The 144,179-nt window shown below is 38.0% G+C and overlaps 10 protein-coding genes and 1 long non-coding RNA gene across 27 annotated transcripts; 6 read left to right on the top strand and 5 right to left on the bottom strand.

Moving 5' to 3' along the window:
- The first annotated feature begins 19,024 nt into the window (after positions 1–19,024).
- Positions 19,025–21,950, top strand: LOC126584166 (uncharacterized). The gene is made up of 2 exons (XM_050248635.1): positions 19,025–19,237; positions 21,366–21,950. The coding sequence occupies exon 2, from the start codon at positions 21,406–21,408 to the stop codon at positions 21,700–21,702; it is 297 nt and encodes a 98-aa protein (XP_050104592.1). The 5' UTR covers positions 19,025–19,237; positions 21,366–21,405; the 3' UTR covers positions 21,703–21,950.
- A 2,232-nt stretch (positions 21,951–24,182) lies between these two features.
- Positions 24,183–26,573, top strand: LOC126585758 (probable arabinosyltransferase ARAD1). The gene is made up of 3 exons (XM_050250259.1): positions 24,183–24,893; positions 25,313–25,566; positions 25,981–26,573. The coding sequence occupies exons 1-3, from the start codon at positions 24,239–24,241 to the stop codon at positions 26,530–26,532; spliced, it is 1,461 nt and encodes a 486-aa protein (XP_050106216.1). The 5' UTR covers positions 24,183–24,238; the 3' UTR covers positions 26,533–26,573.
- Positions 26,574–26,577: 4 nt separating this feature from the next.
- Positions 26,578–27,988, bottom strand: LOC126585759 (protein DMP5-like). Its single transcript, XM_050250260.1, has one exon. The coding sequence runs from the start codon at positions 27,267–27,269 to the stop codon at positions 26,646–26,648; it is 624 nt and encodes a 207-aa protein (XP_050106217.1). The 5' UTR covers positions 27,270–27,988; the 3' UTR covers positions 26,578–26,645.
- Positions 27,989–28,124: 136 nt separating this feature from the next.
- LOC126585757 (putative 1-phosphatidylinositol-3-phosphate 5-kinase FAB1D) lies at positions 28,125–38,188 on the bottom strand. Of its 3 annotated transcripts, none has more exons than XM_050250255.1 (13): positions 37,926–38,188; positions 36,754–36,989; positions 36,605–36,638; positions 35,807–36,514; positions 35,071–35,215; positions 34,660–34,995; positions 33,252–34,091; positions 32,263–32,627; positions 31,737–31,863; positions 31,434–31,589; positions 29,462–30,835; positions 29,125–29,391; positions 28,125–28,867 (listed from the first exon to the last, which is right to left on the bottom strand). In XM_050250255.1, the coding sequence occupies exons 2-13, from the start codon at positions 36,983–36,985 to the stop codon at positions 28,523–28,525; spliced, it is 4,929 nt and encodes a 1,642-aa protein (XP_050106212.1). In that variant the 5' UTR covers positions 36,986–36,989; positions 37,926–38,188; the 3' UTR covers positions 28,125–28,522. The 3 variants fall into 3 exon arrangements, with proteins under 3 accessions (XP_050106212.1, XP_050106215.1, XP_050106213.1); XM_050250258.1 differs by having other exon boundaries at positions 32,263–32,597; XM_050250256.1 differs by having other exon boundaries at positions 36,754–36,986.
- Positions 38,189–49,427: 11,239 nt separating this feature from the next.
- On the top strand, positions 49,428–50,768 carry LOC126587533 (uncharacterized). Its single transcript, XM_050252608.1, has one exon. The coding sequence runs from the start codon at positions 49,428–49,430 to the stop codon at positions 49,974–49,976; it is 549 nt and encodes a 182-aa protein (XP_050108565.1). The 3' UTR covers positions 49,977–50,768.
- A 16,110-nt stretch (positions 50,769–66,878) lies between these two features.
- On the top strand, positions 66,879–84,725 carry LOC126585437 (uncharacterized). Of its 5 annotated transcripts, none has more exons than XM_050249877.1 (10): positions 66,881–67,632; positions 68,093–68,336; positions 68,435–68,557; positions 68,666–68,712; positions 68,851–68,879; positions 69,255–69,308; positions 69,418–69,488; positions 69,601–69,780; positions 70,003–70,120; positions 70,224–70,422. In XM_050249877.1, exons 4-10 carry the CDS (start codon positions 68,674–68,676, stop codon positions 70,279–70,281), a joined length of 549 nt encoding a protein of 182 aa, XP_050105834.1. In that variant the 5' UTR covers positions 66,881–67,632; positions 68,093–68,336; positions 68,435–68,557; positions 68,666–68,673; the 3' UTR covers positions 70,282–70,422. The 5 variants fall into 5 exon arrangements, 4 of the variants coding, with proteins under 4 accessions (XP_050105835.1, XP_050105834.1, XP_050105832.1 ...); XR_007610500.1 differs by lacking the exons at positions 66,881–67,632; positions 68,093–68,336; positions 70,224–70,422 and adding exons at positions 83,467–83,657; positions 83,788–83,901; positions 84,019–84,164; positions 84,409–84,725 and having other exon boundaries at positions 68,495–68,557; positions 68,666–68,750; positions 68,851–69,308; positions 69,601–69,696; XM_050249878.1 differs by lacking the exon at positions 68,851–68,879 and having other exon boundaries at positions 66,879–67,632; positions 68,666–68,750; positions 69,601–69,696.
- Positions 84,726–92,753: 8,028 nt separating this feature from the next.
- On the top strand, positions 92,754–93,379 carry LOC126585438 (18.1 kDa class I heat shock protein-like). The gene has a single exon (XM_050249879.1). It carries the CDS (start codon positions 92,910–92,912, stop codon positions 93,282–93,284), a length of 375 nt encoding a protein of 124 aa, XP_050105836.1. The 5' UTR covers positions 92,754–92,909; the 3' UTR covers positions 93,285–93,379.
- A 739-nt stretch (positions 93,380–94,118) lies between these two features.
- Positions 94,119–96,969, top strand: LOC126585436 (F-box protein At2g26160-like). The gene is made up of 2 exons (XM_050249874.1): positions 94,119–95,000; positions 95,474–96,969. Exons 1-2 carry the CDS (start codon positions 94,858–94,860, stop codon positions 96,672–96,674), a joined length of 1,344 nt encoding a protein of 447 aa, XP_050105831.1. The 5' UTR covers positions 94,119–94,857; the 3' UTR covers positions 96,675–96,969.
- A 433-nt stretch (positions 96,970–97,402) lies between these two features.
- LOC126585434 (uncharacterized) lies at positions 97,403–104,414 on the bottom strand. 7 transcript variants are annotated; one of them, XM_050249869.1, is made up of 10 exons: positions 104,090–104,414; positions 103,291–103,364; positions 102,962–103,189; positions 102,819–102,852; positions 102,131–102,724; positions 101,453–101,648; positions 100,441–100,844; positions 99,184–100,123; positions 98,258–98,470; positions 97,403–98,149 (listed from the first exon to the last, which is right to left on the bottom strand). In XM_050249869.1, exons 3-10 carry the CDS (start codon positions 103,134–103,136, stop codon positions 97,949–97,951), a joined length of 2,757 nt encoding a protein of 918 aa, XP_050105826.1. In that variant the 5' UTR covers positions 103,137–103,189; positions 103,291–103,364; positions 104,090–104,414; the 3' UTR covers positions 97,403–97,948. The 7 variants fall into 7 exon arrangements, with proteins under 7 accessions (XP_050105826.1, XP_050105828.1, XP_050105825.1 ...); XM_050249871.1 differs by having other exon boundaries at positions 102,962–103,137; positions 104,090–104,413; XM_050249868.1 differs by lacking the exon at positions 104,090–104,414 and adding an exon at positions 103,473–103,970 and having other exon boundaries at positions 103,291–103,381.
- Positions 104,415–121,241: 16,827 nt separating this feature from the next.
- LOC126585287 (uncharacterized) lies at positions 121,242–131,286 on the bottom strand. The gene is made up of 2 exons (XR_007610398.1): positions 130,885–131,286; positions 121,242–121,564 (listed from the first exon to the last, which is right to left on the bottom strand). It is a non-coding gene; the product is annotated as an uncharacterized LOC126585287 (long non-coding RNA).
- Positions 131,287–134,896: 3,610 nt separating this feature from the next.
- Positions 134,897–143,482, bottom strand: LOC126587560 (protein HIRA-like). Of its 5 annotated transcripts, XM_050252641.1 has the most exons (12): positions 143,349–143,465; positions 142,435–143,271; positions 142,191–142,320; positions 140,523–140,798; positions 139,936–140,187; positions 139,458–139,858; positions 138,346–139,321; positions 137,462–137,672; positions 137,009–137,249; positions 136,781–136,903; positions 135,884–136,001; positions 134,897–135,780 (listed from the first exon to the last, which is right to left on the bottom strand). In XM_050252641.1, the coding sequence occupies exons 3-12, from the start codon at positions 142,296–142,298 to the stop codon at positions 135,388–135,390; spliced, it is 3,099 nt and encodes a 1,032-aa protein (XP_050108598.1). In that variant the 5' UTR covers positions 142,299–142,320; positions 142,435–143,271; positions 143,349–143,465; the 3' UTR covers positions 134,897–135,387. The 5 variants fall into 5 exon arrangements, with proteins under 5 accessions (XP_050108598.1, XP_050108597.1, XP_050108599.1 ...); XM_050252640.1 differs by lacking the exon at positions 142,435–143,271 and having other exon boundaries at positions 143,349–143,482; XM_050252642.1 differs by lacking the exons at positions 140,523–140,798; positions 142,435–143,271 and having other exon boundaries at positions 143,349–143,482.
- Positions 143,483–144,179: the final 697 nt, after the last annotated feature.

Genomic DNA, 144,179 nt, shown 5'->3' with positions numbered 1-144,179 from the left:
AGCCCAAAGTTTAAGTTTTGATCCAAACATCGTGAAAGCAAGTTAAATACTTTATACTAATCTTCTTCTACAATGAGCATTCAAGACATGATAAGGGGACCAGAAAACCGATATTCTATGAACAAAGAATGAGTCGGAAAAGAATTTGAGACAGACAAGGAAGAGATTGAATTTTGAAAACTGAAAATATGACTTTAACCCCTAAAAGTTAATCTTCTCTCCATAAAACCTGAGATAAGTTTTTTTCTTGAATAAAACCATTGACTAGATTTCACATCAGCAAATTCATTAATTATGTTTGACTTCACACATTAAAAAAAATTTGGATGCCTAAAATACCCCTATTTGAATATTTTTATTTTTTTACAAACCCTATTTGAATGTTTAATGTACATAATTAATGCCATGCGGATGGATGGTAAGGGAGAATTAATGATTTTACAAAAAAACAAAAAAAACAAAAATGTTATAAATTCATTGCCTAATATATAATAACATAAAACATGTCTAATATATGTTATTATACATGCTTAATTAAGTCAATAAAATTATATTTTACATATTAATGTAAGTAAATTATTTCTCTCTCTCTCTCTCACACACACACACACACACACATATATATATATATATGCCTGATATATGTAAAATTCATGCAAAATAATTTACCTATAAAAACAAACATTTGATTCAAACAGTGCACCTACTATTAAAATTTTAAAATGTTAGATTGCTTAAAAAAAAAATAGTATACCCAATATATGTAAAATGCATGAAAAATAATTTACCTACATAATAACAAACCCATATATGCAAAATAAAGTACCTATTATTTAATTTTTATGAAAATTGTGAAACTATTGTGTAATTTGAAAAAAAATATATATATTGTTTTTTTTTTTATGAAAATAAGGTAACTATTGTTTAGTTTTTACAAGACACAATGTATCTACTAGTTTATTTTTACCTTTTTTTTTTTTAATTTTCACAAGTTAATGTATCTACTTTTTCAATAGAATGTATATTGAACTAATTAGATTTGGATTAGGCGATTTCACATAAAAGAAGAAAAGAGCTTCCTTTTAAAAAAAAAATTAAAAGCAAAAAAAAACTTAAACTAATTGAATGTTGTTGACAAACAAAAGACAATAAATTAAAAGTCTACAAAAAAAAACCGTAATAGCCATATTAATGTTGGTGGCATGGTGTTGTAAATAAATTTAAATGTATGGACATCTTTTATCTTAAATGACATCAAATTCAAAATATGAGTTTTATTTATATGTTTTAATATTGGTGGGTTTATGTCTAGAGCTCAACAGTTGTAAGGGGCTAAATCTAAAACACCCTTTTGAAAACAACATATTCAATCAATAAGATGTTAAGAGAAATGAATCATTTGACAAATTAAATAAAAATTGAAAAGAAAAATAAATTAAGCAACCAACAAGTAATGAATATATATGTATACCTTCTTCCATTTACGCCCTCTCCTCGGTCCATTTTCTCCCATGCCACTCATTTCTATAGTAAAAAAATAATAACCTCCATTTAGGTTTTTCAAGTCTCCCTCAATCTAAATTGCGGTATTCACTTCCCACTCTCTTCTTTTCCCCTTCTTCCTCTGTCTAAAATATAAAAATCCACTCTCAGCTTCTAAGTTAGTAACCATGATCAAATGAAAAAACTAATTGTGAAGAATTTATCTATCACTTTATGTATTCATAAAGAAAGTTGGGAGGTACTTATAGAAAGTTGGACGATGAAACCTATGCTAGGTGTTAACTTGTTTCATGTGAATATACAAAGAAGGCAGGTGATGGTTACATAAAACTAAAATCTAATTGACACAATGTGTGACGACGTACTAATTACCTTGTCAGTTCACGTGATAAGATCATCTAGCTAGAAAGAAAAAAATTCTTTATATTTTAAAGGGTTTTTATCAAAATGATCCCTAAAATTGGTACAACTCCTCATTTCCCGAAGTTAAAAATCAATCAATCTCATCCCTAAAATTGGTTGCCGCAAATCAATTTGAATCTACAATGTAGTTTCCATCCATTTTAACGTTAAAAGTGGTCACGTAGGCCCACATGACCACTTTTATGTGACCACTTTTTGAGATATAAAACATCAAAACACACCACCCCACTTATCATTTGACCACTCTATTATTTTGTCATTCGCCCCAACCTTTTTTTTGTTGAAATTCGACACTCCACATCTATGTAGGAAAAATCTATCTCTCTCAGTTGCACCTGTTTGGGTTAATATTTGAACATTGGGTTGTAGGTGTTTGAAAGCCCAAAGTTGATAATTGGAAGAAGACCTGCCCGAAACCCATCATCAAGCCCAGAGACAAATTGACACCTTCTCATTAATGCATAAGTCATGTGCCTATGATTTAATATCAAGTGATGGGGACTAACTCACAATCAGCCAAAAAGCACTTTTCAATGGCAATACAAATAAAAAGTTGATGACTCACTACCCTCCAAGTGCTTTTAGGCAAGAGCAAAGCCACTGCAGTCAGGTTAACTGCCTATAAAAGGAGGAAGAGGCCCCAGAGACAAGGACACTCAATCAATCAAACACATAAACATACAAACTCTGCACTCAAGCCAGATTTGTATCTAAAAGCTGTAATCAGCCCAGATCTCAGTCCTTTTTCAAGATCATTCCTTACAAAAACCATCTTTTGTCTAGTTTAGAAGCTCTGCTATCACCCTTATTGGCGTAGTATTGATTCCCTTATGTAAACTTGTTTGCCATTCATCTTTTTTAGCATATAAACCCTGTAAACTCGAAAGAGAAGTGATTGCAAGAAGTTCAACCTTGCCCGACAAGGTGAAATCTTACTCAAAGCTCTTTGTTTGTTTTACAAGTTAATAGATCTACTGCTTAATGTCTTTTCTAGTATGTATTCAAGTCATTTCCATTTGTTTTCCCATTATAAGAGTTTCATTTGCATCTGGATATGATTAGTTTAATGTACATGCTATCATTAAAATCAATCAAGAACCAAGTAAATGACTTAAGGGGATCTGGACTCCCTCAATTCAAACACACAAGACTATGAACTGAAAGTCTTTATTCGCAAAACAAGAAAAAGAACTTAATGTGAACATAACTCATCCACGACAATCCTTTGGTAACAAGAAGTCCAAGTAACTTGGGGTCTAAGTATTCAACTAAACACAATCTTGTTCTACATCTGCTAGACTTGAGATAGCAGTGGCACGCCTAGCACTTGGTTAGTTTTGATTGCGAGCCTCAAGGCTTATAATTAAGCCCGACAAAGACACCTTTCAAAACTAACTCTATCATCTTCTTGCAGCACATCAGCAAGCAAGAACCCGACTACACATCCAGAGTACCAATCCCTTGGGGAGCTGTGCTGAGAGTTGAGGAGCCTTCTCCAGAGAAATCTTCGCATGAACATAGTTTTGGCACGCCCAGTAGGATCACATTAGTCTTGTATGCCAAGAAGAAGAAGGAAGGAGAAAACCTTCAAGTGGAACACAAAGTAAAGGTTACCCCAGTGTCTACTAAGATCAAATATGACAGATCACCTAGAGAATGTTCCTTCCTCACAAGGACCAGCTGTTCTGAGAAGCTCGACCTCATCTGAGAAGTCGGGGGGAATGGTAACCAATGAAGACTTGCAAGCTACCATGGTGCAAGTGTTAAGAAGTATGGAGAAGATTTACCTAGAAACTAGGGGAGAAGTGAACAGACTCTGTTCTTTGATAGGGAGTTTGCAAAGAAGACTAGATCTGGAGTACTTTACTCCAAAGAATGGTTGTGTGAGAGGAGCAAGCCTTGAGAAAGAACCAGTTATTCCATTCTTTCCTTTGCTCAAGGAAAATGATGGTAAAGATAAAAACAAGGAGGATCATAGAATTGATCAACCAGTGTTTGAGGAAATTCTAGAAACAGAGTTACCCAAACCTCCACTATTCTCACTTAATAGTAGGGGCAGAACAGGAAAGAAAGAACGAAGTATGGAATGCCCTAGTTGATCGAGGAATTTAGTGGAAAAGGTGAGCCTACCAAGGTAGACAAACCTCTTCCTTATAAGTCGCCACCATTGGCCAGTATGGAAGGGGATGCCAAGTGGAGGAAGCTCGAGCCAAGAAAATAGACTTTCTCGAGCAATGACCGTAGATCGAAATGGGAATTTCCTTATACTCTTCCTGATAATACAGCTTACCAACAGCTCAGAGATGAATTAGCCGAGTTGAGGAAGATGGTGGCCCGGAATGCTCAGCCATAAGCTCACCCTCTATTTAGGATCACCTATCAGAAGCTCTATCCCAAGTACATTGACTAGCAGAACCCATTTCCAGTCAACTTCAAGATGCCGCGTTCCCAACATTCAACAAAGAATACGACAATGTGTCTTCCAGATATCACATTTTCAAGTTCTCTAATCACTGTGTGGCATTTAAAGACAATCCCAACTGCAAGTTGAGATTGTTTGGAAACTCCTTGGTAGGCTTAGCATCTCAGTGGTATTCTTTGTTGCCCCTTAATTTTATTGCCAACTGGGGGCAAATGGAGATGGCTTTCCATGAGCAGTTTTACAAGGTCGAGCCTAAGATGACTATCAGCAATCTAGTTGAAGTCAAGCAGTATGAGCATGAGTCCACTAAAGACTTCATGATGAGGTTCAGAAGGACAAGGATGAGGTTCCAATTCCCTATAAATCATGCACAGCTCATATCCATCGCTCAGAAGACGTTGAGATTGCCTTTAAGAAATAAGTTCTATGATGCACAATGCAATGAGCTACATGAGTTAGTGATTACTGCCACTAAGTATGAGAAACTATTACTGGAGGAGCAACAAGTAAAACACTCATCTAAGGTGCCTCATTTCTATAAAAGTAAAGCTGCAATCCATCAAGTAGAGTTTAAAGGAGAGCCATAAGAGAATAATGGCCACGAATGAGAGAGAATGGACATGTGCACGGTGAAAATCACTACCCCCTTTAAGCCTTTAATAGTGAAGGGGTTAGTTCAGCTGGTCAAGGACCATAAAGTGGTCATGAATGATGGTGGATTTGTCCCTATGAAGCCCCCCAAATACCAGAGTTATTCCTTTGACTTAACCAAGGCCATAGAGATCTATGAGGAGTTGGTTCGGGCAAGAGTGATTGTGCCTGACAGCACCAAAAAGATGCCCAAGCCTGAAGAATTGAGAGGAAAGAAATATTGCAAGCTGCATTACACTTTCAATCACTCCATAACCAACTGTGTCCAGTTAAAGGAAAGGAAAGTTGTTGTTGGAGAAACCATACGCCAATATGATGATTGAAATTGACCCTTTCCCAAAAGCCTCAATAAACATGATTAACTTAACGTGGGCTAAAAAGGGGAAAGGAAAAGCTACTTAGGAGGTGAAAGCAGAACGGAGGCAAGTTGATAGGCCGACTGAATGAGTTATTAAGTTGCCCGAGAAACCCAAAGCAGCCATAATCAAAATAGTGGTGTTGTGTAGCAAGTGCCAATGCGAGTGTGAGTTGGAAGTCCCAATGTCAGGAGCCATTACCGATCAGGAGCTGATCAGGAGAAGAGAGAGAAAAGAGCAAGAAGCCCGCAAAAATGTCATGCAGGTAGCTGAGAAAGAGACCTCTAGGAATGTTTTCCAAAGGTTTGAAGGGGACTCTCAACCAAAGGACTTGTCAGAATTGTTCAGGATTACGAAGCTTCTTAAGAGGTAGAGGACAGAGAAGCCAAGGTGCCAAGGTGGGTGGATGTGAGGCCACCCCAACCAAGCTATGCTGGTAGAGATGTCAGAAGAAAAGAAAGGATAGTGAATCCAGTCACGAAGAAGAATCCCGCCCAACTCGGACAGAAATGGTATGTGGTTGGAAAAGATGGGAAACTCGTCAAGGAAATACGAACCTCAATGATCAGGAGAGTCTAGAGGCAACACAAAGCCCACATGAACTCATTGAAAGTCCTCATTGCCTCAGAAACCTCTGAGAATGTAAAGTTTGAGAATGTACTTGATAGGGGAAGAAATCAACTCCATTAGAGAACCAAGAAAGAGATGGAGAAGGCTAATAGCAATACCGAAGGGGAAGAAGACCATGTGCGGTAGAACCTCTATCCTGGGAAATACAAAATCTTGAGAAGAGCTTATGAGGATATGGTGATGATGCCAACCCCAAGATGGAGCCCAAAACCAATATGCTTTGGAACTATTTCACCTGAAAATGGGTTGCATGCTCCATTGTTGGTTAATACTCTATGTGAAGTCCTATGACAAATGTCAAAATTTGGCATTGCCCAAGAGGAAGCATTGCATGAATTAATGATCCCTGCAAAAGCACAGGCCTGGTTGGATGAGTTCATGGGCAACATTAGGAACAACTTGTATGAACCTAGCAACTTCCACGTAAGTATGACATATGTTTTATCCACCATGTTTTGTGCTGAGCCTAATCAACCTGCCACAATAGAAGGTGACTATTTAGCAACAGAACCTATGATGGCACATGTTAGTGTTGAAAAAGCAAGAAAAGAGGAGTCGGGCAGAGCAAGTTTGCCCGAGCCTACAAGGAAAAAGCTCAGAGAGTGTACATCGACATAATGGTCTTCAATCGCTTGAGTATAACCCTAGCCAACCATCTTAAGCCCATTTATGTAATTGCTCATCTGGAGAGAGTACCTTTCAAGAGGTTTTGATTAATGGAGGAGTCGCGGTCAATGTGTTGCCTTTCAAGCAAATGAAGAGGGTATGTAGAAGTGAAGAGGATCTCATCCTCACGGACTTAACAGTTTCTAGTTTTTCTGGAGCCATCACTAAAACTCATAGGATATTGCCCTTCGAGGTTGACTTGGGTTCCAATCAGATTACGCTAGCCTTCTTCGTTGTGGATAGTACTTCCACATATGAAGCTTTACTGGGCCGAGATTGGATTCATTATAGCTTCTTGATGCCTTCCACCCTGCATCAACAAGTGGCAGTTTACCACGAGGAATGAGCTATGAAACCAGGATTTTGGGAAATGGTGGAGGCTGAGTCACGGCCATTCCTTCCCACTGCCAATATGGCAAAAGCCAACTTTTATAATCCTAGCGTTGGGATTCTCCAATGCTTGGCAGCTGATGAGAACGGCCGCCAGACTAAGGTGACAGCACAAAAGCTTTTGGAGCAAGGATTGTTCCTCACCAAGGAAGAATGGGATATACCTCATATTATCCCAACTCCCCAACACCAGTAATGTCAAAACAAAGAAGAAAGGACCAAGTGCTTGTAGTCAAGTCCTTAATCAAATGAATGTTGGTGTATATAGGAGAGAAAAAAGCAAGAAAATGAAAATATTACTTGACCGACTTAAGGAAAAACTTGCAAGACCATCCAGTTAGTGTTAAATTTTTAAGAAATGTCATCCACCTATCTGGGGTGTTAGAGATCATTATATTAAAGAGAATTAATGATTTCAAAAAGAAGTAAAGTCAGAGGAAACAATAAAAACTTTAATATAATGCAAAAGGTGAAACAAGTCAAGATGAAAAGAAGTATGTTTTATTTCATGAAAAAGGATTACATTCGATCCTAGCCTAATAGATGTACATCTTCACCAAGAGTAATTATTCTGGAGTAATAAGTCTACATAAGTGTGAAAATTCTGGTAGGCTCGGCCAAAACCATGTTTCTATTGATAAGTTGAGACTCGGTATCTTCCAGTTCTATATTTGTTTTCTTCACTTCTTCAATTTGCTAGTAAAGTTTGCCGAAAAGAATCGCATGTTCGATCTTCAACACAGCAAGTTGCTCCCCTAGTTTTTGGATATCAGAAAACACCACATTAATCATCTCCTCTGTGGCTAAACCTTCACCCATTAGCTGCTGAATTTGAGTTGAAGTACCGGATTGTTTCTCCTTGAAGCACCTTACTTGATTGGCTTGCCTCTCAGCCCGACTATAATGATCTGTAAGAACCCTCAAGTTCTCGAAATATGAAAATAATGACTTGTACTGAACTCTTGATAGTTGATCAGCCTTGAACAAATCAATCACAGCTTTCTCTACATCATGAAAGGCCTTGAGGCTGAAGTATGCTGAGAAATCCCTCCTAGACCATTCTTGAAAGACTCGACGTTGATCTTGAAGGCCTGAAAACTTAAATGAATGCCTTGAAGGTCTCAACTTTGTCTTAAGTTGCTCGAATTCCTTAAAAAGCTCAGGCAGAGATACTATTGAAGGAACCGGTACAGGAGAAGAAAGTCGTGTTCCAGCTATTTCAGATGGTGCAGCAAGGGGGAAGGTTTCAACAAAGGGATGAGCCTGAGAGATAGAAGCAGTAGTGGTCTTGGTCTTCTTCTTAGGCCTAAGGATATGAGTACCTATTACCCCATAAGCTAGAGGAGGTCGATGAAGTTCTGTTTTGCGCACCAGAAGCGGTGGAGACTTGTTCGAACCTTCCCCAGAGCCCTGTTGCAACCAAGGGAGAAAAGTTAAGAAAAGAGTTTATAATTCAGAGTAGAGGAAGGCGAGACAATAAAGGTCAATATACCTAAGTGGAGCTCAGAACCAAGGAAAGAGATGGATGAAGAGTTGCTTTTTTTAGTTGTGGAGAATGACCATCCTTGCTTGTTGAAGATGGAGGAATAATGAATGAGCCCTCACCAGAGGCCTGTAGACATCAATGAAGAAAAGTGTCAAAATGATGGTTTGCAGAAAACAAGAAGCAAAAGTTTAAATAATGATATACCTGAGGTTGAGAGATGGGTACTTCAGAAGCAACAACTACGTCAGGAGAATCTGCCCGAGAAGCCCACGGGCTAGTCACCTCTGAGACCACAGGGATCTAAGGGACTACGAGTTCCCCAAAAGTAGATGCTGTTGGTGGGTGAGTTTTTTATGTTGTAGAAGGCTAAAAAGAAAAATGGCAAGAGAAAATAAGTATAATAGGAAAAAAGGATTTTGAACATAAAAAGGACAAGACAAACATTTATTGGATTACTATCATCTTCTACAAAGTGTAGTATCTCTCCAGTGCTTGGATCAAATTGGGAAGTAGGAGCCACTACCAAGGGAGGAGAAGTTGAAGGAATAGAAGAAGAACTTTACCCTACATGAGTGGCAGGCTCTCCAACCTTCGCCTACCAAAAAATGGAAGTCAATTGTTAAAACGTTGAAATTGGTGAAGATACAAATTTAAAGAATAAAAAGTGATATACCTTTAGGGGCTTAGCCCGAGGAGGAGAAGTTTGCACCATTTAGGCTGGGGGTGAAGAAGCCTCGAGTGGAGAGATTTTTTCTTCCCTTATGGCCTATTTTAGGCAAACGGACAAAGAATCAAGAATAGAGAAATGGAAGAACTAAAATGAATGAAACTTGAGATGCAAGTTATACCTCCCATTCTTCCAAGATAGAATCTTGCAGATCCTTGGCTTGGTGATACATCTCAACCCTCAGAGGATCATCCTTAAAAACTACAGTAAACATTTTGGTTTTATAGGGCCTTAAACCCAGAAGAAGTTGAATGTTTTAGCTCTTAAACACGAAATGCAAGTAAAAAGAAAAGGTTGAAACAACATTTACTCACTGAAAGCTTTCTGTTTCTTCCTACCAACACCAACACTCACCTCAACCACTGAAGTAGAAGACTTAGAAGCTTTGGAAGACTGTGCCTTTGTCATCTTCTTGGTGAGGGTTACCCGCTGACCAGAAATAGAGAGTTGGGTACGAGGTCGCTCTTCAGGCTCGAACTCTGAAGATTTTACTATCGTTGCCCTTGTCCGCCGTGTGGTACGATTTTCCACAACAGGCTCAACTTCACCCTCCGAGTATCCAAGTAGCTCAAAAACATCGCCACCTGCTCCAACGCCTTGTCTTTTTACCTCAGCTGCGGCTACTTGAAGGACAAAGGCATCCCCAGCTTCTTCATCTTGCCCGACGACCACCTCTGCAGGGTTGTCTTGGGCTACAAGTACAAGGAAAGAATTATAGAAGGTAAATTCATGAACATTTCAAGTTAAAGAGGTCAGAAATACCTATCAAAAGGAGTTGATTCTTTTTATAAATCATTTCCTTCCAATCTTCAAGCTCAGTTGGTTTTGGATGGGACTTGATGGATAGTTTCTTAAAGAGGCGGTCATGAGCTTCGTGCATATCTCCTCCATATTTCCTAGTCCATTTTGCTTCCCACTAAGACGAGAAGCTTGAAGTGCATTCGAAGTTCAGAGCCATGGGCTTTCGAGCGACCTTACTCATGACCTCAAGATTGCGTCAAGCAGCTTGAAAAGTGACTGCGGGTGGAAAGCGAATACAGTAAGAGGTACTGATAGGGATTTTTAACACCTGTAAAAGTAAGGATAAAAACACTTAAAAATACTTGCAAGAGTACAAGGTTGTCATAGTATGGTAGCTCAAGCAAGGTCGATCTCCACAGAGATTGAATGAATAATTTATGTTAAAACCAAATCTTAATTAATTATTTGAAAACAAATTTTGGAAGATGTTGATTTTATGACCTAAAATATTAAAAACGAATTTAACTAAAAACAAATAAATAAATTGGGAAAGTAAAGAAAACAAAAGAAAATAGTTTTGAAAATAAATTTGAACACTAGGGTTCCGCCGTCACCTTAACAATCCTACGTAGTTCTTCCAATTACTTATGAATTACACATGCATATTTTGAAGGTTAGGTTTTCCTAAAGTATGCCCTACTTGGAACCTCCAACATAGAACATATATCTAACATGCAACCCGTTCGTGGCGTCCAGATCGAACGTGAACATGCAAGACTCATTAAGTTTTGTGAAATCCTTTTGAAAAACCATACAACCCTTAAAACGTGTTGTCCATCCTAAGAAGTTACACATATTAACCACAAGAAGCCAACGCCAATTTCAGGGACAGCCCTCCGCCAAAATTGCATCAAATTACTTTTCTAAATATCCTAATGGTGGCCAATCATCAAGACAATTAGATAGTTTAAAGCATAGTGATTAATAATTCAAAACTTGCATGCATAATATCATAAGCAAATTGAAAAGAAACTACATATTCTTGCTAAGGCTCATGGCCTCGTCCTAGCAAACGAAACTAGTTACCAACAATCATAAAGCAAAATATTATTAAAAACATGGATAGAAAACACCTTGAAAATAAACTTGAATCGTCAAAAGCTCTCTAAAGCCAAAATGCTTGTGTTCTCCCCCCTCAATGTTGCGTCGAGAACTCTAATGGAAAACAAGCCTTATTTATACCAAGGAAGAAAATATTGGTAATATCGGAAATATCGGTAGTCCGAAAACACGGAAATATCGATGGAAATATCGGTAAAATATCGATATCGATAAAAATTACATGGAAACCACGGAAATTGTAAGAAAAACTTGGAAATTTTTATTGAAACTTTGTAGGATGTTTATTTAGTCAATTATCTATTAGTTTATCACAAAAAATTGGAAAGAAATGCATTGCATGATGGATTTAACATTATCAAGTTGATTATATAGCGAGCCGACAAACATTGTGAGTGTAGAAAATATGTAGTAATTAATGAAAGAAGTCTAAACACACCATAATCATTTATATATAATGAATTAGTACAATATTTTACACTTTATACATTGCATGGTAAGATACATAAGTGACTTAGTACCACATAGAGTTCCTATGAGGTTCAAAATTTTCACTATCTTCATCATCTCTATGTGTAGAGTGAGTGTATTGTGAAGAGTAGTTATCCAATTTAATGAATAATAATCCAATTTCATAAAAAAATAATCCTAATATAAAACATGGTGATGAATAATAATCCAATTTGATAATAATCCAATTTAATGAATAATCCAATTTGATAATAATCCAATTTAATGAATAATAATCCAATTTGATAATAAAAAAAGGCGATAACAAGCCAATTGGCAAAAATGATTAAAAAAATCTAAATTGTCTAACTGACCGACACTCTTATAGACTCATTATATCACTTTTATAGACTCATCTTACCCTTATAAATTCATTATTTTTCTTGAAATTGATTAGAATCATTAGAAAAACAATTTTTTGCATTTCCATATGCCTAACCAATAAATACAACTTCTACTATTTCCCTGAAATTATATATTTTCACTTTTTCCCTGAAATTGAGTCCTTTATCCTAATCTAATCTAGACCCCCAGATTAATTTATATTTTCACTCTTTTTCTGAAATTATATAAATTGTGCAGTTGAGTCCTTTATCCTAATCTAATCTGGACCCTCCATCTTGATTCTCACTATCTGTCACGCTGCCACGTGGCAGCCCACTAACCCTCACCCTATCTCTCTCTCTTTTCCCGAGTCCCTCTCGGACCCCTCACTCTTTCAGAGTTCTCAACTCTATCTCTCTCTCGAACTCTCGTTCTCTCACTCCATTTCCCCGATCGCACCCACACCCAGGCACACCCAAATCCGTCCACCACGATGCCAGCACAGCATCTCCACCATCCTCCTGAACTCTCCCTCCCTCTCCTCCGTCTCTGGGAAGCACGGCGACGCGCAGAGGAAGCTCGGCTTCCCCGATCGCACCCACACCCAGGCACACCCAAGTTTTCAGGTGAGATCCGACTAAACCCTATGTTGATTACCTCTTGCATGCGTGAAATCTGAAGTTTATATGTGAAATTGATGTTAAAAATCATGTTTTTGCAAGGTTTTTGGGACGAAATCGGCTCGGGAATAGGCACACCATCTCCGGCGTTCTTCTCCGACGTTCGGCTCGAAGTTCGATTGCACCGTTCAAAAAAATTTCGCGATATTTGGACGAAAACCATTCAGATACCACTTAAAATATCCATCCCCCGAAAAACCGATAATATCGGCGATATTTCGCCGATATTATCGGCATTTTCTTCCATGATTTATACTAATACAAAATAAAACCCTAAAAGGTCTTAGAATAAAACTAGGAAACATAATAAAATAATAAAACAGAAAATAAAATGTTTCCTATTTAAACTGAAATTCGGACTTCTCAGAAAATTCATCTTTTGACCGACCAAATCAACTCCGATTTGGTCCCAAAAGGCCTCTTTTTAAAGCTGAAGATGTTCCCTAAAAAATCTCAGAATGAATCTTCCTCAAAATACACCATCTTGACCTCCAAAATACCAATAATGTCCATAAACGTCAATCTAGAAAAGCTGCACGATGGGCCTTCATTTCATAAACAGCTTGGTAGAAAAAACTAGAATTTTGACACAATCATCTTGAAAGGTACATGAACATCCTCCAATTGGAATCACTCCAAAATTCATCCGTTTGATCACTCTTTGCTCTAGAGGAAATAGAATGTCCTACATTGAAAATATATAACAAAGTATCAAAATTCTACCAAAATAACCAACAAATTAATACTAAGAATAGGGTAAAATATATAGTATAATATCGCCTTATCAGGTACCATATTGAACAGAGTAAAAAAAAAGGACTGGAATGGCTTTCCTGAAGCCCAGTTGCCTGTTACAAAAGTTTGGATGATAAACCTCTAACTCGTGCTAGTAGCGATCACTCCTCACACCCTAAGCCAGATCCCTCAATTGGATGCAGCTGATAAATCTCTCTCTACAAAAGGGACTAGCATATTCTCCAAAAGCATCATGTGAGGTCTGGTCAGAGAACCAAGGGTATCTCCTTAAGACTGAAGCACCTCATTCCAGATCTGCCTGAGTTCTACAGACTTTGAAGAAATATAAACAAGCGAAGGTAGAGTGATTGGTTGGAGAAGCTTCAGCTAAAATTCGGGCAGGGGCCACTTATTCTGGAAATTCTAAGTTGGGAGCCCGAAGCTTAGGGAAATACCATTGTAGCCAAAGCTGGATCATCCAAGTTGGACCATTAAGGTTGGTTTCGAATGGTTCACCCTTTATAATTTCATACAGAAGATGATAGAGATGAGCAAAGAGAAATGGTCATATGGCTACATCGTCAAAATTATGAAGAACCTCTATTAAAGGAATCCATTCCACTTTCACTCCTTTAGATTTATTAGGGAAGACATGTTTGTTGAGCCAGTAGAGGAGAAAGTACATATGTTTCTGATCTCTGTTAGCATTGGAGGAGGAAGGGCCAAAATCCTTCTTAGCAAATGGGATAAAACTCGTGAATGAAGCTCCATAACTCTTGAAAGTTGCAAAGTTATACTCTAGATGAAGAAAGAGAAGAGGATTACTCGAGCTCTTAGCAGTTGGGCAAGAAAAGGGGGCCCAGTCATGTGTAACATCCACAATTCTGCCCGAAGACCTTAACCCAAAGACATGAACCATGTTTAGGATGGTCGGGGACATATAGCCCATCCTAAAATCGAAAGTGTTGGTGCCCGAGTTCCAGAAGAAGAGTGCAGTTGTCAGCAGCTCGAGCTTGGCAATCACAGTTGATTTGGATAACATTATCAGCTCATAGATTCTGTTGTTCATCCATTTTTTCTTGAAGATTGGCTCGAGCTCGTTAATCCAATGTGTCTATCATTCATCTTTCATCAGAGGGAAACCGCAACAGTGGTTCAGCCATTTGGAGGACGAAATGCCCAACTTAGCCAGAAATGGGTTATGAGTGAACCATTTCTCCTTAGGCATGTTGTTGTCAACAGCAATTGGGACCTAAGAAGTCCAAGCAGACCCCAAGGAGTGCATTTCTTCCTCCTCGAAGCTCCTCGAAGAAGAGTTTGGTGTGTAAGCTTGCTCAAGGGCGATGAAGGCCGTTGAGCAAGCGGCGCATAGTAGAAATGCCTTAGCCAGTTTCGCAAAAGGGCTAGGATTGAGCAGTTGTTTTTTGTGCCATTGAATTTTGAAAAAGAGGTTAGGACTGGGATAGCAAGGAGAAATTACTAAAAGATCAAAGGCTTGAAATTGCTAAGGTGATTTGCCAAAGAGATTAAATGAAAATTATATAAGAGAACAGTTAATTAACAATAGAGTTCATGGGTTAGTGTAAAGGTTTTAGATAACCAATGATTGCTTTAAATGGCGCAAGTTTTGAGCAAATGCATGTGACAACTATTCAATCATTATTAGCACCTCGGTTTGCAGGCTCAACATCGATTGAAAGGAGCACTGTTAGGGTTAATATTTGAACATTAGGTTGTAGGTGTTTGAAAGCCCATAGATGAAAATTGGAAGAAAGCCTACCTGAAGCCCATCATCAAGCCCAGAGACAAATTTGCACCTTCTCATTAATGCATATGCCATGTGCCTATGATTTAAATATCAAATGATGGGGACTAACTCACAATCAGCCATAAAGCATTTTTCAGTGGCAATACAAGTAAAATGTTGATAACTCACTACCCTCCAAGTGCTTCCGGGCAAAAGCAAAGCCACTGCAGTCGGGCTAACCTGCCTATAAAAGGAGGAAGAGGCCCCAGAGACAATGGCACTTAACCAATCAAACAAACCAACATACAAACTCTGCTCTCAAGCCATATTTGCATCTAAAAGCTATAATCAGCCCAAATCTCAGTCCTTTTCAGGATCATTCCTTACAAAAGCCATTTTTTATCTAGTTTAGAAGCTAGAATATCACCCCTAGTGGCGTAGTATCGATTCTCTTGTGTAAACTTGTTTGCCATCCATCCCTTTTTAGCATATAAACCCTGTAAACTTGAAAAAGAAGTGATTGCAAGAAGTTCAACCTTGCCCGACAAGGTGAAATCTTGCTCAACAAGGTGAAATCTTGCTCAAAGCTCTTTGTTTGTTTTACAAGTTAATGTGGACTTAACCCATCCACGACAATCCTTTGATAACAAGAAGTTCGAGTAACTTAGGGCGCAAGTAATCGACTAAACACGGTGGCATGCCTAGCACTTGGTTAGTTTTGATTGTGAGCCTTAAGGCCTATATCTAAGGCCTGACAAAGGCACCTTTCAAAACTAACTCTATCCTTTTCTTGCAGCACATCAGTACGCAAGAACCCGACTACACATCCAAAGTTCCAATCCCTTGGGGAGCTGTGATGAGAGCCGAAGAGCCCTCTCCGAAGAAATCTTTACCCGAACAACATCAATCTCTCTTTATCCTGTACCAACTAATTGAGTGGAAACAAATTATTTTTAGGGTCACTATAAATACAAACCCACAACGATTTAGCCACATTACCTAGACGAATTGAAGGGCAAAAGGAGAAATTTGAGATTTGAAAAGAGCATACAATTTGGAAATTGTGAGGGTGACGTTTGAAGGTAAAATCAGTGTAAAGAGAAGATGAGGAGAAGCACAGTGAAGATTAGGGTCATCGTGGTTGTATAGGTGAAGCTCCTTACTCCCATCTTTTTCTCTTCAACTTCAATTCCCATTGATTTGGTGCAAAAGGTCTTGATTTAGTGCATGATCAAGAAAGGTAAAGGCAGAAAACAAAAACAAAAACTACAAGTCCAAAGTAAGCTAGCTCTTGCTCCGTGAGCTTCAAAACCCATATCTAGAAGAAACCCAACCCCAGTTTCAAAGTTTCAACCGCTGCCCCTTGCTCTTGCTCGGGGTCCTTTTTTCCTCCTCATTTCTTCTCATCTCCTCTCATTTGCCATATCCCTTTTTTCCTCCATTCTCATCTCCTCTGCCCATTCTGCCTCCCTACATCCCATCTCATTTTCCTTCCATTTTTCTAGTCTTCTGCTTCGTTTTTATTATAGACTCTCCATTTAGTTTTATCTCAGTTTTCTTTTAACCGAGTTTCAACTCTCCCTTAAGATTGTCTCAGATTTGGACTTTGTGCCCCTTATCTGGTCTTTTTCGCCTACTTTTATTGCTTTCTGTCTTTTAATTTTTCTTCCTCCCTCATCCTTATATGCTCGAATCAGCAAATTCTAAACAAAAATTGAATACTAGATGCATTTTCGTCATGTACTTCATCTCCCCTAACCAGCATGCCAAATCCCCATTAAGGCCAAGATTTTTATGTCTTCTGCCACAATAAGGGTATTTTACATACCTCTTTAGTCTCACTCTCTACCCATAAGATACTTTATTTGTATATATTTGCAAGGGTTCATGAAGGGGACTTGGATTTGGTGTCTACTTTCTCAATTCAGAATTTGGCTTCATCTAAGGATGTGAAAGTGGCAACAATCTGGTTTATGCTACTTATAGTTAGGGTTTTTTGTTGTTTGTTTTTGCAACCTTGGAGCCTAAACTCATGTAGGCCTTTTGTTATATCTTGGGTTGCAGCTCTTATTTTTCTTGGGCCTTTTACTTTATCAGTTGTTGTTTACCAGGCTTTTTTTGGGCCTTGTACTAGTTTTTAATGTAATGGAAGTTTTCTTACCTGGCCAAAATAAAAACAGAACAAGAGATTGTCAGAGGTGGGGCGGTTAACAATGATTGGGTTAGGCAAGGTAAAGATTTCTTTTGTTGGCTTCTTTTTTTTTTTTTTCTTTCCTTTTTGCCCTTAAAAAGTGATTATTGGCCAACGTGACCACTTTTAATGCTAAAATGGACAAAAAAATAGACGGATAGACCAAATTGATTTGTGTCAACCAACTTCCAGGATGAGGTTGATTGATTTTTAACTTTAAGACCAAAATGAGGAGTTACACTTTTAACAATAAAATAGATGGAAAATAGACGGATGAAACAAATTGATGTGTGTTGGTCCTAAAATTTCAAGACCTACATGGAGCGCACGCCAACAGCTACATATTTCTTGTTAATGTGGGCATGCCAACTCGCGATTGAGCTCTGTTGGGTGAGTAGAATAGATGTGGTCGTGATGGTGGTGTCAAATGCATTGCTAACTTCTACACTCGAGCAACTATGACCTAGGTAGGAACACCTTTTAACCTAGGGTTCTAGAACTTGAAGGCAAGGTCGCTTAATTTACTGTGAAGTTCAGGATCTTCTACACTAGGTTCGACAACTTCAACTGTATTCGTGAGAATATAAATGCATCGAATCGATGTCAGGCTGTACAAGAAAAGATACTCAAATAGATAAGTGTCTTTATGATGAACGTGGTTCGAGCATTTGAGTGTCGAACTATGAAGTGCACTTAGGAGTAATCGATCATAAAACACCTCACTTAGTTAGGCAGTTAATGAAATGACCTCTTTAGATGAAAGAATTGAAAACATTTTGCTGGACGAGACTTGGATAGATAACCTACCAACCAGAAGTAGAGCTATTAATCCAAGCTAAAGATGTCGTTGGTTGTCAATGAAGTGTTATTTATCCAAACTAAAGATGTGTTGACGAGAGGGTTAGGATAATTAGTATTTTTCTCAGGGTAGTGAGAAGGGTTTCATGTAGAGTGTGTTTTCCGCTTTCATCATTTTGAGTTGTTTGTTGAGTTAAAGAGATTCTCTACGTTGCAAAACCTCATTTTTATAGAGGTGAATTTCATGATGGCCAAGTCTGCCTGAGTTATAAAATTCTAATAAAATTCTAATTCCTTAGCATATTCTCTAAATATACTCGGAATTAATCTCGGTAAAAACTCTATCACCGCCAAGTCTCATTGTCTTCGACTATGACTTTGAAACTAGATTGATTATGCGAATAATTCAACCTTTATCTGAAAACCAAATTGATCCTTAGTATTTCGCTCATCTAACAACCCAGAGTGTATGGGTTGAACGAGTGCAAAAGCAAGTAGAAATTCGATTTGCATGTCTACAACAAGTCCAAACAAGTTGTGTAAACCAATTTCCAAGATAAGACAAATTTATTTTAAATTTCATAACCAAAACGAGGAGTTATTCTAATTTTAAAAAAAAACATTAATCATAAAACCCAAATCAAATGGGATATATTGGATATATGTACGTACCCTAGCCAGTCGCGTGTATAGTATTCAAAGTTTTTTTTTTCTTTTTGTTTTTTCTTTGAATAAACAATATTATGTACAAAGAGAAAGAGGAAGTGAGTTAAGCCTCACATAAGGCTAGCATTATAGTTTAATTTTTCTTTGACAATAATCGAACTTAAAACCTCTAACATATAAATGAAGACTAAGTGACAGTCGTACATAATTTGTTACTAGCCCAACTGTCTACATAGAGATTTGGGGTGGGACAATGACACCACTAGGCGGACCACCCCCAAAGAAGTCACGAAATTTCCCAGAATTGTAGAATGTTATGATCCTCTCTCTTCCCTTTACCAATTACCGCGCATAAATACAGCATAGTCTCCACTCTCACTATCTCACTCACTCTCTCGCAGAAAGAATCAACGCCACCAGACACCAGCCACCACTGCCCTTAGCATTGCACATCAAACTCAGAACACAGAAGGTATGTATGTCTCTCAGATCTCAGATCCTTACTTTTACTTCAATTTTTTTATATTAGATCTTGCAGAATCGTTTTTTCTTATTTGCATGTGTTGTTATTTTTCTGTATTTGTTGTCTATTTCGTATTTGGTTTACTGTGTTCTGGGTGTTTATCAATTGAATTGCTCTAACTCCCTACTTTCTTAGAACCCATGTTGTTCAATTGCCTGTGGTGGGTTTCCTTGATTGTTCTTTGAAGGGTTTTTTCCCCAACAAGATCTGGAGGTAACAAATTTTTTGGTGCCAGGAGGATTGTGGGGTTGGGTTCTAATGCAGTGTTTAATTTGGAGCTGTTTTTCATTATTTTTATTTTCTTTATTTGATTAGAATCCTATCTGCATTCAATTTTCGAGGGTAGTCTAATGTACTTAGTATTCAGAAGGTGTCTTACAGTGCCTGTAGAATCGGCTATTTGAGGTCCGAAAGCGTAAGGGTATAAGTGAATGAAGCCTTCCTTCTAGGTGAGAAACCTTTGTAATGTTTTAGGCGTACAAATTTCGTAATGGATTCAAAAATGAATAGAAGAATTTGACTATATAATTATTTGGTGGGAGTTAGACGTCCTTAAAGCTATACAAAAATCTCGAACTAGTTAGGAATACACGTTAAGAAATATTGGACATAAATTGAAACACTACAACACAACAACAACAACAACCAAGCCTTATCCCACTAAGTGGGGTTGGCTGTATGAATCCTAAAACGCCATTGTGCTGTTTTTTGTGCCAAGGAGGGGGATGAAACACTAGAACACAACAAACATAAATAATGGCTATGAATTCTAGTGCTCCATTCCCTCATATCCTAACTCATAATTTTGTGAGAGTCGCATTATCATATCTTTCTTAATTACCTTTAACCATATTATTTTGATTTTCCTCTTTCCCTGGCACCAAATTATTGGTTAAGTCACTTTGATGCATCTATTGGGGCACTTATTGGTCTTTGTTAAACATGTCAAAACCACCGTGATAAGTTCTCTCTCATTTTGTGTTCAATTGGTGCTATTTTAATTTTTTTTCTCTATGATCATTCAAATTGTTTCCCTGTCTCCAGACACGTCCATTTGAAGATCCTGCTTCTGGTAGTGTCACATTTCATTTCATGGTATTGATATTGGCTCTCCAAAAATCACTCAAACACAAAACACACCCTCTTTACTACACCCTAGACCAAAAAGGAATATATGGATCATCATATATCAGTTTCCTTAAGAATACCTTATGACTTGAAGTTTCTATCATCTCAAGCTCATGGCAATCATAGGCGACACCAACCTTGTGTCATCCTGCATCTTAATCTCACTGTTGTCTGATACTATTAATCGAGTTCCTTCATGTGACATTTAAAATTTTCACCTACGAATGTGCGTGTTTGGAACTTGACGAGGTTATTTTCAAAATCCAAATGTTTGGGTGTATTTTTTTTTACTTTCAAGTTTCCAACCTTTTAAGCAAAAGTGATAACCTCTTGCTCAGCAGTTAGCATTGCTACAAACGATGAGTTCAATACCTTGTCCCTTTGTGTGGCTTACCCCAAACATCGTTGTATCAAAAAGCACTACTACCAATGATAAGAACTGGTTATGTACTCCATTTAATAATAATATTCCAAGTCCTTGATTAACCCTTAGGTGAGGTCCGACAACATTATGGATTATGTATTTTTAGTTACCGAGTGACCATACAAATGTACTTGACCAAACCTTCAGAGAAACAGTTCTTAATTTTGTCATGAGTGCTCACACACATAAAAGAAGCATTGTGCTGAATCAGTGCGCAGTAACATGAGAACAATACTCACTCTTCAAAAGTCGAGAATACTGTTTTGATCTCTTATACAACATTGGCATAATGTGCTGTCCCCAGTTTCGGTTGCTTCGATTACCTGGTCTGTTGCATTCCTTGGATACAGAATTTACTTGTTCTCAATGACTACAAAAAGTCTTATAATTGAAAAAACAATTTCCACCTTTTCATTCTTCGTTTTTGCTTCCATCTATATTCTTCTCTTTAAGTGGTATGCTATTTATTAATCTATCATCTAGAATATGATAACTTTATGGTTCTATCTTTGATGTAAATTGCAGATTTTAACTCTGCAGTCAGTGTCAGCTTGCAAGTCTAAGTATGAGCTTGGCATGCCTTGTGTGCAGCGCAGAAAGTCCATCACACTCTTTTAGGAGTTACTCTGTATCGAGCACAGAAAACGATGGAAGATGTTCTGCTATTGCCAACTGCTTAACACGGAGGCCATCTCTTCCGCTGCCAACACATTCCAACATTGCATCATCCAAAGTAACCCCGCAACCAACTCTTTCAAATGGTGGTTCCATACCAGGTACCCCAAGGCTAGTGCGAAGCCGGGCTGTGAGAAGGGATATCGTGAGAGACTGGAACTTTGACGAGGCGGTGATGGGGCGTTAGAGTTTTTCAGTTTGACTGGAGAGTAGAAGGCTCTTACCATGGTATAGTTGTAGGAGCCAATAATGCAGTCTATTTTTGTTAGTTATGGCTACATTGAACTCACTTTTCCCTCTGGGAGAGTTTGTGCATTTGTAACCATCCCAGAAAATCATTGCGGTTGTTTAGGGTCTGTTTGGTAGCCTATTTGAAATTTTTTTTATCATTTCTCAAAACATTTCTTGAAAACAATTTTCTTTAAGATTCAAAAACTTGATTGGTTTGCAATTTAAAATTTTTAAATCTTACGACTTAAACTAGACAAAGAGATCTAAAAAGAGGGGGTCGCTGGAGAGAGAGAGAGGAGAAGTGAGGAAAGAAAGTAAGAGATGATTGAAGGAAAGAGAAAGAAGAGAGAGGATTGAACGAGATAGAGAGGAGTGAGAGAAATAACCTAGAGAATGAAGAGAGCGGATTGGAGAAGAGATGAAAAAGGTAAAAAAAAAAGGAGGAGAGAAAGAAGAAAAGAGAGATAGATTTTGGGGAAAAGGAGTCATGATGAAGGTCAATGGGAGCGAATGAAAACAAAATATTGACAGTGCAAGCAACTGAAAATCAGGGGTGGGCAAACAGGTTTTTAGACCTGTGGATTCGGACCGTATTACTCGGCTCGATGTAAAACCATTTGGTTCTTACTTTTAATTTTTAAAAGGTCCGAGTTGGACACGGCTTGTGTAAAAATGAGTCCAAACCGAGTCCATATTTTTTCTATGTGGGTAACCTGACGTAAACAGTTAAGGATTGTCTTAACACTTGTTGGTTTCTTTGTAGTCCACATGAAGCGCATGATCCATGATTTTATGTCTCTCTAACCCTAAAAATAAATAAAACAACAATTGTTTAGTATTGGTTTTGTTAGATGTAATCCTTTCGTGAAAGAAACACATAGAGATTGTTTAATATTGTTGTTTTGTTATGTGACATAAAATTGGAAAATGATCCGTTTGACCCATAAGAATCAGACCGTATCAAACGGATCCAAATAAGCTAATTCCACTAATAAATACATAAACTCGAACTCGATTATATTAAAAAAAGTCGAATCAAGATCCATAAAAAAATAGACCCAGCTCAACCCGTACCCACCTCTAAAATCGTTCGTTTTTATAATTTCCTTGTGTGTTTCTTCTACAACAGTCCTCTCCTTTTGTTTCCCTCTCTAAAAATTTAAAACCACAAATTTCAAACGAAATTGTTATCAAACAGGTCTTAAACTGCATGATACACTAACGTGCCCGGACGGTAGTGTATTCCAACGGCGGTGGTGTTTATAGTCCAACGGCTAATTTCAAAAGGAAGCTTCCGAGGAGCAGGATATTATTGATATAATAGTCCTTCCTCGGTTCCTCCAGATCATGCAAATTATGGGCTGTATTTGTATGGAGATGTGCCTCGGTGGAGATTGCCCAATAACGCGCTTATACCTATTATTCACCAAACTTTAGAAAAATAATACAAGATATGAGATAAAAAACGCTGCTTTTATTACGTATTTATATTATTATTTGTATTATTTTTTTAATAAATATGAGACTCATATGTGTTAGTGGATTATATCTCAATTTAAGAGATGGTAAATATGTAGTAAGTGTGGTATTACTCATATAAAATTGTTCGTAACAACGTTATAAAAAAACACATCCAGTTTCAATCGTATTTGCTTAAAAGTAAAAAGTGTTTGTTATTTTCCACCCGCATATTCTATTTCCTCAAACCATTCTATGTTTAAATCATTCTCATATTTATTTAAAATGTGGGTAAAGAAATAAAGTAAATGAGTGATAATAGTATAATTCAAAGTAATTATAAGAATACAAATTAGTACTCGTGTCATGTCTATTGTTATTTGTCTTTATTTGTAATAAGAGGTATGATATTTGACTTCTATGGATAGTAAAGACATATTATACTTTTATTAAGTTTGATATCTAATTAGTGGCTGATTCATTATGTGACCTAACTCAATCCTCTCATCTTCTAGTAAAATATTATATTGTTGAATAAATAAATAAAAAGAAAGTAACTAAGAGAGTGGATTACACTTAGTAATCATCCTAAAAGTAATAGTATTTTAAAGTGAATTTAATTGATTGATCATACCTAGACATCTAAGTACAGGTTCGATTTTCATCGATTTCCCCCAACCTTAATAACTAACTCATTAACTGTATCGCTCTATTAAAAAAATTGATTGTCTTTTGAGTTAAGTTTGTTTGAGAGTCACTAACACTATTGAGAAAATTAATTCTAGGTTCGATTACTAGCATTGGTGGTTAATCGATAATGGCCAGGAAGGCTAAATGTCTCTCTAAATCTTTCTAACCCCGAAATAATAGACTGACATAGCGAAACCACCAGCAGCCCCACTTCAAATGATTAAATTACCAATACCAATTGTACCGTTTGGGGGTGGGTTTGTTTGGGTTGGGTTTGTCTGGGGGTTCCGGCACTCCCATATATAATTGCAATTGCAGTGCAACCGAGAAGGAAAGCAAAAGGCATGGCAGTAAAGAGCACCGCCACAACGACAGCTTCTTCAACCGTATGCTCTGTTCCCACTCTCTTCTTCGCATTCACTCTCCTCTGCGCTCTCTCTCTTTCTCTCTTCTTCCTCTCCAATCCTTCACCTTCTTCCTCTCCTCCTTCTTGGTCATCTTTCATTTCCCAAAACGCCCCTCTCTCTCCCCAAAATTCCCTCAAAGTTTACGTAGCAGACCTCCCCAGATCCCTCAACTATGGCCTCCTCGAAAAATACTGGGCCTCCGGGCCCGATTCCCGCCTCCAAACCGACATTGACCACCAAATCCCAGACACCCATTTGCCCAAAAACCTTGAATTTCCACCCTATCCCGAGAATCCATTGATCAAACAGTACAGCGCCGAGTACTGGATTTTGGGGGACCTGATGACCCCTCAGGAGCACAGAACTGGGTCGTTTGCCAGCCGGGTTTTCGATGCCGCCAAAGCCGACGTTGTTTTCGTGCCCTTTTTCGCGACCTTGAGCGCCGAATTGCAGCTGGCTACGGCTAGAGGGGTGTTTAGGAAGAAGGCTGGGAATGAGGACTATGAGAGGCAGAGGCAAGTGGTGGACTTTGTGAAGAACACTGAGGCTTGGAAAAGGTCAGGTGGAAGAGACCATGTGTTTGTGCTTACTGGTATGTTAGTTTTTTAATTTAATTTTTTGTTGGGATTTAATTGCGGTATTTAAATTCGATTTGTGCTAATGGGAATTGAGTAATTTCTGGGATTGTTCACTGGATTTGACGATTAGGTGTTGGTTTTGATGTGATTCTGTGATTATTTATGTGGGTCTGTAGATTTAAATGTGTTATAGTATTTGCAATGAATCTGTCTGCATTCTTCATTTGATCCTTGGAATTTGGAAAGTTTGGTCCTTTTATTAAGCCGTTGTGATTTTCGAAGTTTTCTTATTTTCTTGGATACCATTTGATCAGTTGGAGGTCACTCGGAGCACCGGTGTTAGAGAGCAATGTAAAAGCAGTATATGCTGTAGCAGCTTTTGATTTAGCTCTGGGTTTGTAGGTTGTGTTAAAACTTGAAGCATTTTTGGCAGACCCGGTGGCAATGTGGCACGTTCGTGCAGAGATAGGCCCGGCGGTTCTTCTCGTTGTAGATTTTGGAGGGTGGTACAGACTCGAATCCAAGTCATTAAATGGCAACTCATCAGATGTGATTCAGCACACACAAGTGTCACTACTCAAAGATGTCATTGTGCCCTACACCCATCTACTTCCTCGATTGCAACTGACAGAAAACAAGAAGCGTCCTACTCTACTTTATTTCAAAGGAGCTAAACATAGGCACCGGGTCAGTATGCAAGATTTGAATCGTTACTTCTCCTGTTGTATCTGACACATGATGTGATTTTCAGTGCCTTTCTGTTTTGACCGCTTGTAACTCATCACTTTGTAGATTGCACTTTCTTCTCCAATTTCATCGTTGAACTGACAGTGTTTAAACTGCATTTAGTCTTAAAGTAGTTTGTTTATATAGTTATTTGGCAAACTCTTGAAGTTCCACCTGACACTCTTTATATGTCCTAATGCATTTCCTACATCTCATGTCTTAATCACAGGGGTTGTCGTAAAGTTTAACAATCATTATAAATGCTTTATATGATATAGGATACTATGTTTGTGACCTAATCCTAGGTTGGTATAAAATTAACTTGTTTATGTTGTGTAATTATGTTTGTAACATAACCGAGTTCTCTGATAACAGGGGGGCTTAGTTCGAGAAAAATTGTGGGACTTGGTGGTTAACGAGCCAGATGTTATCATGGAAGAAGGCTTCCCTAACGCCACTGGGAGGGAGCAGTCCATAAAGGGGATGAGAACTTCAGAGTTTTGCTTGCACCCAGCTGGGGACACTCCCACTTCATGTCGGCTGTTTGATGCGATTCAAAGTCTTTGTATACCCGTTATTGTCAGCGACAACATAGAACTTCCTTTCGAAGGGATGGTAGATTATTCAGAGTTTTCAGTTTTCGTGGCAGTTGATGATGCATTGAAACCGAACTGGCTTTTGAGCCATCTTAGGACCTTTACTAGAGAGCAGAGGGATAGATTTCGTCGGAAAATGGCTCAGTTTCAGCCCATGTTTGAGTATGAGAACGGTCATCCTGGTGGCATCGGGCCAATTCCTCCCGACGGTGCAGTGAACCACGTATGGAAGAAGATTCATCAAAAGTTGCCAATGATTAAGGAATCAATCGTTCGTGAAAGGAGAAAACCTCCCGGCGTTTCAGTTCCACGCCGTTGCCACTGTACTTAACTTTTACAGCCTTATACATAAATATATCACTTCTTGTGCAATAGCTTTTGTCACAACTTTTTCTTTTTATTCTTTGTGAGAACGGTAAATTGGTTACAAATTTATAAAGTTCATCAACATCTAGAGTAAAAAGCCTCTCTCTGCAGCAAGAAAGGATACCCAATTCCCCTTCTCTTAGAAGGAAACAACACAAACAAAACACTAACTACAAACCCTACCACAAGAGGAAGAACGTTGGTCACCCTCCGAGGCATTGCCGGATAATAACAACCCACGACATCATAATGCAAAGCTGCAAACGCCAGAAACGCGACTACCGAAAGCGATGCATGGAAGAGATCCGCCCATCTCAACCTATAATCGGAGGGCAAACGTGGCTTTTTCCGGCCACCATTGAAAGTCCGTATCCCCCGAAATGTGGCCACTCCATAGTATAACCTGCCAGTCGCTGTTTTGAAGCTATCGGTGAGTGTAAAGAAGACGCAGGATGCTGCTGAAAGAGCGATAAAGAAACCCGTCAGCCAGCGGTTGAGAGGGGTGCATACACCGTCGTTGGTGAAGAGAGGAGTGAAAATGGTGAAGGAAATAACGGGGGCCGTGGGCAGGAGAACGTTGAGACGTGCAGTGCCACTTAGTATTGCGTTCATAGCAGACATGAAATTGGATTCGTTATTTGGATCGTCATCGTGTTCTTCAGTGCTTTCAATGAGGTCTTGGATGATGGAGTTGTTGTCCATCGTTTCTCAAGGAGGCAATTTAGATGGAAAGGAGTTTATAAACAACTGCCCTGCAGAAAGGGAGGATTCTTTGTTCAAGCGAGGGGGACAAGCAATTCCATGTTTGTTAAGTATTGAATTTCTTGTTGGGAGGTTTTCTTCATTGATGACAGGTCCGCTGATTCTTTAAAAAGCACTTATGCTCAGAAGCACTTCCAATAAAAGAGCTTTTATTTGGAGCACATCGAAATATTTAAGAAAAATTCAAGTGCTTTGCTTCATTAAGAAAACACACAACAGATGCTTCTTCCACAAAACACTTCAATTGCCTTTTTCAACTCATAAGCACTTTTAAAGTTTTATGCCAAACATTACCATAACCACTTTGAGTGATATGAACGTGCTTTTAGTTATTTTAAAAGCACTTCGAAAAAAAACCGGGCAATTACAATAGCTGAAAACGCTTTTGGTTACTATGTTGGGAAAAGTTGACAGTCTTTATGGGTTGTAAAGGCACTTTCAAATTTTTATTTTCTTAAACAAGAACCTCCTTGCACTTCCAATTGCTTTTTCAAAAAGCACTTGAATTCTTGTCACTAAATAAAAAATTGGCATGCCTCTCATAAAAGCGATTCCAGCAAAAGTTCTTGGGATGTTCGTAGACTGAGTAGATTAGTGAGTCCACAAATAAGCCATCAACTCCCTATGTGCACAACTAGAAATCCTAAATCGACCAATTTAGTATGTAAAGACCAAACAAACCCACATATACAAATCCTACTTCACAGATCAAATGCAGAATTTTAACCAAATGAGCTTCAAGCAGAACCGAAGAAAAGCCGAGAGGAAAAGAACACAGAAAAACAAAAACAAAACTTGAGCAAGAGCAACAGATTGTATAAGATTTTTCACAAGCTTGTATTTTGTGCACTTCCGACACTGAAAATCGATGAGTAACATTTACAGATGTACCAGAAACAATGTCATCAAGAACAATAACGGCTACGACGTTTCACTGATTCCAAATTAATCACGGCTTTTCCACCACCGCAACTCTATACTTCCTTAATAGGCTTTACAAAAAAATTATACTTCTTTCTAGCTGCACATTGTGACCGATAGGTCCGAAACTATCCCCAGAAATTTGCTAAAAATCGCACAATAACAGGGCAGAACTGAACGAACTATTTACAGTACTTAAAGCTGTCAAAAGGAGCAGCATTGATATCTGTAGATGGAAAAGGAATAATGATGATACCAGATACAATGAAGGGTTAAGCTGAAGAACTGTTGAACCCGCCTTTCCCTTGGGATTTTGAATGAGAAGAATCATCATTTCCAACATCACATTGGTGACAGGGGTCAGAGGATTCTGGTGAGCACCAATCATCGGGGACGCTCAAGAAATGCTTAGACATGAACCTTCTGAATCTCCTCTTGTACTCTATTGGCGAGATGACAGTCGGCAAGACATTTTTCGGCACAAGTGAAGACTTCACCCATGTCTCTAGTTGCTTGTCCCATGTATACTGCCTAAGATAATCAATAATGCCACATACAAGCTCCTGACGTTCAGTATCTACTCCCACAAGCAATGAATAATCCATAACATTGATTGACTGAAAATTTAAGAACAAAACCATATCAGTTTATAGATAGTTGGCGGAGTGTGAAATAGAATTAGAATATAATTGCAACCAATGGACAATAAACCGGGTGGAAGACAATTGATAATGTAGAATTAAAAAGAAATTATCATAGAACGGCAGATACCCCTTCTAGATAGCGTAGGACCATTAATATCCTCTGCCGTCATTAAAGGAATTTCAGAAGATCCGGAACTACAAACAAACGGAGGGAAATATGTACAACTCACATTGAGGAAAGTTGTGTCATTCCACACAGCCCGCTGCAATATACGCTTTGCTTTGTTACTAACATACAGTGGAGATGAGTTCATGTCATTGACAAAGTTCTGATCCAAAAGGACATCTCCCGAACCACCACTAGCAGAATTGAATCGAGCATGTAGAGCACCTTTAAGATCGTACTGGCGAGTGATGTTCCGACCAAAGGTAAGATTCTCCATGACCATCAGATCATGCCTCATCTCTTTCCCACTTTTTGTCTGTCTCACAATCACCTACAAGGAAAAAATTTAGTACAGAGAAAGAAACAACCCACCGATGGAAAGAAAATCAAATGCTACAAACCTGATAAATCCCAAGAACTTTCGCAAGGCATGTTTGATTCCCATTGTCAAATGAAAGCTTTACGTGCTTGAAATACTCATCAGAAAACTTCATAAACGACTCAAATTCTGTCTTCTTGATTTCTTTAATAATCAACCTGTCATCAAGTGTTTTGGCAAAAAAGGATTTGCTCTTCCCACCTTTAGCATCCCAGTTTCTGCAACGGCTGAGGGAAGCAATGTAATCAACTTCAGATTGGCAGCATCGATTGCGGAGATCACGAAATTGATTGGCATATGGACATATCACAGTATATTTATCCTTGCCAAATGATTTTGAAACTCCTAGAGGGACTACTGGGTTAACAGTTCCAGGCGGAACCAGAGAATCCAACAAATTCAACCCATCAAAACTGGAGAAGCGTGACTCATCTGAAAAAATGCTTGCCATATTATGGACAGAATCAAAATGTAACGAACCATTTGAAGACCAATGCAGGGAAGTATTAGTGGGAAGTCGAGTCAGACTGTGCAAATTCTCAAATGTTCTCGCAGCAACTCCACTCTCTCCCTTGCTATTGTCAACATGAACCTCTGTTTGTAAAGGTAGATCTTTCAATAAAGCCAGTGCACAAGCAATCATACTCGACAGTTCTCCTTCATAGTCTGACACAACATGGTTATCAGTTCCAAGAGGAATGTGCAGCATTTGCCCTTCTTCCATGATCAGCTGATGCGCTGTGGGTAAGTTCTCTGCAGTATAGCTACTAATTGATTCAAACTTTTGAAAGAACACTCTGTGTAGATCTCTCATGCCAACTTGACGAATTTCGGAGAATGGTGCCCAAAACCAGTCATGTGAACCTTCCAAGTTGAATGATAGAGAACGGTGATAAGTGCCTTTCATTGATAGATCTGAATCGGCAAAAGCACCATCCACATTTTCTGCTAGCTGATCAGTCTCACAATGATCATAGCTGGAGCCATTCCTCAGATTGGACCCCTGCCTGGCCAACCGTTTTGGGCTTGAACCATCCACATTCGGTGTTTTGAAACCCTCAGCCGAATCAGAAACGTTAACTGGATCAGCTCCATTAGATTCTTGAACAGGACCTTCAACTGGAATGTCTTTTATTGGAGATCCATCAGCTTCTGCAGCTGTATCCAATTTGACTTCTAAACTGGTACCAATATATGAATCAACTTTTTCTGGCTCTGCCTTCACAGATTCTCTAGAATGGATCATCGTAGGATCTGGTGACAGTAATGACTGCATGCGCCGTTCCCAAATACATGCTTCAAGGAGCAGTTCCCAAAGTACTCTGTTCAAGCTAAGTAGTTTGTAGGCAACCTGGTCCGAGTTCTCCGTCCTGGTAACAGCATTCTTGAGCACTACCTGTTTTTGTAATAAGGATTAGGTGAGAGGGATAAAAGCAAATTTGCTACAAATGATATTGCTACACAGAGAACAAACAAATCAGTGACAAAGGACATGGAAAGAAAAAATAAAAGTCTAGGAGAAGAATGTCAAGCTAGACAAATAGAAGCATTTGGAAAGTAAGTTCATGAACTAAATATTTCTAGGCAGACTAAGCTCCCATCCTTCATACCAGCATTCTTATATGTTTAAAAATAAAATCTTAAAATTTCAGTTCAAAACAGATAACAAAATGAATTCACTGCATCTGAAAAGTAAAATAATATTTGGAAAGGAAAACAAATCTATACAAGAATGTCATACTACAAAAAACTGAGAAGATTTAGACCAAATGTCCAAACACAATCAAATTAGGCAATTATCATGGAAATACTATAGAACACTCGAACAATACAACCTTTCTCACAGATCACAATAGCCATTACAGAAGTATGGGCAGCGTTAGCAACAAATTGTAACAAATGCATTCACATTCAAACAAAGACTACCAAGCAATCCTTTCTGCAATCCATGCCACAAAATTTACAGGACAATAATATGTACGGAGAAAGTTGACCTCTAACTCAGATTTTTCTTGCTTTAGCATCTCTTCGATGTCAGAGAATTCTTTAAATGAGCCCCGAAGTTTCAAAGTCAACCCATCAAATTGAGATCTCATCTTCTCTAAAGAGTTGGCAACCTCTGTGAACAAGTAAATCAATTTCATGTACACCTGGATTGAAACAAAAAGGTCACATCCAGTGCAACGAAATAGGAAAAGGGTAGGTAAGAGAAGGCTAATGTTTCTGCCTTAGGCAAATGACATATTAATGAATCATCAGAAATCAAAGAAGCAAGCAAAATCAGAAAAGAAATATACATTCTGAGTTTCTTTCATAAGCCAGTCTTGTCTAATTGAACTGCTGAATGGAAGCTTCAGAGGAGGCACAGAAACAGTATAAGTTGTAACAGGGGAATACTTGAACAAGGCAACCATAGGGCCTAATCTGCAGATCGTCCAAAATAAAAAAATAAGGACAAACAAAATAAGTGCACAGTTGCTTGCTTGCAGACTCAATATAAAAGCAGATACACCAAAATGTACTAATAGATCCAATCCAAAATAATGTAGAATCTTTTCCCATGATTTTTATTCTAAAAATTAAAATAACCATAAAAAGAGAACATCACACAGCATCAAAATGCTTTTGAACCTAGGAAATATCTTCCCAAGCCCCAGATAAGTGCCAAATCCCACCTCCCATAATGCATAATCCTAAGTAGATTTCCCCATGTATTTGAATGGAAATCCTTTCATAAACTAGAAGGTTTCAAATTGCACTTTAAGTAAGTAAACCATGATATAAGTTGAAAGTAACACTAGATGAAAGGGAACAAATTTATACCCAAAGAAGTAGAGAAAGTCCTTCTGCAAAGAATGGCCGCAGCTAGAAAATAAATTAGACAAAGATGGCTTCGAGAAATTGAGCTCCAGGAAATTTCCAAATGATAGACCACGTGCAGAAGTGGAAATCAATACTCTTTTTGTACACTTCGAGATTCCATTCCTAGATTTACATTTACCACATCGACTCCACATCCAAAGTTTCCCTTCTGCTCCACCGGGCAAATGCACTTCTCCAGGGAGCCGTTTAACTCGAATAGTAAGCTGCTTATTACGATGTGCATAATAGTAGAAGTGAGCTTCTGGAAGTCCACCACATGATGTGCACTGGCTTTGCTGCAGGATACGAGTTTCATTCAGTTCCATCTTCTAAAAAACTCATTGTTTTTAAGTTTGAAAAAAATCAAATCCTTAAATGTAAAGAAACTGAAAGTCAGTACTTCAATGACTGAACATTAGGTACGGTATTTAATAAAACTCATAGTAGCAACCTTCAGCAGAATAACACTGAAACATTCCAGAAAATATATGTACATAATGGATTAGGATCCGAAGACACCTTTTTGAACCACGTTTTGCTGGGCCCACTCTGTAATGTATTTCAACGATCCAACCGTTATATTTATGTGTTACCTCAAAGATCACAACTACTAAAAATCACCCAAATCCAAAACCATAGGATCATTGGATTAAATTTAGTGTTCCTCTGTAAAACCGTAATCGTCCATTGTCTTGACCACAAATGAATGTCTTAATGGTTTTGGATTTGTCTAAATTTTTGCAAGGATGAACTATGACTGATGAATTGAAATATAGATGGTTCGGATCCTTGAAAAAAGTTACAGAATGGGAGCCACAAAAACATGTGTCAAAATGTGTGTCCCCAGATCCTAACACATACATAATAACAGTATTGGACTTAACCATTTACAATATACTATGCAACAAGTAAATGACAATAAAATGCCAAAAGTTAGAGATATGTTCAACCTGATTGAGCAAATTATCTTGAAGAAACTTTCCAATGGGAACATCGAAATTCTTGTAGAACATGATATGAGAAAAACGGCTCTGCTCACAAACAGTGCCTCTTAATGCATTCTGGCTAGACATCAAAACCAAAATACTCTGAGAATCCAACACAGCACTGATTTGGTTCTTACTTCTCATTTGATCTTCACTATTTCCATCATCTTCTTTCACCTCAAGAGAAGCTTCTGTGTATTTAAATGAAGTCTTATTTTTCCCATTAAGTGATCTCTCTTCTTCAACACTACCTTTATCTTCAACATCACAATGCTCAGTTTCCTCAGGAGTTGTACAAACGGAAACAGATCTTGTGATTGGGTCATTCAGTTCTCTTCCACTGAATCCAAAGTATGAAGAAAGAGACTGATAAGAAGAAGATGCTAGGGGAAAATTCTCCCCTATAACTTTCCTTAATGATGCTGAAATGGACGACAAGCTAGAAAGTACAGCAGGATTGTATGGTTCATCGAATGTGGAACAGCCTTCGACGTCCAAGGTAGAACTGTGGGAACATCCTTCATGAAATCCATTGGAAATGGGAATATCAACTGTATCAGACCCAGTTTCAGCACTAGTCTCTGTATTCTGATGGACACATGAGTTAATTGATCCTAAATTAAGGGTTTCTTTATCAGTGGACAAATCCATTGCTACATCAGCTAATGGAAGTGTAGAGAACATTGCTCTCTGGTCAACAAGGAAAGCAGTCTCGAGCATTAAATGATACGCCAGAATAACTGCACACTGCACAACACACTTGACCTTCTTCAATTCATCACTCCGTGCTCCTTTCAGCAAAATCTGTAGGGTCAATTCAAGCACAGTTATTCATACAAGATGCTAAGCAGCCTACGAAAGTTTTCATTCTCTTACCGAATTTGACATAATACTTATCATATGATTGCTCGTGTCAGATCAAAAAAGAATGTTCAAGAAGTCCAATGAAAAAAGAGTGGTCTGAACTAGGCAGTTCAGATTTAAAGTTATGACTCAATAAAAATGATGGCTAAGGAAGGCACATTAACTGAATAAAAAAAGTAATAGGGCTCTGAAAATTGTAGATTAAGGAAGGCATATTGACTGTGAGTAAATGTTTTCCGGTAATACAACAGCTCCTTTGAGCAGTAGTTCTCTGTATGGCACTATTTTAAGAAGTGTGAAAAAATAAGATGCAATCATTTAAGTTAAGCTGAACCTATTTGAACGTAAATGTTACAGAAAGAACAATGCAACATGTAAGTATCAATATATTATACGAAAAATTCATATTCAAAAGGTGGAGAGTCATTAGTATTCAGCACTGGAATATGTGTGTATTCGTATAGATCATGCAGATATCAGAGTAAGATGGGGTGGATTATTGACTAACCGTACAGCCCAGGCGTGTAGGACAGCCCTCAATAAACATTAATGTTTTACTTGGGACCTTTCCTCCACCTCCAGCATGCTCCTCTATAAACTTTTCAATGTGAAAAGAGTCGCACTGTTTTAGTTTTTTGCTCGTCATTGTATCTGATGATAAAATTGGTGATCCAGTACAACGAGCAACTCTCTCCAGGCGATGGAGCTTCATGTCAAAGATCAGTGTAATTCCATTCCCAAGAATAGCCTCTTGAATATCACGAGAAACAGTTTTTTCCACTAAAACCACATTTGGATGGCACAATTCTAACATTTCGATAACAAACTTCAGATAATCTCTTTCCTGTTAGCAATAAAATATGAGAACACATATTTTTTTACTTCCCTGAAATAATGACTGACATTATTATCCTATTACCTGTTCCATTGAATCAAAGGATGACAATCCACTTGAAGACAGACCAAGTACTCCCTTGATTAGCAACAACCTTGGATTCTTGTACTTGGTCGACATATGTTTGTGTGCAGCATGCTTTTTGAAGACCAAACCTTTTACTAGTTGACTGCAATGGCATACACAGATTCAGGTTTTCATATTATCAGATGACAAAAGTATTCTCAGAATATGCTAACTAGAATTACCAGTGAGGTGAATATTACACTGTTGAATTGCATCTCACAAGTCTTAAAAACTGATATAATGAAACAAAAGAAATTTTGGGTTGTGTTTCTAAGCAGCCAACCAGGCAAGCATTCCCTTTCCCTTATTAAAAAATGCATCTAGTGAGTTAGAAGACAAAAATTTAAATATCTTTTTCAGAAAATCTGTAATGGAAAGGATAATGGAAAGGAGGAAGAAGCTGCTATGTTTTTTTGTATTGAAGGAGAAATAAGTTTCTTTTGAAAGATTATAAGTTGATGAAATCGAAACAGCTGACTCTTCAGCCTCACATAACTTTGAGAAAAGAAAGAAGAAGCCCAGATTGCATTCGAAAATTTTGCAAAAGCAATTTTCTAAAGAAACAAATCCGAAACATGCAGCCATGATTCTTTCAATCAATATAAAGATAAATACCCAAACTTCATAAAAGATGAAGATAATTAACAAACTAAAACTAAAACGTAAAAGAAAACCAGTTGTTTATTACTGTCACCTTTGGGTGCGAACACCAGTTGCAATGCATTTTACTTTCACGTAGCCATCTGGATCCATTGCTTTACCAACAACAGCATCAGGTTTCAAAAATGAAGCAGCTTCCCATGACAAAGAAGCAATAATGTCCACCCAACTTTCACCACCCTCCCCCAAAGATGCAACACCCACGGATTTAAGTAGCTGACTGATCAAGGCTTTAAACTTTCCATTAATCACCGCTTCCATTGCTCTTTGTTTTTCCTCTTTAAACGTATAACTTCCCCTTCCTTCATCTCCAGAATGACTCAAAGAACTCGGTGTACCCCATTTCATGCCATCACCACATTCCTCATCGTCATCATCATTGAAAGCAACACTACCCTCCATGTCATCCTCTGGATCATCAGGTTCAGGGGGTTCCCATATCTCAGCATTTGTATCATCTTCTAAAGAATTTGAGTTCTCAGCTCCATCACTATGTGAACTAGTGCTTGCATTGACATTAGCTTTTGCTTCATGGTCATCACTTGTCTGTATAATCTCAACATCTCTTACTGTATACACATCACTGCCACAACTACTTTCGCTCAGGTTGTTTTCCATCTGTTTTTCTGATCTATCAAATCCATTTACTGGATGTTCAAAACTTGAGTTTTGTAACCTCCCATTAGACCGACAAAAGAGATCCTCTTGAGAACCGCCTGTCGTGTTTTCCTCTTGAATACCCCTAAAATAATTAAAGTAGTATATTGGTCATGCAAAGTACTTAGGAAAGATCACTGTAACCGGAAACAAATTTTAAAAGGAGGGTACATACCTATCGCATGAGCTCACATCAACAGAAAACTCACCTAATAGAGCAGAAGTTAAAAGAAATTATCAAACACATCATCATAGGCTAAACTTTTGTTTTTTTAAGAAGGCCAAAATGTATCATATAAAAAAAAACCAAAATTGGACACTTACTCCAGCTAGAGACACAACTGTCACTGCTTGACAAGGAAGTTGCTGGACTGATCATTGGCATTGTATATAAAATCGTATTACCCTGCTTGATAGATTCTCGCTCCTGTTTCTCCGCACAAAATTTGCAATACTTTCTGGGGCCTCCTTTAGCTAATGGAAATAATTTCGAATTCTCCAGTTTTTTCTTGTTTTCCTTGGACTGTGTCAATTCTGCACCACAGTAGTGACACATACTGCTGCACACCCAATTTCAAAAGAAAACCCAAAACAGACCGGTAATTAGTCACCTATTTGGTTCAAACAAAGGAAAAAACTCAACAATAGTACAAGGAAAAACCGGAAAACCAGTTACCAATCGTATCTTCGCTTGTTGAAAATCTACGTTTAACAGTCTATACTCTTTGAAGATTGACCATTAAAAAATTAATAAACCGGGATTCCTTTATGGTTATCTAATATTTCTAAACACGAATTCTAGTTACGGGGATCAATACGAATCAATCCATAATCAGATCATACTACAACCAAACAACGTGAAGCACATACATACATACATACTTCACCCAGTCAAAAGAAAAAGGACAAGAAAGTTGAAGAACGAGTGCAAATGACATGAAAGTCCATGGTTTACTGTACAATGTCAAATAGCAAGCGAACCAATTCAATTGAAATTTGGTCACCAAATAACCACATGGTACCAAAAAAATGAATATTCAGACGGAAAACGCACAAATCTTCATAAATATTTACACCTTAAACCGAAAATTCGGATTTTTTCTGTAAAAAAAATCACAAAGAAAAGATCCAAAGTGAAGAAAAATACCCAATTCTTGAACGAATACCAGCTTTACCAAGAGATCAGAATATGAACAAATAATATGAAAACTGATTCAGAAAATCGATATGCAAAATTCAGAGAAAACCCCAACAAAGAATTTGAAGTGAAGAAAGTGATCCAGTAAATAAAATCATCAATCAAAATCTCAAGTTTCGAAAATTAAAATCATGAAGAAATTCGACAACTGGACCAAGATTACAATTTACACAAACAAGCTAAAGAAATAAAAACTATTAATTAATATTTAAAAAAAAAAAACCTACCATTTTCAGCACTCAAAGAATTAAACAAGAAAAGGAAAAAAAAAAAAAAAAGGAAGAAATTGATTACTTACTGTTAAAGAAATCCGCAGGAACAAAGATGGATGTCTGGTGCGACCTCCATCTGATCCAGAGTATAATACTATTTGGCGTGTATTTGAAAAGCAGAGATCGAAAGTTTATGGAGAAAGCAAGGAATATTAGAAGGGAGTGAAGAAGTTGTTGCTGTTGTTGGTGAGAGTCCACAGACAGGGTCTATCAGACGCGGAGCGGAGCAGAGGGACAGGAGGCGTAAGATTTGGAGAGGGAAAAAGGGGCGTTGTCAAAAGAATGAATTAATTGGATAAATAAAGGAAAAGGAATTGAATTGAATTGAATTGAATTTTCCTTACAACGAAGCTATTTCCAACAAGTGGGGTCCATGCAACACTGCCTTACTAGCTGTAAAAATATTGAGATCAAATATTCTATCGGCTCGTTAGGATTTATCTACTTGGTTGACACGAATTTCTTTTTATTTAATTTCTTTTTAGTTTTTAATTTTTTTAGTTGAGGGGATTAGTTTAAGAGTTAACATTGTTAAACGGGTTTAATGTATCAGCAAATGAGATAGGTTATAGAGGATTTTTGGTGCAGAAGTTTGTTCTAAAAAATATAATTGAATGCTATCAATCTTCTCACTTGAACCTTCTCGTTTTATCGTCTGGACTTTCTTTATCATTTGGCATTGCTCCTTCATAATCGGAACTTATAAATTGTTTAACCATTCAATTAACATTGACAAAATTTTAGTGTTTAAGTGAGAAGTTCATCGATTTATTGTATAATTGGTAAATGACAAAATGATTTTGGACTTAGCTAATTTTTTTTTAGAGATGATTTTGAAAGAGTGATCTAAATAACAAAAAGTTCATATTATCATGTCACATTACAGGAAGAGAACGAAAAGGTCCAAACAAAAAGGTTGTTAGCATTCTCAAAAATATTATTTCCTTCTTTTTTCAAGTTTTATTACAAAGAATACCCCATGCCTTACCTAGTATGTATTTCTTATTATTAGAAGAAAACAATAGACTTAAATTGTAGTAACAGTGCAATGATATTTCTCGCCACTTGTAAGTAAAAGTTTTTAAATTTGAATTTCGTAGATTATGTGTTCAATACCATGTTATTATGGAGTGGTTTAGCTCAAATTTTAATGTAAAAATTATATTAATGTATTTAAAAATAAATTACCTTTAAGTTCTACATTCATATCCCATATAGTTATAAATTAAAGGTCTTAGGTTCGACTTTTATAGATAGTGAGTTTTATTTTATTACAAACGATAATCTACACTAACTTGTTTACTAATCTGTAATTAAAATAGGAGAACTTAAATTGATAAAAAGTTGGAATGTAGAGGAGTCAAATTTTGATTCATATTGATGTTGTTTGTTAAAACCTTCTAGAATTAGAAAGGAAATTGGTACATATAGCTAAAAGCCATGACCACTGATCAAAAGGATTGAAGTGTGTTGATGCACAAAACCGGAAGGGTCTTGGAACAACGTAAATCCGACTGTGAATCTGCAAGAAAGTAAATAACACAAGATGTATCGTGGTTCACCCCAATGTTTGGGCTACGTTCACACTGATTATTGTATTTCTCTGAGATGTTGAAGAGGGAGAGAGAGAGCTTCTCTGTGAGGATGAGAGCTTTGAGAGGGTGAGGGTATGGCCTAAGAATTAGCCTCAGGCCTATTGTGAGGGTGATGAGTCTCTTTTATAGAATAAGGGCTTCTCACTTATTACATATTTGCCGCTTTCTTTATTACATAATTACATTTAAGTCTCATGTGTATTTATACGAGATCTAAATACGGATGTCATAAGTATGGTATAAACAAAGTGGAATTATACAAGTATGGTATAAACAAAGTGGAATTATACAATGCTGTATTTTGACTAATGGCAACAAACCCTAGGCCCTTCTTGTTATAAACTGTTTACTAGTTCACTTGAATCGGAATAAAAATTAACATGCTTACTAAAATGTCCTTATTTGCAATAAATTATTATATATACTAATTTTTTTGGTTAAATTTTATGTACTAATTAATAGAATAAAAGTTAAACACCTCATTTCACTAAATATTAAATACACTAAAATTTAATTTTTTTTAAATTTTTTTATATTAATGTTATTATTATTGTTGAATTTCATATTAAATTGCGCAGCGGTTGGTGGTGTTGGGTTAATGTGAAGGACAATCTTAAAATCTTAGAAATAAGTGAGGGTCTTATGGGGGATGAAAAATCCATTTCGAATTTCCCCAACAAACCAGAATTCAAATACCAACTAAATGGTTGGATTCCAAAATTCGTGTGGGTCTCGCCAACTTTTTAATTCTCCAATATTTGATAAACAATGAAGTATCTCGTAATCAGAATTTAATTTCACATTTTGATTATGATTACCATTACGTAAACATGCCCTAAGGAGAGGGAGGAGAGTTGGGACGCAATGGATAGATGATGAGGGCAATCCATCACTTACTCCGTGGATAATAAGTTTGATACCCAATTTACTAAGGCTGGCTCATTGTATGCCTTAGCAAGAATCCTTCACTTCCCAGTCCCAATTTATTAAGGTTAGCTCGTTGTGTGAATTAGAGGTAAAGAATTTTAATTAAGCCACACAATGATACAACCACTTTATGTTTAGCTGCTAGACATGCACTTTTATTTTGATTAAGTTGGTACCCGTTATAATTAATTAGCCTCTAAACTACTTTTATGCTATTTGTCCATAAAAATTTAAAAAAAAATATCTGCTTAAACACAAAATTCTGGGGAATGAAATAGTCCTGAAAAGAAAAAAGCAAACCTTAGCCTCTAAGGGGATCCCACTCTCCACCTTTAATCTTCTTTCTTTTTGTTTCTTTTGAATTAGAACCGTTCGGAACTACTTATCCATAAAGCATTTCTGTTCATAAACAAATCTTCTACCAGTTTTATTTGGGATTGCTTTTAAGTGTTTTTGTTAAAAGAGTTTTTATAATTAAAGCGTGGAAATAAGAACTTGACAAGTACTTGTTGGAAAATCATCTGACAAGTGTCTATCAAAAGAGATTTTAATTATGTGAGAATTACTTCTAAATCTTTTTACCAAATGTACTTAGAAAACAAATTTTTCCTTAGGAAAAGCAATCCCAAACATGTAAACCGGTTGAAACATTTATTGAAAATTCAACTTCTTGGGGAAAAAGCACTTTTAGCCCTTCCATCGTCAATCCTCATTCCTTTGTGGTGACTTGATCTAAACTATGATAAAGATTTCAGTAGTCCATCACATTTTGTCGACAAATTGAATCCAATTCTTCTCTCAAAAGTCGGAACATGGTTGTTGAATGATTTTGTTGCCATCTACTCATGTGTTTTTCGTCATCATTGTCAAATAAGGACCCTTATTCCTTATTATGTGATCCTTCTACCCTATTTTGTGTAGTTCGATCAATGCATGTTTTCTTCATATCACCCCTTGTTCCAACATTGGTTTATTTGTAATTAGACACTCCGAGATTGATCACGATTCCGGTATGTTTATTGTTTTAGGGTTTTTGCTGTTTTGGTATTAGGGTTTTGTTGTATTTTTTACAATTTTGAAATATGGTGGCAACTCTTTGTATTTTCTCTTTACAATTTAAAAAGGGGATCAGTTGGTGGCTAAGTCACGACATTCCACCATATTAAAGGGTTGGAAAGACTCACAAAGGTATTTCAACATTTTTCTCCTGAACACCATCGTGTGATTCACCAGCACCATAAATCGAACCTAGAATGAGCCCTAAAGAATAGGGGCCTAGAATTCGCCTCATAACTGGGCCACCCTATGGTGGTTGCCAACTCTTTGTGTTTTGATGTATTATCGTTGTGTGGCTGCTATGTCATCGTTGCGTAATCAATATATGATCAATGAACTGTATTTTAAAAGAGTAATAAATTGAGGTGATATGCATTTATTGGAAGAATTAATAAAAATTGATTACAACATTGAATAATTATCATTAATACCATGAGAATAATACAATAAATTTTCCTAACATCACGTCAATACGGAAATTTTGCTTATGTTAATTACATAGAATAATTGTTGCATGTAGCTACATATACAAGAAGGAAATTTTATCTCGTCACCCTGTATCCATAAAGGTCCGTTTGGTTCACAAAATGAGTTCTTTTCAAATGAAATTCACCTGCTTATTCAATTAAAAACATGTTTTACAATTGTTTTGAGCGGAAGAAATTTTATTAAAAACAAATATGTTAAACGTGTTTCTTAGAACAACTCAAAAGATTGCATATATGAAAAGAATATCACAACACCTCAAAAATACAATAGGGTTCTTCAGTTTTGGATATCCTTAGTTCTAAACCTTAAAAGAACTATAAGAGAGGCTGCCGAGGGAAAGACCACACCTATCTCTAATGATTTGCATTCTATGACAAAGAAGCCCTACGATGAGTCCCCTCCAACAAATTAACATTGAGTTTTAATTTGCTGAGCGCATAAATCACAACGCCACAATCTCATATCTAAACAACAATCGCCAAAAGATTCCGAATTGAACAAACTTATCACATAACTAAATATGATAGCCACAAAACTAAACATCTCTATAGTGATAATCTATATATGAATAACCTCTTTTTACTCATAAAACATTTTGGTCCCAACTTGGGCCAATGATATATAGGAATATGCTTCACATTGTAATAAGTTATAATTTGTTCTAAGTCTCGTCTTAAGAAACTTACCTCCTTATAGTAATAATTGTCAATAATTCCAAAAATATGTAATGTCACAAATAAAAATGTAAGATGAAATAAAATACTTCTCCAAAGTTGTCTAGACAATGAATTATTCTTTAGAGTTGATTCCATGTATTTGAGGTTGCAATTACGTAATAACTCGTCAATATAGACACCTTGTTGGAAGTCAAAATGTTTCTAGCTTATCAAGAATATTTACAAACTCTTGGTATGAAACTTTTGACGTTAAAGAGAGCGCTACATGTAGCTATTAGAGACTAGGCTCTATTTCTTTCTAGTGTCTATATTTGAAAATTAACATGCTCCATTATTTGTAACCATACAAGTTTCATTAAGGAAAAATTATTTTTAGCTACACCCTTGTTAAATAATAACATCCTTATAGTAACTATATAGAGGTTTTTTGTACTAGAAATGATACCCCATCACCTTTGTCCAGTAAGGGTATATATGTTTGCAAATGCTGAGAAATGGTAATTACGAGTGGACTGATCATTTTGTAGCTTATCATTAAAAGATCAACAGTGTAAAAACTCATTGAGATCGGAAAACATTTAACCGATTAAGTTAATAACTAGGAGCAAATCTAGACAAGTAGTCAACACCGTATTAAGTTACTAACCCTTTGATGCTTGAGCGCTCATACGTATATATATATAATTATTATTTTTTGAAAAATGAGACTATGATTGCGATTTAGAAAATCATGTGCACTCCTCCATGTATATATGAGTGGATGATGACTCTTTTGCAATACCAATACTTACAGCTCCCTTTTGAAGATAGAAATAGTTGCTATATAGGCATCCAAAAACTGCACACTACTCTTTGTCAAATTATAATAATTGGGCTTCTATTGCCATTTCAAATAATCAACCCTGCACTAATTTTTATAGAGAAAATTAAAGACGAGAAGAGTGGGTCAATGGTCCACACGATATTAAATTAATTTCTTTAAGGTGAGGGCTTACTACAATAGCTAGCTATTGGGGCTTCGGGTGCCGTTCAAGTATTGCACTACTGCTCGGGCCTGGCACAACCCACAACAAAGAGCAAGTGGCCCTCTACCACAATGGTAGAGATGAGTGTTGCATTTGCACCATAACGTGGGTTCGAACATTGTCGGCTCCCTAATCTAACATCTAATCTAATAAATCTATCTTTGACAAACAAAAAAAAAACAAAAAAGGAGAAGAGTGCACAATGGCTTTTTAAGAGTGCTAATAATGATTTCATATATATTTTCGTGTCATGTTGTATCGTGAGTTGTTATCACGTCATTAGTTAACGAATAACTTAACGTATAAACTAACGAATGCATGAAATTGGTAGAAAAATCAATGTTTTGGTATGGGAGCAAGACAAAAAAAGCTTTAGGTATAAAAGATGGAAAATTGGGAATTTTTGAGGTAGAAAAATGGAGATTTCCCCTTATTTTAGGTCACAAAATATTTTTAACATTAAAATTGATTCAATTAGCATTTTATGCTTTTAGAGGTCAACATTCGCGTGGTTCAAATTGAAGCGTTAAATTTTCTTAGAATTTTTAGCACACATAGTTAATTTCAGCAATATATGATATAATTTACGTACACCCAAATTTTCTTGAGGTGAAATTAAATTTGATTTTCTGTCTATTAACATATGATATGTACCAAAGAATTGTAATAAGATTCTTATTGCTCCATTGAGACTTCTGAGAATACCACGTAGTGTGATTTAATGATCAATTGAGCACAGCATCAGTGGATTTTTATATTAAAATAGAAAAGTGGAGGGTCAAAAATTCTGAACATTGGAGTGAGAACGGCGGATTCAGAATTAGAATTTTTTGGTTCCAGCGTTAAGAGAGTGAAGATTGCAAAAAAAAAAATCTGCTTATTTATTAAGATATTTTGTCGAACGTTTGGCGGACTTGTTGTCAACCAAACTATGTTGTACATATGTTAACAAATAACGGCATATGCTGAAGGAATATGATTAGTGAATATAGAGAATTGAGATATGTCTAGTATGAATTACATCAAACATTTAGTAGGTACAAAAGAAATCCGTACTAAACATTTGGAGAATCCTCGAACGACCTTCACATGTATATTTTTCGGACTTCGGGTGGTCCTAAGACTACATTGGTCCCTACTTCCATCCACCCATGGCTAAAGAGACTCTCTCAAAAGCAGAACTCTCATGAACTCTCTGACACCTCATATTTTTTACATAATATTTTATTAATTGACACAATATTAACGTTAAACTATAGGGTGACATAGAATCCACAAATAATGTTAATTTAAAAACCGCCTTAGGATTTCTCTTGTTGCGTACTAGGGCGAAAAACCTAAAGTTGACCATTGGTAGACAACGGCTGGAATGCTTTGTGACGTTGCCGAATGCCATCCAGCCGTAAAGAGTCTAAAGACGGCTTTGTTGTACACATTTGTTGTTTTTATTTGGCAAATAAACAAGTGCTTGCTATATTCTTGGAGGACCTTCTTTTGTTGTTGGCAACGTTAAATGATTGGCAAGGGCAAACGGCTGTCGTGGTAGTTGGCCACGTGGTGGTAGACTGGTAGTACAGACAGAGGGTGTTTAATGTCATTTTCTATGCTGCAGCACAATTACCAAACTATCCATTGCCGTGACAAATGGGAAGTGAAACTCTTATACGTGGAATGTTGGTGACAAGAATTCTCTTGGTTGAATCTTGCAAATTTTGAAACGTGGTGACAAGGTTTGGAAAAATCAATTATTGGCCCTTCATTCGCACTTCTTTAACAACAAATAATTGGTCTTTCATCTAATTTTCTTTCAGGGAAAGATATGAAAACGGCGGATGAAATTTAAACTTCGCTTCATATTTGAGAAACTTCTAAGTTTAAATTAAAATCGACAAATTTAGTAGATATTTCTAACTCGTTGGTAAAATATCGGAGAAATTATCATATTTCCTTAAAATCAATGTTTGACTATCTTTAAAATTTCATTTTAAATTTCCTTCATTTCCATCAAAAGCAACTAATATCACTATTAATACTCGATATATCCCTCAATATTTTTATAGATTTAAATATAAATATTTTCAACGACACCGGATTTTAAACACCTCATAATATTGACTTTATGCATAAAAATGTAAATTATATAGGAAATTATTTTTCGAACGGTAAATTAATTTATTACTAATTTATGCGAACAAACACATTAACTTCAGCAGCTATAATATTTAAAAAGTCATAGTAGTCCAAAACCATGATATTGGGAAACACCTTGTTCTTTCGAAAACGTATTTAGGCACATCATGGGCTGCCTGGTTCCACTTTCTTGGCGAAAACTTAAACACCACGAACCTCAAGTGGAAAGCTAGCAAGTGTATGTTGTGAATAATTTCTTTACTAACATTCCAGTTGGGGGCGAGTTTGAAGTCGGGACACAATGGGTTGAAAAGAAATCACCTATTCATTGGAACAATTCATTACTTGCAAATCTCAAAGAGTTTTATGAGAGCACGAAAATGTTCAAGGATGGATGATACAGTATATAATCATTACATTATTATAACTTAATGTTGGTGATCTAACCGGTCCAATTTTCATAAAATTAGTTATTTAAAATGTCAAAAAAATTTGCTACCAACTTAAAATTACTTTGAAAAATTGAGTAGTTATTTGTACTTAACTCTATTTATTTTTACCAAATATTAAAGTAGTCAAAATTATGGATGAAAAGTCAGTCAAATAATATTTTGAGTTGAGTTATATATGCAAATTAACTACCTTGTCCCACAAATTGGGTTAATTTAAATTCCAACTTGCAATTCATTTAAGAGGATCGTCCACTCTTTTGACCCTTAGAGGTGTGCTCTGGTGGGAAAACTAGTACAAACCAACAACTTTTGAAAGGCCCGTTCTTTGCCCGTGGGACAAGACCAAGACCTACTTTACTGAAGGGAATTCTTTGGATGAGAAATGCTAAGAAGACTCTATAAAGTTGGATTTTTTATGAATTTTGCAACCTTATATTTTTAGCACAATATTTTACAATATTATTATAAAAATTGTACCAAAAAAAGCTCGTTGAACGTCCATAAAGAGTCTCAGTTGTAAAAAGAGTTTGTAATCACTTCTCTTGTTAGTAATAGTTGGAAATGGTCAAAGTATTAAACTTTGGACTTTCAATTGTGCTTTTCCTTTAGGAATTGGGAGTCTTCTGTTTTGCAGGCAGGGGCTACAACTTCAAGAATGGCCCTCCAATTTGGCAGTTCTAGCACTATCATAAAATTGATGTTCAGGGCGATTTTAAGATTTTGATAGAAGCAATTAAGAAAGGTATTCAAGTTCCTTGGCCAAATTTTAGGGTAAACTGTTATTTGACTTCTTGAATTATTACTCCAGTTGAAATTAACCTCTTGAATTATTTTTTTTGGTAAATTAATCCCATGAACTATTTGAAATCAGCCAATTGACATCTTGACGATAGATTTCATCAACTATTTCGTCAAATTCAAAGGAAAATTAGTCTTTCCTTCATCAATTCTTACTTGTCAACTATAACCATCAATGAACTTATGACATTTGAAAACAAAATAATGTGTAATGACAATGTGAGATGGTCCGTTATATAAACGTTTGTTTTTTTTTATTTTATGTTTTCTCATTATATTATATGTTTTTGAATTATTATGTGTCCATGTGTCAAAATTTATTGGTGGTTATAGCTAACAAGTAACAATTGATGATGAAATGACTAATTTGCCCTTGAATTTGACAAAATTGATTCCGCAATCTAACGACAAGTGGTTAATTGGCTGATTTTAAATAGTTCAAGAGGTTAATTTATCAACAAAAAAAAAAGTTTAGGGGGTCAATTTCAACTAAGGTAATAGTTGAAGAGGTCAAACCGCAATTTACCCCAAATTTTTTGTAAAGGACATTTGGCACCTACTGCATCAAATTCCTAATTATACGATAAAGTCTTATCATTCGAGCGGTTAACATGGCAGTAGATAGGTTCGCTACGTTAGGATGTAACTATAATTAATCTTGTATCTGGTTTAGTAATTTTCCCTCACGTAATAGTTCTTAGGTTAGACTTTGACAAGTTTGTTAATAGGATCAACAAAGGATCCTCGCTCGTTGTAATGTTGTTTTACTTGACTTTTTTCTTTTTCTTTTTTTCAAATTGGAGAGATAGAAATCAATGATGTTTATACATTCTGATACGAGTTTGATCTCTAAAACGATCTCCTATCATAACAACTAACAATTTAACCTACTAGCACTATCGTTTGTCAAAAAATAAAATTACTATTTCAACCTGATTATTTAAATGTTGTAAGCAAGAGTAAAAAAGTAAAAATCGGAACAGAAGACATCGGCAGCGGACATGGCAGAGCATACGGAGGATGTTAGGATTGTGATTATCTTAATCACAATTAAGGGAACATTGAGCATCTTAATTAACTAGTGATTTGTTTTGATTAGTTACTAGTTGCAATGTATCATCGGCAAGGTACCACTGCTCCATTACGGCGTTGCAGAAACTCGAAACTTGCTGCTCAAAGCCCTTGGATTTCATAGAGGTAAAAGCCCTGGACGTGCTATGGGGAGTGGGCACATTGAGTTCTTGCTTTTCTTTGCATTTGCACATTTTTCTTACTGATTTCTTGCTTGCTAGCTTAATTTTAAGTAATTGATTAATTAAATACATATCATTTATCTCCTTGTAGTTGTGGGATTCCTTGTCCTCTAAGGTAACGGGAAGGGAACGTCCAAATCGAAAAAGGATTTGGTTTCCATTGGTTATTTAAAGGATTTGGTTTCGTCGTCGTTTCTTGTCCTGATTATTTGAGTCTAACACGATGCCCTGTCCTAGGATCACGCCTGTCAGCTTCAGCACTACTGGATGGGCAAGCCTTCCTACACTCATCTTTCTTATTCTCGACAGGTTGCCGGAACCAATAGACCATGTTTGTTTCGCTGCCGTTTGCAAGGAGTGGCGTTCTCTTTCCAATATAATCTTGCAACAAACCGGTGGTGTCAGTTACTTCCCATGCTCTTGATCCCCGACGAGAATCGCCCACAAGCTGACCAAAGACTCGTGTACAGCGTTTCTGAAGGACGAATCTACAACCATGCTCAGTTACAAGTGTTAGGAATGTCGGTACTACAAGATACAGAATGCACAAAGTAAAGTAGAAAATGAACACCAAGAATTTATGTGGTTCGGCAATTTATGCCTACGTCCACGAGACAAGGATCAATCTTTACCATATAAAAAAGATGAGTACAACAAGAGTAGTCTTACCAAGCCAAAGACAAGGCTTGATGGATACAAGAAAGTATAACACACATTCTATCACTCTAAACTTCACTCACAATGTGTAGTGGAACACTCTTACTCTTACTCTCACTCTTGGAGTGGAACTCTAGCTTTGGACTTGATCCTTTGCTACTTACTTCTTTCTTGATCGGTTACATCACTACAACATCACACCCATATTTATAGGTGAGGACTTGACACTCTACTAGTTTCTAGTTCCTTCTACAAACTAGAACTAGTTTCTAGTTTCTAGTATATTCTACAAACCTCTAACTTAGATAATTCTAGACTAGCCACAAAATTGTAGCTTCTAGATCTTTCCATTTGCAACCAAGGAAGCTAGTACTATCTAGCTTCTTCCATCAACTTAATAACATGCTAGAATTGTCTAGTATGCTCCAGCCACCTCACTTGCTTACTAGAATAATCTAGAACATTCATCATGGGCTGGACCATATACCAACAACAAGTGCCTTTTAGGATGAGGGCTTACGGCTCTAGCCATGGGTGGCTGGCCACAGTAGAGCACATAGACGAAGGTCTTGTTATAGCACTCATGAACCCTTTCAGACAAGCATCGCCAGTTATTCGTCTACCTCCCATGGATGTCTTCATCCTCAAATGCGTAGCAAGCTACCATGAGCATTTTGTCCGTAAGGTTATCTTGTCCGGTGATCCCTCTCTATATCCGGACAACTATGTCGTCGTAGCAATTTACGCTTCGGATTCCAGGTTGGCTGTCTTCAAAGCAGGCCAGAAGTCTTGGCATTTGATCGTAAAGTCCTTTGAAACCGCTGATGTTATATTTTATAGAGGCCAAGTCTACGCAGCTAGTATGTGGGGAAGCGTTAGCTCACTGGATATTGATAACCCTGGTGCACAGCCACCACAACTGAAGCTACTCACGCCTAAAGAGCCGTTTGAAAGATATAGCGGTAATGAATATCTTGTGGAATCAGCTAATGGCGACCTATTTCACATCCTAAGATAATGTAAACCTTTTGATTAATTTTTTTTTAGTACAACGACATATTTTACATTAAGGGAAATGACAGTTCGGTTAAGCCACACAATGGGCAACCTAATTTGCTATCGAATTCGCCATCCATGAGATTCGAACCTTAGACCTCTCACTTACAAGTGAAAAGGAATACTATTAGACTGTAGTACTAAGCGACAACCTTTTGATTAATTAAGACGTTTGATATAATATATAGCTCTATCATCCGTGTAACAAACATAATGATAAGGAGAATCCACAACTTGAAAATCTTTTCATTTGTCAGAAGACTTGCAGATTCGATTTTGATGGACTGTGTCAGCTTCTATTTCATTTTCCCGGTATGATGTGTGTGTTCTTGTCTATCGACTTGGCAATTCAAGAAAGGCTTCTGAATTCGATGTATGTGTGTTCTTGTCTATTAAGTATCGACTTGCTGATTCAAGAAGGTTCGGCCTCCTCATTTTGAATTCAGAGGCCTTCTCCCGTAATTCAAAGGCCGTGAGCGGATGAACCTCTTAATCTTTGCCCTCCCATCCCACATCGAAAAGGTCTCCCTCCCTCTCTCTCTCTCTCTCTCTCTCTGTGTACCCCTCTCTATCTCTCATATTGAGTTCAAGTAAATGATGGTGTGTGTGAGAAAGGTTTTTGTTCTGCACCAGAAACGGATGACCGATCTTGATTCAGTGACTCCGCAATGGACCTCCGAACCATCTCTAGGATCGCAAACTTGTTTTCAGTCACACATTACTTGACTCCGGGATCGGTAAGAATGTTTACAAAACTAGTGATGATCTACAATGAAATAAAAGGAATAGTTGTAAGTAATTAACTTTACTTTGACTTGATATCGAACAAACTTAAAATCATAGATGATACTCCTGTTTAGTGTTTCCTGCTGCAATTCATCCAGATGATATGTACGAAGAGGAGACACAAGGTGTATGACATGAAAGCAAAGTCTCATTGTGTATGTACATGTTAGACACACACAAGAACCTGTCACAAAAACTTATATATGTATCGTAGGTCTTAACAAAGTTTCAATTCTGTCCTCTGTCAAAACTTTGCTCTCTTGACCTGTATGACATGAAATAACCAACATCCCCAATTCTGAGAAGAAGAAAGTTGCTGCTCCCATCTTTTGTTCGGAATCACTCTATAGAAGTTGTAGGTGTTGTATTAACTTTTAGCTTTGTATAGCGATGAAATTAATCAGTACATTTCTTTCTCTATTTGTTTATTGGGTGTGTGAGAGCTATTGGGTGTATTGGGGTTTTGGGTTGTGAGATTGGTAAACCCTTTGTAAACACTTCCATTTGGTTGATAGCGGATTATTGGGTGAGCTCCTATTGCTTTGAGGAAATACTCAAGTTACACTGACTATTGAGGAACCTAGTCAACTCTTGGTGTCTTTTCTATTATCTTTTTGCATTTCATTCGATATATTTCTTGCGGGTTACCTTGTGTTTGTTTCCAATAGGTTTGGTGCTATTCTAGTACAATAATTGGTATCAGAGCACTGGTTGTTCTTGAGTACTGTCTAATTGTTAAAGATGTCAAATGGGCAACCTCAGAATCCTTTTGAAAGCAATTCAGAGGTTGCAAGAACTATGGTGCAAAATGAAAAATTGAAGTGGAAAAGTTTGATGGCACAAACAACTATGGATGTGGTAATGTGAGGTCAATGATGTGTTGGATCAACGAGATTTACTTTCTGCTTTGAAGATACACTAGAAGCTATGTCGAAGTCGGAAGTATTTTGTGATGCGGGAGATATAGGCAAAGGTGTTGTGGCAAAAATTAGAAGACAAGTATATGACGAAGAGTAGGGAGAACTAGCTACACTTGAAGGAAAAAGCCTCTACCATTTCCCATCTAAATAAGGTACAAAGATGATTAGACACGTTGATGCTTTTTATGAGTTGATTGTCAGTTTAATGAATTTAAATGAACATATTAAGGATGAAGATATAGGCTTAACATTGTTAAATTCTTACCAGATTCTTATGAGCAATTTGTTAATACTATTATGCATGGTAAAGGAAACTGTGGAATTTGAAGATGTGTCAAATACCTTGTTATGAAATGAGACATAGAGATAAAAATCATGATAGTACCTCTGAGGCTTTGTTTGTTAGAGGTAGATCATCGAAGATGAGATTTTTTCTATTACAAAAATAGAAAGTCTTGACCAAGAGGAAACTCTTAAAATAGAAAAAGTTCGGAAAAGAGATGAATGTGCATAATTTCATAGTAAGAGGCGGTGGAAGATTTGTGATGAAAGCTTCTTGATGTAGTTATTTGTATTTATTGCAAGGAAGCGTTGTGACAGATGAAGAAGTGGTAGTCTCATAAAATATGGGCACAACTGATTTAGATACTATTAGACTGTGGCATATGAGATTAGGCCAAATCGGTGATAGAGCTCTACAAAGGTTTGTGAAACAAGGTCTTCTAAAAGGTGCCATGACTTATAAGCTTGATTTCTGTGAGCATTGTGTCCCGAGGAAGCAAACTATAGTGAAGGCAGTGAAAGTTTGGTGGCCGTTATTGCTTCTTTGTCATGACAAGCTGCTTCAGTTTTGAAACCTGATGTTGTTGCCAAAAGGTTTAGGGTTTAGGTGACAATAGTAAAATGCATTGTATCAAAGTAATGGATCTAGATGGCTACGTGAAGGTAAAATTATTTTCTAGTGCAATCTGAGCTTCTTTTTCTTTTCTCAATTAAGTGTGGTTGAAGACTCAATTAACTATTTCTCTTTTCGTCAATAACTTGTAATCTTTTAAGAGAAACTTGTCTCTCTTAACTAATACCCTTCCCATTACACATTTCTTGCAAACAGGATCATAATAGTCTTTCAGTCGTCCTATTGGGGAAGTTAATAATTACATGTTCTCATTATTTTCTTGCAAACAGGAAAAAGATTATCTTAAGTTTATCTTTGAAATGTTAGATTGATGCCATCCAAATGTGGTTTTTGTGGAAAAAAAAAAATTGTTTCTCCTGATATCCAAGAGTCTATTCTTGCATCTATTCTTGCCAAAGGAATGATACAATCTTACATTAGCGTTTAGATTTTTAAAATCCTCCAAACTCTCATGAATAATGTTTTTTATTTGAGGGAAAAATTAATAAAATTAATAATAATTATTGTAGAAGTGTAAAAAATGTATAAAAAAAAGAAGAAGGGTTTTTATCATAAATGGTCCATGAAATTGAAAATCAATCAATGTAGTCTTCGAAATTTATCACCAAACATCAATGTCGTCCTTGCCGTTTAATTATGTCAAATTTTCTGTTAGTATGCTAACTTGACATATATGTAAGCTCACCATCTTACGTGGATTTAACAAAAGAAAGTTTAAAAAGTGTTTTAAAATTCATTAAAAAATCGGCCAGGAAGAATGAACCCAGCCGCATTTCCCCACCCCTATGCGATCTCCGCCATCCCCAACCCCAAACAGCCCTCTCCATTTTTGCACTTTGAAAGAATTTGTGTCGCTTCTTACTTTGTCATCTTCACTTTCCCTCTAATCATTCATTGTCATCTTCACTTTTACTTCAATCCTTTGCTTCTAAGCATTCACTCAGCTGTTCTGTTATACTGCATACAAATGACATTGAACATCCATCATGCTTTGTAACAGCAAGGGACATGCTAGTTCGATTTCCATCCCCATCCAAGCGCTCATATTGATCAAGATCCCCTTTCCTTTCTCGTTCTGCCCTTTCTAACTCTGAAATATATGGAAAACTTAGTCAGATTAAAGGACTGAATGTCTCATGCTCTTCTAGCACAAGAAGATCCCAACCGCATAAAATTGTCAAAACCCCAGCCCATAATCTTTCATTTTCTTTTCATCTCTCTCTGCGATTTTCTCTCCTGTATTGGCACAATAGTTATTGGGGTTAGAGATAGGTGATTTTGAAATCAAATTTGCTACCAGAGCTTGCGCAGCTTCCATAATTTACGATCGACTTCCTATTTCTGCAAACCTGGGTGCAAAGACGACAGATAAAGCTTCCGACTTTTGATTTTTTTTCTCTATATAAGAGTCACTATAAAACATCTGAAACGCGAGATCAATTCATCCATCTCGATTGTTTTTATATAATAAAATACTTGAAAAATAAAATATGGAAAAAAAGAATAAGAAGATGAACAGTTGGGTTGGGAGTGTAGCGGTTGCTGGGGTGGGAGGGCAAGAAAAACATGAACAGTGTAACGGTTGCTGGGGTGGGAGGGCAAGAAGAAGATGAACAGTTCATGTTCTTTATTTATTTATTTTTTCTTTTTTTCGTTTTTAATTATACAAAAAGAAAAATTGTTTTAAATGCTTATAATAATATTTAACAAAAAGAAAATTTCTTTTGTTAAATTCACGTGGCATCATATCATTGGATGGTGGACTTACACGTGTGCCAAGTCAGCACACTAACAGAAAAATTGACAGAATTAAACGGCAAGGACGACATTGATGATTGGTGGTAATTTCAGGGATTACATTGATTGATTTTCAATTTCAGGGACCATCTTGATGAGGTAGGTCAATTTCAGTGACAATTTATGATAAAAATCCAAAAAAAATAAATATAAAATCAATCATAGTGACAAGCTTTACAACTTTCCTGAAGAAGTCAGCTTCGAAATCCAACACTATAATCTATAAACCTTAAATTTATATTTAACCGTTGATTGTCATTTACACTTTATTTTTCTTACTGAATTTCATTTTTAAAATTTTATTTTCTGAAAACATGATTATCTGGTGGATGTAAGAAGATGAACAGTTCGGATCTTTGATATCACATTTCGATATTTACGGTTAACTGAAATATGAGTTGATGTCATATAGTTTGTAGAAACTTTATAAACATCAAACAATATTTTCACTAACCGTAAAACTCTGAACATAATATCAATGATCCAAACCATTCATCTTCCTGCATCCTCTAATAGATCATGTTTTCAAAAAATAAAATCCGAAAAAACAAAATTTGATGAGAGAAATAAAGCATAAATGTAAACAACAATCAACGGTTAAATTTTGATCTATGATTTATATGATTATAGTGACGAATTTCGAAGTTAAGCTCTTCACGAAAGTTGTAAAGCTTGTCATTACGAATGTTTATATATGTTTTCTATGTTTTTTACACTTCTACATTAATTAAAAAACTATTAAAGATTTTACTTAAATAACAGCCGTAAGATAAATGAAAGTAAATATGTACTGACACACCCCGATCCTAGAATCAAGGCGTGCTGGCCGTCACGTGAGCGTGACGTAACCATAAGTGCGGTGCGGAAGCAAAGATAAGAGAATTACGAAGGAATCAAAACCAACTACTAGCAATAATAACCAAATAGCATGCTAGAGTGAGTTAAAGTGTGAACACACACATAAACATAGCTTAAGCACTAGATGCAGTCAAGTAGGACTATAATCAAATTACAACACCCACAGGTGAGTCCTACATGCGGGAAGTCTGTCAGAACGCCAAAGAAAAACCTCGTGAGCCACCAACTGCTAACTAGAACCTGGAGGGGCGCAAAACAAAATTGAGTGGGTCAGTAAAACGAAACTTTTCGAAAACCTTTCATTTAAAACATTTCTAACCCCTCACTGTAAAATCTGTATACTTTCCCAGAAAATAGCATAATAGCATATAACTTTTCATAAATCTCAAATCATCAATCTTTCTTAAAAACCAGAAAGTATGCCATGCTATAATGTCGAAAACAGAATGAATGATGCATCAATGTAACAGGTGACATAATGAATTAACCGGAGACCCTGCAGTTGGTCCTGTACGGTTAATTTTATAGCTCAACATCCAATCCAACCGGAGTCACCTCGGTGACCTGTACGGCACTACACTGCATATAAGTTGGAACTACCTGAAGTAGTCTGTACGACAAGAATGGTGAAATAATACGCTCTAGTGCTTCTCTCTTCAATCATCTGTGCGCATAATCTAAAGTCACCTACTAGTCGGAACCACCTCTAATGGTCTGTACGACTAGCATGTCGGAACCCTCTCATGATTTGTACGACATGTCAGAACCCTCTCATGGTCTGTACGACATGCACCTACTTGGATCCAAGGTAAGCGTGCGGTGCGGGTGAATAATATAAGCACTAACACCATGATTGCAGGTTATGAGCTATCCACAAAATATACATCATCAATGATTCATATGAATAACATAAAACTCACCTGATACTAACCTGTGCGTCCACAACACCAATTCACATATATATATATGCATCAATTATTAATTCATATAACTCATATCATGCATGCATGGCATTTTAGAAACATACTTTCATTAAAACTCAATTTCTGGGAAAATTAATAGTATATAGGTATAAACAGAAAATACTGCCCACTCACTGATAAGTCGAAGGGTTGTAACCCCCGTGACATCCCTGGATGCGCTCGTTCTCGGGATAGGTATCACCTATATGCGAAATAACTATAAAAACGTTATTTTAAAGCATATAACCAACAATACGTAATAACTTCTCATACGGTGCTCAATTTGGGTATATGAATATACCACAGTGACCTACTCGACGTCACGGACGTCGACAAATTTTTAGAAAATTTTTTGGGCTTGCCACGCGCCAGGATGGGCATGGGTTCACGCGCCCCCCACGCGAATCTCCTACCTTGGGCTCGTCGGATTGGTTTTTCCAGTGGCCGGAATTTGGAGAATTTTCAAACGCTTTGTTCTCCTTCGTTTCTCAACCATTTTTCACGCATTTTATATCAAAATGAAGCCCTAAACATGTAGAATCACGTTACACTACTTTAAGGCTCTAAAAATCACGAAATCTCACCGGAGAATTTCCAAGAAAACCGGCCAACTTCGAACTCGACGATCCCGACGTCCAAAACCTTCCAACTAGGTACTCCGAGCTTCCTTAGGACCTCACTAAGCTCACTATAAGCTTGGATTGTCCTAAAAATCAACCAACACAAAGTTCATGAATAGTGCCAAACTCGGACCTCGAGTTTTCAACGTGAAAACGAAGGGGTTCTTACCTGAAATGGGTATGGTTGAGTTCGTAGAGTCCTCACGAGCACGATGGTGCCTTCAAAATCCTCAATCCATGAAGTTTCAGGGTTTTATGGTGTTGGTCCATACGGTTCAAGAGGGAGAGAGTGAGAGTCGTGAGGGAAGGGAGAGAGAGAAGGTACGGGAAAGAGAAAGAGAGGTTTGCCATGTGTGGTCCATCCCAACATTCACCATCCAACTTCAATCCCTAACCACACAAATTTACAAACCAATTTTTATCAAACCTAAAATATTTTTCCAAGATTTTAGGAGAGTATATGTTTAAACCAATTATATGTCACATACACATACCGTAGTACCCGCTAAGGGTAATCCCGTCATTTCACGTCCTCGATAAATAAAATCCCGGGATGGGCTGTGACATGTACAGTTGGATTCTATTTCACTTATATTATTAGAACTTTTTTGGACAAAAAAATCCTTTCTCTATTCCATTATTTTCCAATTTTACCATTTGATCAAAACAAAAGCCCTAATCCCTTTCCTTTTCCAATTCCTCATAAGTCTCGGACCACTTTCCTCTTCCAATTCCATATCAAAACAAAAGCCGTCATGTCCTCGTAAGTCTCCGACCACTTTCCTCTTCCAATTCCTCTTCTTCCTTGTCTACTTGTTAGAGGCGCCGCCGCTTCTCTCAACCTCTGAACTCTTCATCGTCCCGTACCTCACACTCACTCTGTTGTAAAGTAAGTCCTCATAGATCTCTCTCTTTCTCTCTGTGTTGTTTCTCTGCTAATTGGGATTTTGTATTTTGTTTTGATTTTTTTTGCAATTTATTTGCATTGTTTTTCGTTACAAGTTCAGATATTTTTTTTTCATTTGTTTGAATTAAAATTGTACCATTTCTTACGATAAATTTGCTTAAGCAACTCAAATAGTCATTAGTATAATTAACTAAATTTATTAGAAATTATGATGTTCTTTGTTGAAGAGCATATATTCATTTGCATGTCGTTAAATTTTCCAGAGGAAAAAGAAAGTAACAATTTTTCGTCAAATGGGATAAGGCGGGGGTGGGGTGGAAACCATGAATCGGTTATGGGAGGGTTTGGGCGGAAACGCCAATTACACCTTCGGGCATGGTTGTTTTCTGAAATTATCTGAATTGTTTTGTTCTTTTGAAATTATGTGACAATATATACTTATTTAGTATTATATTTTTTATTTGATTATTTATTGGTTTAAAATATATTTTTCTTAACAGGTAACGGGTCGGGTCATATTACCTGTTAATATTATCGGGTCGGATCATTTTACCCGTTTATTTTAACAGGTGTTACACGACACGATCAGTTAAAATATCGGGTATGACTCGAAAACGACATGAACACAGAAAACACGACACAAATGCTAGGTTTAGATATAGGTCTTTGACATGAATCCCCATCGCCTGTTGTACTGGATCACCATTTTTGTCATCAGATACAATGATGAGCAAAAACCTAAATCAACGCCCTTTTTTGACATTGAAAAGTTTATAGAGGTTTCTTATCCATTTCAGTAGCACTAAGGAAATTCATGGAGAAAAGTATAAGTAAGAACCTCCTTTTAAAGTTTGTTTGCATGACCACCGTTTCAATTGAATTCTTTTTTGGTTTCATCGTGTCATGTACAGATCAAGATAGTTTGATTTCATTTATTTACCGTGTATAGGTGTAGGACTCTTTGGTAATGTGGATAGGCTAAGCGAGTTGCTTTTCAACATCATACACCATATAAACTCCTCACTCAAACCAAAGGGCATAACATGCACCTGCACTCTTTCAAAGACATGACATGGTTGGTTGACTACCTTTAGCCATATATTGACTCTTTAAAGGAAGGAAAATTTAGAAGTCTGGCTAAAGCAAATCTCAACCTAAGTTTGGAAAGGTCTTCTTGTCAAATACACCATAAACTGTCACAAGCATATCGAGCCAAACAAATTGAATGATCTCATCAATCGCGTTTTAGAGGGAGGTGTGTGAATCTTGGGGATTTTCATAGCCCCTTATCTCGGGAAGTTTTATGAGCTTCGAGCCCAAGTCGGTACAAGTCCTCGTGTAAAGTTTATAGAATTGGCTAGAAGTTCAACCCTCATCCTAGCTAACTCCATAACCTGTACAGAAGAACTTGTACCAACTCAGACTGGAAGCTCATAAAAGTTCCCGAGATAGGAGGCTATGGAAATCCCCAAGATCCGCACACCTCCTTCCAAAACTCGATTGATGAGATTGTTCAATTTGTTTGGCTTGGTATGCTTGTGACAATTTATGGTGTACTTGACAAGAGGGCCTTCCAAGCTGAGATTGAGTTTTGCTTCAGCCAAACTTCTAAATTCACCCTCCTTCATAGAGCCAATATCATGGCTAAGGGTAGTCAACCACCCATGACATGTCTTTGAAAGAGTGCAATGCATGCTATGTCCTTAAGTGTGAGTCGGGAGAGCTTATGGTGTATGATGTTGAAAGGCAACTCGCTTAGCCTTTCCACATTATGAAATCAGAGAGTCCTACACATATAAACGAATCCAAAAAAACTGAATCATGATGATGAAAACGATAAACAAATGAAACCAAACAAACTTGATATGTGCGTGATGATGAAAACGATAATGAAACCAAACAAACTTGATATGTGCGTGATGATGAAAACGATAAACAAATGAAACCAAACAAACTTGATATGTGCATGATGATGAAAACGATAAACAAATGAAACCAACCAAACAAACTTGATATGTGCATGATGATGAAAACGATAAACAAATGAAACCAAACAAACTTGATATGTGCGTGAAGATGAAAACGATAACCCAATGAAACCAAACAAAAACGATAAACAAATGAAAGCAAACAAACTTGATATGTGCGTGATGATAAAAACGATAAACAAATGAAACCAAACAAACTTGATATGTGCATGATGAAAACAATAAACAAATGAAACCAACCAAACAAACTTGATATGTGCATGATGATGAAAACGATAAACAAATGAAAGCAAACAAACTTGATATGTGCGTGATGATAAAAACGATAAACAAATGAAACCAAACAAACTTGATATGTGCATGATGAAAACAATAAACAAATGAAACCAAACAAACTTGATATGTGCATGATGATGAAAACGATAAACAAATGAAACCAAAAAACCTGATTTGTGCATCATGATGATGACTGAAACCAAACAAACTTGATCTGTGCATGATGATGAAAACGATAACCGGTCATGCAAATTTCCTAGAAACAAACTTTAAAAAGAGGTTCATACATGTAATCTTTCCCCATAACTTTCCTTAGTGCTACGGAAATGGACGAGAACCCACAAAGTAGAGCAAGATTGTGTGGTACGTCGAATGTGGAGTTGCCTTTGAATTCCAAGGTAGAACTGTCAGAACATCCTTCATGGGATTCATTGGAAATGAGAATATCAACTGCATCCGATTAATTTTCAGCACTAGTGTCTGTATTATGAGGAACACGTGAGTTAATAGATCCTAAAGTAAGGGTTTCTGTATCAGTGGGCAAATCAGTTGCTACATCAGCATATGAAAGCGTAGCTCTCTGGTCAACAAAGAAAGCAGTCTCGAGAATTAAATGATACACCAGAAAAACTGCACACTGCACTACAAACTTGACCTTCAATGCATCACTCTGTGCTGTTTTCAGCAAAACCTGTAGTGTTAATTTGAGCACAGCTAAGTAAACTACAATAGTTTTCATTTATTAAAGCATTGATGAAATACTTATCATACAGTCTCTAGTGTCAGATAAAAAAGGAAAGCTCAAGAAGTCCAACAAAAAAAAGACTTGTCTTTGAACATGGGCAGTATGAATTCAAAGTTTTAACTCAATAAAAAATGGTTGCAAAAAAACCGCTGTAATAAAATAAGTAACAAGAGGCCTACTGACGCTGCGGTTAGAAGATGCGATCACAGGACAGAGATTCAGGGCCGAAGGGGTAGAGGAAGACCTAAGAAGATTTTGGAAGACTCTAAGAAAAGAGAGTACTTGAATCTAATGGAAGACGTGACAGAACCGAAAGCAATGGCGCTCTAGGATTCATATAGGCAACCCCACTTAGTGGGAAAATGTTTTGTTGTTGTTGTTTAATAAAATAAGTAACAGGCCCCTGAAATATTGTAGATTAAAGAAGGCACCTTGACATGAGATGAGAACAGTATTAGCAGAAAGTGCATGAAAAAAATAACAGACGCTTATTGAAGTTAAGCTTAAGCTATTTGAACGTAAATATTACAGAAAAAAAATATGCAACATGAAAGAATCAGTACATTATCCTAAAAATTCATATCCAAAAGGAATCTGGATTGTCATTAAGTATTCAATGTTGTCAAGTGAATTTAAACAAGAAAGGCACTGCCACCTTGTCCATTGGGAATGTGTGTGTGCATGTGTATAGAGGAGATCCCTTGCTTTGGCAACAACAACATCAGGCTTCAAAAGTGAAGCAGCTTCCCATGACAAAGAAGCAATAACTTCCACCTAACTCTTACCGCCCTCCTCATAAGATGCAACACCCGCGGATCTAAGTAGCTGACTGATCAGAGCCTTAAACTTTCCATTAACCAGTGCTTCCATTGATCTTTGTTTTTCCTCTGTAAACCTGCAACTTCCACTTTCTTCGTCTCCAGAATGACCCAAAGGACTTGGTTTTTCCCCTTTCATGCCATCACCTCATTCCTCACCATCAACCTCTAGATCATGAGGTTCAGGGGGTTCCCATACCCAGCATTTGTATTCTTCTAAATAATTTGAATCTTCATTTTCGTTACTATCTTTTGCTTCATGAACATCACTTGTCTGTATAATCTCAACATCTCTTACTGTATACATATTATCAAGACCATTTACTGGATGCTCAAAGCTTGAATTCTGTAGTCTGCCATTAGATTGATTGCTGACATCCATTTTAGAACTGCATATTATGTTTTCTTCTTGATTAACCCTAGAAGACATTAAAGTGAAATAGCGGTCATGTAAAGTTCTAAAGAAAGATTATAGTAACCAGAAACAAATTACAATACGGGGAGGGTACATACCTATCACATGAGCTCACATCCACAGAAAATCTGTTGTTTCAAGAAAGGCCAAAATCCCAAAGAAACCCGATTCTGAAAGAAAACCCAAAACAAACTTGCAACTTAGTAACCTATTTGGTTCAACTGTACAAGGAAAAACAGGAAAACCAGTCACCAACCATTATCTTTGCTTGTTGAACATCTATTTTCAGGTATGGTTCCTACTACCTTAACCAGCATAACAGCCTAAACCCTTTAAAGATTGAACATCTAAAAATGAAGGAAAACGGATTTTTTTTTTAACGAAAACTAGTTACAGTGATCATCAACTGATAACTACCTTTCTAAAAAATTTGAATTTCGTGTCTAAACAGTTCCATTCAAAATTAGATCCTATGACAAAGCAAGGTGCGGCCAGTACCTTAAAAACGCGAAGGGTAATATATTTTGCAAATGCTGAGAAATGGTAATTACGATAACCTTGAGGAGAACCAAATGAATTCCACACAGAAGCTTGACCATATTGTCCAGTAGACATTTGAGCAGGCATAGGTGAAGAAAACCCCTGAGAAGAGTGACCTGATAACCATGGATGAGTCTTATTCTTATTAAAACATGTAGCAGCAACATGACCAACTTTGTGGCATATCTGACACCCATGTTGAAAGCAATTCAATGTAGAGTGACTTTTGCGATCACAAATTTGACAGATTTGACTTGGATTATAAGTTAGAAACATAGATTGTGAGGTTCCATTGTGATGAGAGTCATAAAAATGTCACTGAGAGTAGCCTCCTTGTGGATAGAATTGAGTATTAGAACCATGATACTGTCCTCCAGAGTTATTGCCATAAAACTTCTTCCCTTTCCCTTTCTCTTTGTAATTATTGCTGCTACAGTTGTTGTATGAGCCAGAGCCATGTTGAGTAACGAAAGCCATAGGAACATTACTCACATAAGGTAATTGATGAAAACCTTGAGGCACTTGTTGAAAACCCTGAAGTGGCAAGGGTGTCATTGACATGAATGATAGTGAAGCACTAGGAGTACCAACAAAACCTTGATCTAAGATTGATGCAGACATTGGTCCAGATGAACCACCATGATCAAAATTGGGGCCAGAGGATTGAGTAAACATAGCAGACATCAAAGGAATATGTTTAGAAGCTTCATCCAAAGTAATTTCTTCTACCTTCAATTGAGATCTCAGTTCATTGAGTGACACAAGATTCCCCCGACCACGAATAATTGCCTTAATTGTATTATATTCACTTGGTAGACCTCTCGGGGCAACAATTACAATATCCTCATCCAAAATAATTACACTAGCAACAACTACTTGATCTCGAGACTCCTTGATCTTTTAAAGATATGCATCAACAAATTTAGGACCTTTCATTATATTCTGCAAGTTAATCTTGAGTTGAAAAATACTTGTCCTAGTAACACTAGAAAAACGTTCTTGAAGATTCAGCCACATCTCCTTGGAACTCTTGACACCCAATAATACATGACAAAGCAGAATGAGACAACGTAGCAAAGATCAAAGTCATCATAGCTTTGTCATGAATTTTCCATACTTTGTATGCATCAGAGACATGATGATTGTTATCAATAGTTTCTTCTTCAGAATCAGAATCTGCAAACTTATTAGAACAGGGAATAAAACCATTCACAAACCCAGCAATTCCATTTCCTTCCAATAAGAGATTCATTTGAAAAATCCAGGTAACATAATTGGAATCATCAAGTTTCACCGTGACCATATTCCCAACACTTGGAATTAAAGACGAAATTGGAAATTGTGTAAGAGCTAATTGAACTTGAGTCACCATAGCTTTTAGCAGTGTGTATGTAAATCTTCAACAATCTTGAGACAATTTTAATACACAAGAACAACACACAAAGGCAATTGAACCCACCAGCAACAACAACAAGCAAGTAATTGTAGAAAACAAGAATATTAGGAATACACAACACAAAATCCCCAAATCTTAGGGTTACAAATTATCATAGAATCGCAACTAATGCACGAATCAAACACATTGATCTGAAAGAAAAGGGAATGAATCAACAAAACCTGATGCGTGAAGACAATAAAAAAACCCATCAAATCAACCGACGAAACGACGTTCAACCAAGCATCGACAATCTGATGAAAAACGCCAAGCAAACACCAATACACAACTGGAGAAGACGAAGAGCAGACGACCGGAGAAATCACTAAGCATCGATCATGACCAAAGAAGAGTAGCGGAAGCACGACAGATCGTCAATCGGAGGCATGAGCCACTCCCGGCGATGATACCATGTCAACAATGTAAAAGCTTAAGAACTAAGTAAACAAGAGAGAGAAAACAGAGATGGAAAGTTTGTTAAAATTGAATATTCACTTGTATTCAACTTGTGTAGAATAATTACAACTATTTCTATTTATACATTAGTAAGACACCTCACTTCTAACTAACCAAGGCCACTACCAATAATACAAAGACACTTGTTATAATCCTATGCACTCATAGTCTCATCAACTTTATCAATCCTCACCTCAAGAATGCAGAGATGATCCTGATCTGAAGGTAACATCTCAAGTTAGATATAGGGTAAGGGATTTAGATTATCTCTGGACCAGTGTTTCCATATCCTAGTGATCAATTGATCCTAACTGTTCACACAAATCCTATGGTAGTAACCAATTTTAATTTTTGAGTAAATTGTAGCAATGGTCCCTTAACTTTAATCAAATTGGAGTAATGGTTCCTCAACTAAAAATCCATTACCATTGGCCCCTTAACTTATCAAAATGTGTAGCTATAGTCATTTTCATCAATTTCGTCAAAATTTTGTCAAAATAAGTTATGTTGGAATAACCGTTTATATAATTAGGGTCCCTTAACTCATCAAAGTGTGTAATTATGGTTTTTTTCGTCAACTACATCAAAAATTTTATCAAAATGAGTTATGTTGGAAGGACCACAATTGGGTTAAGTTAAAGGACCATTTCTTCAGTTGAATTAAAGTTGAGGGACCAATGGTAATAGATTTTTAGTTGAGGGACCATAGCTATACGTTTTGATGAGTTGAGGAACCAATGGTAATGAATTTTTAGTAGAATGACCATTGTTCCAATTGAGTTAAAGTTAAGGGACCATAGCTACAATTTACTCTTAATTTTTTGTTCTTTTCACGTAGACGGACGCGCCTCCATTTCGTCCTCTCTCCTGTTCATCTTGCACCTTTTCCCCTCTCTCTCAATCTCCTTCCCCAAACCATTTTTCTCAGTCAAAATCTCTCACAAGAACTTTTCACGTCAGGTTCGCATGAAATTTTTTAACCCAGCAGCTTTAGCGATACCAGTACTTACAGCTCCCTTCTGAAGATACAGAAATAGTTGCTACAAGCATCCAAAATTTACACACTAATCTTTGTCAAATTATAATAATTGGGCTTCTGTTGCCATTTCAAATAATCCACCATGCACTAATTTTTATTGAGAAATTTAAAGAGGCGAAGAGCGAGCCAATGGTCCACACGATATCAATTAATTTTTTGAGGGTGAAGGCTCACTACAATAGCTTCCTATTGGAGCCTCAAATGTCGTTCAAGCGTTGCACTTGCACTTCTGCTTGGGCCTGGCACAACTCACAAAAAAGAGCAAGTGACCCTCTACCACAATAGTAGAGATGATTGTTACACTTGCATCACAACGTGGGTTTGAACAATGTCGGCTCCCTAATCTAACAAATCTATTGTTTGACAAAAAAAAAAGAAAAAAAAAGAGAAGCTTGCACAATTGCTTTTTAAGAGTGCTAATAATGATTTAGTATATATTAATTGAAATAGCTTTAAGATTAAGGATTGGAATTTTAGGAGTTCCAGTGTTAAGAGCACGAAGCGTGCAAAAAAAAAAAAGAAGTAGTCTATTCATTTGAGGCATTTCATGAAATGCTTGGTGGATTTGTTGTTGTCAGCCTAATTATATTGCACATATGTCAAATAATGGCAAAGGTTGAAGAATTTGATGAGTGAATATATAAAATTTGTCAAGATATGTCTAGCATGCTAAAATATTTAGTAGGAACAAAAGGAATCCGTACCAATCATTCGAAGGATTCTCGGACGACCTTCACATTTATATTATATAGTTATTTGGTGCTCTAACCGGTTCAATTTTCAAAACATTAACTAGTTATTTGGTAATGAGAAATGCTAAGGATATTCTCTCTGAAAAGTGGGACTATTTATTGATTTTCTGTCATCTCATGTTTTGACACAATGTTTTACAATGTTAACATAAGAATTAATGTTAAACTATGAGGTAGTAGAGACCATGGATAGCCACACTTTAAGAGAGCCTCTTCAGCATTTCTTTTTGAAAATTTTAAAAACTTACCTCTAAAGATTTTGTAGTTATCCGTACTTACTTCCATATATTTTTACCAAATATCGAAGTAGTAAAAATTTAATAAAAAATCAGTCGAATGATGTTGGTATTTAACTCCATACACTTTTAGTTGAGTTATATATGCAAATTAACTCCCTTGACTCTCAAATTGGGTTAATTTAATTTCCAACTTGCAATTAATTTAAGAGGATCGTCCGCTTGGAAAACCAACGACTTTTGAAAGGCCCATTCTTTGCTTGTCATTATCCTTACAAGAATTATTACTTTAGTCTAAAGAAGGAGGGAAATTGGCACTATTCATGTGAATAGTGTTTTGTAAGACATTTCAGTTTATTTACGGCCATGCTATTACTTTAAGGAATGGGCTTTGTGGGTTGGCGCTCCGGCTGGGGTTTTGTTGTTCTCTACACGGGGCCTGTTTTGGTTGGTTTGAACAGATTCGGCGGGTGGGAATGGGGGTGAGGTGGCTGCACCTAGTCACTGATAGAGAGCAGGGGAGACCTGCAGCCTACAGGGATGCCAGAGAGAAGAGGAGAGAGGGAGGGTAGGATGAACGAAGCAAGGGGTAGGGGTGCCCGAAAGGTTGATTATGTTTTTTTGTCGGCGAGGGGTGCACAGAGAGACTGCGGCCAGGGATGATAAACAGTTCTGTTTATCAATATTTTGTTTTTGTTTGGTTGCGAAAGGAAGAAACTTTCTCAGCTGAGCAACAGTTCTGTTTCTTTTTCTCTGATCTGGATTTTGGTATGAGCAAGGGTTCTTCAAATTCTAGGAGTTTTTTGTGTTACTTCCAGTATTAGCTCAGATCACACTGAGATAAATCAACTGGGTTTGATTAAAGTCTGAAGCTTTTGTATAATTTGGGTTTGATTTGCATTTATTTAATCTGCATCACAATTGCTTGCCGATCTGTGAAAAAAGGGAAAATTTTTGTCGATGATTTTTGTGAATTTTCAGGGATTCTGTTTCGTAAAGTTTTCGGGTTTTTTTCGTGATCTGCGGTCGTGTTTTGTGTGTTTCTAATCCGTGAATTTCTTATGTTTTGTGGCGATTAGACTCTCAAAAAGTTTGGCGGGCTTCATCAACGAGATCAAAGCTGATCAAAATGTTCTCTTTGATTTGGTCTAGGTGAGTATCGTGATTCCAACTCTTCGTTATTATTAGTTCAATTTCTTTATTCGAGTCACTGTAGAATTTTCAGTCACTCAAAAGCAGGAGTCGCCCTTCAACAGCTGCACCAGAAACTGTTTGAATAATTATATATATTGTTTGGCTGTCCGCTATACAAATTACCACAAAACAACAAAGATTTAGTCACAAGTAAATAAAACTGTAATTCTCTCTTAATTAGTGCTGCAAATTCTGTCTTGGTTCAATAATTGCAAGCTATTTTTTTCTGAGAAACAATCAGATTATTGGATCTAAGTTGCTAATTGTTTTAATCTTTGATTTTTCTGAAAGAATTTGATTTTTTTTTTTTCTGGGGTTTTGATGTTTTCTTGAATTTAGGGTTTGTGCATTATTCGGATTTATCGGTTGAATTATTGTATGATTGCTTAATACATGTGCATGCTGTTGGAAATTATAGGAAATTGTGTATTCTAAAGGGCGTGTTCCCTCAGGAGCCGAAGAAAAAGGTGAAAGGAAATCACCATACCTATTATCACTTGAAGGATGTCTCTTTCATTCAGCATGAACTGCTACTCGAGCGGTTGAGAGAGATAAGAGCATACGAAAGAAAAGAAAGCCGATGCGAAGAAAAACAAGGAACGGGCTGCTCTCCTGAAAGAGAGAAGACCCACTTACAAATTAGATAGAATTATTTTGCAGAGGTTTGTTGGGTTTTTCTTACTGTTAAAAAGTTAGTTGCGTGTCTGTTATTGTATGTAGAACCTCTGACAGTTGTTGTTTGGTATGTTTGGAACTGCAGATATCCAAAATTCGTTGACGCACTCAGAGATATTGATGACTGCCTCACAATGGTTCACCTCTTTATGGCATTACCTGCTATTGAGGACAGAATTGATGTCAAACGCATTCATAACTGTCGAAGGTAGATATTTGAATTTTTCTAAATAAAAGGAGTTCTGAAGTATGAATTGATGAGGAGTTAATCGTTTTGTGGAATCTTCCCTTAATACTGGTGTTGCTTTCGTACCAGGTTGAGTCATGAATGGCAAGCTTACGTATCTTGGACTCATAAATTGCATAAAGTCTTTGTATCTGTTAAAGCCATATATTATTAGGTTTGGTTATGTACTGTACACTGCTTATCAAATCTTCAACTGAGCATTTTATGTTATTGTGTTATTTGGGTATGAATTCTTCCGTTGTTTGTTCATGCAGGCCGAGGTTAAGGGGCAAAAAGTCACATGGTTGACCCCTCACCCTTTGCAGCAAGTTTTGACTGATGATATTGATTATATTTCGTACTTTGTATTTCTTTTTGTCCGTTATCAACCTCTGTTTGATTCCGGAGTGGGAGTTTGATAAAGAATGTGACTTTGATATGACAGAGTTTTTGAAATTGTGTTGTGGCCATGTGTGAAGCTGAATGATGCAACCTTTGATCTCTCCTATCTGAATAAAGCTAAATTTTTGTATTAAAATGTAATAATATTCAAATGTATACTAAGTTTCGTGGTAGCCAAAACGGACCCTTTACATGATTTTGTCTAGAATTTGTTTAAAGATTTAAAATTTCTCTTTACTCTGTTACTGGCTTTGATTTTTCCCCATCTGTTTTGCAGTTTGAGTCTACTCAGTTCTGCGGATTCACTCAATTGCAATAATCTCTTCTGCAAGTAATCTCTACCTTCATTGTTATTCGCATACGAAGTTAGGTTTTATTTGGATGTATTAATACTTGGAATGTGCTTGATTATATTGCCAGTGTTTGCTTATTTTTTACAGCACTTGCACCGTGAAATCGATGAAATTGGGTTCCATTTGTCCAGTTTATAAAATTCCATATCGACGCAGAGGTATGAATCATGATAATTTTATGTGTACCATCAATTGGCAATGGATACATCATTCTTTTGTGTTTCAGTTTCTTTCGTGTTTGTGTAATTGATCCTGGGATGTTTGTTGCAGGTACTGGGAAGACTACTCTGTCTACGGATCATAATCAGTATCTGATTGGAGATGATGAGCACTGCTGGAGCAACAATGGTGTGTCAAACATTAAAGGTGGTTGCTATGCCAATGCCAAGTGCATTGATTTGTTAGAGGACAAGGAACCAGATATTTGGAATGCTATCAAATTTGGGACTGGTACTTAACATCATGATATAATTGAACATTCTACTTTAAAAATGACAGTTAGTGTGAAATGTTTATGTTCTGTGTCATGATTGTAAGTAAATCATGGAAAGTTGCTTCAGTAAATTGTCCTTTTTTTTTTCTTTTTTTCTTTTTTTGTCAAAAGTCTATTGTCCTCTTTCATTCAGTTAAATTTTGTTTGCATTTTGTTTGTTTTTTTTTCGTGCAAATCAGGATCTTGGTGGATCACTAGGAAGAGATGCAGCAACCGGAAGAGGAGTACTTTTTTGCGACAGAGGCTTTACTCAATGAGTATGGAAAGAGCATCTCCGGACAACGGTGTGTTATACAGGTGAACTTATACTGATCACTAAAGGGTTATGAGGTTGAGAGTCTGAGACTTGGACCTAGATCAGATTTCTATTGATTTATATAATTTATTTTTTGCTTTCCAGGTACAATCTTATTTCACTCCCTCTGGCACTCTCTCTCTCTCTCTCTCCCTCTCTCTAAAATCTCTGTTGGGTTTCTACCAAAATGTCAATTTGTATAATTTTTTTCTTATGTGAGATTTGGTGCATTTGATTTGGGTTATGGTTTGAGATGTTATTTGGAAGATTTCATTTTTGAGTTGGATTCATGGTTTTTGCTTAAGATCTCTTTTTTATTTTTTATTTTTTTTATGGTCGCTGTAGCTTGCTGTGCATGTGATATTTTATTCCATGTCCAATATTATCCAAATTCATTACTGCGTTGCAAGAGCTTGCAACTTATAACTTCGCTCCCAACTCCCAAGTGAGTCTTAGATAGCAAATCACCCTAATCGGCACACTCTAATCGATTACAAGTTTTCGGATCCTAAACACTTTGAAAGGGTTTACAGAAAAGACATCTTTCCAAGGGCGAGTAGTGACACTGTCAATTTCCTCAACCAATCTTCACTGGAATTTTCTCCGTCATCCTATATATTGCTGCAGCATTAACACATTTGATAAGAAATTTTCAGTTTCTGGTCACTTAAGATGGCAGGAAAATGAACACAATAAATTATACATATTCTTTTTTGTTAATCTATTAATTTTAGAGCACTTACTAAAGTTGAACTGTTTAGTGCTGCTGCTTAATTAGAATCTAAATTGTGTATATAACTAATGCAGCTAATCATAATCAAGTATTATGAGTGTGAGAATCTTCAGGTTGATTAAGTTCTGCAAATAAAATATATAATAAAATATATTTCTGGACTGATAAATAAAATATATAATATGCATATAAAATATATAATAAAATATATTTTTGGACTGATAAATAAAATATATTGTTTGTACCATACTTGACCAATCCCGAAACTACTGAGCACCGGTCAACGTTATATCATCAAGGACCCAGAAGAGCTTCCCTTCAACTAGGAGGCCAATCACAATGCGACACGTGTCGACATCAAAAGCCAATCACAGCTCGACACGTGTCAACATCAGAAGCCAATCACAACACGACACGTGTCAATGTTAGAACAAAACTAGAAACTCTTCTCTATAAATAGGGATCATTCTCCCACAATAATCTCTAATGTCATTTTGTACTAAACTATTCACTAGAACTTACAAAATGAGAGCTTGAACCTATGTATTTGTGTAAACCCTTCACAATTAATGAGAACTCCTCTACTCCGTGGACGTAGCCAATCTGGGTGAACCACGTACATCTTGTGTTTGCTTCCCTGTCCTTATTCATTTACGTACTTATCTTCACTAGTGATCGAAGCAACCAAGCAAAGGTCACAAACCTGACACTTTCTGTTGTACCAAAGTCCTCGCTGATTTTGTGCATCAACATTTGGCGCCGTCTAAGGGAAATCGACACTTATTCCCACTCTCTTCAACTTTGTCAAGCTGGTTTCCACCACTCGTACACTTTCTTTTGGCCAAACATCTCTCTCCAACATAGGAAGCGAAAGAAGCCATAGCACACAGAATGACACCTCCATTGGACCTAGTATAAAGCAACGAAAGCAGGAAGGAAATAGAGTTACTCTTCAAGCTAAAGTCGATGAGTTAGAAGCTCAGAACAACAAGATAGTGATAAGGAACGGGGTCCTCCAGGAGCAGTATGAAAAACTTTTCGAGATGCTTCACGAGGCTAGGCATGCTCAAGCACACAAGCTCGTCGCCCATGCTGAGGTCAACAATCATATGAATGCCCCTCAACACGGAGGGTCACCGATATCCAACACGGACATCCTTGATAGGGATCGAGCTACACATCAATGTGATAATCCACATAAGACCTCTCTCAACCCAGCTGTTTCAACCCGAAGCAGAAGGAGTAGAGGAAAGCACTTCCTCACAGAAGGAGTGGAAGGATCAAAAGCCGTCTATCGCGATTGTCGAGACTTCCTAAAGCAACGTCGGGAAAATCCCATCCACATAAGCTCGAAGATCAATGACCCAAGAGTTTCTGAAAGACTCGGTCCTCTCTCACGACCCAGGCCAGCAGTTAATCTAGGGAATGGGCAACAAGTCCCAGAAGAACATGAAGGTACAGGGGACTCGGAAATGTTCCGACATACTCACTCTAGGAGTTAGTGTGACGAGTCCAAGGAAAAATCATGCTATCTTGATCAAACTTTCCTACTTCCAAGAGGCGATGGGGACTTACGGAAGAAAACTTCAGTGATGCATGACTCCACTCAGGACCCTCTCGTCCTACAGCTCCTGGAGGAAGTAAACAAGTTGAAGGCTGAACGTCAAGCCGAGATACCTAACTGGAACCAACCCAGGCCTGGCCCCCTCACAAAAAGGATCCTCAACACCCCCTCCAAGCGAAGACAAAGCAGAAGCTTGACTTACAACTCTATACTGGAAGGGAAGACCCGATTGAACACCTTAACCTCTTTGAGTCCACCATGGTATACCAGAGACACACCGATGAAGAATGGTGCCTTTTCTTCCCCTCCACCCTCTCTGGCGGAGCTTTAAACTGGTATTGCCGTCTTCCACCCGAGACGGTAGACTCATTTGAATGGTTAAGGAAGTTGTTTGTCTCTCAACACATCTTTCATACCGATCGCTTGCATTCCGCAGATGACTTGTACACTATTCGCCAGAAGCCGGACGAGTCATTACGAAAGTATGCTGGCCGCTTTAGCCATGAGTATTCTCGTTGCGCTGAGGTAGATGACAAGACCGCCCTCAAGGCCTTCACGGCAGGCTTACGTGACTGTTTCTTCAAGTACATGATCAATGCCAACACTTGGAAGACTTACTCTGAGGTGATGACACAAGCTTACAACCATGCCTCCGCCGAGGCAAGGACATATCAAGGGAAACCCCCTACAGTCACCCCTTATCAGCAAGTAGGGAGTGGAGGTCAGATCCAACCGAATGAGAAGACCTCAACCTTCCAAACGGTAGCAGCACACCCCCTGCCTCATTTAATGTTTCGCCAGTCAGCAGACATATCAATCCCAGGGCAAAAGGAAAGATTTCCATCCTCACCAATCTCATTTTAATAAAAAGAATAAGGGGCACTATCGCGATAACTCAGGATATCGTCACAATAACGCCTGTCCCCAGGCAGTCAATGCAGTGGGCCAATCACGTGTCAAGACAGGCCTTACCCCGAGGTATGAGACATACACACCTTTGAACGCTACATGCGCGGCCATATACCCCACTATAGCTCATCTGATACCAAAGCCAAAGCCAAGACAGCCAGATTACAAGTCCACGAAAAACACGGGCATGTTTTGCTGCTACCACGAGTATAATGGCCATGATGGCGAGGAGTGCGTCATCCTCCGTGATCATATTGAAGCTTTGGCACGTGAAGGAAAAATTGATCAGTTCCTCCTTCACCCTCCAAGGGATAACCGTAACCAACGCCAGGTGAATGTGATATATTCTATAAGCGGCGGCACACCTATGTCTGAATCTTCCAATAGGGCCATAAAAAACAGTGAACGAACTTTGAGACCTGGCCATCAAGTGTTTCACGTGGAAGACATCAGGGGAGGCAAGTATCAAAAGCCTAACTGGGATCCAATATGTTTCTACCCTGAGGAAGAAAGAGGTATCATCTACCCTCACAACGACCCGCTGATCGTGGAGGCTCACATAGCAAATTTTGATGTGAAACGAATCCTGATAGACACAGGTGCTTCAGTCAATATCATGTTTGCCGAAGCTTTCAAGGCACTTAATGTAGCTGAACACTTGCTCGATAGCTCGATTTCTCCTCTGATAAGCTTCTCTGGCAATATCGTGCAACCTTTAGGGAGTATACACTTACCCTTCACCATTGGTACATGCCCCTACACAGCTACTATTACCACTAACTTCCTAGTGGTCAATTGCCCGACGGCATACAATGTCATCTTTGGGCGCACAGGCATCAATGATCTCAAGGCCATGGTATCCACACATATGTTGTTGATAAAGTTTCCAACCCCTTTCGGCAATGGATACATCAGGGGAGATCAACTTAGTGCTCGATCATGTTACAACACTTCAGTTAAGCAACAACACCTGCCTGTCCCCAAGGACACCCTCTCTATACATAACCAGGTAGTAAAAACCAGTCCAGATGAAGCCAACTCGGATCTTCATGATGGCAACAGTCAACCCGACGACCCTCGAGATGACTCATTCACCCAGCAAGCACAACTCGCTGAAGAGTTAGAGAATGTCTCTATCTCCAAAAACCATCCAGATCGCATGGTGAAGATTGGCACCACTTTGTCACCACCCCTTCGGTTGTCGCTGATCTCCTTTTTGCAAGAGAGCGCCGAGGTCTTCGTTTGGTCATATAAAGATATGCCGGGCATCTCTCCCGATATCATCTGTCACCACTTGAGTATTGATCCCAAGACCAAACAGTAAAATAGAAGCGAAGATCTTATGATGTTGAACGATACGAGGCGATGAAAGCAGAAGTTGAAAAACTCAAGGACATAGGCTTCGTCCGTGAAGTCAATTACCCAACATGGGTAGCAAATGTTGTCCTTGTTAAGAAAAATCCGACCAAGGAAAGTCTCATGCTTCAAAAGGTCTTGTGGAGAATGTGTGTCGACTACACCGACCTAAACAAAGGATGCCCGAAGGATAGTTTCCCCCTTCCTCTCATTGATAGACTTATAGACTCTACGGCAGGGTGTGAGCTCTTGAGCTTCATGGACGCTTATTCAGGATACAACCAAATCCTTATGAACCTCTCAGACCAAGAACACACAGCCTTCACTACTGACAGGGGACTATATTGCTACAAAGTCATGCCCTTCGGTCTAAAGAATGCAGGAGCAACTTATCAGAGACTGGTCAATTCAATGTTCGCCGAACAGATTGGGAAGAGCATGGAAGTTTACGTTGATGATATGTTAGTCAAGAGAAAACATGCTGACCAACACATCACCAACCTATCTGAAACTTTCACCATTCTAAAGAGGTATCGAATGAGGTTGAACCCCAACAAATGTGCCTTCGGCGTGGGCTCTGGCAAATTCTTAGGCTTCATGATTAGCCAACGAGGCATTGAAGCTAACCCCGAAAAGATCAAAGCAATCCTCGACATGAAAGAGCCAGTAACTTCAAAAGACATCCAAAGCCTTACTGGCAAGGTGGCAGCCTTAACCAGATTCATCTCTAAGGCCACAGACAGATGTGCTCCTTTCTTCAAAGCACTCAAGGGAAATAAGAAGTACATTACATGGACGGAGGAATGTGCCAAGGCATTCAGGAACCTCAAAGAGTACATGAGTAAAGCCCTTCTGCTCTCCAAACCAGAAGTTGGTGACACTCTCATTATCTATCTATCGGTTTCGGCTTCAGCAGTCAGTTCTGTTCTTATTCGAAATGACAATGGTGTCGAACGACCCGTCTACTATGCTAGCAAGGCCCTACAAGATGCGGAGACACGATACTCCGACATTGAGAAATTAGCTCTAGCATTGGTTATGTCTGCTCGAAAACTTCGCCCTTATTTCCAAGCACACGCCATTATCGTGCTTACCAATCACCCTCTTCGACAGATACTCCAGAGTCCTGACACGTCTGAGCGAATGATCAAATGGGCGATAGCATTGGGTGAGTTTGACATCTCCTACCAACCAAAACCAGCCGAAAAGGGTCAAGCAGTAGCATATTTCATCGCCGACTTCACATATCCTGTTGACATTGCTTCTACACCTGAAGCAATAGCTTCATTACCATCGGAAGCTCAGAAGATAGAATCAACAACCCCAGCATGGAGTCTGTATGTTGATGGCTCATCCAACCAACAGGGCTGCGGAGTAGGATTAGTCCTCACTACCCCTGACAAAGTGGCGATAGAATACGCTATTCGTTTCAAATTCAAGGCATTGAACAACGAGGCCGAATACGAAGCCCTTCTAGCAGGCTTACGTTTGGCCAAGCATCTTGGAGTTAAACAAATTGATATCTTCAGTGACTCCCAATTAGTGGTCAACCAAGTCACGAACAACTTTGATGCTAAGGATAGCTCCATGGCAGCATATCTTGCGCAAACACGACTTTTGCTCAAGCACTTCCACTACCAGATCACCCAAGTTCCTCGAGCGGCAAACAGTCATGCAGATGCTTTGGCCCGCCTCGCCTCGGCAATGGAAGACAAGATTGGGAGAAAAATTCATGTCGAATTGTTGGCAGCACCAAGCACCATGGTCGCGGAAGTGTGCAATTTACAACAAGGAGATAGTTGGATCACCCCAATTTATAAATTCCTTGCCCATGGCACCCTCCCAAATGACAAAGTCCAAGCTAAGCAGATTCGATACAAGTCTACTCGCTACCTGATCATTAATGACCAACTCTACAAGCGCGGTTTTACCCTGCCCTACCTAAGATGCCTTACACCTGCGGAGGCGGAAATTGTCCTTCGGGAAATACATGAAGGAGTCTGCAGAGATCATGCTGGGTCTCGATCCCTAGCACACAAGACTTTTCGCCAAGGATACTATTGGCCAACACTCCACCAAGATGCCATCAGAATATCTCGCTCATGTGATAAGTGTCAACGCTACGCAACTATCCCTCACTCCCCTCCCGAGCCGCTCACTCCTATGATCAGCCCTTGGCCCTTCGCCCAATGGGGACTTGATTTGATCGGCCCAATGCCTGCAGGGAAGGGCAAGGTCCGTTATGCAATCGTTGCAGTTGACTACTTTACAAAGTGGGCTGAAGTAGAACCCTTGGCAACCATTACTGAGGGAAAAATAGAAGACTTCGTATGGAAGAATTCGGCATTCCCAATGCGATAGTCACGGACAATGGGCGGCAGTTCGACAACAAGAAGTTCAAGATGTTCTGCTCTAAGTTCAACATCAACTTATGTTTTGCCTCTCCAGCCCATCCCCAGTCTAATGGACAAGTCGAGGCCGTTAACAAAATAATCAAGCGCACTCTGAAAACTAGCTTGGACAAAGCTAAAGGTTGTTGGTCAGAATTCGTACCCCAAGTTCTTTGGTCATACCGCACTTCATATCGGACTTCCACAGGAGAAACTCCATTCTCACTTGCTTTTGGTACAGAAGCAGTTGTCCCGGTTGAGCTTGAGCAAGCAACATACCGAATCCAGAATTACATGCAGAGTGAGAACGACAAACAACTCACCCTCAACCTGGATTTAGTCGAGGAACACAGAAAAATCAGGCTCACCTGATGAATGTCGCCTACAAGCAGCGCATTTCCAACTACTACGACTCAAGGGTCAAACCTCGCTCTTTCAAAGTGGGAGACTGGGTACTGAAGAAAAGATTACTCTGTGATAGGGTCCCGAGTGAAGGAACACTCAGTCCTAACTGGGACGGACCGTTCGAGGTCGTCGCCATCAGCCGCCCTGGCTCCTACAAGCTCAGAAACTCCGACGGCAATACCCTTGGCCATCCATGGAATGCTGACCACTTGAAGTACTATTACAAATAGACTCACATTGTACAAGTGTTAAGCTACAGCCGTTCGGCATCCTATGTAACAAAGACCATTTGGTATGAATTCAATAAAGAAGTGATTTAGCCAACTCGGCCATAAACTCTTTTCCATTCTGAGCAATGAAACAGTCAAGTGTTGAAGCTTCAACGCAAATGTTTCCAATACAAAACAAAATCTAAGTATGTGTCAACAAGACTATACAAATGATCTACATCATACATTCCAACACATTCATACATAAACATCATACATTCCAACACATTCATACATAAACATCATACATTCCAATACATTCATACATAAACATCATACATTCCAACACATCCATACATAAGCCAACTGTGCTTCGAAAGGGTTCAACACACTTTGTGTCATTTGACATTTGCCACAATGTGCCTCGACACCTTGCCCTTATTCTCACCAACTAGGTGATGAAGGAACTCACCTTCGTACCACCAACTAGGTGATGAAATGTACAATCCGTACTCTAATATTATTTGGAAACTTGCCACCCTTATCACCAATCAGGTGAAGAAGGAACTCATCTTCATGCCACCAACCAGGTGATGAAATGTACAACGCGTGCTTTCCTTCATGCCACCAACCAGGTGATGAAATGTACAACGCGTACTCTCCTTCATGTCACCAACCAGGTGATGAAATGTGATGAAAAGTGATTAAGGAATTCACATTCGTACCACCAACCAAGTGATGAAAGCAACCTACCATTCATTCCATTAACCAGAAGACGAGTGGTACAACTTGTACATGTGAACTCCTAGCATTCACAAATAATAAAAAACCATCAAGCTTTACAACTCAACTAGGGGAGCACTTATGCCTAACAAGAGCTATAGTCACCAACAAAGTCTTATTGCAAGCCAACAATGGCTTCAATGCATGGTATACGAAGATCAAACTCTTCAGCCCTCTTGCATCTGCTTCAGACATTTCTCCTCTGTAACAATGCAACCACTACAACTCATAGAAAGCTTCAAACGCTCTTGATCAAGACTGTTCGAAGCAAATTCAATTTATATGGTTCATCCAAACCTTCGACTACTACAAGATGTGGCTTGTATCACAATCTCTCGCTTAACAGTATGGAAGCAAAATTTGTATACGTTGTCTCTCCCATATTTTCAAATTTCTAGTTTTCCCAAAAAAAAAAAAAAAAAAAAAAAAAAGAGGAAATTGGAAATTGGGAAATTCAACAAAGCTTCATCAATGGAACACAACTACAATCCTCAAAAGCTTTGCACTATCTTCATCAAGATAGTGTGAAGCAAAATCAATTTATGGTGCCAACAAAAGCTTCATCAATGGAGGACAAATATCAATCTCAAAAGCTTTGCACTATCTTTATCAAGATAGTGTGAAGCAAAATCAATTTATGATGCCAACAAAAGCTTCACCTATAAAGCTTCAACCCCAAAGCTTCACCTATAAAGCTTCAACACCAAAGCTTCACCTATAAAGCTTCAACCCTTCAACACCAAAGCTTCACCTATAAAGCTTCAACACCAAAGCTTCACTTATAAAGCTTCACCTATCAAGCTTCAACCCCAAAGCTTCACCTACAATACAAAATTTCAACACCAAAACATATAAAAGCTTCACACACTCTTCATCAAGATAGTGTGAAGCAAAATCAATTCATGATGCCCAACAAAGCTTCAACCTCAAAGCTTCACCTACAAAGCTTCAACACCAAAGCTTCACCAACAAAGCTTTTAAATAAATATATATATATTATTTTTATTTTTTATTTTTTCGGAAATTCGAAAATTCAAAAATCCGGAAATTTGAAAATTCAAAAAAAATAAAAAAATAAAAAAAAAAAAAAAAAAAAAAAAAAATTGCCTAGGCCTCATCTTCTTTGGGCCTAACAACTTTCATAACAAATATTTATGAAGAAAGAGTTTTGGGCTACCACTTAGAAAGGAAATGCCTCATTCGTCAACTCCGTCGACCAGAGACTTGGGGGACTCCTACCATATGCTACTGCACCTTGATACTCGGAAGTCTCACGACCACTTAGTGACTTGGATTTTTCAAGTCTCCAAACGAGAAGTTTTCCTCACTCGGGAAATTAAGGGAGCACTACCTCAACCTATATGCTTCACTCACAAAGTTTCAACATACAAGCTTCAACAAAAGGAAAAATTCAAAGAACTTAGTGAAGAAGGCCTTGGTGTATTTAACACAATACGTTGAAATGAAGCAAATCTTGTTTATTGATATTCCCGATAAGTTACAAATATGTACATATACATGAATCAAAATAAACAAACAAGAGGGAGCCTTCACAAAGGTTGCTTAGGGGAAGTCTCAGCAGTCGGTAGAGCCCCAGAAAGAGAAAGCACCGGAGGGTGGTTATCCGGAGCCTCAGTACTGGAAACAACCCCAGAAGGAGGAAGCATTGGAGGTTGATCATTTGGAGCTTCATTATGCAGTACAGCCCCAGAAGACGAAGGCAATAAATGTCTTTGGAACAAACCCACAAACCGCTGATGATTAAGTAAAACCTGACCATCAGATTCCTTCATCTGGTCAAGCTTCCTCTTCATGTTTGTAGCATTGTCATGTGCGAGCCGGTGCAACTGTTTATTCTCATGCTTGAGCCCTCTAATCTCCTGTTTGAGACTCATCACTTCAGCAGCCAATGATTCAACTTGGCGGGTTCTAGCAAATATGCGTTGGGCCATATTAGACACAGAACCTGCACACTGAACACTAAGAGCCAGAGAATCCTTAACAGCCAACTCATCAGACCGTTTGGAAAGTAGTCTATTATCTTTGGGAGTGAGAAGGTTCCTGGCCACCACCGCAGCGGTCATATCATTCTTCATCACAGAATCCCCAACGGTAAGAGGACTAGTAGGGTTTATGAAGGATGGGCGCCATATGTTGTCTGGAGAAGGCGTGGCTGTCTCTTCTCCAAGGTTCAAGTCAAAACGACGGTCGGAGGGGCCAGACATTTTCAAAGGTGTTGAAGAGGGAAGAGGTCAGACAAATCAAGATCTTAGAAGTGCAAGAAGGGAGCTTCTACTGGTGGAGATTCAAGTGTGTTGTGGAACTTAATGCCAACCTCTATAAAAATCTACACTTGACGGAGCTTTAGGAATCGAAGAGGCGTTTGCTTTCTCGAAAGTTGAGCTACTCAGAGACCACGATGGCCGATCTCAGAAATCGAAGAAGCACCTACTTTTTCGTCCTCGTCAGCATCTGTGACATGCACACTCAGCTTTGCGGAAATTACGGGCAATCTGTCGAAGATTTCTGGTGAAGTAGAAAGCACGTGAATCTTACTGTTCAATCACCACTCTCCACACACACCATCAACTCCTCGGGTACCACATATAACTTTGCCAAAGATCTCTGACAAAGTTTAGGCACGAGAATTTCGAAGTTCCAGCTACCCTACTATTACCCACAGGGTAAAGGAACAGAACCATTGCTTGACAACTGGAAAGTCCCTATGTGTGTCGACCTCTGTGTTCTGTGGCAAGACAGGCTGGCAAGAACGTCCAACCTTTACTCACATTCGAGAAAAGACTCCCAACATAATTACTTTCTAAAAAACCGAAGCGGCACCGCTTTCCGAATCTCGAGAGCCAGATCCCCAACGGGATTGCTTGTTTGAAAACCGAAGAGGCACAGCTCTCAGAACTTCAAGAGCCAGATTTCCTTAGATAAAGCTTGTCTGTAATCTTCACACGCAACATCAGCTTTCCAGATACCACATACCACTTTTTCAAAGTGCTCTGACAAAGTTAAAACACGTGAAGCTGGCAGCTCCCACTACATTGCTGTGACCAAGAAGGGTAAAGGAATAGCATACTACTTGTTATTGGGAAATCCCTATATACATCGACCTCCCTCCTCAACGGACAGGCAAACCTGCAAAAATGCTCAACCCTTTCTCGCATTCGAGAATGCACCCTCAACATAACCTCTCGAAATACTCAGCTTTATTTCCCCCCGATAATACCTCAGCAAATAAGCCACACCAAGAACAAGAGTATCTCATATCATCAGGGTCGAAAGCAAGAGTATCCCATATCATGCTTTCTCCCTGTCCTTGTCTTCGTCCTTGTCCACACCTGTAGGACAAAGAGAAAGAGAGCAGTCAGTCGGAACCTGAAATCAAACCTCCAATCTGGAACTGACTGCCTGAGACCTTTGCCTGGTTGCTTACTTAGCATTGCTCTCGAGAACTCATCCTCAACTGTTGTCAAGGTCATGAATTCCACCGGCACATACCTCATGACAGTTGATCAGATATAAGCTCTTTACACTGAAGCTGCCAAGCGTGGATGAGTCACTATGAAGGAATGTTCTAAAGGACCATTTAAATGCAAAGGTTGCACACCACTTCTGCCATGCAAAAGATTGAAGCAGAAGGTTCAACGGTGAGCTGAAACAGATCACTACAACACGACACCTTTCCATACCACATTCATTATTCCGTCAACAGCAAAAGTATCCCATATCATCAAGGTCGGACGTACTCTAGATTTAATGGACTTGTTTTGACCCTCAAATTCTTGAGTCGGCCTTATACTCTGAAGGGAACCAGAAAACCCTCCAGCACAGTTCAAGAATAAGCTTGTGGAAAGTTACTTCTTCAAAAGCAAAAGTATCTCATATCATCTCGTCTCCATTTGCTTCTCCTTATCCTGGCAGCTGAATGAGAGACAAGGAGAAGGAGAACAATCAACCGGAAGCCAAAGTTGAACCTCTGATCCTGGGTTGCTTGCTTGGAAGTTTGACTGCTTACTTTATTTGTCACCTCTTTCGGCAGATCTCCTAGCTCGGCGACTTGGGGGACTCCTACTATAGGGTTTGTATCGCACTTGACCAAGCCCGAAACTACAAGTAAGCTTCAAGTGAAATTGATACATTACCTTGTGCATCTTTATCGGTTAAAGATACCACCCATGGATGGAGGAAAAGTACTTCCAGAGAAGATGCCACATCTACATATGAGACAGATAAGGCACGTGAAAATGATACCACACTTCAGTACTTAGAAGTTTCGTGATTACTCAATGGCTTGGATCTTGCAAGTCCCCAACCGAGGAGCTTCCCTCATTCGGGAACTTAGGGGAGCATTGTTTGTACCATACTTGACTAATCCTGAAACTATTGAGCACCGGTCAACGTTATACCATCAAGGACCCAGAAGAACTTCCTTTCAACCAGGAGGCCAATCACAATGCGACACGTGTCGACATCAGAAGCCAATCACAGCTCGACACGTGTCAACATCAGAAGCCAATCACAACACGACACGTGTCAATGTTAGAACAAAACTAGAAACTCTCCTCTATAAATAGGGATCATTCTCCCACAATAATCTCTAATGTCATTTTGTACTAAACTATTCACTAGAACTCACAAAATGAGAGCTTGAACCTATGTATTTGTGTAAACCCTTCACAATTAATGAGAACTCCTCTACTCCGTGGACGTAGCCGATCTGGGTGAACCACGTACATCTTGTGTTTGCTTCCCTGTCCTTATTCATTTACGTACTTATCTTCACTAGTGATCGAAGCAACCAAGCGAAGGTCACAAACCTGACACTTTCTGTTGTACCAAAGTCCTCGCTGATTTTGTGCATCAACATATATAATATGCATATGCATGCTAGGGTTGAAGTTCCTGAAATGTTATCCTTAATGGTCATTTACCTTGAAAAATTGTTATAGATTGCAAACTAATGTATGTTTCTCCATCTTATATCTAGGTTCGTAATAATAGCTAGCTAGAGAAGCGAATTGAAGTAGCTGCTTTTAGCTTCTGAGGCAGACACTTGAAGAAGGAGCAAAGATGAATGCATTAGTGGCAACGAACAGAAACTTTAAGTTGGCTGCTCGGCTTTTGGGATTGGACTCCAAGCTTGAGAAAAGTTTACTTATACCATTTAGGGAAATCAAGGTAATTTTGCATATAATCTCCCTTCTGTATATCCCTTACTCTTAATTATTGGTAGATTTCAGACCCTAAAACTAATGTGGTTATTGAGTTTTCTCCTTTCGTTGCTTTTGAACTATATATTTTGGTGCAGGTTGAGTGTACTATACCAAACGACGATGGCAGTTTGGCTTCATATGTTGGCTTCAGGGTTCAACATGACAATGCTAGAGGCCCCGTAAATGGAGGAATCAGATATCACCCAGAGGTATATACATACTTTGTTAAGTTCCACTTCTACGACAAATGTGAATGGTTGTCATATATCTAGACTCTGCCATGAAATTGTCTTTAATTGTTATGGATCCTTTTATGGAAAATGTAGGTTGATCCGGATGAGGTGAATGCTTTAGCACAGCTGATGACATGGAAGACGGCCGTAGCCAACATCCCATATGGGGGTGTCAAAGGAAGAAGAACAGAGCAACATCGGCGAAGATCTAAAGGGTTTGCGGATCCATGAATGACAAGGTAAAAACAAAAACCCCATCCCTTCCATCTTTTGTCGGTGCTGTAATTTCAGATTAACTTTTGACTTTGTCACGTAATATCTGTGATATGTGGCTGAGAGAATAAATGCAATATTATCAGTGCTTCCATGATGTAGATTCATCCATGCTTCTGATGAATCTGGTTGTGGTCTCTGTGTATTTGCGCATCCATATATCTCTGATTTATCCAACATGCTCATGGATTTTTCTGTATGATTTTGCAGGGTATTACTATATTGCGTATTTTCCTATCAAATCCAACGGGTCGAGGCAGGCTAGAGCTGGTATAGAATACGAAAATTAGTTTTGCATAGCACTGTAATTTTGATTGGTGAGGTCGGCCTAATTTAAAAATAGAACAGCCATCTTTCAATTCAATAGTAAAGGCCCGCATTCAAATATGAGTTTTGCATAGCACTATAAACAGTATGTATGGTTACAGAATTGCTATTTTGATTGGTAGCTCTGTTGATTTTTGTCAAGTTGATTTGAATTTATACCGAATTTACTTAATTTTAGTACAATTATTTGCTTTCTGGTATTTCAAATCTTTGGATAGAGTTGGTGAAGAAAGGATTGTAATTTTTCAACTTTATAGTCAAAATATATGTCCTGTCACTGCAGCATGAGGTGGTTTTTTCAATTTTTGGTCGAACTTATCTAATAGAGAGAGACCAGGTGTTTGACTAAACACATTTTTTTTGTAATAATGCTTTTACATGCTTTTAACTGCACTTGAGAAACGTGGGAATAATTAAAGAGAACATATTAGTGATCCTCAATTCTTCCAAACGAGGGAGACTAGGTTATTTAGGCTATTGCATTTGGTTCCAAACTCTTATACATGTGTTGCTCATCGAGGATGGAAAGATGGATAGAAAAGCTGAGCTCTCTCTCAGGCATGCAAGAAGGTTCGTCTCTCTCTCACCCTTCTCTCGCTCTCAAACCTCAACTTTTCTCTTTCATTTTCTTGCTGAAAACGATTGTTTCTTTGGTACTTTCACTCTTAAACTACAAACCATAACATCTTCTCGCTAAAAATAGTGAATCTGATGTCGATTTGAAGAAAAACTTAGCCCATAATCTGGTTGTGGTCTCTGTGTACTTGCGCATCCATATTTTATTAAGTTAAACTGTTTAAATTATTTCTTATTTATAATTTTAGCCCTTGCGCCACTTGGAGGGACTGCTGGTAAAGCTTATAGCAATTGATGCAAGTCCCTTACTTCCGTAATACGGTACTTGGAGTGACTGTTGGTAGAATTCATAGCAATTGATATAAGTCCTTTACTTCCGTAATACGGACACATTTATGATCATTTTTGTGTTAAGATGATGCAGTTATAACTTATAACCGTCTTACATAGATCAACGCATGTGTATATCAAATTTACTTGCATTACTCGAACAATTTACTTTTCGATTCACGAAGGGAATTAATACTGTTGGTACCATATTATATTGGGCCTCGTTACCTGGGCTTCCAGACATTGAGTCCATGATTTATGTAAAAGGGGAAGAGCCTTTAGTCTATAAAAGGGACTCCTCACCCTCACAATCCGGAGGTTTGATCCTCACATACAGAAGCCACAAGGCTCACAAACAGAGAAACTCTCTCAAACTCTCTCTTTCTCTGGGGGACTCCCCCTCGCACTTGTAATCCATACATCCATACAGAGAAATACAATCAACATCAATGTGGACGTAACCCAAACATTAGGGTGAACCACGATACGTCTTTGTGTTCTTGAGAGTTTGTGTGATTCACGGCCGGATTTACGTTGGTCTAACATCCTCTGGATTTTGTGCATCAACAAATACAAATCCAATATCTGTGTAAAAGTTTAGTTTCCAACTTTCTAGCAGTGAAAATGTTGCCCTTTCTGTAGACTACACCCTTTCACACTCACTTTGATATGGTTTAACATATATATTCAAGATTTTGATCTTTGTGTGATTTGGCAATACTTTTCACCTAATATTCCTCTCTCATGAAGGCACTTGTTACATTAAAAAAAGGTTCCCAGTTAATCAAGTATAGTTGGAAAGGGAAGCCAAAACTTCGTCCATTCCGAATTGCTACTGTGAGTAATTTCCTTAAGAGAAGAACAAGTTTGAATCACTTTTTTTGGAATTGTGTTTATTATAGTTCTTTGAATGAAAATCCTAATTTGTACAAAATTACAAGGTATGTTACCACTCTCATTAATCTACATATATGCAATGTGCAAAATTACATATGTTCTCAAGAATGAACCTGTTTTGTTCCATCCTTTTGTTAAGGATTATGATTTATGTAAGATCCCACATTGCCCAAGGGAGTGATCCTTATATGTATATTCCCATCTCTACCTAGCACGAGGCCTTTTGGAAGCTCACTGGCTTCGGGTTCCATCGGAACTCCGAAGTTAAGCGAGAAGGTGGCCAGAGCACTCCCATGATGGGTGACCCCCACTGGGAAGTTGCTTGTGAATTCCCAAAAACAAAACCGTGAGGGAGTGGTCAGGGCTCAAAGCGGACAATATCGTGCTACGGTGGTGGAGCGGGCCCAGAAAGTGATCCACCCCGGGCCGGGATGTGACAATTTATATAGAATTTATAAGTTTTTTCTCCTGCGGGTTACTTTATGTTTCGAGTCAGATGCTCAAGTATTATGTCTTCTACTTTTCTACTTTCCCTTTTATGCTCTTTTCCTCCATGTAGTGGGCTGATTAATTGAAATTATGATATTGATAACACAATACGGTCTACAAATGAATGTTTCTTATAGCTATCCATATATAGCAAACAAAGTTTGACTTCATTTGTTCTTAGGTGCTACAACGTCATTTTAGTTGCTTTTTGTCGAAACTATTCATGCTTTCACTCATGTGTCCCTCTATTCATTCATGATTGTGTTGAATTTATTCAGGTTAAATGTGTTTTATTCATGCAGTTATGCATGAAACAGTTGGTTCCCGCCGCAATGCGCCGGCTTATTATCTAGTAACTTCCTAAAAAGCTGTGGAGTTGGAAATTCTATCAAGAGCTGGAAAATTTACTCTGTTGAACTCTAGTAGCATGCCTAATCATTTGATGTCTCGTTTCTCTTCTCCAAAGAACGATTCTTCTGAAAACTACCTTAGCTCGCAATTTTATTTCTAGGGAAAATATCATTTTAACAATGCTTCTTTGGCTCAATTAGGATGGAAAATTATTATACAACTTAACAATTGGTGAGTTCAAGGAATCACTCGAATATATCTAGCCTATTTTTGAAATAAACAACTCGCACATACTCCCCAAATAAATAAGCACATGCTTTCGAAAGAAATCGAAAAATTTCTTGAAAATACAACAAGATTCATTCGTTCCATTTTTCTTGCAAAAAAAATCCCGAGATGTGTGACTTTGCTGCTTGGAAAGGTATTTTAAAGCCAAACCTGTTTCACTGAAGGGAATTCGTTGGATAGTTGGAAATGGTTAAAAGTATTAAACTTCGGTTTTTCGGTTGTGCTTTTCCGTTGGGAACTGGGAGTCTTCTGTTTTGCATAAAATTCCTAATTATATACAAAGCGTATCTTTCGGTGGACTAACATGGCAGTTTGCTACATTAGGATTTGGTCCTCTCCGGATTCTTTTAGTAAGGATTCTAGGGATCCGTGAATCGTGTTCGTTCATTGTAAATCGTGCGGTCAGTTTTTGTCAAGTACTGTTTATGTTTACTTTTAAATAAAAATATTTAAAATAATTTCTGATCGCAAGATGTACGATGAATGAGCATGATTCACGGATCTTCGGAATCCTCACAAAGAGAATCGGGCGAGGATCCGGACTCGTGATTATAGTCAATCTTACATCTTGGTTTAGTAATTTTGTCTCATGTAATAGTTCCTAAGTTATACTTTGACAAGTTTGTTAATAGGATCTACAAAGGATCCTCGTTGTGATGTTGTTTGACTTTTTTTTCTTTTGAAAAACATAAAATGAAAACGTACACCCACACACGTATATATATTAGGAAAGGCGCGCACACACTGTGCATGACCTATGTTATTTGGATTGGAGAGGAAATGAGAAAGAGAGAACGTGAGCTGTTATTTATTTATTTATTTTATTTTGATTACCAAATAATTTATTGAAGACAGAAACTTCAGATACAAACCACTAGCTCCAGAGTCATATCTAAGGGCAATCGTTGCCTCAGGAAGCAGACAGTAATCCCAGATGTGGGGGTTAACAAGAGAAAGGCCAACATGAGCAAGAGCAAGCTGACAATTTGACACTAACCCAATCATTGAAAATTCTAAAGCTAACCCTATCACTGACAATTTGACAAATATGCCAAGGGGGCTTCCATTAATCTCGCGCAAGCTGAATGACAAGCAAGGAATCCCCCTCCACCATTAATCTCCGAATACTCTTCCTCCTAGCAAACAACAACCACTCTTTTAAAGCAGTAGTAGCTTCAGCTGCAGTGATAGTGGCTTCACCAAGGCAAATAGCTCATGCCCCGAATTTATTTATTTATTTGGTAACTTTTTTTTTTTTTTTTTTTTAAATTGGAGACATGCTTGGTATATTTTAATATTTTAAGTGAGAATTACTATTTTGCAAATGATGCTTTACAGCATTGGTAGAAATTGATAATGTCTATTAACTCTTGTGTTGGTTCTATCTCCATTGATTTCTCCCACCCTAATAACTAACAAGTTAACCTACTGACTTTATCGTTTAAATTCTAATTTCCTTGTTTGGATTTATGAACATAGAAATTTAGAATTTCCGCGTAGATAAAGCACTTGGAATTTGGGACTTCCAATTCCAAAGTTTAAATTCCATGTAAATAGGTTTATTTCCTAATTTGTATGAACGAGGGTTTAAAAATAAACAAATTACGTATTCAAATTCTATTATCCTAAGCCCAAAATACCCTATTGTATTCCATCTGTTTGTTTGAAATTTACTCAAGCGATGCAGATGTCTAATAAGTAGCCATGGATGCAGATGCAGATGTCTAATAAGTAGCCATTGATGCAGATGCAGATGGCCTCTCCATGACTGATGCTGATTGTCATTCCATGGCGGAAAGGGAATCAATGGAAAATAAAAATAAAATAAAATTTTGTTCCTAATACAAGATCAGTTTTGAACGACCAAGATTGCTTGGTCCGACAAATCCCGAGGAAGGATCCGGAGACAATAAGGCATTTCTTATAAACGTAAGTTTAATCATGGCAATCACGTAGAGAATTTATTAATAATTGTATATATGGAAACTAACCAATATATATATATAAAAGAAAAGACCCATCCACTGATCATGTCGTCAGGTCGAAGCCGTTCGAACTAAGAAAGCTGGGGTCACCGATAATAATCGCATCTAAGCATAATATTAGGACCCATTAATAAAACTCCACTAAGACAATTAAATTTGGGGAAATTGAGTGTGGATTTGGAATCAGGGTGTCAAAATACGCTAAGGAAGGTCCTCGACAAATTTTACAAAAAAGTCAACGGTCAACCCTAAAAACTCAACCGAGACTCCCCGGCAGTCAACTATGTTAAAACTTTGAAATTTCACTAAATGGATGCTAAAAATGAACTCGGGGTGTCGAGATTAACCTAGGAGGGTTTCCGAGAAATTTTGAAACAATATAAGGAATATTCTTAGCCAATTTGGAAATTGCGTCGGGCTGGAGCATTGGCCCAAGGGTTTTGGCCCGGATTGGCTAAGGCTTTTGGGTTCAAAGGTGTTGGACTGGATTTGGGCATAAGGCTTTTTTTTTCTTTTTTTTTCCTACGAGCCAAACGGAAAAGAAGGCCGGACTGGCTAAGTTTGGCTGAGAAAATTTCTGAACCCTGTACGAGTTGGATTCCTAACTAAAACTCGGAAAATTATATATGAAATTGAAGCTCATAGAGAGAAGAAGAGATTTATACCAAAATGAAGTCAAGCTACGGTCGGGATTGGCTGGAAAACGGCTTGAAAGATGGCCAGAAACTAGGGAAAATCCTCCAGTGCGTGTTTTGCATCAAATCGTCATTAAAACATACATATAACCTGTAAATTAACTCAGGACATAAAAAAAAGAAAGGATCGAAGGCATCCCGAGCCTTACCTAGGTCGAAGTTATCGAGAACCTCGATGGAGTAACTTGAGTTCGAACGAAAAATCATGAGTCATGCGGTTAGGGTCCCAGTATATGGTTTCTGTCTGCGTTTCTGAGTTTGGTGAAGCTAGCCAAGGTCGCTGGGGTTTTGTGGTGATAGTTTTACGGTTGTGAAGCTCGCTGTGAAAAATGGCGATAGTTAATACCTTTGTTGTTTTTTACTAGTGATCACAAACTCGAGAGGGAGAGGAATAAAGAGAGAAGATAATGACGGTGTAGAGGGTTCAGTTGGTCTTGAGGGCTCGCTGGAGAGGCGAGATGGTGCGGCGGTGATGCTGCTCGGCGACTCGGTATTTGCAGAGGTGAGAAAAAGAGAGAGACAGTGCAATATGAGAGAGAGAAATGGAATGAGATGTCAGAAAAGAAGAGGGAAACACATGACAAAGGTGAAGGAATGGGGTATGCGCCTCACATGGCACACAACCCAAACCACAAAAGGAAGAAACAGAAATAAAAATTCTATCGTAAATGTGAAATTACTAAAACGCCATTCACATTTGTAGTTTCGTAAAATTTTAAATGTAGCTCTAATTTTGATTCCGCTTGCACCTACGCGTTCGTGCCGTCAAGTACTTCGAGTATACGGTAAAATAGTAGCTTGTGCACATCCTGAAAAGACAGTAAACGAAAGTAAAAAATATAGCCTCTAGGGCATTTTCGTCAAATCACTCTTTTAAGATTTGTAAAATCGTAAAATTAGAGATGGGCTGCCACAATAAAGGACTTGGAATTTGGGACTTCCAATTCTCAAGTTTAAATTCCATGTAAATAGGTTTATTTCTCAATTTGTTTGAGCGAGCCTTCAAATTACGTATTCAAATTATATTATTTTTTTAGATTAACCAAACAAGAAATTTACCAAATTCTAGAAAATAAAATTTCATCATTTCAATTTTCATCATTTTTTAATTCTTTAATAATCTTAAATTTCTTCATCCAAACCAAGAGTTAAAATCCTAATTGAAATTTAAATACCCGTGTCACTCGGAAAATTTAGAAAAATAGCCAAAATTATGACCATAAATTGAATTTTAACCAACTATTATAAATGTTTATAATTCTAACCAAAACTTGACATGAAAATATCATAATGCCCTTTACTGGAGTTCACGGTTCCTTGTTCTCTACCTTCAAAGTAAACACTCTTCCCCATTTTTCTCATTTCCTTATTTTCCTTGCTTTTTATGCAATTGCTTTGGAAAATTATGACCAAAAGGCAAAACCGAGTTAAACACAGTTACAGAGAAAGAAAATGGCTTATCACTTGTGCTCTTCACCCTCGTCTTTCTTCCACAACCCCCAAACTCCCTCCCGCTCTCTCCCTTCTTCTTCCCCAACTAATTTTCGACTCAGAAGCTCTACAATTAACACCCCCATACTCAGTTTTCCTACACTGCAATTTCAGTTGAGAACCTCTAAGCAAATACACCATGTTTATTTTCAAAACCCATATTTTACTTCGAAGAGACGAGGCACAGTTGGCTGCTGCTACTGCCACTGAATAAGTAGTCACAGACGAGCAAAAGATCATTAGAAAACATGACTTTAGTTGCATCACATTGTATAAGAAAAGCATTCAATTGGAAAATTTAAAGACTAAAAATATATTGGCGGGTGCAAGGGCTGGAGAGAAGGAAGGCAGTTCTTTGGCCCTGGGTAAGTTAAAACCATCGAAGCTGCGAGGGCGCCCAACGGACAATACCAATTCGTACAATAACTCCAATTAGCACCCCCAAGACTCAGTTTCCTTCACTGCAATTTCAGTCACAAACCTTTATGCAAGTACACAATGTTTCTTTGCAAGACCCAGTCGCAGAAGCAGCACAACACTCTAAAGCTCAAGAAATTAAAAATATTCAGAGCTCCGTTGGAAATTCCGACGCTTTACGAAAAGCTACATTTGGGTTAGAAGCTTTAATGGTTGACAACCTCACAAATGGTGTGAACTCTAGCAAAGCAAATGGGTGTGAAGTGTGAAGTAGAGGGCATTATAGTATTTTCAAGTCAAGTTTTGGTCAGAATTATAAAAATTTATAATGGTTGGAAAAAATTCTATTCATAATCAAAGTTTTGGCTATTTTTCCAAATATCCCCTATCACTCAGTACTACGGTCTGATGGTATTTCCCCTTACTTGGAAGTGTGAGGTCTTCAGTTCGAATCTAATGGATGACGAATTCAATATCAAATTAGGTTGCCCATTGTGTGGCTTAACTGAACTCATCAACCCCTTAGTGTATAAATATCAATGTATTAAAAAAAAACACCCTAGATATGGCCGCTTGATCTATTGTGATGGGTTAGGATGAATTGATTGTTAGGATCCTCACCTAAAGGATGCGGAGATGATCATGATTCGAAGGCAACATCTCAAGCGAGATATAGGGTAAGGGATTTAGATTATCCCTGGACCAGTGATTTAAATATCGATAATATCGGCGAAATATCGCCGATATTATCGTTTTTTGCAGAGTTCGATATTTATACACAGATCCATAAGGTTTTCGTCAAAATATCGAGGAAATATCGATAATATCGATAATATCACGATATTATCGATATTTCCTCTTGAAAATGAAAAGGCGACGGCGATGGCGAGTTGGAGAGCTAGGGGTTGAGCGCTGGATGAAGGAGAAACCCAAGCATCCAATGGCTCTCAGTCTCTTTGGCAACGGCCGACGAAGCAGCGTCTTCGACCCCTTCTCTCTCGACATCTGGGACCCGTTCGAGGGCTTCGGCACTCTGGCCAACTTCCCCTCATCCTCCCGGGAAACAACCGCCATCGCCAACACGCGCATCGACTGGAAGGAGACCCTGGAGGCCCACATCTTCAAGGCGGACCTCCCGAGGATCAAAAAGGAAGAGGTGAAAGTGGAGGTGGAGGACGGGAGGGTCCTGCATATCAGCGGCGAGAGGAGCAGGGAGCAGGAGGAGAAGACGAAGAACTAGAGAAGGGAGAAGCTCAGAAGTTCTAGAGAGAAGGAAGGGAGAGAAGAGAAAGACATAAGTTCTAGAGAGAGAAGGATCTAGAGTGAGACTCTCTGTGGGCGTGCGTGGTTTTGGCTTTTGGGGGGGGGTCTGTCTGTGACACACTGACTCACTGACTCTCTCTTCTGCGTGTGATGTGTGGTGGTGTGAGAAAAAAAAAAGAATCCAATGCAATGATCCAATCCAAATAATTCAAAATCAAATAAAAAAACATATAAATAATTCAAAAGCATCTCCAAATAATTTTGACAAGACACTCACTTTACACATGTGTAGAGATGATGAAGATAGTGAAAAAATTGAACCTCATAGGAACTCTATGTGATACTAAAGTGTAAAATATTGTACTAATTCATTATATATAAATGATTATGGTGTGTTTAGACTTCTTTCATTAATTACTACATATTTTCTACACTCACAATGTTTGTCAGCTCGCTATATAATCAACTTGATAATGTTAAATCCATCATGCAATGCATTTCCTTCCAATTTTTTGTGATAAACTAATAGATAATTGACTAAATAAACATCCTGCAAAGTTTCAATAAAAATTTCCAAGTTTTTCTTACAATTTCCGTGGTTTCCATGTAATTTTTATCGATATCGATATTTTACCGATATTTCCATCGATATTTCCGTGTTTTCGGACTACCGATATTTCCGATATTACCGATATTTAATACCTTGCCCTGGACCAGTGTTTCCGGATCCTAGTGATCAATTGATCCTAACCGTTCACACAAATCCTACGGTAGTAACCAATTTTAATTTTTTGTTCTTTTCACGTAAACGGACGCGCCTCCATTCCGTTTCTTCTTCACCTTCTCCTTCGTCCTCTCTCCTGTTCATCTTGCACCCTCTCTCCTCTCTCTCTCAATCCCCCTCCCCAAACCGTTTATCTCAGTCAAAATCTCTCACAAGAACTTTTCACGTCGGGTTCGCATGAATTTTTTTAACCCAGCCGCTAAATCTTCAGGGAAGAAAAAGGCTTCAGCCCAAAATACCCTATTGTATTCCAGCTGTTTGTTTGAAATTTACTCAAGCGATGCAGATGCCTAATAAGTAGCCATGGATGCAGCTGCCTAATAAGTAGCCATGGATGCAGATGCAGATGCCTAATAAGTAGCCATGGATGCAGATGCAGATGTGTAATAAGTAGCCATGGATGCAGATGCAGATGTCCAATAAGTAGCCATGGATGCAGATGCAGATGTCCAATAAGTAGCCATGGATGCGGATGCAGATGCAGATGTCTAATAAGTAGCCGTGGATGCAGATGCAGATGGCCTCTCCATGACTGCTGCTGATTGCCGCTCCATGGCGGAGAGGGAAGGAGAACAGACGCGAGAATCAATTGGAAAATAAAAAATAAAATTTTTTTGTTCCTAATCCAAGATCAGTTTTGAACGGCCAAGATTGCTTGGTCCGACAAATCCTGAGGAAGGATCCGGAGACGGTCTCAACTCCTACGGTAAGGCCTCTAAGTCTCACCCACATCGGAAAGTAGAAACCGAAGGCATCGGCGGCGGACATGGCAGAGCATCCATCCATAAGGGAGGGTGAGGGGGAGGATGGATCCAAGCAGTCAAATGGAGGGTCGGCATTATGCACTACTCCATTACGGCATTGCAGAAACTGGAAACTTACTGCTCAAAGCTCTTTGATTTCATGGAGGTAAAAGCCCTGGACCTGCTATGGCGATTCCTAAAGCCTCTAGCCTTAAATTTGATTGTAACCCTTGGTGTTTTGTAGAAAAGCCCTCTTCTTTTGCATCTTTGAACTTCAAGTCTGGACCTTTTAGGGTTGATAATCTGGTTTTACATCTTTCAAAAGTCTGGATCTTTTAGTGTTAATAATGTGGTGCGGGGAGTGGGGGCCATTGATTTGTTGCTTGCTAGCTTAATTTTAAGTAATTGATTAATTAAATACATATCATTTGTTTCCTTGTTGCTGTGGGAGAAGGATTTACCTTGTTGCTGTGGGATTCCTTGTCCTGGAAGGGAAGGGTTGGGTTGGGTTTTCATTTGAATTTGAATTTCAATTCCAAAACGAAAAAGGATTTGGTTTCCATTGTTTATTTAAAGGATTTGGTTTCGTCGTTGTTTCTTGTCCTTATTGTTCAACTCTGACTCGGTGCCCTATCCTAGGATCATGCCTGTCAGCTTCAGCACTACCGGATGGGCAAGCCTTCCTGCACTCATCTTTCTCATTCTCGACAAGTTGCCGGAACCCATAGACCATGTTCGTTTTGCTGCCGTTTGCAAGGACTGGCGTTCTCTTTCCAAACTCTATAATCTTGCAACAAACCGGTGGCGTCATTTTCTTCCCATGCTCTTGATCCCCAACGAAAATTGCCCACAAGCTGACCAAAGACTCGTGTACAGCATTTCTGAAGGAAGGATCTACAACCATGCTCAGTTACAAGTGCCCTTTAGTATGAGGGCTTGTGGCTCTAGCCATGGATGGCTGGCCACAGTAGATCGCGCAGACACCACAGTAGATTGCGCAGACCAAAGACTCGTCATAGCACTCAGGAACCCATTCAGACAAGCATCGCCAGTTATTCGTCTGCCTCCCATAGATGTCTTCATCCCCAAATGCGTAGCAAGCTACCATGAGCATTTTGTCCGTAAGGTTATCTTGTCCGGTGATCCCTCTCTGAATCCGGACAACTATGTCGTCGTAGCAATTTACGCTTCGGATTCCAGGTTGGCTGTCTTCAAAGCAGGCCAGAAGTCTTGGCATTTGATCGTAAAGTCCTTTGAAACTGCTGATGTTATATTTTATAGAGGCCAAGTCTACGCGGCTAGTATGCGGGGAAGAGTTAGCTTACTGGATATTGATAACCCTGGTGCACAGCCGCCAGAACTGAAGCTACTCACGCCTAAAGAGCCGTTTGAAAGATATAGCGGTAATGGATATCTTGTGGAATCAGCTAAGGGCGACCTATTTCACATCCTAAGATATTGTTGGATGAGGGAAGTTGCGCCTGACAAGTGTTTCAGGTTTCGGACTAAGGGATTTCTGGTCTACAAGTGGGTTTTCAACGATGAAGAAGATGGATGCATTGCGCACTGGGTTGAGGTAAAAAGCCTTGGAGATGAGGCTGTCTTCCTGGGAGACAATCATTCAGTCTCTGTTTTGGCTTCAAACTTTGCCGGATGCTGCCCGAATTCGATATATTACACCGATGATTTTGTTTCAGGCTGTCCGTTGTCCGACGGTGATGAACCATGTGATATGGGCATCTTCAACTTAGAGGATGGAACCATCGTGCAACACTACTCTCGACACACCAATACTCCAAGAGCGATTTGGGTTGTGCCGCGGTTTAATGGACTGTGTTAAGTTTATGGTCAATCGAGATGTTTTGAAGTTAACTTAGCCGCCGCAATGCCAATTGCCAAGGCATGCCATGCCGTGCAATCTCCACCTTTTCTTCCTTCATTTATTGTGCAATCCTAATTTCTATTTGTACCTTATTGCCGGATAATAAGAGTTTGTAGCTTTACTTTAAATTTCAGTGCAGCACTTGTGAAATTTGTCCTCGGAGTCCACAGGCTGGATGGCTTAGGCTTCAAACATGTATTATTTTACCGACTCAAAGGAGAAAGAAGCAAAGAGTAAACCTTTTGATTCTTAATACGTTGGATATAAGATGTAGCTCCATCATCCGTGTAACAAACATAATGATAACGAAAATCAACAGCTTGAAAATCTTTTAATTTGTTGCAAAAGACTTGCAAATCCGAAATTGATGGGCCTCGATTCACTCGGATTTAACGAGATTCGGAACCTCTTAATCTTTGACCTCCCATCCCACATCGAAAAGGTCTCCCTCTCAATCTCTTTATATGTACCCTCTCTCTCTCTCTCTCTCTCTCTCATATTAAATAAGTAATGACATGCGTGAGAGGTTTTAATATCATCCATGTTCTCTACTAGTTTACACTAAAGGGAGAGGGGAGAGTTGGAACCCGATTCCTAACCACTAGGGTAGGGTTTTGGTTTGGGATTTGGGGGGCATCCAAAACCTTAATTTAATTGAGGTACATTTATTTTGCTGCTCCGATCACTTGTAGAAGAACAAAAACTTAATGAAAGAATGAACGACTGATTTAAAATCACAACTACTTCAAATAATATGAGCAGCAAGCACACATGCAGTGACTCTGCAATGGCCCTCCGAACCATCTCTGGGATACCAAAATTGTTTTTCAGTTACACCTTACTTGACCCCTGGATCAGTAAGAATGTTTACAAAACTTGTGGTAATCTACTATGAAATAAAGGGAACAGTAGTCAGTAATTAACTCTACATTGACCTGATATCGAACAAACGTAAAATCATAGATGACACTACTGTTTAGTGTTTCCTGCTGCAATTCATCCAGATGATATGAACTCTATATATACGTTCGAAGAAAAGGCACAAGGTGTATGACATAAAAGCAAAGTCTCATTGTGTATGTACAAGTTAGGCGCACACACAAGAATCTGCCACAAGAACCTATACATGTATTGTATGTCTTCACAAAGTTTCAATTTCTGTCCTCTGTCAAAACTTCGCTCTCTTGACCTGTATGACATGAAAGCATATGCACAAAAGCTCATGGAATTTGTCAAAGAAGCTTGATTTCGAATCCCTGGTCTCTTCTAAACTTCAGAATACTCTTGAAATACGCCATCAACCTATCAGCCTCATCCTTCGATTCCTGAAATCCAATGAGGTTGATCTCCCGGACACTTGTCAACAAGCATGCTGGCGTTGGTTCTTCCGGTGGTCTCCAGTCAAAACTCATGCTCACATGCTCCCTCACCACCTGATAAAACTCATTTAAGTAAATAACTTGCTTCAATGATATTTAAACTAACTTGCGTCAAAGAAATTTAAAATAAATTGCAAGCGAAACATTGTTTAAAGGACTCACCTTTTCTATAGACAGTACTTCCAGCATTGTAAAGCTCGTCACCAGGAATGGCAACAACAGCCATCCATACCCATGTGAGATCTGCACTGTGAGGCTCTTCACAGCCGGAAAAACAGGAAATCTCCTTTTGTACCTCCGAGCAATGTCCACATCAGAGTCCGTCCAAAGGGGCTCATAACGTAGAACGTCCCAGACAAAAATATGTCCTAACGCCTATCGAGGAAACAAAACATGTAGTTACGTATTTGATAAAGAGTACAAATGCATAGCCGCAATGCAAAGACTTGTCAGCAAAATTCAACAATTTACTTAATTAATGAAGACTGCCAATAAATCTCTGAAACTAAAAATTCTTAAAATTAACAAGCCACCAATGGTCTCCTATCTGCTTTCAACAAGCGGTTTGATGCTTGTTGCTTTATGTTTTGATCTCTTACCTTGGAGAGCTTATGATATCTGCAATCATTGTCAGGATTCTCTTGAGGCTCTGAGAATGGGGATCACTTTTCAGAGCTGCTGTGTACTCGTTGGCTTATGTTTTATTCTTTCTTTTTTTTCTTGGATTTTGTAATATATGTCTTTGTTACTGTAATAAGAGCTGGTAGGCTAATTTTAAGAGGCAGTCTGATGCTTCTTTTCTGATCATTAGTTTCTCACTTCTGATTAGAGCCATAAGATCAGGCTCGCTATGCAGGTCTTTAGGTGGATGCTTTCCAGCAGAAGGCCCTGGTTAGAAACTAGAGATTAAGAGGGGGTGTTTAACATGCTAACTATCTGGCGGTATGGTCTGGGATGTGTTTTATGCATAAAGTTCACAACTTTCATTTTCTTTTCAGTATATTAAAGGAGAAAACAGTGAAATTTCCAAACATAACAAACAAAATATTCCAGCAAAATAGAAAGCAATAATGTCCAGCTACACTTACCCCCATCGTTCTATCGCCCAGGATGAGTGAGTTAAGACATGGGCTCTCGGATAAACCAAACACAGTGCTCCCAACTTCTTCTACTTCCTCTTCACATATCTGCTCTAACACGTCCTCGTCGCTTTCCAATGGACGAGACAGCCCCTCGAGGAATAAGCCGACCTGAACTCTAGCCTCACGCATTACGGAGCCTTGAAAGCCGAAGGCTGCGCAAGTGGTGTCATCCAAATCCAAGAGACCCAAATTTGGAGCAGCTACCTTGAATGCATATGAGGTCCGCATACCAAAGGCATCGCGATTGTCCAACTGAATGTGCAAGCGGATCTGTAATTCCATCAAACTTATGGAATTAATGTTGATCATTTGTTTCTCTTTCGGCACTTCGCATATCTGTCCTTCAATGTGAAGGACTTTCAAACGAGGACAATTGTGGAAGAAGCTTCGCATCGAAGGGTCCGAAGCATAACTCAGATCAATACGTAGTACTGACAGATTTTTCAAACAACCTGCTGGAAGATCAACCCTCATCCTAGCTAGCTCCATAACCTGTACAGATGAACTTGTACCAACTCGGGCTGGAAGCTCATAAAAGTCCCCGAGGTAGGGGGCTATGGAAATCCCCAAGATCCGCACACCTCCTTCCAAAATGCGATCGACGAGATCGTTCAATCTGTTTGGCTCGGTATGCTTGTGACAATCTACAGTGCACTTGACAAGAGGGCCTTCCAAGCTGAGACTGAGTTTTGCTTCAGCCAAACTTCGAAATTCACTCTCCCTTAAAGAGCCAATATCATGGCAAAGGGTAGTCAACCACCCATGCCATGTCTTCGAAAGAGTGCAGGCGCATGCTATGTCCCTAGGTGCGAGTCGGGAGAGAATATGGCGTACGATGTCGAAAGGCAGCTCGCTTAGCCTATCCACATTCTGAAACCAGAGAGTCCTACACATATAAACGATAAATAAATGAATCCAAAACAACTTAATCTGTGCATGATGATGGAAACGACAAACAAATGAAACCAAACAAACTTGATCTGTGCATGATGATGAAATCGACAAACAAATGAAACCAAACAAACTTGATCTGTGCATGATGACGAAAACGATAAACAAATGAAACCAAACAAACTTGATCTGTGCATGATGATGAAAACTATAAACAAATGAAACCAAACAAACTTGATCTGTGCACGATGATGAAGATGATAACCAGTCGTGCAAATTTCCTAGAAACAAACTTTAAAAAGAGGTTCATACCTGTAACCTTCCCCCATAACCTTCCTTAGTGCCACCGAAATGGACGAGAACCCAGAAATTAGGGCAAGATTGCGTGGTACGTCGAATGTGGAGTTGCCTTTGAATTCCAAGGTAGAACTGCCAGAACATCCTTCATGGGATTCATTGGAAATGAGAATATCGACCGCATCAGATTCATTTTCAGCACTAGTGTCCGTATTCTGAGGAACACCTGAGTTAATAGATCCTAAAGTATGGGCTTCCGTATCAGTGGGCAAATCAGTTGCTAGATCAGCATATGAAAGTGTAGCTCTCTGGTCAACAAAGAAAGCAGTCTCGAGAATTAAATGATATGCCAGAAAAACTGCACACTGCACTACAGACTTGATCTTCAATGCATCACTCTGTGCTCCTTTCAGCAAAGCCTGTAGTGTTAATTCGAGCACAGTTAACTTCACACGAGATGCTAATTAAACTACAAAAGTTTTCATTTATTAAAGCATTGATGAAATACTTATCATACAGTCTCTAGTCTAGTGTCAGATAAAAAAGGCAAGCTCAAGAAGTCTAACGAAAAAAGACTGGTCTCTGTACACAGGCAGTATGAATTCAAAGTTTTGACTCAATAAAAAATGGTTGCAAAAAAACCACTGTAATAAAATAAGTAACAGAGCTCTGAAAAATAGTAGATTAAAGAAGGCTCCTTGACATGAGATGAGAACAGTAGGTCTGCATATGTTACTACTATCAGCAGAAAGTGCATGAAAAAAAATAACACACGCTTATTGAAGTTCTGCTTAAGCTATCTGAACGTAAATATTACAGAAAAAACTATGCAACATGTAAGAATCAGTTCATTATCCTAAAAATTCATATCCAAATGGAATCTGGATTGTCATTAAGTATTCAGTGCTGTCAAGTGAATTTAAACAAGAAAGGCTCTGCCCACCTTGTCAATTGGGAATGTGTGTGTGCATGTGTATAGATTATGCAGATATAAGACTAAGAGGGAGGGGGGAGGCGATTTACTAACCGTACAGCCCAGGCATGTACAAGAGTCCTCAATAAACATTAACGTTTTACTCAGCTCCATTGAATCAAAGGATGACAATCCGCCTGAAGACTGACCAAGTACTCCCTGGATTAGCAACAACCTTGGATTCTCGTACTTGGTCGGCATAAGCTTGTGTGCAGCGTGCTTTTTGAAGACCAAACCTTTTACTAGTTGACTGCAGTGGCATACAGATGCCAAAAGTAAACGGTTGTTCTCAGAATCTGCTAACTAGAATTATTATGTTACAATCTTTAATTGCATCTCACAAGTCTTACAAATTGATATAGTCAAACAAGAGAAATTTTGTCTGGTTTTTCTAAGCAACCAACCATGCAAGCATTCCCCTTATTAAAAAAATGCATCCAATGAGTTAGAGGAGACACAAGTTTTTGTTAAAAGATTACAAGTTGTTGACGGAAAGAGAAATAGCTAACTGAATCTTCAACCACACATAACTGTGTGGAAAGAAAGAAGAAGCTCAGTTTGCACTAGAAAAGAATTTGCAACAGCTATTCTCTGAAGAAATGAATACAGAACATGCAGCCAGGATGTTTTCAATAAACGAAAGATATTAAAAATTGATAAAGACCTAGATTCAGTAAAAGACGAAGAGAATTATTAAACACAGAGAGACAACCAGTGGTTTACTGTTGTCACCTTTGGCTGCGAACACCAGTTGCAATGCATTTTACTTTCACGTAGCCATCTAGATCCCTTGCTTTGGCAACAATAGCATCAGGTTTCAAAAGTGAAGCAGCTTCCCATGACAAAGAAGCAATAACTTCCACCCAACTCTCACCGCCCTCCTCATAAGATGCAACACCCGCGGATCTAAGTAGCTGACTGATCAGAGCCTTAAACTTTCCATTAACCAGTGCTAACATTGATCTTTGTTTTTCCTCTTTAAACCTGTAACTTCCACTTCCTTTGTCCCTAGAATGACCCAAAGGACTCGGTTTTTCCCCTTTCATGCCATCACCACATTCCTCAGCATCAGCCTCTGGATCATGAGGTTCAGGGGGTTCCCATATCCCAGCATTTGTACCGTCTTCTAAATAATTTGAATCTTCATTTTCGTTACTATCTTTTGCTTCATGATCATCACTTGTCTGTATAATCTCAACATTTACTGTATACACAATATCAAGACCATTTACTGGATGCTCAATGCTTGAATTCTGTAGTCTGTCATTAGATTGATTGCTGACATCCATTTTAGAACTGCATATTGTGTTTTCTTCTTGATTAACCCTAGAAGACGTTAAAGTGAAATGGCGGTCATACAAAGTTCTAAAGAAAGATTATAGTAACCAGAAACAAATTACAATACGGGGAGGGTTCATACCTATCACATGAGCTCACATCCACAGAAAACTCACCTAAAAGATCAGAAGTTAAACGAAATTATCAAACACTTCAGCATAGACTAAAATCTGTTGTTTCAAGAAAGGCCAAAATGTAGGACTAGAAAGCAAGATGGACACTTACTGCAGCTAGAGACAGAAGTGTCACTGCCTGACAAGGAAGTTGTAGGAGTGATCATTTGCACTGTATACAAAATCGCCTTACCCTGCTTCACAGATTCTCGCTCCTGTTTCTCCGCACAAACTTTGCAGGTCTTTTCATTGGATTGTGTCAATTCCGCACCACAGTAGTGACACATACTGCACACCCGATTCCATAAGAAAACCCAAAACAAACTTGCAACTTAGTAACCTATTTGGTTCAAACAAAATTAAGAGGGGGATAAGAAAAGGAAACAAAAAACAAACATTTAATCAACAGTACAAGGAAAAACAGGAAAACCAGTCACCAACCATTATCTTTGCCCGTTGAACATCTATTTTCCGGTATGGTTCCTACTACCTCAACCAGCATAACAGCCTAAACCCTTTGAAGATTGAACATCTAAAAATTAAAGAAAGCGGGATTCCTTTATGGTTATCGGATTTTTTTTTTTAACGAAAACTAGTTACAGTGATCATCAACTGATAACTACCTTTCTAAAAAATTCGAATTTCGGGTCTATACAGTTCCATTCCAAATTAGATCCTGTGACAACAAAACAAGGTGGAGGGCATACATACATGCATAAACTTTTCCCCAGAGAACAAAAACAAGAGGAATGTTAAAGAACTAGTCCAAATAATATGAAATTCCATGGTTCGTAAAATGTCAAATTTAAAATTTGGTCATCAAACTAATGGTACCAAAAAACCCACACATCTTCCTAACAAGAAAATGACGATTTTATTTTTACCCTGAACCAAAACAAAAAATGGGATGTTTTTATTTATTTTTACCCTAAACCCTAAACCCTAAGTCCCAGACCTGCGTAAAGCGGGAGCCTTGTACACTGGGTACGACATTTTTTTTTTCCTGCAAGATTTAATAGAATCCCCAGTTTCCAAAATAAAATCGTGAAGATATTTGACAATTTGACAAAGATTACACATAGGAAATAAAGAAATAAAATTATTATACATTATAATAAATAGATAAAACTTACCAATTTCAGCACTGAAGAAAGACGGAGGAGTATTATACAAGAGACAATAATTTTAATGGATTGGTTCAAAAAAAAAAAACAACAATTTTAATGGAAGAATTGATTACTTGAGATGGGGTGGCTGTCTGCGACCTCCAAATGGGGAAAGTAAAGAACTTGAGAAGCGAGTGAAGAAGTTGACGTTGCTGGTGAGAGTCGGCAGGAGCAGAGACAAGAGGCGGAAGATTTGGCGAGAAAAAATGGAGACCGGCGAAGAACGAATTGAAGCAGAAAGAAAATAAGAACGAAGCAATTTAATTTTAAATTTTACTTTAAAAATACTGATTAAATTCCCACAAGTGGGCTGCTTCGTACAACGGTCGACTTTTTTTTTTTATTTGTTTTTAGTTTTAGTCGAAACGGTAGCGTACAAAGGAAAGGATACTCGAACTCGACACTTGAGTTGGATCCTAGTATGTACTTTATTTTGTTGGATTTGTTTGGGCCTAAAATTTTGGATTTGTTTGGGCCTAAAATTTTGGATTTGTCGGGGGAGGAAGAATTTTTTTTTTAAGTACAACGATAGTTTTTACACTAGAGGAAATAGGGAGTTCGGCTGAGCCGCACAATGGGCAACCTAATTTGGTATCGAATTCGCCCTTGACAAGATTCGAACCTGAGACCTCTCACTTACAAAAGAAGAAGAATACTATCACACCGTGGTACTGAGTGGCAGGGAGAAAGAGAATTTAAATCCAAAATTTTAAAAACTGTTGTTAGGTACCGTTTTGAATTAATGACGGGTGATTTATGACCCGGTTTCACACTAAACCTCATTTTGATGGCTTTATTTTCAACCGCTCTGATTTGATCAAACGAACATAATTCAGTCTGCATATCAGGTCCGCAAAGTGCGGCCCGTACCTTAAAAACGCGAAGGGTAATATATTTTGCAAATGCTGAGAAATGGTAATTACGATAGCCTTTTGTTTAACTTATGACCATGTATCAAATAACACCCTTATTAAATCTTGGACTTTTGTAATGGGAATAGCCTAGCTATAAAGAAATGTAACTCAAGCATGTGAAATTCATACCCAAGAGGGCAAGCATGTATCTCATGTTCCATACACGAGAAGTTCAAACACATGTAAAAAGTATTACGTGCCCATGTATGTAATTACAAAACATAAAATTACAATTTTATGCTCATTCTCAAATTTATAATGAGTGTTAATTGGTTCTTAACTTAATATGACTCTAATTATGTTTATCTAGGCCAGTTCCACAAAGCAATCTCATACTTTAAACCGATTGTTTTTTAGGTTATCGTTAAAAGATCAACCATGGAAAAACTCACTGAGATAGGAAAACATTTAGCCAATTAAGTTATTATTTGGACCTAACATAGATAATGGTTAGCGCCGTATTAAAATTCTAGCTAGTTAGTGTTTGAGCGCTCATATGTATATATAATTTTTTTTTTTTAACCAAAGATAGAGATATATTAAATACGAATGGAAATGTTTACATCCTGCGCAAGAACATTAAACAGAAATTCAGGGCCAACATGGTCCTAGACAAAGTCCTTGCCTTCCTTAAAGACAAACTTAGCCACAGAGTGAGCGGCACGATTTCGCTCCCTAGGCACAAAGCCAAACGTCACAGACGTTAGTCTTCGGGCTAGTACCTCAATATCGCCAAGAATGCATTCAAAGCTACAGTTAGGGGCAGTCCCCTTATTGATCATCAGAATGACAGTTTTTGCATCTGCTTCCACAAAGACATTCTCAAATCCGTATTCAGTACAGTATTGCAAACATGTACGGATAGCATGTGCCTCTGCAGCAGCCGCGCAGTGGAAAGTGCTGGTGCCCGAGCCTCCCGCCGCATGGAGAATGCCAGCGAAATCTCTGATAACCCATCCCGCTCCAGCTCTGAAGGACGCATTGCACCAGGACGCGTCGGTATTGAGCTTGAAAGTTCCAAACTGCGGCTTTTCCCAGAGAGCAAGCATCGGAGGAGGAGATTTTAGGGGCCGTACTGCACCCTCATCCAGAGAACCATGATTCATAGCTTCCCTGTACTCACCGATGTTCTTCCTCCAAACAGTTAGGATTTCATTTGGTTGGCAGTGTGACCCTTTGAACACCATATCATTTCTGTTTTTCCATATCCGCCAAAGCCCAAACGCAAATTCTTGCATGATAGCCTCTGCGTCCTCTCTATCTTTAATACTAGTGCAGAAGATATTCCAGCTATCTAAAAAATCAGCACCGATCAATTCAATGGAGTTGAGATGTAGTGGGGAACAAAACCAGAGGTGGTGGCTGAGGCAACATCTAAAAAATAGGTGATTTTCAGATTCGTCAACCAAGTTGCATACCCCGCAGACATTGTCGATCCGCATATGTCGTCTTTTTAGATTGTGACGAACAGCAAGGGCATTATTACAGCATCTCCATATGAAGAACTTGATTTTGTTAGGAACTTGAAGGTTCCAAATACCTTTCCAAACCTGATTGGTGTTATGGTGCATGCTAGGGACTCCTCGCCCTTTTTTTCCCAAAGCTCCGTTCTCCAGTAAACTAACAGCAACCCCGTAACCGGTTTTAACCGAGGAGCTTCCGTCGACGGTGTGGTGCCACACAAGTCTATCACAGCAGCCAAATTTACTTAAGGGGATGCTAAGTATGTGTTTTGTATCCTCCGAACTGAAGCCTTGCAGGATGACTTCACTCTTCCATGACCTGGAGTTGGGCTCAATCAAATCACTAACCATAGTGTATATATAATTATTGATTCTCAAAAAGTGAGACTATTATTTCTACTTAAAAATCATGTGCACTCCTCCATGTATAGTAAATGAGTGCATGATGACCCTTTTGCATACCAATACTTACAGCTCCCTTTTGAAGATAGAGAAATAATTGCTATATAGGCATAAAAAAACTACACACTATTTTTTGTCAAATTATATTACATGGGCTTCCATTGCCATTTAAAAAAAAAAAAAATCAGTCTGCGCTCATCCTTAATTAGAAAATTGAAGAAGATATGAGTGCACAATGACCATGTATCAAATAACACCCTTATTAAATCTTAGACTTTTGTAATGGGAATAGCCTAGCTATAAAGAAATGTAACTCAAGCATGTGAAATTCATACCCAAGAGGGCAAACATGTATCTCGTGTTCCATACATGAGAAGTTCAAACACATGTTGTTGATGCGCAAAACCGGAGGTCTTGGAACAACGTAAATCCGACCGTGAATCTGCAAGTAATGTAAATGACACAAGAGTTATCGTGGTTCACCCCAAGGTTTGGGCTACGTCCACACTGATTGTATTATGTTTCTCTGTTGAAGAGGGAGAGAGAGCTTAGGGGATGTGAGGAGCTTTGAGAGGGGGTGAGAGGCTTCAGAAATGGCCTCTGAGGGTGAGAAATGAGCCTCTCTAGAATGAGGGTAGGAGTCCCCTTTTATAGAATAAGGGGCTCCTCCTCCTTTACAAAGTATGGGCTTTAGTGTGAGGCCCAAATACAAGGCCCAAGGCCCAAATATACGAGGCCCTAAATATGGTATAAACACATGTAAAAAGTATTACGTGCCCATGAATGTAATTACAAAACATAAAATTAATTCCCTTTCCTTACTTCAATTTCTTGATTATTCACGCAATGATTTATGATCGACATTTAACCACTAAAACATAGGGTCAAATCTTATAATCTTTCCAGCAATGTCCCTCAAACTCATCAATTTCCCAAACTAGACTATTGTCTCGATTATCAGTTCTCATTTATTATATGGCTGCATCTAACGTCTCGTTAGACTGCCTACGTACCCTAAGCAGGGATCAAGCCATTCGTAGTTTATGGTAATATGCATATGGATACATCATGAGGAAATCTAAACTCAACCATCTCATAGTATTTTATAACATATATATGTATATATATATATATATATATATATATATATATATGTCATGGCATAAATTTCTCAGTTTTATTTAAAAGCATTTATAGAATTTTCAATCATGAAAAAATATGATAAGCAAGGAAAGATCCACTCATCTGGAGTCCGTGTTACAACTTCCTAGCACAAACATCGAGGTGTCACAAACGATCGGCGTCTATGACCAATTATCAAACCATATCTCAGAATTCTCGTTGATATAATACATAACTTACATCGCACATGAGTCTACGTAATTCGGTCTAGAAGATCTGCAATCAGATCTCTGATCCATAACTTCCAAGGATCCACATTATACTTGTAGAATAACATACTAAAGTTTCGGAACGATCCAACGGTCGGATCTCCGCCAATTGCCAAAACCAAGTGGCGGTTAATATTTTATTTTACAAACTTACAAATCCAATTCAAGAAGATCCGTAGGTCAGATTCCCAATCTGTAAGTTCCTATATTCCTCAAATATTATGAATAATAATCTATTAAAGTTTGATGACGATCCAACGGTCGAATCGTCGATTCATATAATGGCCTATTAACGTATCTTAGAGAATTTTGGTTCTAACGATCAATCTATGTCATTCAATTCTCAAAACTGAATTCAAGGCATCTAATTAGCCTAAGAATAACATCAACAACCCTATGGCCATGCGCCGCCGCACCAGCCGCCGCGGGTGGCAGTCGGCTGTCCTGACTCGCCGGAAAATTTAACTATTTCTAAAAATTGTCAAAATTTACAGAAATGAAGATCTCAAAGAGTAGAGCAACTTTTAGACCTGTGACCAAGGCCAATTTGGCCTGGAAAGGCTCCAATTTCATCAAGACCCGTCGGAACCCTAGAATTGGGTGTACTTCGATTCGACCTCCAAACGTGTTCCGACGCTTCCACCACTGATTGGGCTTTGTTCCTGGGTTCTAGGGGAGTCTAGTGGTGGTAGAAATTTTCCGGATTACCTTCACGATCGTCGGATTTTGTCATGGCATCCTCAGAACCCACAGTTTCGTTCTACTCGAATTCAAGCTCAAATCCTATAAAATTTGATTGGGAATGGAAGAGGAAATGACTAGGGGATGATTAAGAATGGTTTCTTGGTCCAATTTTGTGAGAAATCCGGTGGAAAACCACAGGAAAATATGTAGAATTGGATTGGGTGTACACGGGTCACGGGTTGGGAACCCGTTTCCCCCCTTTTTTCCCCGCTCTCCACTCTCCCTCATTTCCCTCCTCGCTTTTGCTTCTGATTGGACAATCTCTCTCTTCCTCCCCTCTGATTGGGCAGCAGCCCTTCCCTTTGTTCTCTCTCCCCGTCTCCTCCTCTTCTTCCTCTTCTTCTTCCACTATTTTTTTTTTCACTAAATGATAAACAAAATATATCATCATAAAAATGTATAAAATATATAAATAGCGACTAAACAAAAGTACTTCAAGAAAACGCTAAGTATTAATTCATACACCTCGCTATAGGTTGGTCAACGAATGTCCAGACCCTCGCCTCTAAAGGCATTTTCGTAAAATCACACTTTTAAATTTTGTAAAAACGTAAGATTTGGGACGGTTTGTCACAATCTACCCACCTTAAAGAATTTCGTCCCCGAAATTTAAAATCATTAGCTAAACGTAATGTACTCCATAAGATAGGAAACAATATATACCTACATACATGGAAAAAAAAATCAAGCTAGAGCGGTAGCATAACAAAGAATGTCATTATGTCGCGATCGGAAAGTAATTATTCTTCTTTCATGCTTTCAAGCTCAAACCTTCCTTCTCTTTATAGGTATGATAATGCTATATAATAGATGGAAAGATGATTTTCCTCAAAAATAATCGACACCCAAAATACCGCTTTCATGGCCCTATGGTGTTATTTTCAGGAAACTGAAGTGACCAACATACCCAAAAGGCTCAACAGATTCGTAAGTCCAAATTCCTCTTTCAAATAGATAAATAACTGTCGCACTTGTCTAGAAAGGTTTCTGTTCACTCATGGGGTTTTGATCACCGACGCACGCGCCCACCAAATCGATCTATTATGAATTCCTCACTAATTGAGTGAAAAATCATGGCGAGAAGGTTAAAAGAACACTCAAGAAATTGAGGGTCAAAACAAGTTCATGAAATCTAGAATATGAGATATCTGGACTAAATATAAAATTTTCATATCTAAGTGGTCCTCCTGGACAGTATGTCCCTATAAAAAATGATATGGGAAATAGGCTGGTGACTCTAAATCAACCCAATTACCTTTAATACCAGGAGGTGAAACTAGGGGTATAAACCTAACAGGGGCAGACTAGAATATCAAAGGGTCAAACAACCAATGAATTATGCCGAAAGACTAAACAACTCTGTTGTTGATTTAGGCCAAAAGTAACAAGGAAAAATTTAAGAATGAGCTAACAAGGTTCTTGATGATCGAATGGCAACATCACAAAAGTATTAAACTACCAGAGACCAAAAGTAATTTCCCAAAATGTTATTCCGCCGAGTGTTCTCACATTAGCACCACATTGCCACAAGAGACATTTCCTGAATCGTAATAAAAATAGACTTTGCAAGAATTCTATTAGGTGATATTCTAACAATAGTACCAAGAAATTAAAACTAGCTGAAATTTCCAATCTCAAAAGGATCAATATTAACGGCGGAAGAATAATAATAAAATTATTTGATAAGAAGTGAAACACGTAACACAATGTAGTATAAATACACGAAGATGATAATCTTGATGGGTTTCTGATTGCCTGAACTTGTATAAGGATCTAGAAGCCACTTTCTCATAATGCCATCATCCTCCAAAGTAAACAAAAGAAACTGTGGTTATTCAGTTTGTTTGGACCTTCTTTCCTCAACATCCTTCCGCTCTAACCTAAGGCGAGACACCTCGATTGAAAATTCTCTTCCATCATCTCACGTGGAATCTCAAATTTTTATTTTATTTTTTCTGTTTTAGTTCCACCTTTGATCATGTCCCACGGGTAAAATTAGCAACATCCCACCTTATATCTTAGTTGTTTTCACCAATGTCTTGTTTGTTGAGATTTCAACGCCTATTTTTAGAAAATAAACCCTTGCCAATACTTTAAGTTTTAAGGCTGGAAGAATACTGTTTTCCACTCAAGTAAAGCAACCACCAATTGAACAACGCATGAGCATAGCATTTGTTCAACATCATAATTATTGGTTTTCACATTCTCAATACATACAAAATATTTCATACTGAAAGTTGTATAATGGTACTTCCCAACTCCCTTCATATGACAAATGATTATAATCATTCAAACCATTTCTCGATAGGTTAAAGATAATTCCATATCGATACTTGTATTTTCCAACTGAAACAGAACCGGACAAACTGAAAGTATTCGAGAGTAAATATGTCATTCTCATACAACCGAAAAGATACCCTATAGCGCACTCATAGCTATTGATTAAATTCTTCTACTGACACTATCAAAACTCAATCCTTTCCAAAAGTAAGTGTATTTAAGAAGTTCTAAGATTGATAAAGATTTTAGACACGTTTTCCATAAAGAATTGTCATTCGATTTCCAAGCAAAGATGATAATCGTTAACTTTAAATCATAGATAAAATAGTTCCTTCCAAATGGTTTTATACATTGGTAAGACTACAATGAATTCAACAAGTTTCACAAGAAATTTTCAAGTTCCAAAAAGTTGTTGCATAGAGCCCCATTTGAAATAGGATTTGAGCAAAAAGATTCAAATAAACTAATGTAGTACAAAAAATGAAATGGTGGTATTCTCCTAGATACTGTCAAGGAATTAAAACTATTTTTTATTTCTATTCTCAACAGGTTTAATAATGACGGTTAACAATAATAATGAGATTAACTCATAAATTTCTGACGATACACCAATAATGATACGTTAACTCCACATTAGGCAACTAGTCTCAAAATCCACACCTTTCCTTGGTAGATAAGTTCATTGATTATAATCTAGAGACACACGTCACAATGATCCTCTAACGATTGACAAATCATCAATTTTTTTTTTTGCTCAAAATTTAGAAACAACTAGCATATTTTCCGTATTCGACGAGGTGGTAAGATTCAAACATTAAACTCGGGAACCGAGAATGCTCACATCACGTGTGTGATGAATGCAATACTACCAAACTTATGCTCTAATACCAAACTGACACACCCCGACCCGGAATGTCCACTAGGACTTCGAATCGAGCTGTGCTGGCCGACACCTGGAAGGTGACGAAGCCATAAAGTGTGATGATGTGGAACAATTATGAATAAATTTAAACCTAAGAGTGCCTAAATACCATAGTGCATTGGTGAGCGGGAATAAACTCACCGCACACGTGATGTTAGAGCATAAGTAAGTACAGAAGAGTGAATTGGGAATTGTAACCTCAAAATAATCTCCAATACTAAGAATCGCCACGAATCTTCGACAATAAAAAAGCTCAGCTAATAAGATCTGGAGGGTGAAGACAAGACAAAGGTGAGTAGCCCTGCAAGTAATATTTTAATAGAACCATATAAAACATTATAGTCCCCATCTACAACACCTCAAAAATTTCCAGAAAAATCATAAATATACCATAACACAACATCTCATTAATAATATCAATTAATCATGTGATTAAAAACTCATACTAGTACGCAAGTCGGAGTCACCTATGGTGACCTGTACGACTTGCCCCCATCTCATCACATATACTAGTTCATCATATATTCATCACATATACTAACTTATCGCATATTCATCACGTCTGCTAGCTCATCACGTATTCATCACATATGTTAGCTCATCACGTATTCATCACATATGCTAACCCATCACGTATCTCATCAATCATGGTTAGCATGTAAGTCGGAGTCACCTCTAGTGACCTACACGACATATTCATATCTCATCACATATCTTATCAATCATGGCTAGCATGTAAGTCAGAGTCACTTCATGGCTAGCATATAAGTTGGAGTCACCGTTAGTGACCTGTACGACTAAAATCATAGCTCATCAATCATTGCTAGCACATAAGCCGGAGTCACCTTTAGTGACCTGTACGACATTACACTGCACACAAGTCGGAACCACTAAAAAGGGTATGTACGACCATGGTCTAAAATATCCATAATATCGCGATATTTCCATCAAATTTTCTGAGTTTTTGGACTACCGATATTTCCGATATCATCGATATTTTAGACCTTGCTAAGTCACTCATGTATCTTACCATGCAATGTATAAAAGTGTAAAATATTGTACTAATTCATTATATATAAATGATTATGGTGTGTTTAAACTTCTTTCATTAATTACTACATATTTTCTACACTCACAATGTTTGCCAGCTCACTATATAATCAACTTAAATAAGTTATATCTATCATGCAATGCATTTTCTTCCAATTTTGTATGATAAACTAATAGACAATTGACTAAATAAACATACTGCAAAGTTTCAATAAAACTTTCTAAGTTTTTCTTACAATTTCCGTGGTTTTTATTCAATTTTTATCGATATCGATAATATCCCGATATTTTCATCGAAATTTCCGTGTTTTTGGACTATTGATATTTTCGATATCATCGATATTTAATACCTTGTGTACAACAAGACTGGGTGTAATATAATTATGCTCAACACTACTCTTTCATGATAGATGGGCGATAAATCGCTAGTCACCTACGAGTCGGAACCACCTATAGTGGTCTGTTCGACAAGACTGTGCACCTAAATTGGATCCAAAGTGAGCATATGGTACGGGAGGTGACATTATATATATACAAGCCTGTGCTACATCTCTGGTAATTCACAATCACCCGGGGTGCAGGTTTATGAACTTTAAATGCATCTAATACAACATGTACGACTCATAAGCAACCTGTACGACAATGCCGGAGTTGCCTACTATTGGAACATGTACGACAATGTCGGAATTGCTTAAAACATAGATGTAATCATACCATAACCTCATCAATTCAACTAATACTGTATACTTACCTGAACTTACCTGGGTGTCTTGCGTTCACCTTTGCACACATTCATAATAATTATGTACAAGGAATATACATATGGATATACTAGGATGTAAGTCTGAACTTCAACTATATCATAATATTTCTAGATATATAAACATATAAACAAATGGTCTAGAGCATAACTGCAATGCCTCATTCCCAGACTATTTACTTTCGAGAGTAATCATCGATGATAAGCCTAATTAAACACTAGTTAAATTAACTATCAATTAATTCCCTTTCCTTACTTCAATTTCTTGATTATTCACGCAATGATTTATGATCGACATTTAACCACTAAAACATAGGGTCAAATCTTATAATCTTTCCAGCAATGTCCCTCAAACTACTCAATTTCCCAAACTAGACTATTGTCTCGAAATATATATATATATATATATATATATATATATATATATATATATGTCATGGCATAAATTTCTCAGTTTTATTTAAAAGCATTTATAGAATTTTCAATCACGAAAAAATATGATAAGCAAGGAAAGATCCACTCACCTGGAGTCTGCGCTACAACTTCCTAGCATAAATATCGAGGCGTCACAAACGATCAGCGCCTATGACCAATTATCAAACCATATCTTAGAATTCCCGTTGATATAATACATAACTTACATCGCACATGAGTCTACGTAATTCGGTCTAGAAGATCTACAATCAGATCTCTGATCCGTAACTTCCAAGGATCCACATTATGCTTCTAGAATAACATACTTTTGGAACGATCCAACGGTCGAATCTCCGCCAATTGCCAAAACCAAGTGGCGGTTAACATTTTATTTTACGAACTTACAAATCCAATTTGAGAAGATCCGTAAGTCAGATTCCCAATCCATAAGTTCCTATATTCCTCAAATATTATGAATAATAACCTATTAAAGTTTGATGACAATCCAACAATCGGATCGTAGATTCATATAATGGCCTATTAACGTATCATAGAGAATTCTGGTTCTAACAATCAATCTGCGTCATTCAATTCTCAAAACTGAATTCAAGGCATCTAATTAGCCTAAAAATAACATCGACGACCCTCTGGCCATGCGCCGCCGCACCAGCCGCTGCGAGTGGCAGTCTGCCGCCCTGGCTCGCCAGAAAATTCAACTATTTCTAAAAATTCTCAAAATTTACAGAAATGAAGATCTCAAAGAGTAGAGAAACTTTCATACATGTGACCAAGGCCAATTTGGCTTGGAAAGGCTCCAATTTCATCAAAACCCGTCGGAACCCTAGAATTGGGTGTGCTTCGATTCGACCTCCAAATGTGTTCCGACGCCTCCACCACTTATTGGGCTTTGTTCCTGGGTTCTAGAGGAGTCTAGTGGTGGTAGCAATTTGCTGGATTACCTTCAAGATCGTCTGATTTTGTCATGGCATCGTCGTAACCCATAGTTTCGTTCTACTCGAATTCAAGCACAAATCCTATAAAATTTGATTGGGAATGGAAGAGGAAAGGACTAGGGGATGATTGGGAATGGTTTCTTGGTCCAATTTCGTGAGAAATCTGGTGCTGTACACGGGTCACGGGTTGGGAACCCGTTTCCCCCATTTTTCCCCCGCTCTCTACTCTCCTTCCTTTCCCTCATCGCTTCTGCTTCTGATTTGGCAGTCTCTCTCTTCCTCCCCTTTGAATGGGGAGAAACCCTTCCCTTTGTTCTCTCTCCCCATCTCCTCTTCTTCTTCCTCTTCTTCTTCCACTATTTTTTTTCACTAAATGATAAACAAAATATATCATTATAAAAATGTATAAAATATATAAATAGTGACTAAACAAAATTACTTCAAGAAAACGCTAAGTATTAATTCATACACATCGCTATACATTGGTCAACGGATGTCCAAACCCTCGCCTCTAAAGGCATTTTCCTAAAATCACACTTTTAAATCTTGTAAAAACGTAAGATTTGGGACGGATTGTCACAAAATGTGTATCTCGTGTTCCATACACGAGAAGTTCAAAGACATGTAAAAAGTATTACTTGCCCATGAATGTAATTACAAAACATAAAATTACAATTTTATGCTCATTCTCAAATGTATAACGAGTGTTAATTGGTTCTTAAGTTAATATGACTCTAATTATGTTTATCTAGGCCCGTTCCACAAAGCAATCTCATACTTTAAACCGATTGTTTTTTAGGTTATCGTTAAAAGATCAACCCTGGGAAAACTCACTGAGATAGGAAAACATTTAGCCAATTAAGTTATTATTTGGACTTAACATAGATAATGGTTAGCGCCGTATTAAAATTCTAGCTAGTTAGTGTTTGAGCGCTCATATGTATATATAATTATTGATTCTAAAAAAGTGAGACTATTATTTTCACTTAAAAATCATGTGCACTCCTCCATGTATAGTATATGAGTGCATGATGACCCTTTTGCATACGAATACTTTCGAAGCTGGAGCTCTGTAAATGAAGCTTTCGAAGTTGGAGATCTCGAAGCTGGAGCTCTGTAAATGAAGCTTTTGAAGCTGGAGCTCTGTAAATGAAGCTTTTGAAGCTAGAGCTCAGTAAATGAAGCTTCGAAGCTGGAGCTATGTAAATGAAGCTTTCGAAGCTGGAGCTCTGTAAATGAAGCTTTCGAAGCTGATTGACATGAGTAATGCTCATGAATGTTTATGTTGATTGACATGAGTGATGCTCATGGATGTTGACATGAGTGATGCTTATGAATGTTGACATGAGTGATGCTCATGAATGTTTATGTATAATTGACACGAGTGCTGCTCATGAATGTTTATGTATGATTGACATGAGTGATGCTCATGTATGATGGTGATTGTCATGAGTGATGCTCATGTATGATTTTTTGGAGGATGGGTTGTACTTTTAATCACCTGGTTGGTGATAATAACAGCAGGCTGCTGAATAATTTTGGAGTACTGGACGTACTTTTGATCACCTAGTTGGTGATAATAGCAGTAGGCTGCCGAATAATTTTGGAGTACTGGATGTACTTTTGATCACCTGGTTGGTGATAATAGAGGGTGAACCTTAAGTGGAGGGATGAAAGTTGGAGATTGAAACCATAGGGCATGGCTCTTTTGGGCATATGGGCCTTCGCCCTCCACATAACATTCCAGCCCACTATTTTGGGCTTGCCGACATTTTGCCTTCTTTTTTTTGGCATGCTGTCTTCTTTCTTTATTTATGATTACCCTCTGGTGGGGTTATACAGATGTCTCCAAAAGATAAGAAAAGTAAATCACATCATTCAGAAAAACTGTTGGGACTTGGCAACAACGAGATTTCTCCCTTCACATCAACCTCAGCGGTCCAGCTGTTGGAGGAAACCTTCACATGGAGGCAGTTTTTTATCTCTTTCTTTTGAATTTGGTGGTCTGTAGCTTTTGGTAAAACTTCCTGCACTCAACACAAGTATTTTTCTTTTTCTGCTGCATTGCTGGTTGTAACTCCACTTGCATACATGAAACCGTGGGTGGCTGCCTTATGCCAGAAATCTCATCACGTGTGATCAGACATAAAGTGACCATGGTACCTGTAAATGTCCATTTCAAGAATAATGGGTCCATTTTTCAGAGCATGCTCTTTTGCAGATTTGCATGCCTGCTTTACAGCAAACACATTCATATCGTCCATACCGTCTACCAGTAAGATTCAACTCAGCCAACTAAAAAGTTACCCTTCTCCCATGGCTTTCCTGGCTGGCGGTGTCCCAAATCTGGGATTTGACGACCTTATCATCGACCCGAATGCTTCTGGTGGCGAACTCGACGCCAATGGTGGACTTGGATTCGAGGCTGAACTTGTTCTTCGTGAACAGCACCAAAAGGTTCGATTTTTCGATGCCCGAGTCGCCGATCAACACTATCTTGAACAAGTAATTGTAATTGTCGTCAGCTCTGTACGCCCCCATCTCCTCTCCAAAATTCAAATACTGCAAAAAAAAGAGCGAATTTTTGCTCTTGGGTTTGTCTTTTACTTTCGATTTGGAAGTCATGAGGAAAACCGACGAGAATCCAAGCTCCATCACCAGTATTCGTTTTGCACCCACACGCTCCTCTGTGCGTCATCCGCTCCAACATTTCAATTGCATCCGTAATCGTTTGACGGCTGACCTTGCTGGACAATTCGGCGACGAAGCCGACACCACATGAGTCCTTAACAAACGACGGGTTGTATAGCCCGAGGGGTTTCTTTGGAACGGCGGAGAGCATGTGGAGTCAAGGGGCATGAGGATTTCTTAGAAATCTGACCGAAGTTGGGTCTCAATCGAACAGATCCGTTGTTGTGTTAGGAGGAGGAAGAAGGGCATGAGCCTTAAAGCTTGGAAATAGGAGGAGGTATGTTACATGGAGCAGAAAGAGGATGATTGGTAATTTGGCTGTCGAACATTTTGCTTAGCTCTCCAGATTTTTTCATATGACCGCCAGTGTACGAGACGGCGCGCGACACCATTATCGGTTGACGCTCTTTTAGTTGCTGCTCGGGTGAGCCCGACACCACCAGCCCACTGCTGAGTTGGTGAGATGGGATTCGACTACTCATTTGTAGGGTTTTTATAGAGAGGAAATAGTAGCAGCAACTGCAGAAGTTAGAGTTCCAAGTGAGGAGGGGAGAGAGGTTTTGGGTGGAGGCAAACGAAGTGGCAGAGAAATGAGGAGGATGAGAAGGTGGCTCCATGGGTTGGGTGGATTCTGTCTTGCAGTTACAAAGAGAGACTGAGTGAGAGGAGGTGGCTCTGTGGGTTTTCTGGAAAAGTTTTGGGTTCTTGGTTTCTGCAGATTCACGTTGGAGGTTGTGAAGTTTTCACGGTGGGGAGATGGAAAAATGAAAGAGAACCAACATAGCTTTTCGTGTCGTTTCTCACAAACGACGCCAAATGTTGATGCACAAAATCCGGAGGATCTTAGACCAACGTAAATCCGACCATGAATCTACAAGAAAGTAAAGAACACAAGATGTATCGTGGTTCACCCTAATGTTTGGGCTATGTCCACATTGATGTTGATATTGTTTCACTCTGAATGGTGAATATACAAGAAGGCTAGAGACAGTGTGTTCTCTAGCCTATTTTCTGTGTTTGCCCTCTCTGAGATGTTTTCTCTCTTCCCATGGCCTAAACCTTGACCTCTTCTAATGAGGAGAGTAAGGAGTCCATTTATAGAATAAGGGCTCCTCACTTATTACATATTTGCCCTTTCATTTATTACATAATTGCACTTGAGTCCCTCGAGTATTTATACGAGGTTTAAATACGGAGGCTCTAAATATGGTACAAACAGGCATAAAAAAACTACACACTATTTTTTGTCAAATTATATTACATGGGCTTCCATTGCCATTTAAAAAAAAAAAAAATCAGTCTGCGCTCATCCTTATTGAGAAAATTGAAAAAGATATGAGTGCACAATGACCTTTTAAAAGTGCAAATAACAATCTCTTTATATATTAATCAAAATAGCTTCACAATTAAGGATGCGTTTGCACTTAAGTTTTATTAGTCGAATTCACTACCAATTTTTATTTTGGTGTCATGTTGTGACATGAGCTGCTATCAAGTGATTAGCTAACGGATAGACTAAAGAATGTATGAAGTTGGTAGAAAAATCAATATTTTGGTATAAAAGTAATACAAAAAATATTTAGGTATAAAAGCTGAAAATTGGAAAACTTGAGTAGAAAAATGAGAATTTCCCTTTGTTTTAAGTCACACAATTTTTAACATTAAAATTGATTCAATCAACATTTTGTGCTTTGAGAGGGCGGAACCGGATCCACTTCGGACCTAAAGGAACTGAGCCCACTCATCAAATGTTCCGGATTATTGAAATTTGATCTAACGGTTACGTACAAACAGTGGACCCTTTAAAAATTATAATAATTATAGCCGTTGGATCAAATTTCAATGGTCTGGATCATTTGATCCTTGGGCTCAGTTCCTTGGATCCGGAGGGGATTCGGTTCCTGAGAGGGCAATATTCACGTAGTGTCGTCTCATTGGGATTGTAGGCCTAACACGTGTACCTCATCGGCAAACAAACAAAATATTTGATGGAACTAGACGACATGATTTTAGAAACTTTAATGTGGGGAGTCCCTTTAACATACAACATACGTATAGCAAATTTAGTGCTTTTTACGTGGTTTGAATTCAAGCGTTAAATCCTCTTAAAAATTTTAGCGCATATAAGTTAATTTAAAAAATATGTGATATATATTTACGTGCACACATTTTTTTTTCAAGTTGAAACTAAATTTGATTTTTCGTAAATTAAAATACGACATGTACCCAGGAATTGCAACGACATTGTTATTGCTCAATTGCCTTATTATGTTCTGAGGATGGATTTTTATATTAAAATAGGAAATTGGAGGGTAAAAAATCCGAAAATTGTTGATTACTAGGGCAAAAAACCAAAGTTGGATGGTAATGAGACTCTTTCAAAGTGAGACTTCATGTTTTTAGTACAATTTTTCATAATATTATTATGTTAATTGTGTTAAAAACATAAGATGTTGAAGACCACAGAGATCAATTTTTAAGAAAATTTTATTAGCAAAAAGTGACTATTTGTCGTATCTGTTTTTTCCTTTAAACAGGGCTGGTCCAGAGATTTTTGAGGCCCGGGGCAAAGTAAAAAAAAGTGCCCTAACTTTATGTAAGAAAATTATTTATTTTCACACATAAGACATCGAAAAAATTATACTTAGAAAAACACTTCAAACTCAATAATTTAGAAACACAGAAAGACTCATTTATTTTGTATTGAGAGAGGGAAACAAAAAACTTCGGGCTTACAATTAGATAGATGATGAGTTTTGTTTTCCATTTGAACTTTGAATGTGTTTTTGAATAAATCGTGAGGTGTTTTTTTCTTATTTACTAACCTTGTCAATATGGGACTAAAAAATAATGATGTTTTCGAGTCTTTAATTGATATGTATTATTAATGAATGGGCACTAAATTAAACATTTTGATGACACGTCATATAATTTGCAAATTTGCTCTACATATTATTCTTTGTTGAAGATTAGACTTAAATTAAAACGAATATTTAAAAATAACAACCCACATAGCTACTAGATAGTAACTAAAAATAAATTACCAACCAAACAAAAATTTGTAAAAATTGAAAAGAATAAACATGCACATAGCATTTCGAACTTAGGACCTCTTGTTAATTTGAAACAACAAAAATCAATGTTTCTAATTAAACTTCTTGATCCTTTAACCAAATTTTCTAAATTTATACTCTTATAAAAAGAAATTTGTAAAAAAAAGGAAAGTAAATAAGCACACATGGTGTTTTGAACCCAAGACCTCCTTATTATTTTCAAATGACAAACCACCACTTCTAGTTAAATTTCTGTGTCTTTGAATCAAATTTTATAAATTTATACTCTTATAAAAACATATATAAATATACCGTCCTAATAATTTTGGTGCCCCTAATTTTTTTGGGCCCTAGACGGTCGCCCCTCCTGCACTGGGCCTGGGCCGGCCCTGCCTTTAAAATATCCTATATTCTTGGAGGAGCTTCCTTTGTTTTTGTAATGATTTGCAGGGCCCAAAGGTTGTCGTGGAAGTTGGCCATGGTAGACAACGTGTTTAATGTCATCTTCTATACTGCAGTACAATTACCAAATTATCCATTGCTATGACCAACGTGAAGCGAAACATTTATACGTGGCATGTGGTGACAATAATTAATTATCACACTATTTTTTTTTTCCCAAGATTTGTTACTAATTTATCGAACAAATACTTTAACGTCAACAGTTAGAATATTTAAAATGTCATCATTGTTGAAAATACTGGTGAGAAGTGAATGCCCATACAGATCTTGGAAGATGATTCAAAGTGTGCAGGATGATATTCAACAATGGCATTGTTATTGTCAATGTTCATAAATGTTGACATAGACTATGGAAACAAAATATGTGTTTGTCAAAATATGCGATGTAAGTTTTCAAATTGTAAGAAATTGTGTGTATGGAGCTGCTCTATAAATAGAGCGCTCCAACTACAACAAACGCACGGAAAAACAGTTAGAAAACAAACAGATCAATAATATCATCCATTCCTCCCTCTTTAATTTGCCATCTCCTTGTGTTTTAATTACAGTGTGATATTTTACCTCTGCTTCGGTCCACTCACTATAAAGGTTATCTCTCTAACTTTTACATTTATATAACACGTTATCAGCACGAGTCTCTAAATATAACCATGTCTCATTTACATTCACCAAAAGAAATCATTCTCTCACTTCTCTCCGCCGAACGAAAAAAAAATGTTTCCTCTAAGGTTTTTCCTGTTCATCTTCTTCCTCTGCCTCAACTGCGCGGTATACCTTCGCAACAAACTGTTTGCTCCATGCCTGCTCGTAGTTCTCCAACTAGCGGTTACATACATCTTTGATTACTTGTTTGGTTTGGATATTGATTACTAACCCAGTATTTATTTTTACTGCAATCCAAGATGGTGCGGTACAATCGCCCATCTTGAATTGCAAATTTCATCTTACTGCGATCCAAGATGGTGCGGTATCATCGCCGATCTTGGACTGCAGATCTATTTTTACTGTAAATTTCAGGTGGAGCGGTATAATCGCCCACCTTGCTCTGCAAATTTACATTTACCTGTTGTTTAATTTCATTGCAATTTTAGGTGGTGTGGTATAATCGCCCACCCTGCTCTGCGTATTTCAATTTTCTTGCTACTTGAGTGGTGCGGACTAATCGCCCATTCCATGTTACATTCTTTCAATGAGAATGGTGCGGTACAATCGCCCTCCTCATTCACCCTGAAAATCTCGAGCCAGAAGTTTCGAGTGCTTATCATTTTGGCCTGAAGATCAAAATGAAAAATTTGTAAGAACCAGAAGTTCTAACATTACATTCCTCCAGGAATACATATTATTGCAAGTTCTTACACATCTCATTTTCTTTCAGAAAAGAAAATGGCGAACTTGGCGAAGCTTGAATATGCTGCCCTGGACATTACCGGGAAGAATTACCTTACATGGGTACTTGATACCAAGATCCATCTGGAAGCAGGGAATCTTGGAGATACTATCAGAGAAGAAAGCAGCTCATCCTCTCAAGATCGAGCGAAGGCCATGATCTTTATTCGCTGCCATCTTGATGAGGCACTAAAGAGTGAGTACTTAACGGTTGAAGATTCGTTAGCTCTTTGGGAGGCCTTGAGAAGCAGATACAATCACCAGACAACGGTGATTCTTCCAAAAGCTTGCTATGAGTGGTCTCACCTGAGAATTCAGGATTTCAAATCAGTGGCGGAGTACAATTCTGCGTTGTTCAGGATTACCTCTCAGATGAAGCTTTGTGGGGATACCATTACTGAGGAAATGTTGCTGGAAAAGACTTATAGCACATTTCATGCCAATAACGTGCTCCTGCAGCAGCAGTATAGAGCGCGAGGCTACACTGAATACAACCAGCTGATATCTGTGCTCCTGGTAGCTGAACAGAACAATGAGCTCCTGATGAAAAACCATAATTCCCGACCTACTGGATCTGCATCATTCCCATAAGTGAATGCTGCTTCCCTTGAAGTGAACGCCACATCCTCTGGTGGTGATTATCATAAACGAGGACGTGGCCACAAACGAGGTCGATGGAATAGGAAAGGCAAGAACCATGATGGTCAGTTTCACAACCAAGTTCTGAGGCATAATTCTGGCCCGAGCTTAAAAAATGTGAATCGTCACAAAGGCAAAGCTCACATGACCCATGCTCCCAGGAACTCTGAAGGGGCCTGCCATAGGTGTGGTGGCAATGGGCATTGGGCGCGAACTTGTCGTACCCTAAAACATCTGGTGGAGTTGTATCAAGCCTCCCTCAAGGAGAAGGGTGTCGAGACCAATTTTCTCGACCAGGCTAAACCAATGGATATACCTGATCCAGTGTTTAATTTATCAGGGCAATTTGACGCAACTCACCTCGATGTTTCAGACTTCGTTATGGAAAGGGGGAATGAAGTATATCGGTCCGACTAAATCGTTTATGTTTGATGTACTTTTATTATGCTGAACTTGTTGTCTAAAACTAGTTTTTCAGATTCAATAAAAGTGGCATGTAAATTTCCTGTTATAAATTGTTTGTTAACTGTGATTCCATTTACTCAGAAAGCATGGATAAAAACTGTGGTTATTCTCAGAACATGAGAAATGGCGGAGATATATGTCTTGCAGACAGTGCAACCACACATACAATACTTCGTGATCGAAAGTATTTCTCAAACTTAATGCTTACAAGAGTAGGGGTAACAACAATATCAGGACCTTCAGATGTAATTGAAGGCTCAGGGAAAGCTCAGATTATGTTACCAAATGGAACAATATTGTCCATACAAAATGCATTGTATTCTACTCGATCTACTCGAAATTTGTTGAGTTTCAAAGACATACGTCTAAATGGATACCACATTGAAAGGAAAAGTGCAGAAAATGTGGAGTATCTATGCATTACCTCCAATGATACCCAGAAGCGTATATTGGAGAAGTTGCGTGGTTTTTCGAGTGGATTATATTATACATACATAAGGACAGTTGAATCACATACTGTCATGAACCAGAAGTTCATTGATTCAAAGGTTTACATGCTTTGGTATGACCGTCTAGGTCATCCAGGATCCACCATGATGTGTAGGATCATTACCAACTTTAATAGACATCCATTATTGAGCAGAGACATTGCTATCTCAGATGATAACCCTTGCAAGGCTTATTCTCAAGGGAAGTTGGTAATAAGACCATCACAACTAAAGGTTGATGCTGAATCCCCATCATTTCTGCAAAGAATTCAAGGGGATATTTGTGGACCTATTCAACCATCTTGTGGACCATTTCGATATTTTATGGTTTTGGTTGATGCATCCACCAGATGGTCACATGTTTGTCTCTTGTCTACTCGGAATGTAGCTTTTGCGAGACTTCTTGCTCAGATAACTAAGTTACAAGCACAGTTCCCAGATTATCCCATTAAGTCAATCCGACTTAATAACGCTGGTGAATTTACGTTTCAAACCTTTGATGATTACTGCATGACATTGGGCATTGATGTTGAACACCATGTTCCTCATGTCCATACTCAAAATGGTTTAGCAGAAGCATTGATCAAGCAGCTTCAGTTAATAGCCCGCACTCTGCTTATGAAAACCAAATTACCAGCTTCTGCATGGGGACATGCCATCCTACATGCTGCATCATTGGTTCGATTGAGACCTATAGCCAACTACCAATACTCCTCAATACAACTCGTGTTTGGACATCAGCCAAACATTTCACATTTACGAGTTTTTGGTTGTGCTGTTTATGTGCCTATTGCACCCGCGCAACGCACTAAAATGGGACCTCAGCGTAGACTGGGAATTTATGTGGGTTTTGATTCACCATCTATCATTAGATATTTGGAACCCTTGACAGATGATATGTTTACAACTCGTTTTGCTGATTGTCATTTTAATGAGACAGTCTTCCCATCGTTAGGGGGAGAAAAGACCGTTCCAGAAGAACGGAAAGAACTGACATGGGTTGTTCCCACCTTGTCTCATTTTGATCTTTGAAGCATTCAATGTGAAAATGAAGTAAAGAGGATCGTTCATCTTCAAAGCATTGCCAATCAAATGCCAGATGCATTTAATGATGCTATGAAAGTGACAAAATCGCATATACCAGCTGCAAATGCACCTGCTAGAATTGATGTCCCTGTTGGACAAAATAAAATGGCAGCGAATGATTCATCTGGTGCACGCCTGAAGCGTGGTAGACCACCAGGTTCAAAAGATTCAGCCCCTCGAAAGAGAAAGACAAGGGCACAACTGAATCCAAATGAAATCATTCAAGAAGAAAGAATGAATGACAAATCCACAATTCATGATTCTGGACTTCCGGAAAAAGAAAATGTCCTTGATGAGACATATGTCCCTGAAGAGACAGAAGTGCATGAAAGCAAAGAAATCTCTATAAATTATGCATGTACTAATGAATTGTGGGATCAGAATGAAATAATCATTGACGATATGTTTGCATTCGTAGTAGCCACTGAAATCATATTAAGTGATGATATTGAGCCCCACTCTGTTGATGAGTGCAAACAGAGACAAGATTGGCCAAAGTGGAAAGATGCAATCCAGGCAGAATTAAGTTCCTTGGAAAGGCGAAGTGTTTTTGGACCAGTAGTCCAAACCTCGCCTGATGTAAACCCCGTGGGTTACAAATGGGTATTCACAAGGAAACGCAATGAAAAAAACGAGATTGCTAGATACAAAGCACGACTCGTTGCACAAGGCTTTTCACAAAGACCTGGAATTGATTATGAGGAGACATACTCTCCTGTAATGGACGCAATTACGTTCCGTTACTTAATAAGTTTAGTGGTTTCAGAAAAGCTTGACATGCGACTTATGGATGTCATCACTGCGTATCTATATGGAGAATTAGATACTGACATATACATGAAAGTCCCAGAAGGACTTAAGTTGCCTAAAACAAGTAACAAACCACAAGGTATGCTCTCGATCAAATTAAGGCGATCATTGTATGGGCTGAAACAATCTGGACGAATGTGGTATAATCGTCTCAGTGAGTATTTGATCAAAGAAGGATATATCAACAATGTCATTTGCCCTTGTGTGTTCATTAAGAAATCCAACTTTGGATTTGCTATAGTGGCAGTATATGTAGATGATATGAACCTAGTTGGAACTCCTAAAGAGCTCCATAAAACTGCTGAATATCTGAAAAGCGAATTTGAAATGAAAGACCTTGGGAAAACAAAATATTGTGTCGGCCTGCAGATCGAGCATTGTGCTAGTGGAATTTTGGTCCACCAATCAGCTTACATTAAAAAAAATTCTGAAGCGATTTGGCATGGATAAAGCTTATCCACTCAGCACACCAATGGTCGTTCGTTCTCTGGACATTAAGAGAGATCCATTCCGTCCAAAAGAAGAGGATGAAATGGTCCTTGGTCCAGAAGTACCATATCTGAGTGCAGTAGGTGCTTTGTTGTATTTAGCACAATGTACTAGACCAGATATAGCTTTTTCAATCAACTTGTTGGCTAGGTATAGTTCTGCTCCAACAATCCGTCATTGGAAGGGTGTCAAAGATGTATTGCGATACCTTCGTGGGACAATAGACATGGGTCTCTTCTACTCAAAGAACTCCACAAATAACCAGGTCCTTGTTGGATATGCAGATGCTGGTTTCCTCTCTGATCCGCATAAAGCCCGCTCACAAACTGGATATGTGTTCAAGAATGGAGATACAGCGATCTCATGGCGCTCAACAAAGTAAACATTGGTTGCTACATCTTCAAATCATTCAGAAATACTTGCTTTACATGAAGCAGGTCGTGAATGTTCTTGGTTAAGATCAATGATCCATCATATTCGGAATTAATGTGGTCTAACTTTGAATACAGATAATCCAATTGTCATTCATGAAAATAATGCAGCCTGTGTTGCCCAAATGAAGGAAGGATTCATCAAGGGCGATAAAACTAAACACATATCTCCAAAGTTTTTCAGTGCACATGAGCTTCAGAAGGCTAAAGTTATTGAAGTCAGACAAATCCGTTCTAATGAAAATCTGGCAGACTTGTTCACCAAGTCTCTACCAAAATGCATGTTTCAGAAGTTAGTGCAAAGTATCGGATTACGTCGACTTACCAAACAACTAAGTTTGGAGAGTGCGAAATCAGGGGGAGATACATCTCAGGGGGAGCATCCATGATACATGCTTGTTGTACTCTTTTTCCTTCGATTAGGATTTTTCCCACTGGGTTTTTCCTATCAGGGTTTTAACGAGGCAACATAAGCATACTAAACACTATATCAACAATCCAGGTAAAGTTGTACTCTTTTTCCTTTGCTATGGTTTTTTCCCACTGGGTTTTTCCAAGCAAGGTTTTAACGAGGCAACTGATGTTGATATGTGGGCATCCAAGGGGGAGTGTTGAAAATACTGGTGAGAAGTGAATGCCCATACAGATCTTGGAAGATGATTCAAAGTGTGTGCATGATGATATTCAACAATGGCATTGTTATTGTCAATGTTCATAAATGTTGACATAGACTATGGAAACAAAATATGTGTTTGTCAAAATATGCGATGTAAGTTTTCAAATTGTAAGAAATTGTGTGTATGGAGCTGCTCTATAAATAGAGCACTCCAACTACAACAAATGCACGGAAAAACAGTTAGAAAACAAACAGATCAATAATATCATCCATTCCTCCCTCTTTAATTTGTCATCTCCTTGTGTTTTAATTACAGTGTGATATTTTACCTTTGCTTCAGTCCACTCACTATAAAGGTTATCTCTCTAACTTTTACATTTATATAACAATCATTGAGAAACATCTTGTTCTTCAAAAAAGTATTTAGCAATATCATGGGTTGCTTGGTTCCACTTTCTCGGCGAAACTCAAGTTGGAAGCTAGCGCCTATATGTTGTGAATAATCTTTTCACTAACATCAACGTAGGATGAGGGTTAGTGTAAGATCAGGGTCTGAATTCGAGATAAAGTGGGCTAAAGAGAAATGCTCTACCTATTAGGGTTACTACCACCGTCGCTGCTGCTTCTGCTGCTACTCCTCGCTTTCCCTTCTATGAAATGCAGCAAGCTTAATAAAAGTTTATCACAATCTTTGAGCTAAAAATTCAAAATTTTCAGAGATTCAAACCCAAAACAACGAAATCAATCAAAAACACAATAATAATTTCTCTATTTGCAAAACAAAATTGAAGAAATAGATCGTTGGATTTGGAATTTACTAGATAAGGAGCAGGGCGAGGACGAGTAGGACGAGGATGAAGGAGTAGGACGAGGATGATTGAGCAAGACGAGGACGAGCGAGCAAATCTCTAAGAACTTCTAGAAACGAAGTTAGTTGAAGCCAGGCCCGTTTAATCCCATTAAACTTAATCTCTGTGCCTAAAACATGGCAATATACCAATGAGTAATCCTGTGCTCCGTTTCAGAGTCATGCCCAATTGGTTACAGGTACATATGTAAAGGGAAGTACTACCATGTTCCCTCCAACTAGTAGTCGTCATTTGCAATAGCCTCTGCTAGTTATACTCATGCATGCATGGGGATTCATCTCTAGGAACAGAATGTGTTAACTTGTGACCCCAACTTTTTTGGGGCCCTAGTAGTCGTCCTGCTTGCCTTATTCCACAACAGGCCTTAGGAGGATGCATATTAACATGTGCGAGTGGATTTTTCTTAATTATGTACGATTAATTTGTTTAGGATTTAATTGTAGTTCATAATTTTCAGATGAGCAGAAGAAAAATGTTGTATTAATTGTAGGGGAAAGTTAATCTGTATATCATCACGAGTTTCTTGCTCTTTTTTTTCCCCTAGCCAATTATTATATTTGAATTTTTTCCCTTCTATATTTGTGTTTGATGGTTTATGCCCATCAATGTCCCGACAGTGATGCCATTAATTGTTGTAACTACCTGTAATGAGCAGTTAAATGTCTCCGGGATAATAGTCAATTCAATTCACCCAAATGAATAGTAACTACCTGCAAAGGACACTAATTGCCCTAGTGCATGTCCACCCCTAACTTGAATAGCCTAAGCAATTTGTATTAAAATATTATTTAATTTTGTAAATAAAATGATAAAAATAATTTTATTTTTAATTTCGGATATGTTTTTAACCAATCGTGTCATGCCACGTACCATGATCCGAAAGTACAATTTTCGGGATAGATTTTTGAGTAGATTTTTAACCAATTCCATAGTGCCACGTGTCATGATTCTGCAAGAATTATATGGATAGATTTTCGATAAGATTTGAACCAATCCCATTGCGCCACATGTCACTATCTGTTTAGAATCCTTGAGAATATATTTCGATAAGATTTTTAACCAATTCACGTCGTGCCCCATGACATTATTTACAATCTCATCTCTTTTTTTTCCCATATAAACCCTTCATCCATCCTAAAGTCATACACCAAAATTAAAATAACTCATAATCTTTCTTCATGGTTTATAAATCTCGAGTTCTTATAGTATCTTCTTCTAGGAGATTATTAGAAATCAATGAGCAAGAGAAAGAGTTGTTTGAGGAAGATGAAGAATTGTTCAACCTCGAGGATGGTGAAGATGAGGTGTTCGAAATGCAAGCTGTGGAAGAAAGATTATGAGCTATTTTGACTTTGGTGTATGATTTTAGGATGGATGAAAGGTTTATATGGAAAAAAAAAGGATGAGGTTGTAAATAATGCCATGTTGTAATGACCCAAAATTTCTAATTCGGAAGCCAAACACATAGGTAGGCCACAATAAAAATAATGGTTAATTATAATTCTAATTAATCACACTAAAAAAATAATCATTTTTTGTTTAATTTATGGTTGCATCTAACATCCTGGTTAGATTGCCTACGTACCCTAAATGAAGGGATCAAGCCATTCGTAATTCACATTATGCTTCTAGAACAACATACTAAAATTTCATTATGATCCGACGGTCGGAACTCCGCCAATCACGAAATCAAGTGGCGATCGACGTTTTATTTTACAAATTTACAAATCCAATTTGGGAAGATCCGTACGTCAGATTCACAATCTATAAGTTCCTAAGGTCCTCAAATATTACTTATTATAATGCCTCAAAGTTTGGTGACGATCCAACAGTCAGATCATCGGTTCATATAATGACCTAGTAACGTATCGTAGTGAATTTAGGTTCAAATGATCAACCTACGTCATACGGATACCACAACTGAATTCAAGGCATCTAATTTAGCCTAAAAATAGCATTGACGACTCTCTGGGCACGCACCGCTAGGGGTGGCGGTCCGTCGCCCCAACTTGCTGGAAAATTTCAACTATTTCCAAAAATTCTCAAATTTTACAAACAAGTATATCTCAGTGAGAGGAGAAATTTTCATACCTGGGCCGAAGCCTAGTTTGGTCGGGAAGTGGCCTGAAATCACCAAGATCCGCCGAAAAACCCTAAAAGGGTGCACTTCGATTCATCCATTCCGTCACTCTGCCGCCCCCAATGTTGATTGGGCTTTGTTCCTAGACTCCATTGACACCTGAGGGTGGTGATGGTTGACGGAAATCCCTTCCGAAATGGGTGGATTGCCGTCGAGGCTTCGGAACACCCATCGTCGGTTCATCACCAAATTACCCTTAAATTCCTTCTAATTTTGGGTGAAATGGAAGAGAGAGAAGGTTGAGGAAGGGGTTGTAGGTGATGGATGGTGATGAATCGACGGAAAGAATGGCGGAAACCACCGGGGTTGGTGCACGGGTGCATGGCGACGGAAAAGCTGGGCTTCCCTTTCTCTTTTTATTTTTTTTTTCCTTTCTTTCTAATTGGGTAGTGCCCATTTCTCTCCCAGCCACTACCACACATGTGGCACCTCACAATTTTCTGGAGAAATCCAGATTATGGTCAACTGACCATTTCACCCCTAACTTTGCTCGTTTATAACTTCTTCATTATAACTCCGTTTCATGAACAGTTTGCGCCTACGCGTTCATGAGATCGAGTTCTATCCAAATATGCCAAGAAATACAATAAAATATATCCTCGTAAAATTATGTTTAATCAACGAGGGACATTTTCATTATTTCACTTTCCGATAAACAATTTCTACATAATCATATATTTTAAATTTTTCAGGGTATTACACATGTGGCACGACGTGAATTGGTTAAAAATCTTATCGAATATATATTCTCAAGGATTCTAAACAGATAGTGACACGTGACGTGATGTGGTTGGTTCAAAATCTTATCGGAAATCTATCCATATAATTGTTACAGAATCATGGCATGTGGCACTACGTAATTGGTTAAAAATCTACTCGAAAATATATCTAAAAAATTGTACTTTCGGATCATAACACGTGGCGTGACAAGATTAGTTAAAAAACCTATCTGAAATTAAAAATAAAATTCTTTTTTTTTAAATAATTAAATAATATTTTAATACGAATTGCCTAGGCTATTCAAATTATATTTGGGTGGATTGGATTGACTATTACCCAAGAGGCGTTTAACGGTTCATTACAGACAGTTACAACAATTAATGGCATCACTGCCGGAACATTGACGGGTATAAACTATAAATCAAAGAGATAGAGGGCAAAAAATTCAAATATAATAATTGGCTAGGGAAAAAAAGAAAAACAAGAAACTCGTGATGAGATACAAATTAACTTTCCCCTACAATTAATACATTTTTCTTCTGCTCATCTGAAAATTCTGAACTGCAATTAAATCCTAAACAAATTAATCGTACATAATTAAGAAAAATCCACTCGCACAAGTTAACATGCATCCTCCTAAGGCCCATTGTGGCATAGGGCGAGCAGGGCGGCCCCGAAAAAGTTGGGGTCACAAGTTGACACATTGTGTTCCTAGCGACGAATCCCCATGCATGCATGCGTATAACTAGCAGAGGCCGTCGCAATGTGGTGATCTGATGATGAATACTAGTTAGAGGGAAAGGGAACATGGTAGTACTTCCCTTTACACATGCACCTGTAAACAATTGGGCATGACTCTGAAATGGAGCACTTGAAGCTCACCATCACTCTTTTACATGGAAAGCACGGTCCGCACGCATGTGAACAGTCCGGCAACCTCGACCCGCTTCCATGTAGGTCCTTCCTCGCTCCTTCCGTTCCTCCTTCCTCGCTTCGGTATAGGTTGTCTCTGTCACCGGCTCCGACTTCTCTTTGAAGGTTTGCTGAAGTATCAAGGAAGACAAATTAAGAGTGATTATATATATATATATATATATATATATGTAACCAATATTAATTAATGAGATATGGATAATACGTACAAGGGAAGTGAGGAGGCCTAACATGTAGGCTTCTGCCTATCGTAATTAGCATGAAGAAAACCAGGAGGAAACTTGTGTGAGCTGCAACTCCAACGGACAAGTTCTTCTTCATATTTGTTTGTAACCTGTAATTCTTGAAGTGATTGAAATTAACTACACAAAAATGAGGAACTACTTAGTAGCACGTAAAATAAACGGTAAAGATTGACTCTAAGAAATCAAACGATAAAGATTGTTTAAAATGTCGGACTACTAAAGGCAAACCCTGAAAAGAGATTTCATTACAAAGGAAGACTTAAGAAAAGCTAAACAGAGAGAGAGAGTAAGAAGAAGAAGGTGCATGATAAGGGATACCGATGGGGCTAAATATATATACATAACTTATATAGGGGGTAAAATATTAAATGGAAATTAGGAGGGAATGGTTTTAAATGTGGCATGTGGCAGGAGGGTACATCTGTTGCACTTCACATGATCCACGGCCATCCTTTCAATTTCGAAGTATCACATGTCTTGGCAAGTTATCCAATTTTAACATAAAGTCTCTGATTTTGTAGTGTTCACAAGTGATGATTTCAAAAGCACAAAATTTAAAACTTGTACCGTTAATTTAAATATATAGATACTAAAGTGCATGTCTAAAATTATAATATCGGGTAAAAAATTCTAGTGTAAAAATATTAATGTATTAAAAATAAAATTACAATATTAGGTCATATAGTAAAATGTACAAAAATTTAAAAGCTAGACAGCTCTCTTAATCGACACAGCTTTAAACAAAAAGTAAATTCAGATTAAATATTGAGTTTGACTTCGACTTCGACTTTAAGAAAAAATACAGGTTTAATTAAATATTATAAAATAAGTCACAAACTTTATTGCAAGGTGACCAGTTACTAAATAAAAGATAGGGCAGATTTCTAACTTGTTCTCAAGTTTATTTCTTTTATAATTTTAAAAGGTCCGTTATAGTGTGGGCTGAACTTTGAAGGTTTAGGGTTTTCGAAGGTTCGTCAGGGGCTGGTGTTGATCATTTTCGGTTAGGGTTTTAGCATTTTATTGGGAGGAGCTTATTAGGACTTGGAATTTGTTTTTGTAAAAAATAAATACATATTTAAAATATGAATGGATACGTAACACCGTATTTTTGACATAAATCTTAAACCATTAGATTTATATTTTTAATGGTTGAGATCTAGTTTGACATGGCATTTAGTTAATTTTCTAAACAAATATACATAGAAAATTAAAATTTTAAAACTTTTTAATTATCACTTACATTCTCTCTCCTCAATATTGTGATTGATTTGTTCCCTTGCCTTCCTTTTTTTTTTTTTTTCTTTTTTTTTTTCTCTTCTCTTGCCATCACTGTTAGTCGATCTGTTATGGTGCTCTGGTTATTGCATCAAGATTCACATTATTTGTGAGATGAAGTGACACATCCCGACCCGGATTGTCCACTAGAATTCCAAATCGAGTTATGCTGGCTTCGTCACTTGGAAACTAGCAATAATTATCTAGAGTGGACACCGAAAATTGACAACAAGATTAGGTGGATGAAATTATAATTAGAAAGTTCAAAGATTTATTTCCAATATAAATTTGTTTGAAAAAATAAATATCTAACTAATTAATTGCCTTACTAGATTAGATCTCAACCATTAAAAGTGGACCAATCTAATGGTCTAAGACTTGTGTAAAAAATGTAGTGCTACGGATCCGCCTCCATTTAAAATTACTAATACATACATATATATAATATGATACCAGCAATCGGAGAAAATTATAGAAGTGAGAGGTATAGGAGAAAAATGTGGAAGAAATTTATTTCATTTAAAATTTAAAATTACTAATTTATGATATCCAAAGACAGACAACAACTGCGGTTATTGGCGTTTGTGTTTGCTCCCTGTGATTGTAACCGTGTGCATCTTGTGACTTTTTTTGTGTCACGTAATGGTGGTTTTCATAGATAATATCTTGCAACAGATTGTCATCGAAGCAGAGTATTTGATTGAATTGTGATTTTGTTCAAATACTGACCATTCAAAACCCGAAACCACAAGGCATCACCATTTTTACAGCCTACTTCCGAACAGTGTTGGAAAGAATAAAGTTTAATTCATTAGACGAGTAAAATTTATGAATAATTTAAGGAAAAAAATATACCAATAAATTACACACAGTACACAGAGAGGTGTTCATCAGCGCCTTATGGCAGGCACGCCTAGTAGAACACCAGAAGTCTACAACTACAAAATATTAAGCGACCTTAATTCCGTTAACGCCGAATAATGTACAAGCAAGACCCGCCAAGCCGGCTACATATGGTACACTACATTTGGAAAGTCCTTTTTTTGTCTAAATGCGTCTGAGACGAAACCATCAACAGATCACCAAACATTGTCTTTAACACAGCTTATGATATGCTCGCTGCCGTAGTTAGCTTTTCCCCGAGAAGAAAGGTGATCGGCAAAATGGACTCCAGTCTAGGAAGGTGATCCACGAAACATATACATAGGCCATCATCAAGAGGACTCCGGTTCAACTACAAGTTAACACGCTATTTCTTGCATTTCTCAGATGCAAAACTCAAGAACCTGCATCTTGTGCAGCAACACTAACTTGACTGATCATTGGCGGATCTGAATTAACTTTGTCTTCGGCTACTGGAGCAGAATTTTCTGTATCTGTTGCTAACTGGGAAGACTCCTTTTGGTCAGTTGAAGCAGGAACAGACTTCTTTTTCTCTGTTGCTGCAGGGACAATGTCCATTTCGTTTGTCCTGGAAGGAGCAGAGTCCATTTCATCAGCTGCTGGTGGATGTGCTGTCTGCGAAGTTTGAATCTTTTTCTCTATATTTGTTTCAGCGCTTTCATATTCGGAAATGAGATCCATGAATTCATTAAGCAATCTCTGTACTTTTCTATTTGAAGCCATTGCCGGAAGGATATCTTCTCGTAAAAGTTTATGTTTCCTCATTCCCTGCAAAAGCAAAAACACAAGTGAAAAATATGTATATGAACAGCAGGGGGGAAATGGGTTGAAAAATAGTAAGACACCCAAAGAACCGTATGGACAGCCTTACAAGCACACAAGGATCCCATGCCGAGTTGTTTAAATCTAAAGTTGTATCGTCCACCATCCCAGTTGGAGGTCCAAGGAAACTCTCACACACTTCTCGTAAACGAGACTCATCTGCTTCTCTGAAATCAGTGAAATCATAAAGTCATAATATATATATATATATATATGTGAGTATTGCTGCAGAAACTGAAGTTATTATGCATCAAAAGTTTAAAATTGTTAAACATCAACACACACACACACATACAAACACACACACAAATTATGTTGGCATCACATCTTAAGAACAGACATTCAGAGCCCACAAGCAACAACATCCACTGCACAGACATAAATACATCTCTTAATTTTACACTTGCTGACAACATTGACAACCAAACATATACACCCCATTTTGCGAGAGTGTCTAAGAAGTATTCAATTTTAACATACTTTAAGAGTCAAATTTGCACAACCAAATTCACACCTCATGTTTTTTGCTGTTTTAAGGGTAAAAGATGATGCCACTAACAACAACAACAACAAAGCCTTTTCCCACTAAGTGGGGTCGGCTATGTGAATCCTAGAACGCCATTGCATTTCGTTCTGGATTCATTTTCATAAGGATTCGACGTAAACTAGGAGTGCCGGCTGTCGACTACCTGACGCCCTCCCCCTCCTCCTTTATCCGGGCTTGGGTAAAAGATGATGCCACCAACAATAACAAAATGCAGAAGCAGAGCATACCAGTAGAAGTTGAAGAGAAGAACCACCAAGGAACATTATAATAATGAAAGAGTTTCTCAAAATTAGTAGAAATGTATGTGCAAATAGCACAAAAGAGCAGCAGCAGGAGGACAAGGACATATAGGTCTTCCTATATTCAAATATATATGCACAAAAGAAAGAAAAAAAATACCTTGCAAGGAAGCGAATATATGATAGAAGGCATTGGCAATAGTCTTTGGCTGACTTTAAAGCTAGCGAGGAAGCCAACTGAGCCTCCAAGTGAGCACGTGTCTGCACCCCATCGTCTGTCACCCTACAAGAAAATAAAATAAATCAATTCCAAAAGCAGGATACTAAACTGCAGTGTGCAGGTCAGCACATATCATAATCTCAAAATTCCCTAGTTTTCAGTACAAACCTGCTCCAACCTGGCTTTCTGGCCACATACTTCCTAACATCAATCTGCAAAGCAGCCAGCTCACCACCCGGAGTTGAACCTGAATGCCAGGAGCTTGCAAAATTTGACCCAGGAAAGCAGTCATCTGCAACCCTAAGCCAACACATCAGGCCCATATCAAAGAGGAAGGCATGGCGAGTGGCAAGAACAACAAGAGGAGAACCAGATCTTGATAGCTTTGCTGATATAACTTTGATCACGCCTGGAATGCATGTATAAAAAGAATCAGAAATACGAGATTATATAAAAAAAAAAGATCAGAAATAAAAGGAGAAAACAATACCAACAGCCACAGTGGTCATGATGTTAAGCACATCTAGACCTCATGCTGACAAGACATAGGCTATGACTATCCGCCAAACAGAGATCCAAAAAGACACTTCAAGTGTTGAAAAGACAAGTGCGATGTGGTACCTGCATCTTTTGCAGATGGGTTTGGGTTTGAAGCGACCAGAGATGCCAATGAGTCATGGTGGAGACAATTCTGCTTGAATAGATCCCATACATAAAAGGATCCTTTTCTTGTGACCAAAAATAATTTCCAGCGCTCATCACAATCTATAAATATTGCTGCAGATCCTACCATCATAGTTGGCATAGCACGTCTCCCGCAAGTTGTGTAAACCTACTCAAGGCAACCAAAATTTTCCATGAGTTAAACAAATTCAACCACTTATACCAAGCTTGGTGGTAATATTTGTGTCTAAATCTATAATGAACATAAATGGCATAATGCTTGTCAGAATAGTTAGGGAGATTGAACTTGCTTTTGAGAATTAGGACTTTGGGTATTCCCTCCCCTTGAATGAACCGTATGTCCAACCAAGAGCTTAAGCCAACCAATTGTGCAAAACCTACCTCCCTTTTTTTAATGGATTTTCACAAGTACCTTAATAAAAAGAATGCTAAGATCTGAGCCTACGGTACATTAGCATCTTTCTCAATTACAATCCCTTAAAAATAAAATGCTGCAAAGGAAATAGAATGCTATTGCTTCAAGGGTAATTCAATAGAAAAGTTGATTAGAAAGAACAAGTTGGCTTCAGAATTCTAGTACCAAGAAGATGTTTGTCATAATGTGTGACTAAGTCGATGTCGAAAGAAACATTTTTGTGACAATTATGCTAAACTTTAGATGGGATCTGAGGAGTGCAACCGCCAAGGAAACAAATTGAAATATATTATGCAGAGTTTTGAACTTAATGTGAAATAAATCTATTAATAACACTTGGGATAAAAAACAAAGAAAAGGAGAAAAATTGAATGTATACAAGTGCAAAAGCAATATCGATTCTCACCTGTATGCATCCATCTTCACACCCAACAGCCCAGAAGTTTGCATTTCCAGCTAAAACAGTGACTTTCCCAGATATCCTATCTGACCAAAGAGTCTGTAACCCTCTTGCGCAAGTAATTTCTGTTTCTTTCATGATAAATGTATTTCCCAAGCCAACGATGTCGTTTGCAGCATGTTCCCTAGGTCGAGCTTCCAAGCATATTGGTACATTGTCTTCCCCTTCTTTCCTATCAAACACCCTAATTGAAAGAGTGGAACATGAAGAACCTGCTGAACTAGACGCCTTCAAATTACCTGACTGTTCCACAGCTATGCTTTCATCTCCACCTGTGGAAGCAGGAACCTTCTCAATAACAAGGCTCTTGGTAATCATAGCTCTAGCAGTAACCCCATGTCCTTCCTTTATTTCAGTGCTTCTGCCAATTACTCCCCTAACAGAACTTTCTTTGATGCCACTATCAGCAGCAATTAACCCATTCTCATCATTGTTTTTATCAGAACATTCAGAAGGGAAGTCAAGTGCCTGGGTTTGAACCCCAGCAGATATATTTTCCTGCTGCAGAGGCACCCCAACTGCTTCTGGAATAATCCTCTTTCTACCATCAGGGCGTCTATATTCCCTCTGCTTCACAGGACTTGAAATTCTGGCAGGTATTGAAACCTTATTTAAGCTGTCTGCAGAAGTTATTGTTGCAACCGTTGCTTCAGTAGAAGGTTTTCCAACTGTCTCGTTTTGCTGAACTTCCAGAACCATTTTTTTGCTTGAGGCTTGCTTAGCAGATGCTGCTTCAAACAATAACTGAGCTGGGCTTTCTGCTAAATTTGCTTGGCGACCTCTAACATCTCCATAACGGTTTCTCTTCAATTCATCCAGTTCAGCATCACTTAAACGGTTGCCAAGTTCTTTAACATCAAAATGGAAAGTTGCCACCGAACCATCCAAAGAACATGCAAAAAGTGAATAGCCATCAGGGCTCCTATTTCAATGAGAAAAACATAAACACATTACATAAAAGAATAACCACATAAAATGAATAAAAAGCTAAATTAAAAATGATATAGAATATGAAAAATACTAAATGGTAGATATTTATCGTAAAATGGAAACCATACCAGGATAAATCCACAACACTTTGAGTAAAGAAATGCTTTGCTACAAAGAGAGGTCGGGGACTTGCAGTAGTCCATACTGTTATAGTCTTGTCCTGACTCCCAATAGCAATGACATTATAAGGTTGTGGTTCTTTCTCTTTTCCTCCTGTCTTTGAAGCCCCATTAGTCCACCCGATGGGTGCAGCTTTTTCCTGAGCATTGGAAATATTCCTCCTATACATTGAATGGTTAAACTTCACTACGATCACAGGGGCATTATGTCCTAAGAAGTCAAATGTAGCAGACCATTCCCCTCTCTCTAGAACAGGTGCAGAATGCCTTGGTTTCTGGAATCCGTGAGTGGTAGTAATGAAGTGGCCACAAGGGGACCATCCCAGCCGCCTGAAAAAGGTGGATCCAAGCTGAAGAAACACAGGCATGTCAGAAAAGGATGTTTGAACTTGTATAATGATAAACTTCATTGACACGATTAACATACTGATTTTTGCCAATGGCCGTCTGTCCTGTGAGCAAGGCTCCAGTCACTTGTTCGCCAAATAATTACAGTCTTATCATCTGATTGACTTGCTATGAAGGAGCCAATTGGATCCCAAGTAACTCCTTTAACCAGGCTAGAGTGACCCCTCAGAACAGCAGTGCAAATACCATTGCTCATGTTCCAGATGTGTATAGTGTTATCTAAACTTCCACTGGCCAACATCAAGTCATCTGGAGACCAATTAAGATCCACCTACTTTAAGCATGGAAAAACAACACCTCAGAAAGACAACACCCATCAGGAACTATAAAAAAATTTCATAGCATTCATTTGGGAAAATTGAAATAAAACACAACTAAACTATCCATGTTTTTTTCTTTGGGAAGGGCAGCTGTAATCATAGATCTAACTTCAAAGACCCAATTCACTGTAGCTCAAGATAATCCACCAAAAGCAAGATGACTTGATTTTTGAAAACAAAAGATGGATCATATTCATGAAGCAAAACATACTCCATTTCAATAAATTATAAGATGAAAGAATTTATTTAGGTGGTGACTCCCAAATAGTGAAAGCAACGTCATTACCACATCTGCACTATGCCCTCTCAAAGTCATTGAAACTTTCCAATTTTCAAGGTCAGGTGGCTCTCCACTGCCAAACTCAGTGGTTCCTGAACCAGGCTTTCTCTCATGAATTAGAATCACTTGGTCATCAGATCCTGATGCAAGAAACCGACCATGTTTAGCCCACCTAACACAATTCACAGAACCAAAGTGATCACGGAGAGTTGCAAGTAGCCTCTGGGCTGATTCTTCATTATCCAAATCCCTGCCAAGGGATTTCATATTCCATACCCGCACCTGTAAGTGGTAAAGTGGGGAGGAATAAATCGCTTCCATGGTATAACAAATGATATCATGTAAGTTGATGCAACAAGTCTGAATATAAATAAATATAAATGTGACTGACCAGATGTGTCTAACACAAGATATACCGTCAATGAGATTATGTGGCTGTTCAAACACCATGTGCAATAATGAATTATAAAACATAGTTTTATGGGAAAATTTGAATGTACGCACAGAATGCTCCCACTATTAGTGACGCCAGTAGTGATCATTTGCACTTAATTGTTTTTCTGATTTTTCATCCAAATGTGTTTGCAATGAATTCTAGTACTAGAATATGATAGCACAAATACAATGACATGATTTACTTCAGGTCCAGAACGCACGTAGAAAATGGCTTCATGGTCTTAAAGAATGCAAGTAGCAGGGAGTACACCTAAAGTGGAGACATTACTTTCAAACTATGGTGGACCCTTGCCACACCAGATTCAGACTTTGAGGAGATGAGTTATGCCATATGTGAGATGCTACCTCTAACTATCAATGTTTTTCATCTATTGCATTTAAATGTCAATTGTGAATTAATAAAAACTAGTAATGTACAGATAGCACAAGAAGTACTTCAATAACCATTTTTGAAATACGTAAACCATAGTTAAAAAATGATAAAATATAAAAAACACAATAAGGGTTCCATTCTAGTAGACAAGAAACATAAATGAAAACACTAAAATGAAAAATAAAATATATTCAATAAATATCTGCTTAAACTTTCACTATCACACACAGGAAATACATGCAACCTTACAAACAAGTTATGCTCTAAACCAAAAATATAATATCCTTAGTGTCTGGATTTAAAAGCTGTTCTGCATTTTTCTACGTAGATTTAAAATGGTGGATTTATATTTGACTACAAAGTTTAATTTGTTTTCATCAAACGTACTCTAACATAAAAAGATAGATTTATCTATCATTGATTCTGAGGAATTTGGAATCCACCCTATTTCGATTTCTATTTTTCATTAACACAAAACAAAATTCCTAATAAGAACTCAAATCCCTTCTAAAAACACAAACCAAACACATCATTAGACATAAGTTACAACTTATTTCCACCAAATTTTCCACCAGCAAGGAAGACACTCTTATTGAAAATTTGAACAAACTACGCCCATCAAATGCATTCTGAAGTCAAGAGTCTCTGGAAACTCGAATGTACTATCTGTTTAGTACTTTCCCAACTAAAACACAACAATAATGTAAATGAAATATCATTTAACAAGAAAATTTGTAAAGTTCCTAAAGGAGTACAGGTTGGAGAAACAATAAACAATGATTTTTTTTTAATTTTCTACATTTCCTAAACAAGAAAACAGAGTAGAAGGAGGAGAGGAATTGTACCTTGTGATCACCCCCACCAGTGGCAAGCCTAAGTCCACCAGGTTGAACGTCAATGGAGAAAATTTGCATTCCCTCATGTCTAATCCAACTGGGCTTCTCTGAAATCATCTCTGCTACTTATTTCCAGAACCTAACAAAACAATACCACCTGATGAGCCCAAACTATTGGAGCAACAAAAGCCACATTTGAGTTAACGAACCAAAAATATAAGCCAGTAAAAGGAAAAAAAAAAGCACCTCCTACCTTGAAATCATTCAAAACAGGTATGCAAATTCATGGTTTTTAAAACAACATAGGCCAGAATAAAGTGCCTCACAAAGGGCCAGCTGAGACAAAGAAACAAGATCTCGCTCAAGGAAGGATTTAACTTGTTGCCTTGCCATAGCACCAAGCCAGAAGGTTATGCAAGATTCAGTGGTTTGGAGCAGGAAAACTCGACGATAATGAAGTATAATAAACCAAACCTATTGTTTGGGCTAGAGGAGTCAGGAGAGAAAACCAAGGGATCACTGCTCTACGAAAATTGCAAGCCACGATGAAGTTCTTGCATCATAAGAATGATTTTTCGGGTCAATTACTTTTTATTTGCATAAGAAAAAATGGTTAACATCGTAGTTATTTACTTACATGCTTTCTGATCACAAGCATATAACAGAGTACAAAAAAAAAAAAAAACATCATGCAAGATTCAAAAATTAATATACAATTGGAGTAGGTTTGTCAAAGTAATTAACCTTAGTAGATCCCCTTCTACTAATTTCGCCTAATAAATAAGATTCTAAACGCAACAAGAAGCTTAACACGAATTTAATTGGAAAAAAAAAAAACTTGAGGAAACCACAAAGAAGCTTAATTAATAACAAGGAAATCATCAGATTTCAAATTCCAGAAAGAAATAAAATCCCAGTGTTGGAGCATTGAATCTAAATTCAAAACCGAGGAAACGAAGAACGCCATCAAAGGTTGATCACAGGCCAATAAGCATAAAATACCCACGAAGCATGGTACCCAGAATCCGCAAGAACCCTAAAAAAAGAAAATTTCGAACCCGTTTGGAAACCCTAGCGTGGGAATTTGAGTCTGGCATCAAAACAAACGAAATGAGGAGCACCATTGAAACCCTCGAATCGAACGTTTTGAAGAGATTGCTTGCCTACCTTTGTGTCGAAGAAGTGGCCCTTTCTTTGAGCGCGTTGAGAGAGATTGAAGAGAGATTGAGAGATCGTTGTGAGAGTGGACGTTTTAGTGAAGGCTTTGCAGACGAGGGAGCAGATGTTCATCACAGAAACACGGGGGGGTAAGACGAGGTGAATTTCAAAAACCATTAAGGGTATTTCTGGTATTTTAAAACCTTTTAAACGTCCTATTACAATGAGCTGAACTAGTGGAAACCAAAGTTTTGGATTTCTGTCATTTTTTTTACTTTAAATAGAATGAATTGAAAAAAATCAATGGTAAAAAATTAATAAATGTACATGGAGGTAAATAAGTGTTTAAATAATACTATTTTTGTTTAATTTTATATTAGGATCCTTGTCGATCTATTTCTTTGAGCTCTGTGATCGTTCGATCATCACTTTCAAACTCAAGCTCTTTAATTATTCTTATTTAAATGACAAGACTAAAGCAAGGGTTAAAAGCTATGAGAATTGTTAAGAGTATTGGGCTACTCCTCGTAATTGTCAATTGATTTTATAGTGAAACATCATCTTTCTTCAAGAATATTGTTCTCTCATGTGTTGGGAGCATGGTCTAAAATATTCATAATATCCCGATATTTCCATCGAAATTTCCGTGTTTTTGGACTACAAATATTTTTTTGGACTACCGATATTTCCGATATTATCGATATTTTAGACCTTGCTAAGTCATTTATGTATCTTACCATGCAATGTATAAAGTGTAAAATATTGTACTAATTCATTATATATAAATGATTATGGTGTGTTTAAACTTCTTTCATTAATTACTACATATTTTCTACACTC

Source organism: Malus sylvestris, chromosome 10 (assembly GCF_916048215.2).
Source record: "Malus sylvestris chromosome 10, drMalSylv7.2, whole genome shotgun sequence".
NCBI classification, from domain to species: Eukaryota; Viridiplantae; Streptophyta; class Magnoliopsida; order Rosales; family Rosaceae; genus Malus; species Malus sylvestris.
The sequence above is the reverse complement of the archived record's forward strand: the minus strand, read 5'-3'. Positions and strand labels throughout refer to the sequence as shown.

Bases quoted from the DNA above. Each gene is read 5' to 3' on its own strand.
- LOC126584166 (XM_050248635.1), top strand. From the start codon at position 21,406: ATGAGCTTGGCATGCCTTGTGTGCAGCGCAGAAAGTCCATCACACTCT.
- LOC126585758 (XM_050250259.1), top strand. From the start codon at position 24,239: ATGGCAGTAAAGAGCACCGCCACAACGACAGCTTCTTCAACCGTATGC. The intron at 24,894-25,312 runs GTATGTTAGTTT...CATTTTTGGCAG, and splicing joins CCATGTGTTTGTGCTTACTG to ACCCGGTGGCAATGTGGCAC. The intron at 25,567-25,980 runs GTCAGTATGCAA...CTCTGATAACAG, and splicing joins GAGCTAAACATAGGCACCGG to GGGGGCTTAGTTCGAGAAAA.
- LOC126585757 (XM_050250255.1), bottom strand. From the start codon at position 36,985: ATGTGTCACTACTGTGGTGCAGAATTGACACAGTCCAAGGAAAACAAG. The intron at 30,836-31,433 runs GTCAACTTTCTC...TTACAAAAACAG, and splicing joins AAGAAAAATCTGAGTTAGAG to GTAGTGCTCAAGAATGCTGT. The intron at 29,392-29,461 runs GTTTGTAGCATT...TTTTCCTTGTAG, and splicing joins AAGTTCTTGGGATTTATCAG to GTGATTGTGAGACAGACAAA.
- LOC126585438 (XM_050249879.1), top strand. From the start codon at position 92,910: ATGAAAAGGCGACGGCGATGGCGAGTTGGAGAGCTAGGGGTTGAGCGC.
- LOC126585434 (XM_050249869.1), bottom strand. From the start codon at position 103,136: ATGTGTCACTACTGTGGTGCGGAATTGACACAATCCAATGAAAAGACC. The intron at 102,725-102,818 runs GTATGAACCCTC...AACGTCTTCTAG, and splicing joins GATGTGAGCTCATGTGATAG to GGTTAATCAAGAAGAAAACA. The intron at 98,471-99,183 runs GTAAGTGTAGCT...TTTCCTCGATAG, and splicing joins TGGGCGATAGAACGATGGGG to GCGTTAGGACATATTTTTGT.
- LOC126587560 (XM_050252640.1), bottom strand. From the start codon at position 142,298: ATGATTTCAGAGAAGCCCAGTTGGATTAGACATGAGGGAATGCAAATT. The intron at 137,673-138,345 runs GTGAGAATCGAT...TGCCTTGAGTAG, and splicing joins GTGAAGATGGATGCATACAG to GTTTACACAACTTGCGGGAG. The intron at 137,250-137,461 runs GTACCACATCGC...CATGCATTCCAG, and splicing joins CCCATCTGCAAAAGATGCAG to GCGTGATCAAAGTTATATCA.
- LOC126587533 (XM_050252608.1), top strand. From the start codon at position 49,428: ATGGGCTGGACCATATACCAACAACAAGTGCCTTTTAGGATGAGGGCT.
- LOC126585759 (XM_050250260.1), bottom strand. From the start codon at position 27,269: ATGGACAACAACTCCATCATCCAAGACCTCATTGAAAGCACTGAAGAA.
- LOC126585436 (XM_050249874.1), top strand. From the start codon at position 94,858: ATGGCAGAGCATCCATCCATAAGGGAGGGTGAGGGGGAGGATGGATCC. The intron at 95,001-95,473 runs GTAAAAGCCCTG...GCCCTATCCTAG, and splicing joins AGCTCTTTGATTTCATGGAG to GATCATGCCTGTCAGCTTCA.
- LOC126585437 (XM_050249875.1), top strand. From the start codon at position 68,674: ATGAATGGCAAGCTTACGTATCTTGGACTCATAAATTGCATAAAGTCT. The intron at 68,751-69,254 runs GTTTGGTTATGT...TCTGTTTTGCAG, and splicing joins TTAAAGCCATATATTATTAG to TTTGAGTCTACTCAGTTCTG. The intron at 69,309-69,417 runs GTAATCTCTACC...TATTTTTTACAG, and splicing joins TGCAATAATCTCTTCTGCAA to CACTTGCACCGTGAAATCGA.